Source organism: Magnolia sinica, chromosome 15 (genome assembly GCF_029962835.1).
Source record: "Magnolia sinica isolate HGM2019 chromosome 15, MsV1, whole genome shotgun sequence".
Classification (NCBI taxonomy): domain Eukaryota; kingdom Viridiplantae; phylum Streptophyta; class Magnoliopsida; order Magnoliales; family Magnoliaceae; genus Magnolia; species Magnolia sinica.
This window is the reverse complement of record NC_080587.1, coordinates 75,675,161-75,819,339: the sequence shown is the minus strand read 5'-3', so window position 1 is coordinate 75,819,339 and position 144,179 is coordinate 75,675,161. Positions and strand designations below refer to the sequence as shown.

The following is a 144,179-nucleotide window of genomic DNA, read 5'->3' as shown; positions in this document are numbered from 1 at the left end:
ATTGATAGGTTGCATGGATGAAGCCACTCCAATAGATCGATGTAGAGACGATGACATGGCAGAGCCCAAACAATCGAACCACCTAGAGTCTTGATACATTTGTCAATCGTGATGCTTCGATCTGATGCTAGAGAAGCAATTGCTGGAAAATGAATTGAAGGAGGCAGATCACCCCTCCAAACATCTTCCCAAAATCTAATTATCTCTCCATAACCAAGAGAGAATGCTACACCTCTAAAAAAGATGGGTTTCATTCTAAGAATGCCTTTCCAAACCGAAGAGGCTCTATAGAGAGAAGATTCCTTTGCCCACCATCCTCTTATTGGGCTACCATATTTACTAGCAATAACGTCTCTCCAAAGTGCGTTCGTCTCTGTGCTGAACTGCCACCACCATTTGCCTAACGGAGCGCCATTCGTTAGCTCCAGGGATTGGATATTAGCACCACCCTTGTCATAGGGTTTGCAAACTTCACCCCATTCTAAGTGGTGGAATTTTTTCTTTTTGGCCATATCCCTCCAAAGGAAATCCCTTCGAAGCTTGTTGATGTGATTAAGAACCATCTTTGGACATTTAAAAAGCAACCCACTAAGAGATAGATACTTCCCTCTCCAAACTGTCAATTTCTACTTGAATCTCTCCACCACTCTGTCCCAAAGATGCTTGGCTGGCTTTCCGATACAAATGGGAAGACCCAAATAGGAGGAAGGGAAAGTTCATGCCTTACAACTGAAAAGGCCTTCAAGGTGACCAATTTCAACACTATCCAAATGAATACCAATCGTTTCACATTTTGCTAGATCAACCTTTTGCCCTGAGACCGCCTCAAAACAACAGAGGATCATGCTTAAATTATGAACCTTTTCATCGATGTTAGTCATCTCAAGACTATCATGTGCTTCCCTTGATGTTCTCCTATTTACAAGTATTATAACTATTGTGATATTGAACTTATGAATCATACTATGAGACTCTGGGGGAGTGATTGAATGGAGATCAAGGCATGTGATGAATGAAAACAGTGAAGCCAAAAGGTTTTTGGTATTTGAGACAACCCAATGGGGTTGAATATATAGAGATTACAACCATCTATACAAGGAAAGCAATAAACTCAGAATCCTCTACCTATGGAAACAAATTATACAAGGTATACTAGTTATACAAGGTATGTGAGCTGTCTAACAATAAATGTATTGGAAAGTTAGTTTCAATTTATGTTAGGAAGGTCAACTCTTGATGCCATTTTCCTACTTAGCTAATGGAGAGATATAGGGAGAGGATGAAGGGTCTACACATGGTCTCTATCGACTCAGAAAAAAGCATATGGTAGCGTTCTTTCTTAGAGAGATTATCTGGTGGATGTTGGGCAAGAAATGAGTCTCAAGAAGATATATTGACATGATTAAGGACATGTAAGAGGGAACGGTAATAAGGGACTGAGGACAGGGGTGGCATTGATTATTGCATTCATTGAGAAGTTGCATGAGGGAGTGATAACTAAGTTAACTCCAAGTGGAGAGGCCAATGAGTTTCCAATTACTCTAGGCTTAGACCAAGGGTCGGCATTGAGCTTGTATCTTTTTATATTTGTTAGGGATGAGTTCACAAGGCAATTACTTGAAGAGGTCTTGTGGTGCATGTTGTTTGTAGATGACATAGTTTTTATAGAAGGGGAATTATGTAGGGATGCTTTAGAATCTAAAGGTTTTAAAATTACTCAAATTAAGACAAAATATATGGAATGCAATTTTAGTAATAACAAGAATCGACATGAGGAATTAGTTAAGATTGTTGACTAAGAAGCACAAAAAAATGACCGTTTTAGATTCGTTGGATCAACAATTCATGAAGCAGGGAGATTGAGAAGGATGTTACTCATAGAATTAGCTAGGTTAATGAAGTGGAGATGTGCTTCCGGAGTTTATATGATTGCCACATATCAATCAAACTAAAAGGGAGATTTTATAAGATAGTTATAAAACAAGCCATACTTTACAAGACAAAATGTCGAGCGGTTAAGGAAGATCATATTCACGGGATGAACGTAGTTGAAGTAAGCATGTTGAGATGTATGCGTGGAAATATGAGGAAGGATCAAAGTAGAAATGAATGCATTCATGGGAACTTCGGAGAAGCCAAAAAGCAATAAGAGGGAAAGTAGATTGTCCATGTGAGTTAGTTCAAGTTGAAGGCACTAAAAGGATAGGGGGAAGGCCCAAAAGGACATGTATGTAAACCGAGACGAGCTGAAAGCTTTTGTGTATTTGTGACAACCCAAAGGGGTTGAATATATAGAGATTACAGCATCTATATAAGGAAAGAAATAAAATCAGAATCAACTATATACGGTATGCTAGCTATACAAGGTCTATACAAGGTATGTTTCAGCCTGTCTAACATCCCCCCCTCAAACTAATGCTGGTCATCGACAAGTAATAGTTTGCCAACGAGAAATGAGTGACGTGCAGAAGTTAGGGACTCGGTGAAAATGTCTGTAATCTGATCATGGGATGCAACATGTGGTAGAGAAATGAGCCCAGACTGAAATTTCTCACGGATGAAGTGACAGTCAACTTCAATATGCTTCGTCCGTTCATGAAAAATCGGGTTAGAGACAATCTGAATGGCACTGAGATTATCAACATGGAGTGGAATAGGATTCTGCACAGGAATGCCCAAGTCGGAAAGAAGTCCACGTAACCAAACAAGCTCATTACAAGCCGCAGACATCGCTCGATACTCGGCTTCTGTGCTTGATTTGGAAACAGTGGCCTGCTTCTTACACTTCCAAGAGATGAGAGAAGTGCCAAGAAAAACACAGTAGCCAGTGGTAGATTTTCATGTGAGAGCGCAACTAGCCCAATCAGCATCCGAATAAGCACGAAGGTCCAGAGTCGCCGTGGAGGAGAAGAACAGTGATCGATCTACAGTTCCACATAGGTACCGTATGATGCGTAACACCGCAGTCATATGAAGAGTCCGAGGAGCAGAAACAAACTGACTGACGACTTGGACAGCATAGGCAATATCAGGGCAAGTCATAGTTAAGTAAACCAGACTTCCAACCAAACGACGGTATAAGTCGGGCTGTGCAAGTAGATCACCATCGTCGCGGCCATAATGAATGTTAAGTTCTAAGGGAGTGAACTGTTTTCTGATCTGTCAATGATGCCAAAGCGAGAAGATCCTTGGCATATTTACGCTGGCTGACCAGGATCCCACGTTTAGAACGTGAGATTTCAAGCCCAAGAAAGTATGTGAGATGGCCGAGGTCTTTCATCTTGAAGGAGGATTGCAGAACTTCCTTTAAAGCAGAGATGCCAGCAGTATCGCTACCAGTCAGTAGGAGGTCGTCAACATAGACCAGAACAATGACAATTCCGTGAGCAGTGATGCGCAAAAATAAGGATGGGTCATGACCACTTTGAGTAAAGCCAGCACCCGTAACAACATCGTGAAAGCGTTGGAACCATGCCCGAGGTGCCTGTTTGAGGCCGTACAGGGCTTTCTTTAGACGACATACCTTATTGTCAGGGATTAAGGAGCCAGGAGGAGGTTTCAAATACACGGTTTCTTGAAGATCTCCATGAAGAAAGGCATTTTTCACATCCGAGCGAGTGGCCATGAGCGAACAGAAGATATAACCAGAAGAGTACGAACAGTTTTCATCTTGGCCACGGGAGCGAAAGTCTCATCATAATCAATTCCGTATTCTTGTTTGTATCCCTGAGCGACAAGTCGAGCCTTGTATCGATCCAATGATCCATCAGACTTGAGTTTGACCGAATAAATCCATTTGCTACCAATTAGCTGTTGGTCAGCAGGTCGAGTGACAATGTCCCACGTATGATTATCTGCCAATGCTGCAAGTTCTTCTGTCATAGCCTTCTTCCAACAATCATGAGTGGCTGCCTGAGAGTATGAAGTAGGAATAGAAACGGTATCCAAAGTAGCATTCATGGCAGACATAGAGCATATCAACCGATCAGGCGCTCGATGTTCACGAGCGGAACGACGGATCGAGGTAAGTTCGGGATCAGCAACGGGTACAGTAGGTTCGGGTTGAGTAATAGGTGGTGGATCTGTACGTGGTCTACGTGAGTAAACCTACAACGGACGAGGGAGAGTACTTGAGGCAAACGGTATTTCTGGAAAGGCAGTTAGACCAGGAGAGTTAGGAGTGTGCGGAGGAGGAAGAGATGAATGAAAAGCAATGTGCTCAAGAAAAACAACATGTCGTGAAACCCGAACACGACGAGAAACCGGATCATAATATCAAAAACCCTTTTGAGTTTTCCCAAATCCTAAGTACATACATTTGACTGATTTTGGAGATAGTTTATTACGTTCACGTGAAGCCAGGTGAACATAACAGATACAACCAAAAACACGAAATGTGGAATATGCAGGAGGTAAGCCAGTGAGAACAGAGTAAGGAGATTTACTGTTCAGAACTTTGGTTGACATCCGGTGAAGGAGATTTACTGTTCAGAACTTTGGTTGACATCCGGTTAATCAAGTAGACAGAATGTAACATTGCTTCAGCCCAGAAAGAACGAGGAACACTCATAGCTGTCATCAGGGTGTTGGCAGTTTCAACAATATGACGATTTTTTCTTTCAGCCACCCCGTTCTGTTGTGGAGTATAAGAACAGGTGGTTTGATGAATAATTTCATGCCCTTGAAGAAATGTACGAAAATTAGTTGAGAGATATTCCCCCCTTGAGTCAGAGCGGAGAGTTTGAACTGAAACCCGAAATTGAGTCTCCACCATAGAGTGAAATAACTTGAATTTTTCAAAAACCTGTGACTTCGATTGTAGAAAGTAAATCCAAGTGTAACGTGTGAAATCATCAATGAATATTACATAGTATCGTAACCCAGAGAGACATAATTGGTAAAGGACCCCAAACATCCGTATGCACAAGTTCAAACATGGAAGATGATTTTGTAGTACTTAGGGAAAATGGAACACACTTACTTTTTGAAAGACAACAGGAAGAACAAGAATAATCCAAATCATTTTTATTAAGAGAAATATTCCCTAATATGCCAGACGAAATTAACTGAAGTAACCGATCGGAATGTGGATGACCCAGGCGAAAGTGCCATAGTTTTCACAATTTATTTGTTGAAGAAATATCTGATGAAGAAGGAGAAAAGAAACAACAGGCCGGAGTGACAGATGGATCAAAATCCAGCACGTACAGACGACCATGCCGCCTACCCCTCCCAAGTACCTTCCCTGTCGCCAGATCCTGCACAAAACAACAGTTGGGAAGAAATATGACTAAGCAGTTATTTGATGTGAGTTGACCAACTGAAATTAAATTTGAGGAGAGGTTAGGGACATGAAACACGTCACGAAGGGTGAATTGGCGATAAGCAGAAGGAGAGAAAGTCAATGATCCAACAGACTGAATAGGTAGTCTAGTGCCATCTGCAGTAGAAATAGCTTGATTGCCGGTGTAGGGACGAATGTCACGAAGATGGGATACAACACCGGTCATATGATTGGAAGCACCCGAATCGAAAAACCATGTAGAAGATGGGGATATACCCGACATACCGGCCGCAGAAAGGGCCTAAACGATTTGCTGGAGCATCGCAGGAGTCAACGGAGATGAAAGGCCTTCAGCAGAACCAGTAGATGTAGAACCAGAAAGAGCACGGCCACGACCACGACCACCACGTCCACGGACGGAAGAAGATGCATATGCACGTGTACGGCAGTCTTGAATGCCATGACCAGTTCGTTGACAATAAGCGCACCATTCTTTGCATTGAGCAACAACATGACCCACCTTGTTGCAGCCGCGACATGTTAAAAGAGAGGAGCCACGCGTTGATGTAGTGGTGGACACAGCAAGCACCATATCAGAGGATCCCAGAGTCGAGGAAGGAAGTGATAGAACTTTCTTAATAACCGAATTCAATGAAAGAGTAGGGCTACGGTTCAAGAGAGCAGCTCGACAATGCTCGAATTCCGGACGCAGTTTCATAAGAAATTGGCGAACTTGCGCACTCTCGCGCATAGTTTGGAAAATCCTAAAGTCGTTAGGAAATATTGGAGCTATCAAGGCCATCTCAGTCCAAATTGTGACAATTTTAGAATAAAAGGATTGAATACTGTCGTCACCCTGAGTAAGGTTAACGAGATCCTGTTCTAGACGATATGACCGGGCCGCATTACTTTGTTGATAAATTGTCTGAAGATGCTCCCACATTGCCTTAGCCGTGCGATGAGGTGTGAGGCCAACAGCAATGGACCGATCGACTGAATCGAGAATCCAGGTAATAATCCGTCCATTGTTCATTTCCCAATCAGCCAATTTATCGGCATCCGTAGAAGTAGGAATAGTAACAGATCCATCAATTAGTCCCCACAAACCACGACCCTTTAGGAAGTTCTGAAAATGGATGGCCCATAGTGAATAGTTGGTACCATCAAAACTACACCTTGGAGCCTCTGTACGTGAGGAGTTCTTGTCCATTGATCGGAGTTAATATAAAGCACGCAAAGAGTTGCAGCAGAAGAAGAATAGGAACAGCAACAGAACAACAACAGTTGCAGCAGAAGAAGAAAAGGAACAGCAACAGTTGCAGTAGAAGAAGAATAGGAACAACAACAAGACCTGTGGATCTGGAAAATGTAGATCCGGCGACGCAGCAGCAACAGCAACAGATCAGGCGACGCTGGGGGTGGTCGGACGCTCAACAGGGGGTGGTCGGACGCTCAGCAGGGGGCGGTCGGACGCGCAGGGGGTGGTCGGACGAACGGTCGGACGCGCAGGAGGTGGCCGGATCTGCAACAGGGGACGTTCGGAAGAGCAGGGGATAGTCAGATGGTGCTTGGACGAGCAGAGGGATGATCGGACGGCGCAACAGGGGTGGCCGGACGACGCAGGGGTGGTCAGATCTGACAGGTGGTGCCGGATTTGGATCAGAGATGTTCTGATACCATGTAAACCGAGACGAGCTGAAAGCTTTTGTGTATTTGAGACAACCCAAAGGGGTTGAATATATAGAGATTACAGCATCTATACAGGGAAAGAAATAAAATCAGAATCAACTATATAAGGTATGCTAGCTATACAAGGTCTATACAAGGTATGTTTCAGCCTGTCTAACAATGTAGAGATATTAAGAAAAGATTTTTGATGACTTATGGTTTATCCGAGGATACGGTCCTTGATAGGGTGGAATGGTGTAACAAGATTTATGTAGTTGATGGCAGTTAGTTGGGATATTGGATGATGATGATGGTGTACTCACATATACATATAGATGTAAGTATGTAAGTAAACGCAAGGCTAGAGCTAGGTAGGGATGCTTTAGAATCTGAAGGTTTTAAAATTACTCAAATTAAGACAAAATATATGGAATGCAATTTTAGTAATAACAAGAATCGACATGAGGAATTAGTTAAGATTGTTGACCAAGAAGCACAAAAAAAAAAAAGACGACCCTTTTAGATACCTTGGATCAACAATTCATGAAGCAAGGAGATTTAGAAGGATGTTGCTCATAGAATTAGCGAGGTCAATGAAGTGGAGATGTGCTTCTGGAGTTTATATGATAGCCACATATCAATCAAATTGAAAGGGAGATTTATAATTTAGTTATAAGACAAGCCATACTTTACAAGACAAAATGTTGAGCAGTTAAGGAAGATCATGTTCATGGGATGAACATAGTTGAAATAAGGATGTTGAGATGTATGAGTGGCAATATGAGGAAGGATCAAATTAGAAATGAATGCATTCAAGGGAACTAAGGAGAAGCCAAAAAGTAGATTGTCCATGTGAGTTAGTTCAAGTTGAAGGCACTAAAAGGACAAGGGGAAGGCCCAAAAGGACATATGTAGAGATATTAGGCCCTTCTTGCCAAGTGGATATGGAGGCTAGGGTCTGAAAAAGGTTCCCTTTGGAACATCTTCATCAAAAGCAAATATGGTTCCTCTGCTGGTGGGTGGTGGACAAGAGACTCCTTCTATTATAGAGCTTCTTATGTTTGGAAAGGCATCCTTCGTATGAAAAATAAAGTCCTTGCAAGTATTGGTTTCGAGTTAGGAAAGAGCAACGATATCAGATTTTGGGAAGATCTATAGGTGGGCGACGATCTTTTAAAAAATCGCTTTCGTGATATCTTTCGTATGGTTCCAAACAAGGCTTCTTCAATCGCTAAATGCTTCTTTGTGTCATCTGGTAAGGTGGAATGGTCTGTTAATTGCAGAAGAAATCTTCAGGACTGGGAAATTGACGAGTATGTGGACCTTATTCTCTGCATCTATCAGGCAATGCCTAATCAGCAAGTCGAAGACAAACTCATCTAGGGACTAGATAAATCCAGCAGATTTTCAGTAAGATCATTCTATTTTCATCTTCACAGTAAAACAGCAGTTTCAAACATTACCCTGACCCCCTACATCTGGAAATATTCGGCCCCCCCCAAAAGATGGTTTGCTTCTGCTGGTTGGTAACAAAGAAAAAGATTCTTATGGTGGACAATATGAAAAAAAGAGGAATGCAAATAGTCAATATCTTCTTATGTTGCATGAAGAATGAAGAATCGGTTGATCATTTACTAATCTACCGCCCCTTCATTGTTAAAATCTGGTCAGCCTTTTGCTCTCGATTCAACATTAGTTGGTGTTTTCGAGGTTATGTAGATTCTCTTCTTCCTGCTTGGCACGAGGTTAGTCTTGGAAAGAAAAGAAAGCGTTTCTAGAGAATGGCGATTCTTCCAATCTGGTGGTCTGTTTGGGAAGAAAGAAACAGTAAATGTTTTAGGAACATCTCAAATGCAGCGAATTCAGTTTCCTCCAAGGCTAAGGGTCTTATTATCAAATGGGCTGTTGATGTATCTTTTTTGAATGACTTTGACCTTCGTTTTTTTGGAGCGTAGTTGTGTCTGCTTTCTCAGCAGACTCTCTCCTCTTTTGTTCTTGTTTTCCTTTTATATATCAATCGTTACGTTTATAAAATAAAATAAAAAAAATTGTTGACTTTTGGTTTATCCAAGGATATGGTCCTTGATAGGGTGGAATGGTGTAACAAGATTTATGTAGTTGATGGCAGTTAGTTGGGATATTGGATGATGATGATGGTGTACTCACATATACATATAGATACTTATACAACTTTATAGCTTCCACTGGGATTGAAGTATATTAGATGTGCATGCATGCAATGGCTATATGTGAAGTGTCAACTCCTTTAGTCTCGTTCTGTCTCCGAACTACTTCATGGGTGTGAAGTGCCGAGAATGCTTCAATATTACGACTCGAAAAAAAGAATTATCTAACAACCCCAATAATGTGGGGGCATTTTCACACCAGGCTTGAGTGGGGTGGCCTGTGAGATGTAGGGGCACACTCGGGGTGGGCGGCCCGCAGAACCCATGGATTTGTGGCCTATGTGAGGCGGAACCCATGGATTTGTGGCCCATGTGAGGCGGAACCCATGGATTTGGGGCCTACGGGGAGGGTTTGGTTGTATTACTTATGTTTCCACAAGTCTTTTTGCATTTATAAATTATAGGAATGGACTTTTAATATACTTGCATCAATTCAGTTAAACAACGCATAGTTTTGGACCCCATACAAAGAAGACCTATTATGTGCACTTGTTTTTTTGTAATGTTTGGATTTATAAGTGTGTTCATTGAAAAATTTGACCAATTTCCCAATATTTCCCCATGTTTCCAACAACCACAATACATTACATGATACAACCGATATATCCCTTCCCATGCGATAACTGATATGTATCAGTATCCCAAGGGTGCGATACGGCACGCGATACCGATATTTCAAACACTGGTTCTGACTAGTCTTTAGTGTTTTGGTTCCTTGGAGAGTCTTACTCTGAGACTGAGATTAAAATGTTCAATTAGTATGTTCCTTTATGCAGCTTGTTTATAACATAAAATGGTAGGCATTTGACAAAAGTTATCGAGTTACATCAATTTATTCTCATATTATATTCTTGTGTTATCCTTTTTTATATTCATCCACGCTTTTCTGATGCCCTTTTACGGAGCTGTCCTATGTTCAGAGGAGATACTATGAAGACACCCGATGTTATGTCGAAATGGGCCCAACAACTTAGACTCTACTCCAGTCGAAGTCGAGATGCCAAGGTTAGAGTTCTAAATGTTTTATTTTTCACGGAGCTGTCCTATGTTCAGAGGAGATACTATGAAGATACTCTATGTTATGTCGAAATGGGCCCAACAACTTAGACTTTACTCCAATCGAAGTCGAGATGCCAAGGTTAGAGTTCTAAATGTTTTATTTTTCTCCTAAGTAAACCACATTAAGTAGTTTTTTGCTTTCAGTTTCGGCTTAAAGCTGAAGAACTGGGTTGGCCAGTCTACCTTCCGGCCATAGCATCCACCTGGGCCTGATTCCCATTTTATTGATAATTGTTTGGGCGCGTTTAATGGAAAGAACAAATAGGCTTGTTTTGAGTTATGGTTTAAAAATCTGTTTGTGCGTCTCACGTTGTTCACCAGGAAATATGGGGTCAGATCGTCCTGTATCCTTCGGTGAAACTGATATCTTTTATAAATGATACGGGTGATGTGTACGGGTTTCAGATGATAATTTTTAACTTTGGATCCAGTCTAGTTAATGGCTGACATGGACCTTATGTGGCTTGTAATTAGGTCCCAAAAGTAAATGGGCTGGGCTGATGATTGAATTTTAGGCCAGATGAATGAATCGGCTAAGCTCAATCTTGGGCATACCCTGGCAAGGACCCAAACAATAGGCACTCTCCGATCTTGGGCATGGCTCCTATTGCATAAAAGGCGATTCTTTCAGCACCGTAGGGGATAGTGATGGACACGGTTTGCGATTCTGTTAAAAAAAAGTGATGGTTTTTGCTGTATTGACAGCGAGAAAACTAGAGTGGGTGAGAAATGAGTGGATGGGAGATTGGAAGAAACACCATACACCCAAAACTAGAGTGGGTGAGAAATGAGTGGATGGGAGATTGGAAGAAACACCATAAACCCAAAAGTCAAGATGAATGTTTCCTTTGAATTATTCAGAGACCCATCTATGATTATGGTTACAAACCGACTCAAATAAAAGGCATTTAGATGAAATCGGCTTATGTGGCTTATACGAGTTTGGCAGAATTACCATCTTCATGCTGTGTTCAGGCATTATCTTCTCAATGATGGATGGTCCACTCTCCGTAAATTGCGCAGATATGCGATCTTACCTGACAATGTTGCTTCCTTACTGGACCTACGTTCAATGCTTACCACTGCAAATATTCTTCCCATCTGTCCGTTGATAGGTTTTTAATTGTACGATTCAAGTGTGGTGGGCCCGAAGTGGTTATTCAATTTGGGCCTACTAAGTTGGTGGGTCTTGTCTTAAGAGAGATGATTAGATACATTCCATCAATTTTTCATGCGTACATGTGGCATGAATAGAACATCCATTCGGTTGAAAAGGTGGGCCACGCTACTATCATCGCCTGATGTGAAAATCAGGTCAATCAATGCATCAGAGTAATCAATGGACTGCTAGTGGTATGACTCAGTGCACTGGAGTGGCACCCAATTGAGTGAATCTGCCTGGTTTTCACATCAGGCGATTCCCATTGTACAGCCCTTGCACGGACTGGATGTTAACATGTTGGCGGGAAAAAAATGGCTTCTTCAGAACTTGTAATACAACCAGCTGTATCGATATCTGATCATTTGAAGGTGACTGCGTCTTTTACGATACTTGTTTTGCATAGCTCTCGAAATCAAGCAACAGCTGGTGGTCTTACTCAACACAATGGTATAGCCCACTAAATGAGCTGATCATATATCCCAAAAAGCTAATCTTCATGGTGGGGCCCATCTCTTGGACGGTTCACTTGTCTCACACGCATGGGTCGTGGTGGGAAAGAGGGGGCTGTGAGTGAAAGTTCGTATAGAGTGCAAAGTATGTGATGATTTCTCAGGTATGCATGTTATGAAGTATGAACACTCGGTTCTATCTTTTAAAAACTGAGTGGAACTCAAAGAAGAGAAGGATTGAAATCAAAGTCACTCCAATCCCTATAAAAAAAAAAAGGTAGGATCACCGTTTCCTTTTAGAGCGAATCCACGAAGAAACAACTTTCGATGATGCTTTGATCATGGGCCTCCTCATTGTAGGGGCTGGTTCATCTACGGCCTTTATAGAATGAGCGTCTCCTACAACTCGGTTTGTGCAGCCCGCCGTGATATTTTCACTAAATCCAATCCCGTCAATCGTGCGAGCCCTCTCGTTTTCTCATCGAAGAACGAAATTCTGGCCGATCTAAAACTCAGATGGACCACACTATATAAAATCATGCTGAAAACCTCTCAAGTCGCATAGGGAGGCCCACATAGATTATTTAATGGCCTGATTTTTAGGCCGTCCATTCATCTTGGTTGGTGTAATCTTATGAATGAATTGGATAGCATGAAAAAACAATTTGGGCCCCACACACGATATTGAATATTTTAATGGTGGTTGACCCTATCCCAACTGTTCCCTGGAGTGTGACCCACATGATCGATCTGATTTTCGGTAAAAGTGTTGAACTTGAAAGGGCCCACCTTATTGACGGATTGGATTTGTCCTGTACATCATGGCGGGGCCCATAGATCGCGTTGTAGATTAAGCTCAATCTACAAACGGCTCATTTTATGGTCATACGGCCTATGATATCTCTAGGGTACTCATGAAGGTCGGTGAAGTCACTATGGTAATTACGAAAAAGAAATTTCACATGCTCTCTTAAGCTACGCTCAATCGTGCTTCCGCACGTATGCAGCATACACATCGTGGATTTCCAAATCGATCGAAACCGTCCGAATCACGGATGACGATGTTGGCATGGAATATAACTCAAGAAACTCGCATCATGGGATACGCTCCTAACTTCTTACACATGGAATTCAGACGTTGATTTTTTTATTTTCGATTTCTATTTCCCTTTCAACAATCAATGTGACTTTTGGGCCCTAATCCATCCATAGTAGGGACTCAAAATCTTGCAATGTGGTTTCGGGCCACCTGTGGGGTTTGGGTAGGCATAATAGCACATGGTGATGACTAAAACTGAAAGCAATTGTAGGTAAAGATGAAGCCATCAAAGGCCCACCTCTCTCTCTCTCGTATTTCAAGAAACCTCCCTTTTGAAGAAAGGAAATTTTGAAAAAAAAGCCTAAATAATTAATATATAATTTGCATTCTTATACCTTTTTAAAAAATGTATTAAAAAATTCAGCTCATTAACTATTATTACAATACATTAATACGTTACATTTCTTTTAGGTTAACTGGGTGGGCATCCAAGCGAATGGATAGGCTGCTTAGGTGAGCCTTAGAACCTGAATTTTGACTGGTGGAGTGGATTTCATATGATCATCATGGTGGGCCTATAAAAATAAAGAGTGGACGTCTCTCTCATAATTCTTCTCTTTGGTGTGGCCCACTTGAATCACAGGGTTACCTAATTTTTTAATCGTGGGCCTAAACTGACTGTACAAAGAGATTATTAAAAGAAAGGAAATTGCATGGGACACCTCTCTTAACTTTAAGGGGGGCTGCCATGATATTTATATAAGGTCCAATCCTACCATTAGATACTTAGCCTCATATGAGGCTTGATATATGAAATCACTCTAACTATTAGATTTGAAATGAAAAGTTGGACTGGTGGCCCAAAAATTATACCCATCTATAATTAACTTATGCCTATAATGAAAATTGTTTAGAGGATGAGTATTCTACACAGACCCGCTACTTCCCGTTTGATTTCTTCACTAAGACCACATTGGCGATCCAGTTTAAATAACATACTTCCTCGATGAAACCGGCGCTGAGGAGCTTGGAGACTTCATTGGCTAAGCTGCGTACCTCTCGGTGTTGAACGCTCTTCTTTTCTGTTTCACTGGTTTATGATTTGGATCCGCATTCAGCTTGTGGACCATGACATCGGGAGAGATACCTGGCATATCCTCATATAACCATGCGAATGTATCCTTGTGCTGTTGTAGGAAAGTCAGTATCTGAGACTTCTGCTCAGAATTCAGCGAAAATCCTAGCTGAACAGTTTTGCTCGAATCAGCTTCCTCAAGCGGGACGATCTCCAGGTCTTCCATTGGGGGATCTTCCGTGGGAGTTCTGGGGTCGAGGATGTTGAGGGTGAGGGCCTGCTTCACCAACCCTTTTCTCACCACTATTTAATAGCATCTCCGAGCTTCACGCTGGTCCCCTCGGAGGTATCTGACCCCACCTTCGACGGGGAACTTTATCATCAGATGGTATGTGGACACGACCGCCCTTATTGCATTAAGGGAAGGTCGGCCCAGAATGACGTTGTGCGCCAATGTCACATTGACAACAAAGAAGTCTATAAGAAGTGTGACTTGATGCTGTCCTTCTCCTACTGTCACGGGTGAGTGATGGCTCCCTCAGAGATCGCCCTTTCTCTGCCAAAGCCGTGCAGAGGGGTTTTCACGGGTTAGAGGCGTGACCTTTCGACCCTCACTTTCTCGAATGCTTCGGAATAGATGACGTCAGTTGAGCTCCCTGTGTCGACCAGAATGCAGTAAACCTTGTGGTTGGCTATGGTCATAGTCATCACGAGGGCATCGTCATGCGGGTGCTAGATTCCACGTGTGTCATCCTCTGTGAAAGTCTGGCTACAGGGGCTGACTCGGAGTTCTTTCCTTCAGCTCTCATCCAGGTGGATGTAGTGCTCGGGTTCTAAACTCCGAGAGCAGGCTTTACGAGCCCTATTCGAGTCGCCTCCATCGGACAAGCCGCGTAGATAACACAGATCTCGGCCGGTTCTTCTGATGGCTTGTTCGGTTGTTCTTCTCTCTGAGCCGATCTCTCCTCTTTTCCTTTCTTTCTTCTTCTCCTTCTCTTTCTTTCTCTTTTCATTTCCTTTCTTTCTTCCTTTCATCCTTCTCTCTTTCTTTTGTTCTTCTCTTTTCCTTTCTTTCTCCTTCCTTCCCTGGCAGCAATGGACGGCTGTTGCTCTCTTGCTGGACGGTCAGTAATTTCGACTAGCAACCTATCTCTCTCTCTCTCTCTCTCTCTCTCACTCCCATTTTCTTCTTCCTCTTTCCTCTTCCACAGTCGGACAGGTGATGGTTTTATAGGGAGGAGAGTTTTCCAGGCTCTTCTTACGTATCTGCTCGCATAGCAGGGGGATCGGAACTCCTTGCGCAACAAGGAAGCGGAAGTTTCCCTTTCACAGCATGCCTTATGCAGTTCTTTGCCTGCATATCACTAGGGAGATCAGTGACCCACCTTCCAAATTCTCCCTTCGGTCGACGTGGAGAGGTTCGGAGGCCCATCTCATTTGTTTTGAACAGTTATGATTATACTTGCTTGGGTTTCTTATGCAACCGAAAGCGGAAGATTTTTGGGCGGAAACCATGTTCTTGATCGAGCTGGAGTCGACGGGGTCCACTTATGACAATCTTCCAGAAGATCCACTCCATTCACCATCTTCAGCACCCCATGCTAACCCATGGTTATGATTGTACTTGCTTGGGTTTCTTACGCAACCGAAAGCGGAAGATTTTTGGGTGGAAACCACGTTGTTGATCGAGCTGGAGTCGATGGGGTCCACTTATGACGATCTTCCAGAAGATCCACTCCATTCACCGTCTTCAGCACCCCATGCTAACCCATGGTCCCAAATTTGAAGCAGATCCGATCTTCAGGTGGGCCACACGATCCGCCAATGCATGACCTGTAATGTTAAAACTTCTTTACATAACGAATATAGTGTGGTATGATTGTCACAGGGAAGTAACGTGAACTTAAATATTTTTGGGGAAATTGACCGTACTCGCCTCGAAGTTTAGGCAAATTACCTAGAAAGCTACGTCATTCCATATATCCTTAGAAGGGCCTTTGACATCTTTTAGAGATTGTTTCGGACAAAAATGCCCTGAAACTCGGTTCAGGAGACGTATGGACCTAGAGTGAAGCATAACTCACCTACTGCTCCAACCCCTTGAGAAAGCGACAGATTGACTACTCCCCCAGGCACCAGCCAATCGCTGGTGCTTGACGGTCGCAAGGACCCACCGCCATGTATGTGTTTCATCCATGCCGTCCATATATTTTTTCAGATCATTTTATGGTATGAGACCAAAAATGAGCTATATCTCAATAGAAAGTGGACCACAACACAGAAAACAGTGATGAATGAGCGAGATAGACCATGAAAATGATGTTTGTTAGAAGTGAACACTGCCCAAGTCAGGACTTTTTGGGGCCACGGCGAGTAGGCCGACAAGGTGGATAGAACAGATCACTCCATTGTAGGCCTTTATTGAGGGTCAAATATTGCATATCAGACCCAGTTATTACCTAGATTTATAAGCATGATACTATTTAATGCCCTGAAATTATCGTGTTTGTGATGCAAGGTGTGTTTAGGAGCTTGGACCGAAACAGGGTGTTAAAAGCATGGAATTAACGCTCTGATGACACCAAGGCAAGGGACGGACTCCAGGGGACCAAGATCGACGCCAGAAATTCAAGAAAATCGAGAAATTGAATCTTAAGTGGCTGGAAAGACATCCAGAATGTAAGATCACAGGGTTCCCACTATCCGTTTGGCTCGAAACTTCATACGTGGCTTGAGGACCATAAATTAACCATACAAATCGAACTTCAGCCCTTGGATCTCTGTGGAAGTGGCCCAATGGACAAATCTGCCCACAAATCGTCCATTTAGGGCCCACATGATATCTGAATGTGCTTCAATTTTGGTCAAAACTTAAATAAGGTGGTGAAACCAACAGACGGATCAGATTTTTCACACACATCAAAGTGAGACCCACTTTACATGAGTGGAGTGCACAGGAAGCTGTGCACTCACAGTGCACTGAGCCGCATACAATAGTCAAATTGCGTTTGACTGCGCAATTCCAAACAGAGCAGGAGACTCTATTTTTCTCTAGCGCCTGACCATCCACGCGATGTAGCAGTGGGCCACCATCATCATGTATTTAGATGATCCACACCGTTCATTCACTCCAGAATGTAGGCGTGACCATTGCCTTGGTGACGGACTTCCGGAAGACAGCGGTGACTAGTTTTTAACTGTCCAAATGGTAGACAGACAATGTCAAGATAAATCTTGTAGGCCACACCGAAATCAATCCAATCTTGTCACTCCCGAATGATTTCTCATTGTGCATCTAATGAACGGCGTGGATTTATCAAACATCAAAGAAATCTGGGCCCCACAGTATTCACCGCAACCTGCTTTACGCAGGGATTGTGCGTCCGCGAGTTTCGAACGTTTCGGAACGTTGTGGCCCCTCACCATTGATTTGTCTATCCATCTAAATGGTCCAAATTGTTCCCACGGTGGGACCGGCCAAAGCGAAGACGACTGAATGACTCAGATCTTGTATGAGGAACGTCCATGGGCTGAACAAGCGTCAAAACGCAACTCCTCTTGCATTTCTGTATTTCCTGTGCACGTGGCTACGAAAGATCAACCGACTCCAGCAAATTCTGCACGTTCACACTCCACCTACCGACCTGGTGCTCTTATAAAAGAGCAAGGAGAAGAAAGAGAAAGGGAATCATCCAGGAGTGCTTGAAGTCAGAGAATGTCAACGACAAAGAGTTTGTTCTTTAGAGTTTTTTTTTTTGTTCTTAATTTATTATTATTTGAGAGATCTAGCTCCATCATGTTGAGTTAAACCTCTTAGCTGAGGCTAAGAGGTGAAGCTTGTAGCATGATGGGGGGACTTTTTGCTTGTGCTTTTTATTTACACTGAATTGAACTTGATATTAGTTTGATTTTAAGGGAATGTTTTTAGTTTTAATGGTCTGTTGTAACTGCAGTTACAATGGGTCTGCGATAGCTTGGAGCATATTCCTTTCCTTTTTATGTTTATGACGTTAGGAAGCCCTGTTGTTCACCATTGTCTCCTGGGCATGGTCGGATGACGGTACCCTTCCTAACCTTCATACATTGTGATTGGTTGGTAATTAGTTTAATTCTGTTGTTTACTTTGTCTCCTGGGCATGGTTTGGTGATGGAATCCATTCTAATTCATATATCTTTTATCTCTTGAAAACTATATCGAAGGAAGTTCAGTTTAATTTTCATGGTTACACCCTTCAACCGGATGAAGACGGGACTTTAAGTCCAGTTGAGTTCTTGAAGTAGGCATAAGATGTCCCTAATCTCTACAAGTGGATCCTTGGCACCCTAGCTCCCACCTTTATTTTTATTAGTTTTTAATTAAGCTATTCACAATTATTTCCTCAATTTCATTCAGTTGAGATTTCATCTTAATCTAGTTCTAGTTCTACTTAATTTTAGATTACGTACAGGTTTCAGTCCCTGTGGATTCGATCTCGGTCTCACCGAGTTTATTACGACATCACAACCCTGCACTTGGGGAGTGAATAAGTTTTTGGCGCTGTTGCCGGGGACTGACGGCTACGATTCTCTGAAATTAATTGGTTTTAGAATTATATTAAGATTAGGCTTATACTAACTTTAGTTTTAGATTTTTCTTTCTGATTTCCTGCTTTGTAGGGTCGTTGATAGATCGTTTAAATTGGTAACTTCGTCCTAATTTCTTTATCTATTTTTTAGATTAGGTCTTATCTCCTAGATACTAATTTGGGTTGTTTTGTTTTGCAGGTTTTAACTTAGGAATCTCTAACCTGGTAACTTCTTTCTAACTTCTCTCCCTCTTACTTTACATACTGTTGTAGGATCCTTTCTTTTATTTTTCTTAAGATTAGATTCAGAGTTAGGGTCTCACCATGTATATGCATGAGTGTAAACGTCAGTATGCTGAGAAGAATAATCTATATTGAGATGATGACTGTGATAGAAATCAACCTATGTCTTAAAACTTTTCTAAAACTATCATCATGAACCAACCAAAATATAATGATCCATCGATTAAAAAGTCCTTACGCGATCATATGCGGGAGAATAATTACACCCCACAGATTAACAAAACAGTACGTGAGTGTTGGGGTTATCATAATTATGGGCGTTATGACTATTATCACCCATCAGATAAGACGAAAACAATACGATATTATATTATGAGTGATAATATATATTACCAACCATTAGATTCTCCCACCTATGATCCGTATGACTATAATCGGTGGAAACATCAAAATTGAGAAAATGAACCAACAACATGTCATAGTGCTTATTCTCTTGCATCCCCTACCTTTGAGATCTGACTAGAAACGATCCAAGAGGATTCAATTCAGCGTAGCCTGGCCTGTCTTGCGAAAATGAGAAAAATCATTGAAAGCGCTTAATTCGCGCATAGAGGAGGCTCGGTCATCTTAGCCACAATTCAATCGAGAGAAACAAAGCGAGGAAAGTGACCCTAACTTGCTTTTGGAGAAGTTTGGAATTTGGAATGAGGAGTTGGATTCCATTAATGAGCATACAGTTCAATTTCTCGATGAGTCGATCTCGATGACAGTCCAAAGGAATGGTCAAGAGACGTGGGTATCTTTCAAATACAGTGATGATGACACACCTCCCTCACATGACACGTAGGATTTCAATGATAAGGTAGAGGTTAGTTTATTCAAACCTCAACCGAATTTTGGAATAGAATGTGAGGAAAGCAATCTCATCCCAGGTGTGTACTGCACTGAATTGGAAGCTGATAAGTATTGGAATGAGATTCATGAATGTTCAGCCCAAATTCCCCTGGAATCAATCTCAAGTATGGTCCAGGTCAGTGATCAAGAAGTACATGAAGTGATCGGTCAAAAGGCTCTACTCCACTCATTTGACATGCCTGATTTAAATGTGGAGGACGAACCCCTTACAACTGACTCTTCTAACTCTTGTGAGACATGTTTAGACCATTCCCCTAAATTGAATGATGATATGATTCGGGAGAAGGACGAGTTGCTCAATACAACTCTGGAATTTGAAACCACCTAGTTGAGGTTATCATTTGAGTTGTACACGTTTGACAATTCAACGCCTCAATTGAGTATTTTTAATGAACAGAGTGATCACATCAATACTTCGTCTCCTGACCCTCAATTTGTTTGCACAGGGTTGGAGCAAGAGAGCATACCTCCATCTACTTTTAAAGACGATGAAATCCTTGAACAGATCATCACACACTTCAATGTGGAAAATGAGTCACTCTCAGCTGAATGTCCCAACTCTTTAGACGATTGCTTGGCCCACTTTGTAGATTCAATAGAACCCATGATGGTGGATGCCTCACAAGGCAACACCGCGGTAGATGTCATGGACCAAGAGAACCCTTACTCTTAAGCCCCTCCTTCCCCAGACTCTGAATGTTTATCATTAAAGGAAGAGGAGCTGAAAATTAAACTGAAGAGTGAAACTTCGAAATATGTTGAGACTATATCACTTTTTAAGAAGTTTTCTAAACTTTATTTACGTGTAGTCTCTGATTCACTATGGAATACTAACATTAAAACTTCTTCTGTCACAGGTGAATCGTATATACTCTGGATACCTCAAGCAATTCAACGAAAAAATTCTTATGAGGAACATATGTTTCTCTGGAAAGTGATGCTCTAGGGCATCCAAGCCTATTGCAAAAAGGGCTTTTGAATGATCCTGTTGAGGAACTTATCAAGATATTGGCCGGAAGAGGAACCTTGCGGCATGATCGAGTAGTTTTTCCCTGCTTTCATAGGACTAGGGTAGTTTGCTTTATGCTGTTCTAGGATAGACAGTTTTATGCTGTTAGGTTAGTTTGCTTAATACTTTGTTTTAGGATAGTTGCTTTTGTGTCTTCACTCTCGTACTGACCTGCTCTCTCCCAGCGATCTCTTAAAAAATCTCTCTTGATCCCTTCATTCAAGTACTATCTTCACATCACTTCTCATTTACTTTCGTTGTCACATGTGCATTGCATGCTCATATCTTTTACATTGAGGACAATGTAGATTTTACGTTGGGGGTGGGAGATTAGGTTACCTAATCAGTGTTTTCTTGGTCTTGAACAAAAATTATGAAAATTTTTAAAATTTTATGGGATTTCTTGTGAATTCGAAGTGATTTTGACGGATATCCTTGATTTAGAATTTTAAGATACGTGATGTTGGTAATTTATAACTCTTAGATTCAGTATCTGTTAGATTTCACAGTTAAGTTTGAATTGTTAATCCATGATTAGAAGTTTTAAATATTGATTGAGTCATGATTTCACACACCACATCTTGCTTACATATGAAGGTTTTAGTTCGATATTAAAGGGTTAACTTGGTAATCACTAAGCACAAAAGGAACCAACCTGCGAAGTTCTACCATCATGTTTATAAAGAAGAATTGAAAGAGTTGGGCGAATGGTCTTCACCATAGGTTTGCTCCCTATAGGTGAAGGTTGATTCCCTAGAATGATAGTCGAAAAGGGCTAGGTGAATGGTCTTTACCATAGGTTTGCTCCCTATAGGTGAGGATTTAATTCCCCTACTTGGCATTACTTTTAATAATAAAAGAAAAGTGAGAATTTATGAGGCAGGTTTTGGTTGTCATGAATCCTCTTATTGGTTACCAATGATATCAAGAAATGGAGAAGTAAATCTTAAAGTTGCTAAGCTGAGATTACATTATACACTCATGGATCTTAACGTTTAGAATTTTTCTAATTGGTGGATTAATACTTTGATCTTGACTATGAAGTCTACCGTGCACTTGAGTATAAGAGAATGCAATGCCTAACATTCATGCATCTTAGACTTCTAATATTTGGATTGTTTTTTTTTTTTTAAGTAAAATCAGTCGAGTTTATAAAAATTGTCCTGTAATTCTCAACTTACTTTTCGCATACTTTGCTGAAGACTTGCAAGATGCTGGTTGGGGGTTGTGTTGAGGGTCAAATATTGCATATCAGACCCAGTTATTACCTGGATTTACGAGCATGATACTATTTAACGCCCTGAAATAATCGTGTTTGTGATGCAAGGTGTGTTTAGGAGCTTGGACCGAAACAGGGTGCTAAAAGCATGGAATTAACGCTCTGATGACACCAAGGTAAGGGACGGACTCTAGGGGACCAAGATCGACGCCAGAAATCCGAGAAAATCGAGAAATTGAAGCTCAAGTAGCCGGAAAGATATCCAGAATGCAAGATCACAGGGTTCCCACCATTCGTTCAGCTCGAAACTTCATACGTGGCCTGAGGACCATAAATTAACCGTAAACATCGAGCTTCAGCCCCTGGATCTCTGTGGAAGTGGCCCAATGGACAAATCAGCCCACAAATCATCCATTTGGGGCCCACTTGATATCTGAATGTGCTTCAATTTTGGTCGAAACCCCTTAAATAAGGGGGTGAAACCAAAAGACGGATCAGATTTTTCACACACATCAAAGTGAGACCCACTTTACGTGAGTAGAGTGCACAAGAAGCTGTGCACTCACAGTGCACTGAGCTGTGTATAGCAGTCAAACTATGTTTGACCGTGCAATTCCAAATACTTCCAGAAGACAGCGGTGAATAGTTTTTAACTGTCGAAACGGCAGACAAACGGTGTCAAGATAAATCTTGTGGGCCACACCGAAATCAATCCAATATTGTCACTCCCGAATGGTTTCTCATTGTGCATCTAATGAACGGCGTGGATTTCTCAAACATAAAAGAAATTTGGGCCCCACAGCATTCACTGCAACCTGCTTTATGCAGGGATTGCGCGTCCACCAGTTCCGGACGTTCTAGAACGTTGTGGACCCTCACCATTGATCGGTTCGTCCATCTGAACGGTCCAAATTGTTCCCACGGTGGGACCGGCCAAAGCCAAGACCACTGAATGTCTCAGATCTTGTATGAGGAACGTCCATGGGCAGAACAAGCGTCAAAACACAACTCCTCTTGCGTTTCTTCGTTTCCTGCGCACGTGGTTACAAAAGATCCACCGACTCCAGCAAATTCAGCACGTCCACACTCCACCGACCGACCTGGTGCTCTTATAAACGAACAAGGAGAAGAAAGAGAAAGGGAATCATCCAAGAGTGCTTGAAGTCAGAGAACGTCAGCGACAGAGAGTTTGTTCTTTAGAGTTTTTTTGTTATTAATTTATTATTATTTGAGAGATCTAGCTCTATCATGTTGAGCTAAACTTCTTAGCTAGGGCTAAGAGGTGAAGCTTGTAGCATGATGGGGGGACTTTTTGCTTGTGCTTTTTATTTACACTGAATTGAACTTGATATTAGTTTGATTTTAAGGGAATGTTTTTAGTTTTAATGGTCTGTTGTGACTGAAATTACAATGGGTCTGCAATAGCTTGGAGCATGTTACTGGTTGTCATCCGGGTCGTGGTTGTTACAGGTTGTAGTTATCATGTTATATGGGTCGTGGTTGTCATGTTCTATAGGTCGTGATTATCATGTTATATGGGGTCGTAGTTGTCATATTATAGGGGTCTTGATTGATATGGGTCATGGTTATGATATTATATGGATCGTAGTTATTATGTTATATACGTTACGGTTTTTATGTGACGTGTATAATTCGTTGTTGTAATGTAATAAGGGTCGATGTTGTGATGTTATAAGAATTGTGGGTCCTGTTGTAGTTTGTAGGGCCCACCATAACATTTATTTTCCATCCAATCTGTTTATAAGGTCACAAATACCTGTATGAAGAGGAAAAACAAATTTCATGTTGATCCAAAACTTCTGTGACCCCCAAAAGGGTTTCAATGGTAGATGTTAGATCCCCGCTGCTTTATGCAGTGTGGTCCACTTTATCTTTAGATCTGTCTTATTTTTAGTCTCAAGCCTTAGGACGAGCTCGCCAAATGGATGGACGGTTTGGATGTAACACATCCCTCATGATGGGATCCACAAAACTTGCAGACATCAGTACATCAGCTATATAGCTTCCCAGTCTTGGATGGATGGGGAAGCGGATTGGCTAGTGTCCCACGGATGTGGATGCATGTGTTGTATCCATGATGCGTGTGTTGTATCCATACCATCCAACCATTTGTAGAGATGGTTTTATGGCATGAGAAAAGAATGAGATAGATCTAAAGTTCAACTGGACGCACCACAGAAAACCGTGGGAGCAATCACACCCACCGTTGAAACATTTATATAGCACACCATGATGTATTTTTGAGATACAACCTATTCAATAGTTAACATAGAGATAGTTGAAGTGAAAATAAAAATATCAGCTTGATCGGATGGATGTCACTGTCCCCACTGTTTTCTATGGTGGGTCCGCTTGAACTTTAGATATTCTATCTCATTTTTTTTCTACTGCCATAAAACTCTCTCTCGAAATGGATGGATGGTATGGATACAACACGTGGACCATGGTGGGGTCCATATAACTTGGTGACGTCACTTCAATAGCCAAATGGCTACTCACGTTGTCAGTATCTAATCCACATTCGTCGTGAAACCAGATTGGCTGGCGTACACACACAGCTATATAGTTGCTGAAATCGGATTCCGTACTGAGTTACTTAGTACGCTTTTATCGTACTGAGTAAATTCAGTTGGGCCTACTATGAATGCATGTGGGATATCCACGTCGTCCATCCATTTTTTTAGATCATTTTAGTGGTCGATTCCAAATATAAGTATTCCCAAAGCTTAAGTGTACCACGCCAAAGGAAACTGTGGGAATAATGACTTCCACCATTGAAACCTTGCTAGGATCTACTGTGATGTTTATTTGTCATCCCACATGTTCACAAGATCACAAAGACATGGATGAAGGGAAACATAAATATCAACTTGATCCAAAACTTCTGTTAGCCTCAAGGTAGAATTTCAATTCACACTATTTCCAGTGGTGAGGTCCACTTGAGATTTAGATATATTTCATTTTTGAAATTAAGCACTCAAATTATCTATTAATATGAATGGTCGGAGTAGATAAAATATTTAAATCATGGTGGACCCACAGAGTTTACTAAGTACGCGTAGCGTAATGAGTTACTTAGTATGCAATCCCGTTCCATTGCTGCTATAGGTACGTGTCGTGCGAGGACGAGCACTGACGCTCGAGCTCCGAGTTGTACGATGGTTCAAAGTATATCAAAGTTACATGGCCCCAGAGTGATGTATTTATTATATCTATAGCGTTCATCTATTTTTATAGATCATTTTAGACTATTATCCAAAAAATGAATAATATCCAAAGATCATCTGCACCACACCACAAATAGAAGCAAAGATAATTATTTTCAATGTTAAACAATTCGTAGGGCCCACCATAACGTTTATTTTCCTTCCAATCTGTTCATAAGGTCACAAAGACCTGAATGAAGAGGAAAAACAAATTTCATATTCATCCACAACTTTTGTGACCCCAAAAAGGATTTCAATGGTAGACGTTCAATCTCCCACAGCTTTTTGCAGTGTGGTCCACTTGATAGTTAGATTTGTCTAATGTTTCGTATCAAGGCTTAAGACGAGCTCGCCAAATGAATGGACGGTTTAGTTATAACATATACATTATGATCAGACCCATAGAACTTGCTGACGTCAATAAACCACTATATAGCTGTGAGGTACACCACCTAATCCGCTTCTCCATATCCGGACGGAAACAGATTGGCTACTCCCCCCGCTATGAGCCCGTGGCTGGTAGTCAGTGCTCCGTGGGCCCCACTATGATGTATGTGTTTAATCCCTTCCGTTCATTCATGTTTCTAGATTATTTTAGAGTTTTATACCAAAAATGAGAGGGATATAAATCCCAACTGGACCACATCATAGGAAAACAATGGTGATTGAATATCCAACGTTAAAATCCTCCTAAGGCCCGCTGTACTGTTTATTTGACATCCAATCTGTTGATTAGGTCATAAAGGACCAGATGAAGGGAAAAACCAAAGATCAGCTTGATCCAAAACTTTTATGGCCCCAAAAGGTTTTTAATGATCCACGCTTATTCAACATTATTTCCTGTAATGTGGTCCAATTGAGATTGAGATATACCTCATTTTTGGTCTTATACCATAAAATTATCTGGAAAAATAAATGGACGGCATGGATGAAACACTTACATGATGGGGGAGCCCACAGAGCACCAACCACCAGCCATTGGCCGATGGCGGGGGAGTAGCTAATCCGTTTCCATTGGGACATGGAAGTCGATTGGGTGGTGTACCTCGGGAAGTCAAGTTAGCTGGAGGAGTCCAAACTCCCGAGACCTTGGGAATGTTATTTAGTAAGTTAGGTTAATTTTAATAACTTACGAGGCCCTATATATGTAGAGATGAATGGTCTTATTAGGCCCACTATGATATGTATATATTTTATCAATGCGGTCCATTCATTTTGAAATATCATTTTAAGGGATGAACCCAAAAATGAGGCATATCAAAGGCTCATGTGGACCACACCATAGAAAGCAGTGAAATTGAAAGCCTACGAGCATGACCCATATAACTCACAACTACGACCCATGACAACCACGACCCATATAACATGACAACCACGACCCATATAACTTCACAACCACGACCCATGACAACCACAACCCATATAACATGACAACCACGATCCATATAACTTGAAAACTTCGACCCATAACAACCACGACTCATATAACATGACAACTACGACCCATGACAACCACGACCCTTACTACATGACAACCATGATCCATTTGAAGGGTCGTGGTTCATATGCACAATGGATCGTGGATTTTATCCACAAAGGGTCATGGTTGATATTTGACTCTACCACTAAAATAACATAACAAAAAGGATGGGCGGCATGGATTATTCACATACATCAATGTGGGCCCATTTGGGTCATGGTTTGCATGTGTCCTAGTTGCCTTGTTATATGGGTCGTGGTTATCATGTTGTATGGTTCGTGGTTTGCAACGTGTTCACTTCCTTTTCTATCAAACCATTGGTGTCATAGCTTAAGGCCCACAATGGGGTGATCCGATCCATCCACCTTATCGGCTACCCATATAACATGATAACCACGACCAATATAACATAATAACCGCGACCCATGACAACCACGACCCATATAAAAGGATAACTGCAACCCATATAACAGGATAACCATGACCCATGTTATATTAGAACCACGAACCATATAACATGAGAATCACGGCCCATATAACATGAGAACCACAACCCATGGCAACTATGACCCTTACTAGATTACAACCATGACTCTTACTAGTCGTGGTTTTCATGAGGAAAGGGTCGTGGTTTTCATAAGGTAAGGGTCGTGGTTGTCATGCTATACGGGTCAAAGTCTTCATTTTGATAGGCCTTGGCAAGAACCATCTAGTGGGGCCTACATTGATGTATGTGAATAATCCATGCCGCCCATCCTTTTTGTCATGTTATTTTAGGGCTAGTACCCAACTATTAGCCTGATTCAGAGCTTGGAGGGCTTAAATATCAATAGTGGGTGTCATTGTCACCATTATTTTCTATTAATGTGGCCCACACGAGCTCCGGATCAAGCTAATATTTGGAACCTAGCCCTGAAATGACACGACAAAAATGATGGGCGGCATAAATTATTCACATACATCAATGTAGGCCCCACTAGTTGGTCCTTGCGAAGGCTTATAAAATGAAGACTACAACCTGTATAGCATGACAATAACAACCCTTACCTTATGACAATCATGACCCTTTCCTCATGAAAACAATGACCCATATAACATGGCAACCACGACCCATACCTGGGTCATGGTTGTAATGCGGTAAGGGTTGTGGTTGTAATGTGGTAGGGGTCGTAGTTGTCATGGGTCGTGGTTGTCATGTTATATGGGTCGTGGTTGTCATGGGTTGTGGTTGTCGTGGGTCGTAATTATCATGTTATATGGGTCGTGGTTCTTATGTGATATGGGTCATGGTTGTTACATGTTCGCTTCCTTTACTACTAAATGAAAGGATAGCCATTGGTATAATAGCCTAAGCCCCACAATGGGGTGATCTGTTTCGTCCACCTTGTCGGCTTGCTCACCGTGGGCCCAAAAAGTCTTGGCTTGGGCAGTGTCCACTTCTAACAAACATCACAGTGAGCTTGAAAAGTTTCAACAGTAGGTTCCATTGTCACCATTATTTTTTATTATGTGGCCCACACGAGCACTGGATCAGGCTGATATTTGGGCGCTAGCCCTAAAATGACACATCAAAAAGGATGGGCGGCATGGATTATACACATACATCAATGTGGGCCTCAATGTATGGTCAAATTCTCAGGTCGTGATTGTAATGCAGTACGGCTCGTGGTTGTAATGTGGTAAGGGTCGTAGTTTTTATAAGTCATGGTTGTTATGTTATATGGGTCGTCGTTGTCATGTTATATGGGTCGTGGTTGTTACGGGTTGTAGTTGTCATGAATCGTAGTTGTCATGGGTCGTAGTGGTCATTGATCGTAGTTATCATGTTATATGGGTCGTGGTTCTCATGTTATATGCGTTGTGATTGTCATAGTGGTTGTCATGTTATATGGGTCGTGATTGTAATGTGATAAGGGTTGTAGTTGTCATGGGTCGTGGTTGTCATGTTATATGGATCGTGGTTGTCGTGGTCGTAGTTATCATGTTATATGGGTCGTGGTTCTCATGGGTCACGGTTGTTACATGTTCATTTCCTTTACTACCAAATGAAAGGATAGCCATTGGTACAATAGCCTAAGGCTCACAATGGGGAGATCCGTTTTGTCCACCTTGTCGGCCAGCTCGCCATGGGCCCTAAAAGTCCTGACGTGGACAGTGTCCACTTCTAGCAAACATCACGGTGAGCCTGGAAAGTTTCAACAATGGGTTACATTGTCACCATTATTTTCTATTCTATGACCCACGCGAGCTCTGCATCAGGGTGATATTTGGGCCCTTGCCCTAAAATGACATGGAAAAAAGGATGAGCAACATGGATTATACACATACATTAATATACATTAATGTGGGCCCCACGAGTTTGGTCCAAGCCCCCGCATAAAAAAGGGTTCCATACACATCACTTTCTTGGTATTAAATACGACATAACTTCTTATTCCCTAGAAAATCGTACAACTACTGAAACAAGGAAAGGGCATTTGGTCCAAGTAATTTTCGGAAGCTTGTCAGAAGGCCACTCTTAGGATATATGGAATGGCGTAGCTTTCTAGGTTATTTGCCCAAACTTCGAGGTGAGTATGGTCAATTTCCTATATTTTTGTGGAGTTCACTATATTGTTTGAAGTGGTATAATCCACTCTGTTCATTGAGATTGGCACAACATGTTAGGACATAGGTCCAAAAATGGAGCAGGCCTATTGATCGGGTGGGCCACGAAGTTCAATAGAGTGTCAACGGTGGCATGTAATAGTAATGGGCATTTACAGCTTTGCCATCCACTTCTCAAGCAGCTTCCAATGTTTGTTATGTTGAAGTGCGCCTTCCGAATGTCTTGAAATTTGTTAGACATTCCTCATTTTTCGTTACTCTTTCCATCGGTCCATTTTGGGCCTTGATCGACTATAGATGACCCACGTGACTTTTTAAATGGACTAGCTCACTCGGTAATTCAAAATAATGTTTATGCATATCTAATTGACAAATTACCAAGTAGTTTGGGCCTATACCCTAAGCTCTTAATGATGATCGATTTATCATGATATTCACGTGGCCCGTTTGGCAGATCTAAACATAATGGACGGTCATATGACATGCTAAAACTAGAAAGACTTGATTGCTGGTATTCTAGTCATGTATCTAGGTAATTATACTGTCAGTTTTGTAAATGGATGGATATAAAACAAGTTTCCGAAGTGATTAGGGGTAGGACATGTTTATTGTTAGATTCGAGTGACTTTTTCACATGTAAAAGTTTCTCAGATTGTAATTCTAACGGTGGGTTAAGCATATTCATATGATGTGAACAAGATGGACAGGTCATAGTCTTGATCTGATAAGTGTACGAACGAATGTAGAGGTCAAGTAGCTAATTTACTACGATCTAAGGGCTGAAATTCGACGTGTATGATTAGTTTATGATCATTAGGCCTGTTATAAAATCTCACATGAGATAAATTGTGGAAACCATGTGATCTACAATTCAAGGGTTTAGGTCAATGGCGTTTTCATAATTATTGTTGATCTGTGAGTTTTGAAAAATCCAATGGCTTGACCTGGTTCTAGGCACGTTTCTAAGAAATTCTTATAAAAGAATGTATATCTAAATCATTACGAATAACTGGTTATTCACTAATCTCCTTAAGGAAAGGTGCATACGTTGAATCACTCGATGGAGGGTCTTGTCTTGAAATCAACAATCAGATTACTTGATCTCTGAACGGAGGTCATTCCCAATAGTTATGTTTGTGTCAGGGCAAGGATGCAAGGCTAGGATTATTGGATTGGTATTGTACACATGTACGTATTACGTTAAATCTTAAGGCAACGCTTGAGAACTTTTAATACTCGGTATTGAAAAGTTCGGGGCATTACACTATACACTTGTGAGACTGAACGTTGAACATCTATGTCTTCATTAAGTTAGTTCTACCAGGCTGCTTCAGAATCGTCATACAGATAAATATTTTCTTTTCTGTAATTCATTTCTGGTTTGTGAGATTGTTCCAGAAAATCTCCATTTTTTGTTTTGTTTAAGGTGATCCAAAAAATCTCAAAGCGAGGGGTTTTTCGAATTGTGTAAGACCATCTAAAGACACAATTGTGAAGGTTTTAGGCGAACCTTGAAAAACCTATTTTGGATTAGTGAACATTAATATCCTGAGGGAGTGGATATTAAGAGTGGAGTAGTTGTGTGGCTGCTGTTTAACAGTTGGTGTACACACAAGGGAACCACTATAATTCTCTGCGTTTGGTGGATGTGTGATTTATTTCTTTATCTTTTATGGTTTATGATTGTGGGATGTATTTGTGGATGTGAATGTTGTAATCTTTATATTTTATCATTATGTTGTGAATGTTGTAATAGATTAGTTTATATTTCTTTTATATCCTCTTGAGTTTGAGTTTTTGATACTCGCCTACGTTCTAATAAGGTTGTCCTGCTATAAACCATTGGTTTTTGGTGTTAGGTTGTCCTTAGAACCAAGTTTGTATCAACCTCTCAATACTTGTTTTTTGAGATTGTCATTTCTTTTTGTTATTTGCAATTTATTTGGCTATCTGTTGTCTATATTCCGCTCGTTAATTTTTTATTTGGCATAGTCCTATTCCCCCCCAACATATTGCTCGACCTTTTCACCCCGGTCTCACACTTATCTTGGTTCTCACCTTCATGTATTATATCATATCCACATCGTACATCTGTTTTTTCATATCATTTCTGGTCATGGACTAAAAAATTAAGTAGATCCAATTCTCAGGTGGACCATACAATAGGAAACAGTGGTAACTGTACATTGATGGGCCACAAAAGTTTTAGATCAAGTTGAGATTTGTTTTTTTCTTTCATCCATATTTATGTGACCTTACTAATGGGTTGAATGGAAAATAAACATTACAGAGGCATTATTGTGGGCCATATGAAGTTTTTAATAGCAAGTCCTTCAATCAACACTGTTTCCTATAGTATGGTCTACCTGAGATTTGGATCTTCTTAGATTTTTGTCTCATGCCATAAAATGATATGGAAAAAATTGAACACTGTTTCCTATAGTATGGTCTACCTGAGATTTGGATCTTCTTAGATTTTTGTCTCATGCCATAAAATGATATGGAAAAAAGGATGGATTGAGTGGATGTATCATAAATACATCAAGGTGGGACTCAAGATGAGGGCAGCACCGTCGTCGATGAATTCGGGGTCACAAACGGTTCACTCGCGTGCCAAATAGAGGTGGGCATGTTGGACCCGATCCGATGGATCCGACCCGACTCGGTGCCATTCTGATCAAGTATATCCACCTAGATCCAATCGTCTTTGGGGTCGGGTCCAGATAGACGTCTATCCGGACCGATCCGACCCGGATACCCGAACCGAAAGGATTCGGCCCGAACCGACTAGACCCGACCCAGAGCGGGTAGTATAAATATTGTTTTTAATTTTTTACCCTAGCTCGTTTACACCCCTCCCCTCTTTTCTTACCCTGTTAAACGAACAAGCCTCTTCTTCTTCTTCTTCCTCTCCACTCTCCAGTCTCCAGCCTCCCCTTCCCGATCTTCTTCCTCTCCAGTCTCCTCTTCTTCTTTAGCGCCCAACACCCGTACTGTCCAACAACCGCCTGTCTCACTCGCTCTGTGGCATTTGTTGGTTATTAAAAGTTGAGTGGCGTCCACACGCGCCCTCGTGCAAAAGCGCTCATCTCCTCGCCCTCATGCAAAGGCTTCCAACAACATTTCAAGGTATGCTCAATCTCCTCTCTCTCTCTCTCTCTCTCTCTCTCTCAACCCTAGATTTCTCTCTCTCACAGTTTTCTATAGACGTTTGAATTCTGTTTTCGATGTGTTTGGGCATTCCTGATTCAGAAATGTTAGGGTTTGTGTGTGGATTTTATTCTTGGATCCGGTGTGGCTTTTGATTTCTTTTTTCTTTGGATTTTGAGTTCAATTGTGATTTTTATGCTGCACACGTGTCAAATTGACACCCGTTTGAAATATCGGGGCCATTCATAGGAAGGCTTTCCTGTGTATGTACCCTGGTTCAAATTCAGGTCGGTCTGCTGTGCAATAGACCGTGGGTACTAAAAAAACAAATGGCTAAAAAATACCGACTGATGTTTCAAGTCTAATGTGCGGGTATGGCCCTTATGATGAGCAAAGCGACTTGAATTTTTGACCGGAGAACATACTTGGTGTGGCCCTCCTATAGAATGGTTTTGATCTGGCATGCTTGAGCTTCGTGGTATGCGTGGGGCGAGTCCTGATGTGTGAGCATCATTTGGATGTCCTTTTTTTTTTTTCCTGAAGTATGACAATCTGGTTTGGTTTCTACTTGCATTTGGTGTTCTTGATTTGGGATTATTGCTCTTGAAAGGATTTTTAGGGATCATATTGGCAATGTTAGATTCATGGTTGATGTAAAGGGGGAAAAGGGGGGAATATACTTAGAGGTGGGCATCGGACCGATCAAGTCGGATCAGATTCGATCCAACTCGACCTGGTCCAGATTCCTCATGGGCCAACTTGGACTCGGACCAATCCAGGACCGAGTCCGGGTCATCTGACTCGGACCGACTAGAAACTCTGCCATTCTCAGCCAATCCGAGTTCGACTCGGTCATGAAAACTTAGTCGGATTGGATTGGGCAAAGTTCGGATGAGTTTTTTTTTTTTTTTTTTTAAATTTGAAAAATAATAGAGGCTGGTTTTTAAAGAAATCAAGTTTGATTTACACTCTTTAGTTGGTTTTTACATACTCCTAAGAGTTCTATTTCATAGGCTTTCCTAATAAGAAAACTTGCCCGAGCTTCAATTTTCATCTATTGAGGAAAAAAAATAGAAGAAGAGAAAAGATATATATGGGTTCTGATATATACTTGATCTTGAATGTGGTCAAGGGTGGATCGCCATCATAAAAGACCTGCAAGCAAAGCGACCACTATTACTTGGCCAAACTTGAGGGGGGAGAAGACCTCATGTTTCCTTTCTTTCACGCCCCTCCTCATCAAGACCGTGAACTAGTCCTACCATGATGTTTTCCATCTCCCCATCTTTTTATCATTTACACTCTCTCCCCCTTGAATGGCCGGAACGGGACTGGAGTGCAGCCGTGCGGGTAAGGATGACGGATGAATGAGAGGGTTTTGGTTTTGGGCATTTAGGGTTTGGGGGTGCGGCCGTGCAGGTAAAGACTAGAGAGGGACGGATAGGGTTAAAAAACAAAAGTAAAATGATATATATATATATATATATATATATATATATAGGTGAGGGGTAAATCTGTAATTTACTAGTTACTACTTCCGGGCCGGTCCGATTTTGATCGGATCGGTTTCAAATGGGTCAGATTTCGGTTCGTTACGGTTTGATTTCCCATTGACCCGACCTTGACCAAATTAACGGTCGGATCTGCTCGATCCTACACGAACCTGCCCGATCTAGACCGTCGGTTCGGCTCGAATCGGGTCGGATCTAGTCGGGTTGGGTCGGATCCACCGAATCGGGTCTAAGATGCCCAGCTCTAAATATACTGATTCTGAAAGTATTCGGCCATGATCGGCACAAGTTTATTGAAATTATCAGTTGCTATTGATAAAGTTCTTGCTTGATTTCAAAGCAGATTTTATTGAAATTATCAGTTGCTATTGATAAAGTTCTTGCTTGATTTCAAAGCAGATTTTATTTATTTATTTATTATTAATTTGTCAAGTGGTGTCTACTAGTGGGGGATCAAATGGGGTTTGCATCTAACTGCATGGACGACATGAAAATGAGTTTGACTCCATCCAAGGCACGAAACGCCCTTTGGAAAGTGCATCAAAACAGACTACTGTTTTGATAGTTGACAGAAAATGGGTTTGTCTCAAAACAGCATTTAGGCATGGAATGCCCTTACGACGGTGCATCCAAACAGACCACTATTCTGATTGTGGACACGAGATGCTACACCATTCACATGTTTCACAAGTTCTTGTGCCACATGAGAAGGTGACTGTGCACTGGTAATTTCACAAGCTAATGGCCACTTGTTATAGCTTCTTAATCTTACTGCAGCTCATATATGATAAGGCCCACCTTATGGATGGCATGGATCTCGAACAACGAGATGGCATCTTCCATCCCTGGAAAAAGAAACAAACTTTCTTGTTTTCTTACTCGTTGAAAATGACTTCTCTTATTCTTTACTGTTCCCTGTCTGATTGGTTTAGCAATCCTAAATTCTGATTTTTAGAAGTTTCAATGATGGCTATTTCAACCCATCATTGTCATATCCTTGTCCAAGCTCTCCTTAAATCATTCCAAAGAGAAATTCTACTTCATGACTTAGGATAACCATCTGAACTGCATTCTTGGTGTTGATTTACTATACTGAGATTTTGTAAGTGGTGGCTCCCCAAATTCAACTTGCCATTGATGGGTATTGGATTTGTAATTTTTAGTTTCTCACTATCCATGTTCGAGTACCTGCGTTGGTTGCATTTATCAATCTCTTCAACTGCAAAACCCACTCCATTCATACCAAGTGACTAGCTCCCAAATTACAAATCAGATCATTTTAGTTTCAACTTGAAAAACATGGAATTGGAACTGAGATTTTGTTTGTTGTTATGAATTAAAGTGAAGCCCTTCCCATGTTGGTCATTTCTTCTATATTGAATTCGTTAAGCAGTTCGATGGAATACATCCCAATGTATTGGAATGAGATGTGTTGGGACTCGAACCACTGCAATTGGTTTTTTTTTTCAATGAAAGGGTCCTTAGCCTTTCAATCTGTATCATCTTCAAATGATCTCAACTGTTTATATGATGCTTCTCACTTTTGTATGGTGGATAAACCCTCAATGGGATATTTCAACCCTTTGAGAATTTGGCTATTTAACGCTGAATGTAGGCACCCACCACAGCCTCTATTATTTTTGAAAAAATGAAATAAAAAAAAGAATCGATTCAAACTTTGCCCAATCTGATTCGACTCGATTTTCATGATTAAGTCAGACTCAGATCGGCTTAGGACTGCAGGCGTTCGGGTCAGTCCAAATCAGATGACCCGGACTCATTCTCCTAAATTAGTTCGAGTTCAAGTTGGCATGTAAAATCTGAAAGTCAAGTTGGACCCAATCCAATCTGACTCGGTCCCATGCCCGGCTCTGGACTGCCAAACAAGACGATGATTCTTCCTCTTTGCTCTAGAGGGACGTGGAAGTTACTGTTGTCGGAGGCTACGTGGGGCCCACATATATGAAAAGACGTCCGTACGTCCGGGGTACTCTTGGAAGCTAAAAAGATGTGGGCTTAAACAGGTAAATGGGCCATAAATGGGTTGTACGGTAGGAAATTTCTGCGGCCGCGGATTGCGTACTACCCCCGCCCGTCTCTAGACCCGAACCGGCAGTTCTGTGGGCGGGCCCACCGTGATGTATCTATTTATCCAAGCTGTCCATCCTTTTTATTAGATCATTTTAAGCCATTATAAGAAAAACGAGGTATATCCAACGATCAGGTGGACCACACCAAATGATAAGCTTGGTTGCATTAAATGCACAAAATGTTGCATTAAATGCAGTTTTGTGGGCGGGCCCACCGTGATGTATCTGTTTATCCAAGCCGTCCATCTTTTTTATTAGATTATTTTAAGCCATTATATAAAAAATCCCGCGGTAGATCCAACGATCAAGTGGACCACACCAAATAATAAGCTTGGTTGCATTAAATGCACAACGCTGGAAATGCATGTTGCATTAAATGCAAGAATCATCTTTGGTGTGGTTCATTCGAGCGTTGGATCATCCTCATTTTTTTCATTTTTGCCTTAAAATAATATGATAAAAGGGATGGACGGCTTAGATAAGCAGATACATCACGGTGGGCCCACCCACAGAACTACCCGTTCGGGGCTAGATACGGGCGTGGGTGGTACACAACCCGCGTCCTCTCCCAACGACTGGAAACGGATTGGCTACTACCCCTACACAAGCGGGGTTAGTGGTCGGTGCTCCATGGGCCCCACCTTGATGTATGTGTTTCATCCATTCCGTTCATCCATTTTTAAAGATCATTTTATTCTTCATCCCAAAAGTGAGAGGTATCTAAATCTCAGGTGGACCACACCACATGAAAATAATAGTGATTGGATATCCACCATTAAAATATTCCTAAGGCCCACTGTACTGTTTATTGGACATCCAATCTGTTAATTAGGTCATACAGGCCCGGATGAAGGGACAAAATAAAAATCAGCTTGATCCGAAACTTTTACGGCCTCCAAAATGTTTTTAATGGTCGAGGCTCATTCAACACTGCTTCCTATAATGTGGTCTAATTGAGATCGTGATATAATTAATTTGTGGTCTCATCCCGTAAAATGATCTGTAAAAACATATGGACGGCATGGATGAAATACATACATCATGGTGGGCCCCACGGAGCACCGACCATCAGCCCTGGGGCTGGTGTCAGGGGGAGTAGCCAATCCGTTACCCCAACGCCTCCGCTCGGAGCTCCAACCCTATAAATTGGGGTCAGGGTTCAATTCTCAGATTGTGGTAAGAAAAAAAAAAAGAAAGAATAAGCGATTCTCGTCCTCAAAAAACAGAAAGAAAGAAAAAGAAAAAAAAACCCTAGAAAAAGATGGGATCTCCTTCAGGAGCGTTCAGCATATCTGCATTTGTGCAGAAGGACGATGTCGACAATCGGATTGCTCTCAGAATCTACTATATGATTGCTGATTGTTTTCTCAGACAGGTATTTTGTTTTTAAATTTCAGAAAAAATCTATCTGTTCGTGCTTTTCTTTGGCGATTCTGTTTGATATTGGCAATTCACTCTGTTTTCATTTTCTAGGAATTCTGATGCTTTACTGAATCGAAATGGGAAATTTGAATATTCAATTGTTATGGAATGTAAATTGCAGTGAAATTTGTGTTATTGCTATGTGTTACATTGTCCCTACCTTTGGTTTGGATTGATCAAGGACCTTTCGGCAATTCTGTAAAAAATTTTGAGTTGATTATACATAATATATTTGAAAACATTGTGTGTGCATCAAGTGCAGGTGTGCACGGCATCTCATACTATCCAATAATGTTGGGAAGAATCTTAATGCGCATTTCAAACTGGGCATTTGAAAGTGTGCATTTTGAAATGCTTGTTGTATTCTTGTCGTCCATCTTTTAATGATGGGAGATAATCTGCACACTGACTCTCGGTGTGATATTGTGTGCACAAGCCTGCTTGCAGTCTCTATTTGCACACCCTACTTTTGATTTGCCTGTATTATTATTATTTTTTTAAATACATTTGGCAATCAAAATAATACTCTGTACTATTTTTAATAGTGTACTATTTCAATTCCCAAATGGAAAGCGGGTGCATGGAAATAAATCGAGGTGGGTGAAGATCTCGATTCCATTTTTAGAAGGGAAAGTGGATGCTTGATTGTCCATTTCTCTTGCTGTACGATTAAATGCTATGTGATGCACTTCATCGAACTTAATGAAGTGTGTTCCCCCTTCATAAACGGGACACATTTAAAGTGGTTGAGACCAATGGTTTTTTTTTGTCATCACAGATATGTGCCATGGCCCAAAAACTGCAGTTATTGGATGAGCTGAACAATTCGGTCTTTGTGATTTCTGTCTGCCAAACTGTTTACTCACTTTTTGCTGTATATTTTCTTTTTCTTTTTCTTTTTTGATATTCATTTTGATTTTTGCGAACAGTGGGGGGAGATTATGGGTGGTTCTTAATGAAAAAGTTCAATGATCATCATGGTGTTCCTCTTAATTAATGATATAGATTCAGATTGCTTAAATTGTTAAAAGAAACCCACCCAAGCAATTCCCCAAGTGAAAGAGGAAGGTAGGGGGAAAGGGAAAAAGGGAATTCAAGGAGATGGGTTGTCCAAGCACTCCCAAAAGCTATATAAGAAGGCAAGGCAAGAGCTTAGACAACTTCTTCTCAAATTCTCTCAATTCTCAAAATCCAATTCCAAAGCTATTAAAATTACAAAAAACAGGATATTTATACTACTTTGCGACTAATCTTGGTGACTATGTGCTAACCACAACTAACCCTTAGCTAATCATAACCGACCTAAGCATCCAATCCGTAACTAACTATACAATGGAAAAGATTAAACTATCCCTAACTTCAATCCTTCCAAACAGGGTGCCCAAACAGGCCCAAAAAACAAAGTTTCATACGGCAACATGGTGGGGATATGAATTGGGCCAGCAGACGATAACCAAACATCTTACTGTCTGGCAGAAAAAAATATTATTGCCACCTAATCAAGGTTGTTCTGTATCAGTCGAGGTGATTTCAAGAAAATTAGGTTCCATTTGTATGCGTTCTTGTGCTTGTTAAATTATTGGTAAGTTTTGAAATGAAGGAAATGGGTTTTGGGTGATCTTATACTTTGTTATTATTGGCTAGAATTCACTACTACCTGTGTCAGATTTGCATGGCATCAATGAATAGAACTTCGATGGTAGTAAGAGAAATGATGCTGCCGCATGAGGTGGACAGCGGAGGACCCGATGGATATATGCGATGGATAATCTCAGAAACTTCCTGGAGTACGGCCACATCCTTAAATTCAAGAGAGATATACTCACTCTTAACAAACCTTTTCTGTAATATCAAGAAAAGAAAGAGAAAACTCTAGGTTTTCTAGACAATACAAAAAACTACTTAAAAACTCTCTACAATCGCTCCTTGTATAGAAAGAGTGTTCCAAAATAACCAAAGCTACTAACTAGACCAAGTAACCATGGTAAATTTACTTACCAAGTGACCTTGCAAACCTAAGAATTAAAAGACCAAAATAAATTGTATAATAACCATGCGTGTGGCCATGGAGCCAAGTTGTATGTGGATTGGACCGTTCAACTTGATTTAGTGGACCATACGGCCCACGCAAGCTGGACCGCAGGATCAGCCTGTGTGATCTGGTCTATATGATCGTCCCTCATGATATGGACTGTATGATGAATAGACATTGTTTTGTGCTCCATTATTCTTGTTGGGCTTCTTGTATGCTTGGACTGAATGGTCACTTGCATCAACTGGCCTGTGTTTTCAGTGTGTAAATTTCAAAAAAGTCTGCAAACTATTGTTCTGATTTGCCTAGCTCGGTAGTCCTAAACCTATCAGTAGTTGTTTACATGTCTTCCTGTGCTTGTCTTCCTGTGCTTTTGTTTTGTTTTGCTTTGTTTTTTTCCCATTGTGTGCTGATGTTCATGATTGTCTTTTGTTTATTGTAGCCTTTCATACCTTAGTTTTGAAAGGTTTTAATGAGTTTGTGGAAGCTCTGGTTTTCCATAGGCTTCTAATTTCTTGTTGGCTGAAATTTTGACTGTGCAGGCGGACAGCTACAGAGAGGAGAAGAACATAATTCTTCTGTTTATTATGCTTATGAAGTTTTCAAGGTCGGAAAAGAACATGGCTGGCTGAAATTGTCTTTTGTTCTGTTTTCTTGTCATTCCTTTTCCTTTCGATAAGTAACAATTTGTTAGAAAAGCTCGAAAGGAGAAATGTACAATCCAAATACTCCATTTCTAGCAAGCAAGTTTGTTGCTTTATTTGCAACCCTTAGTAAATGATGAAATACAGCTATATAGGGGTGCGTTTAGTGGAAGGTGATACCACGAGGTATCTTCCTTCCACAAAAAAATAATAAAATGTTAAGATGTTTATCCTTGAGCTAAGGACTAATATACCACATTATCTCGTTGTTCCAGTGCTAAATCCCGCACAATTACCACTTCTTGTTTCATCATCACATCATCATCAAAGTCTTATCCCAACCATTGTTTCGAGTATCCTCAATATTATTGAAATACCCCTGACATTATCTGTATCTCCAACTCGGCGATACCAATAACACTAGTAGTCTTAGAAATTCCGCGTACTGGCGATGTATAGCTAAGCATTGCCAATGTTTCGCCAATATTTTTGACTATGTAAATTTCAAGTGTCGCTTGTATTGCCAATATTTTCGACTGTGTAAATTCCAGGTGTCGCCTGTATTGCCAATGTACTGGTGATATTTTGATAATATGGCCAATGTATCGATATCGCCAAACATCTGTTTATTAAAAAAAAAAAAAAATTCATTTCAAAATTTTCTTCATGGGTGCATGATTTATGCAGTGTTCAAATTGTCAAAAATAATATCGATCGTAATGCGATATTATCGTTATCGCAACATGGGCGATATGGAGACCACAATCTTTTGTTTCCTTTTCAGTTGTTGACGATTTCTCTACGAAATATCGTGTGTTGTTGATATCCTGAAATATCGATGGATGTTTGTATGGATAGATGGCATGGTTGGAATGGTTGGATTGCTTTTTTACGACAACACATGCTTTTAGGCTCCCATTTAATGGAAACTTATTATGTATGCATTTTTTGATTCATAAATATGCAAATATGTGTTTTAGCATCTCCTGAAGTTTGCCATCATTTCCCCAATGTTTCCCTCCATTTTCGGTTATCGGCAATATTGATAATGTTTTCATATCCTGGCCAATGAAACTTGTAGCGATACTGATATTTCGAAAACTGATCCCAACTAATTAAGGGTTCATATTATTACCACTTCTTGTTTCATCTTTCTTAATTAAGATGTTGTTTTCAAATGTTGTGAGGAATGCATGTCTAAGAATTGTAGTATTTTGGATGATCAAATGCATGTAACTTCAAATCATGGATCTCTCGTAGACGATTGGTAAACTTTTAGAGCAAATGGGATTCACATAAAGTGAGTTGCCTTCAAAAAAGGAAAAAAGAAAAAGTAAAAAGTAAAAAGAAAAGAAAAAGAAAAGGGATTGACAAAATATCCATAATACATAAATGCAAAGAGCAAACATTGGTTGCATAGGAATCATCAAAAAATGAAGGTCCTACAAACCCCTACGAAAGTAGACCTCTATTTCTTAGTCCTCTAATTACCTCGACCTCTAGATTGCAAAGTAGCTCCCATTGAAGTTGAGCTTTTTTCTAAAGGATGCAAATTTTGATTAAAGGTCCGAAAGGCCAAAGGGAACAAAAAGCAAAAAGAAAGCAAGAAAACAACAAAAGCAAGGCAAACGGAAACAAAACACAAACAGAAAAGGCCCGGAACTATACAACTCAACTGGGCTAGAAGCCCAAACCAAAGCAAAACAATCCCACAGATCAAGCAGGCCCAAGGCCAAACAATCACCAATAGGGAGGAACCTAGCCACCACCTAAGGAGCCAAAGATTAGTTTGCAACGTTAGCGAAGATCAAGGCAACGCACCGAGCCACAGACACCCAATGGTTCTAGAAGTAGCAATGATTCCTCTCACGCCAAATGACCCAGAAAGTGACCAAAATGGAAAGCCTCCATCTAACTTTGCAATTGGACTTCTGAAGTACTACTCCATGCCAGGTGAACAGAAGGTCGTGGATCGAGCTAGGAGACACTCAGGAAGTGTTGAAGCTGCTAAGGATGGCAGACCAAACTTCAATCGCAAATGAGCAAAGCACCCATCCCACGACGATGGAGGTCGTTGACAGTGAGGATCCTTCCTCTAACCAAGAGCCATGCAAACAAAAACACCTTAGGAAAAGCCCCATAACGTTAAAGAAATGAGGGGAAGGCCTCACGAGGCACAGGGGACCTACAACTAAGGGCCTTGAACAAAGATCGAACAAAGAAGGAACCAGAGCTTTCCCAAGACAAGACGGGAGAGTCAACATCATCATGGATGGGCCACATGCCAGACACAAGCTCCAGTAGCAAGCTTGCCTAGCTCGACATCAGAGAGGGCTCTCCCGGAGGAGGGGTACCATACCCTAGACCCAACATTAGAAAAACTGGAAGCTACAGAGGCATTAATGTTAGAAGCAGTAGAAGTCAGGGCAGGAAAAAGAGATGCAAGATGCCTATTCGAGGCATAATGATCAAACCAAAATTTGATGTGGAGGCCATTTCTGAGGCTAAAAGAGAGCCCTTCCAGGAGGTTGGGTCTTGGGGACGAAATGACCTTCCACATGGTTGATGCCCCATATAAGGAGGATTTCTAAGAGAACCACCCTTGTTCCTCCAGGCCATACTTGCTGGCTAAAAGCTGCCTTTACCAACGGTCCTAGTTAGAGCTTTCTACTACCTAATGATTCTTTTGTAAAGAAAGCTTTTAGGATGTAGAACTTGGCCCAACTTTCCATAGGTTCTTTCAACACGCTTATTGAAAGAGAAGCAATGTTCTTTATAATGAATACCAGCCTATATTTTCATCTTCCCTTTAAGGAACTCACTTACCCATTCCTCCCTATTGATTACTACTTAACATACCATACTAAATTTTCATCTACCCTTCTAAGAGTTCATTTACCCTTTCCTCATTGATTGCTACCCAAAAGATGATGTTAAAAGCCCGTGAGGTTGCCCTCATCTCAGGTTTTAGTGTGGATAAGGACACTCTCCAAGTCTCCCACCTCCAATTTGTAGATGACAATTTATTATTTTGCAATGCTAATCAACATCAGGTAGACAATTTGTCGATTATTGTTTAGTACTTTAAAGCTCTCTTAAAGTTGAGGATTAATTTGATCAAAAGCGAGATGATGGGCAGAACTAGCTAGCCAATTTGGTTGCAAGGCCCAGTTCCCTCCTAGTGACCTATCTTGGCCTATACCTTTGTGTGGATAAACCCGTTGTTTGTTTGTGTGGATAAACCTATTGTTCATTTGTGGAATTCAATAGCAAAAAGAACAAAAAATGAAGCTATTGGGTTGGAAGTGTAGATATTCGATGTTTGGAGGGTGTACCTCTCATGCCAATTCCACTTATCAAACTTGTCAGTTTACTATGTCCCTCTTCAAATGCTCGGTGAATGTGATTAAAAGATTGGAGAAGCTCTAGCGAAAAAAAGAACAGCCAACAAAAGGTGCGCAGCAGTTCTACAAGAAGAAAACAATCCTGCCCCTACCTAGAATAAAAGAGGGGCTAACCACTAGAATCATTCAGAGGATGATGCATATGGCTCCTTCGCCTCTGCCCCTGCTTAAGAGTTGGCAGATTGCAGAACCTGGGAATACTGGACATATAGCGAATCAGCGATGTCAATGGCTACCTCTAATTCATTGGTGAGCCTCTACGGGTAGGGCCATTCCTGATCCAGTTTATAACAAGAATCAAGTGCCCTTCTATGATTATGGAGACATTCGATGCGCTGCTGCGATCCTTACCTGCTGCAATAGAGCAGTCACTTGAGCAACTGTGGAGTTGCAATACCCAGCCAGTCCTGAAACTTCAGGATGATGCAACGTGAGCTACCTGTAAATACTCCAATACCTAGCAACTGTTTCTGTTGGAGACAGACTTCCAACCCTAGAGTCTAAACCTATTTCTTGCTTTGGAGAACGAACCTTTTCCCACCTAACCAAATGAACTTGTGCATGTTCTAAAATCAATGTATTGGTGCATGCATCAAATGACTCCTTGAATGATATGCATGTGAACTTTCCTCAATTTAATGCCATATTGGCAAAACATATTTGTTGTATCTTCTCGTTAGTCTAAAAAATCTTTTATGGGAGAGTATCAATCCAGAAATGATTTTGAACTATGATAGCCTGCGCCCTTCCTTCACATTTTCTCTGTCACATCCCTCGTTGGCCCTGGAATTTGCAGATGGGAATTCCAGGAGGAGCACCACCCCAAACTTGATTTCTTTATTAACTCGGTTTTGGTTTTTCATCAATGTTTTGTGATTTTGGAAGCCCAAACTGCTGAATTTCATCTGAGAGCTAGTAACTTATTAACTGTCAATTAATTGGCCTCCATTTGAAAGGTTTGGAATCTTCTGTTCTAGGAGATTTTTAGGCATCACAGATCTTTCATGCATCTGTTAGATCACTGGCCGTGATCCATGAGCTGTAGCCTGTACATGCATGAACTGGTGCATCATGAAACTATTCACTTTCTAATGCATCAGGACCTTATCATACACTTCTGGTATTAGATCTGGAAATTGGACTCATGACTACTATTATTTAATCATAGATGTTGTATTTTCTTTCTTTCTGATGGTATCTAGGTACTGTTAGAGTAATGGAGTTATTATCTGCTTGCTACAGTTTAATGTCTGAAACTATACCATGCCATCGAGACTACCTGGTGTCTTTAAAAAGAGAGAGGCTTTCTTTTGAGAAGGTATTTTTTTACTCTGCCTTTCCCATACCTCTATCTGAAAATCTTAATCGTGAGTAGCATCCATTCATTTGATTTCGAAATACTTTCATGCAGAAATTATTGAATGCGCTGACTGAACTAGAGACACTGAAACCTACTGTTGAAAGTCTGATTGAGGAACAAAACAGAAAACACATGAAAAAAGTAGCCGAGGCAGATCAGGTTCACCAAATTTTTTCTAATGGGTCTTCCTTGGAGTGGCCCGCTGTCAAAAAGCAGATTCAGACGAATTATGAGATCAGGCAGGTAAACTGTCTTGACTTCTCTCTTGTGGATGCAGGTCCAATATCCAAGCAACTTAGACTTAACTGCAGTCGACGAGATGCCAACTCCAGCCGAGATGCCAAGGTTAGAGTTCTAAATGTTTTATTTTTCTCCTAAGTATGTCACATTCTGTAGTTTTTCGCTTTCAGTTTGGGCTTAAAGCTGAAGAAGGGAACGTAACACTAAAGATATCCCTTACAACTGTCATGTTTCTATTAAATTGAACTTTTGTTGATGTCACTTAAAAGGTGGCCAAGAGTGATTGAGATCACCTAAGGAACAAAATTCCAACAACCCTCCTCCCTAAATGGAGATTTTTGGGTTTTTGGAAAAAAAAAAAAAAAATCATTTTTCATCAAAATTTTGCCTATTTGTTGATGCTTCCTTGGTATCAAGGATATTATTGCTGGTATCAGGGATATTATCAATGGTATCGCCAATACCAGGGAACTTTTATATGTGATTCTTCCCAAAATATCACTGATATCAATTATATCGTCAGTATTATTGAAAATATTAATGATATTTGGAAAATTTTAAGCTGCCAGCAGTTTCGGTATCGCTGACCTAGTGATACTAATAATATCTCCCATATTTGGATCAATGGTTTTGACCAGTGTTTAAAGTATTGACGATATCAACTGATATATCCCACAATATGTCTTGTATGTAACCTGTGCGATACGAAACGCACATGTTCGATCTAGTGAGCATTTTTGACCTTTGATCTTCTTTTTTCTTTTTTCTTTTTTTTCTTTTCCTTCTATAAAATTATAAATAATGTTAAATCAGTGTCAAATTGTTACAAATCCATAATTTTTTTATGTTTTGCATGAAAAATTATGGATTGGGATTTGGGAGATTCAATTTCGAGATTTGGAGGAGTTGGGCTGAGTTGCAGAAAATTGAAAAAAAAAAATAAAAAAAATCTCAATTTCTCGCAAATTGTTGCAATCTTTTTATCCAAACATAAAATCAAACATGCATGTAACCTGATCTAGTGATTCTTCTTTTGCTTTTGAACGTATTGCTTGTGTTTCCACAAGTCTTTTTGCATTTATAAATTATATGAATGGACTTTAAATATACTTGCATCAATTCAGTTAAACAACGCATAGTTTAGGACCCCATACAAAGAAAACTTATTATCTGCACTTGTTTTTTATAATGTTTTGATTTATAAGTGTGTTGATGACTTTTTTAACAATCATTGAAGTTTCATTGAAAAATTGGACCAATTTCCCAATGTTTCCACATGTTTCCAACAACCGCAATACATTACAGGATACAACCGATATATCCCTTCCCATGCGATAACCGATACGGATCAGTATCCCAAGGGTGCCATACGTCACGCGATACCGATATTTCAAACACTAGTTCTGACAAGTCTTTAGTGTTTTGGTTCCATGGAGAGTCATACTCCGAGACTGAGTTTAAAATGTTTAATTAATATGTTCCTTTATGCAGTTTGTTTATAACATAAAATGGTAGGCATTTGACAAAAGTTATCGAGTTACATCAATTGATTCTCATGCTATATTCTTGTGTTATCCTTTTTTATATCCATCCAAGCTTTTCTGACGCTCTTTTACAGATTTTTGCCTGTCCCAAGACACTGTTTCTTAGATCCAACAATTGGGCTTCGTGATCAATGGCAGCCACCTTCCACTGATAGTGGGGTATAGTCTAATCTGTCTAATACATTTATTTCATATGTGTTGTAAACTATCTTGACTTCTCTCTTGTGGATGCAGGTCCAATATCCAAGCAACTTAGACTTAACTTTAGTCGATGAGATGCCAACTCCAGCCGAGATGCCAAGGTTAGAGTTCTAAATGTTTTATTTTTCTCCTAAGTACACCACATTCAGTAGTTTTTCGCTTTTAGTTTGGGCTTAAAGCTGAAGAAGGGAACGTAACACTAAAGATATCCCTTACAACTGCCATGTTTCTATTAAATTGAACTTTTGTTGATGTCACTTAAAAGGGGGCCAAGAGTGATTGAGATCACCTAAGGAACAAAATTCCAACAACCCTCCTCCCTAAATGGAGATTTTTGGGTTTTTGGAAAAAAAAAAAAAATTCAATTTTCATCAAATTTTTGCCTATTTGTTGATGCTTCCTTGGTATCAAGGATATTATTGCTGGTATCGGGGATATTATCAATGGTATCGCCAATACCAGGGAACTTTTATATGCGATTCTTCCCAAAATATCACTGATATCAATTATATCGTCAGTATTATTGAAAATATTAATGATATTTGGAAAAATTTAAGCTGCCTGCAGTTTTGGTATCGCTGACCTAGTGATACTGATAATATCGCCCATATTTGGATCAATGGTTTTGACCAGTATTTAAAGTATTGATGATATCAGCTGATATATCCCACGATATATCTTGTATGTAACTTGTGCGATACGAAACGCACACGTTCGATCTAGTGAGCATTTTTGACCTTTGATCCTCTTTTCTTTCTTTTCCTTCTATAAATAATGTTAAATCAGTGTCAAATTGTTACAAATCCATAATTTTTTTATGTTCTCCATGAAAAATTATGGATCGGGATTTGGGAGATTCGATTTCGAGATTTGGAGTTGGGCCGAGTTGCAGAAAATTGAAAAAAATAATAATAATAAATCTCAATTTCTCGCAAATTGTTACAATCTTTGTATCCAAACATAAAATCAAACATGCATGTAACCTGATCTAGTGATTCTTCTTTTGCTTTTGAACATTTTGCTTGTGTTTCCATAAGTCTTTTTGCATTTATAAATTATATGAATGGACTTTAAATATACTTGCATCAATTCAGTTAAAACAATGCATAGTTTAGGACCCCATACAAAGAAAACCTATTATGTGCACTTGTTTTTTATAATGTTTTGATTTATAAGTGTGTTGATGACTTTTTTAACAATCACTGAAGTTTCATTGAAAAATTGGACTAATTTCCCAATGTTTCCACATGTTTCCAACAACCGCAATACATTACACAATAAAACCGATATATCCCTTCCCATGCGATAACCGATACGGATCAGTATCCCAAGGGTGCCATACGTCACGCGATACCGATATTTCAAACACTAGTTCTGACAAGTCTTTAGTGTTTTGGTTCCTTGGAGACTCATACTCCGAGACTGAGTTTAAAATGTTTAATTAATATGTTCCTTTATGCAGTTTGTTTATAACATAAAATGGTAGGCATTTGACAAAAGTTATCGAGTTACATCAATTGATTCTCATACTATATTCTTGTGTTATCCTTTTTTATATCCATCCAAGCTTTTCTGACGCTCTTTTACAGATTTTTGCCTGTCCCAAGACACTGTTTCTTAGATCCAACAATTGGGCTTCGTGATCAATGGCAGCCACCTTCCACTGATAGTGGGGTATAGTCTAATCTGTCTAATACATTTATTTCATATGTGTTGTAAACTGTCTTGACTTCTCTCTTGTGGATGCAGGTCCAATATCCAAGCAACTTAGACTTAACTTTAGTCGACGAGATGCCAACTCCAGCCGAGATGCCAAGGTTAGAGTTCTAAATGTTTTATTTTTCTCCTAAGTACGCCACATTCAGTAGTTTTTCGCTTTTAGTTTGGGCTTAAAGCTGAAGAAGGGAACGTAACACTAAAGATATCCCTTACAACTGCCATGTTTCTATTAAATTGAACTTTTGTTGATGTCACTTAAAAGGGGGCCAAGAGTGATTGAGATCACCTAAGGAACAAAATTCCAACAACCCTCCTCCCTAAATGGAGATTTTTGGGTTTTTGGAAAAAAAAATAAAATCAATTTTCATCAAATTTTTGCCTATTTGTTGATGCTTCCTTGGTATCAAGGATATTATTGCTGGTATCGGGGATATTATCAATGGTATCGCCAATACCAGGGAACTTTTATATGCGATTCTTCCCAAAATATCACTGATATCAATTATATCGTCAGTATTATTGAAAATATTAATGATATTTAGAAAATTTTAAGCTGCCAGCAGTTTCGGTATCGTTGACCTTGTGATAACGATAATATCGCCCATATTTGGATCAATGGTTTTGACCAGTGTTTAAAGTATTGACGATATCAGCTGATATATCCCACGATATATCTTGTATGTAACCTGTGCGATACGAAACGCACATGTTCAATCTAGTAAGCATTTTTTACCTTTGATCCTCTTTTTTTTCTTTTCCTTGTATAAATAATGTTAAATCAGTGTCAAATTGTTACAAATCCATAATTTTTTTATGTTTTGCATGAAAAATTATGGATTGGGATTTGGGAGATTCGATTTTGAGATTTGGAGGAGTTGGGCCGAGTTGCGGAAAATTGAAAAAAAAAATAAAAATTCTCAATTTCTCGCAAATTGTTGCAATCTTTGTATCTAAACATAAAATCAAACATGCATGTAACCTGATCCAGTGATTCTTCTTTTGCTTTTGAATGTATTAGTTGTGTTTCGACAAGTCTTTTTGCATTTATAAATTATATGAATGGGACTTCAAATATACTTGCATCAATTCAGTTAAACAACGCATAGTTTAGGACCCCATACAAAGAAAACCTATTATGTGCACTTGTTTTTTGTAATGTTATGATTTATGAGTGTGTTGATGACTTTTTTAACAATCACTGAAGTTTCATTGAAAAATTTGACCAATTTCCCAATGTTTCCCCATGTTTCCAACAACCGCAATACATTACACGATACAACCGATATATCCCTTCCCATGCGATAACCGATACGTATCAGTATCCCAAGGGTGCCATACGTTACGCGATACCGATATTTCAAACACTGGTTCTGACTAGTCTTTAGTGTTTTGGTTCCTTGGAGAGTCGTACTCGGAGATGAGTTTAAAATGTTCAATTAATATGTTCCTTTATGCAGTTTGTTTATAACATAAAATGGTAGGCATTTGACAAAAGTTATCGAGTTACATCAATTGATTCTCATGCTATATTCTTGTGTTATCCTTTTTTATATCCATCCAAGCTTTTCTGATGCTCTTTTACAGATTTTTGCCTGTCCCAAGACACTGTTTCTTAGATCCAACAATTGGGCTTTGTGATCAATGGCAGCCACCTTCCACTGATAGTGGGGTATAGTCTAATCTGTCTAATACATTTATTTCATATATGCTGTAAACTGTCTTGACTTCTCTCTTGTGGATGCAGGTCCACTATCCAAGCAACCTAGACTAACTCCAGTTGAAGCCGAGATGCCAAGGTTAGAGTTCTAAATGTTTTATTTTTCTCTAAGTACACCACATTCAGTAGTTTTTCGCTTTCAGTTTGGGATTAAAGCTGAAGAAGGGAACGTAACACTAAAGATATCCCTTACAACTGTCATGTTTCTATTACATTGAACCTTTGTTGATGTCACTTCAAAAGGGCCCATCTTTGCAGCTAATCCTTCTGTTGCTATGCTTATTATCTTTGAAGTCATGGTGAGATATCCACTTTATCCTGTGTTTTCATTGCAAACAGCTTGATTCAGCCTGCTGAAGATGGGGTCATGGCTGTAAAAGATAGTGGTGATTCAGAATCTGAAAGATCTACCCTTGAATCAGTCCTTTCACTGAATGACGGTAGATGGCCTCTTCCTGCTGAGGAACCTTGTACATCTTCCACGGGCTAATCAGACCTCTGTCCGCATGAAGCTTGAGAAATTTCCAAGTTGGAAATTAGTAAAAGGATATCAATTTGACTTCAGTTTCTCCATTTCAGTTACCCTGTTTACAGTGCTGGTTAGTTACTCCAATGAACTGGTTTGGCCGGTCTAGCTTCCAGCCATAGCGTCCGCCTGAGCCTGGTTCCCATTTTATCGATGATTGTTTGGGCCCGTTTAATTGAAACAACAAATGGGCTTTTTTTGAGTTATGGTTTAAAAATCTGTTTGTGCGTGTCACACTGTTCACCAGGCAATATGGGGTCGGATCGTCCTGTATCCTGCAGTGAAACCGATATCTTTAATGAATGATATGGGTGATGTGTATGGGTTTTAGATGATACTTTTTTACTTTGGATCCAGTCTAGTTGATGGCTGACATGGACCTTATGTGGCTTTGTAATTAGGTCCCAAAAGTAAATGGGCTGGGCTGATGATTGAATTTAGGCCAGATGAATGAATGGGCTAAAGCTCAATCTTGGGCATACCCTGGCAAGGACCCAAACAATAGGCACTCCCCGTTCTTGGGCATGGCTCCTATTGCATAAAAGGAGATTCTTTCAGCACCGTAGGGGATAGTGATGGACACGGTTCGCGATTCTGTTAAAAAACAGTGATGGTTTTTGCTGTATTCATCGAGAAAACTAGAGTGGGTGAGAAACGAGTGGATGGGAGATTGGAAAGAAACACCATAAACCCAAAAGACAGAGGAATGTTTCCTTTGAATTATTCAGAGACCCGTCTATGATTGTGGAAACAAACCGACTCAAATGGAGGCATTTAGATGAAATCGGCTTATGTGGCTTAGACGAGTTTGGCAGAATGACCATCTTCATGCTGTGTTTAGGCATTATCTTCTCAATGATGGATGGCCCACTCTCTGTAAATTGCGCAGATAGGTGATCTTACCTGACAATGTTGCTTATTTACTGGACCTACGTTCAATGCTTACCACTGCAAATGTTCTTCCCATCTGTCCGTTGATAGGTTTCTAATTGTACGATTCAAGTGTGATGGGCCCGAAGTGGTTATTCATTTTGGGCCTACTAAGTTGGTGGGTCTTGTCTTAAGAGAGATGATTGGATACATTCCATCAATTTTTCATGGGTACATGTGGCATGAATAGAACATCCATTCGGTTGATAAGGTGGGCCACGCTACGATCATCGCCTGATGTGAAAATCAGGTCAATCAATGCATCAGAGTAATCAATGGACTGCTAGTGGTATGACTCAGTGCACTGGAGTGGCACCCAATTGAGTGAATCTGCTTGGTTTTCACATCAGGCGATTCCCATTGTACAGCCCTTGCACGGACTGGATGTTAACATGTTGGCGGGAAAAAAATGGCTTCTTCAGAACTTGTAATACAACCAGCTGTATCTGATCATTTGAAGGTGACTGCGTCTTTTACCATACTTGTTTTGCATAGCTCTCGAAATCAAGCAACAGCTGGTGGTCTTACTCAACACAATGGTATGGCCCACTAAATGAGCTGATCATTTGATATCCCAAAAAGCTAATGTTCATGGTGGGGCCCATCTCTTGGACGGTTCACTTGTCTGTGAGTGAAAAGTTCGTATACAGTGCAAAGTACGTGATGATTTCTCTGGTATGCATGTTATGAAGTATGAACACTCGGTTCCATCTTTTAAAAACTGAGTGGAACTCAAAGAAAAGAAAGAGTGAAATCAAAGTCACTCCAATCCCTAGAAATAAAGGCAGGATCACCGTTCCTTCTGGAGCGAATCCACGAAGATGACAACTTTCGATGATGCTTTGAACATAGGCCTCCTACTGGGTCCTTACTCTTGCCCAGGTGGTAGACTCTCAGGAGTTTCAACTCCCGGTCAAGGGTTCGAGTACCCATAGGTGGTGAAATTCCACCAGCGTGAGTGTGTGGGGTGTGTGTGCGTGCGTAAAAAATAAAATAAAATAAAATTTTTTTTTAAAAAAAAAACAAAACATGGGCCTCCTACATGTTGGGGCTGGTTCATCTACATCGTTTGTAGAATAAGCCTCTCCTACCACTCGGTCTGTGCAGCCCGCCGTGATTTTTTCACTACATCCAATCCGTCAATCGTGTGAGCCTCTCCTACTACGCTCAATCATGCTTACGCACGTATGCACCGTACCCATCGTGCATTTCCAAATTGATCGAGACCGTCCGAATCACGGATGACGATGTTGGCATGTAATATAACACAAGAAACTCGCATCATGGGGTACGATCATGACTTCTTACACATGGAATTCAGACCGTTGATTTTTTATTTTTTTTTCAATTTCTATTTCACTGCCAACAATCAATGTGACTTTTTGGCCGTAATTCAAATCCATCCACAGTAGGGACTCAAAATCTTGCAATGTCGATTCAGGCCACGTGTAGGGTCTGGGTAGGCATAATAGCAAATGGTGATGAGTAAACTAGAAAGCAACGGTAGGTAAAGATGAAGCCATCAAAGGGCCCACCTCTCTCTCTATCTCTAGTATTTCAAGAAACCTCCCTTTTTGAAAAAAAGCCTAAATAATTAATATATAATTTACATTCTTATACCTTTTTTAAAAATGTATTAAAAAATCCAACTCATTAACTATTATTATAATACATTAATACATTACATTTCTTTAATGTTAACTGGGTGGGCATCCAAGCAAATGGATAGGCTACTTCGGTGAGCCTTACAACCCAAACTTTGACGTGACATCTACTGGTGGAGTGGATTTCATATGATCATCACGGTGGGCCTATGAAAATAAAGAGTGGACGTCTCTTTCAATTCTTCTATCTGGTGTGGCCCGCTTGAATCATAGGGTTTCCTAATTTTTTAATCGTGGGCCTAAACTAACTGTACAAAGAGATTATTAAAAGAAAGGAAATTGTTTGGGACACCTCTCTTAATTTTAAGGGGGACCATCATGATATTTATATAAGGTCCAATCCTACCATTAGATACTTAGTCTCATATTAGGCCTAATATATGAAATCACTCTAACTATTAGATTTGAAATGAAAAATTAGACCGGTGGCCTAAAAATCATACCCATTTATAATTAACTTATGAACATAATGAAAATTTTTTAGAGGATGAGCATTGATCCGTATACTCTTCCCAATCATGTGATTACACACATATATTTCTGAATGTTCAACTGCCCACCAGCTCGGACAGAACTCGTGGGAACTTTTTTGAGAACTCATCATTTATGATAACTCCAAAATCTGAACGGTTCATGTGAAGCAACACCTCATGAAACCTCCCTGGCCAAATTTTAACTTTGATCCAAAACTTTGGTGGGCCATGAAAAATGAAAATGGTTTCCTCCTTTGATTTGCATTTCTCTTTGCTATGGCCCACCATGATTCTAGATTAGGGTGAAAATTAGTCCCTTGAGGTTTCATGGGATTCCACATCACATAGACCATTCGGATTAGATGTCCATGACATGTGTGCAAAGGTGCGCACCTTCGTAGGTGAGCATGACTCTCTCTCTCTCTCTCTCTCTCTCTCTCTCTCTCTCTCTCTCTCTCTATATATATATATATATATATATATATATATATATATATATATATATTAATTACAAGCCCACTATAATAATTATATGAAATCACCCCAACTATTAGATTTGAAATAAAAAATTGGACATTTGGCCCAAAAATCATACCCATATATGACTAACTTAGGCACATAATGGAAGTAGTTTAGAGGATGAACATTGATATGTACTCTTTCCAATCATGTGATCCGCCTAAATAATGGGTGGAGCTTATTTTTGGGCCCTTGGCTTCATATGATGTGAAGCGCCGGGTGGTTAGGATGGATTTTACGTAAGCATCACAATGTGGCCCACCCAAACCCCCGACTCATTTGAACTCATAGTGTCCTCAATTGATAGTAGTGTAATGATAATTATATCAATTAATGAGATAGTTTTTAAAAGCATTATTGAAAATATATCAAAATGTAAATTTCATATTTATTAAGTTGTTTCTTTTTATAAAATTTCCAAAAAAGAAGAAGAAATGTTAGGATATCTTCGGACCAAAATGATTCAAGCCCAACCTGGTCCGACTAAAAAATTGAGTAGGCTTCACATGCAGGGCCTGAGTCCGAACCGATGGGCTTAGCTAATGAGTACAAACACAGCCCAAGGCCTAGCACCCGGTCAACTACCACCTTAGTTGTAGAGAAACTTCTCATGTGTTGACTGGGAATTGTAGACTAACTTTTGGTGTGCTGAACTGGGAAAATAAAGAACTACAAAACAGAAAATCGGAATACGGTCTAGCCATCTCTTGATGGTCCAATTGGACGGTGATGCGTCAATCAGGACCACATCCCACGGGCGTTAAGATGGATGGTTTATGTTTCAAAATTCCAACATATTAGATAAGCCAAGCAGTTAGTATGATCCGTGGAGACTATCTATATGACTATATGAAACAGATCATTGCAGCGCAACCAGACTATCTATATGGATCCTTACTCTTGCTCCCCTAGTAGACTCTCAGGAGTTTCAACACCCGGTCAAGGGTTCGAGTGTCCATAGGTGGTGAAATCCCACTACAGTGTGAGCGTGTGAAAAAATAAAATAAAATAAAATAAAATCAAACGACCCCAGGATGGATGGCGCAAGATGCAGAAATCAAAGCTATTAGGCGATTAATTAAACCCATCATCCTCTTCTTCTTCTTCTTCTTCTTTTTTTCAATTTAACCAGATAAATATTTGAAAGTTAATTATCTTTAGTTTCCACCATCGATTTGATGGTCACCGATCAAATGGATAAGATTGTCTAATGGGTGCCATTATTTACAAATAATCTATCTGTATATGGTTCCAGTAGATGAACGGATCTGATTTATAGATCACTCAGCCACATGTACTTTGAAGAGATATAAATGGGCCGGGCTCGGGCCTAAAGATAAGATATTTGAATAGGCCTGACTCCTCGACCGGCCCAAAACTTCAAATCCGGGCCAGACCTACCTCAAATCAGGCCCGTTGAACGTGAGCAGATACACCCAGATCCATAGCGCAACTGACTGACTGAGTGGAGATCCCTCGTTTTGAACACTTGAGGTCTTGGTATCGATCCCTAGCGGGGTGGCTAACATGGAGTGTGTGTACTGACATGGGTGTGTACAGACAAGCTAACCCAAAATAAAAAAAAGCGTGAGCAGATTAGGTGCGGCCCCGGTCTCACCCAGTACGGTGCGGTTCCCACCTTCATGTATTATATTATATTCACGCCGTACATCTGTTTTTTCATATCATATATCATTTCTGGTCATGGACTAAAACATTAAGTACATCCAATTATCAGGTCGACCATACAATAGGAAACAGTGGTAACTGTCCATTGATGGGCCACAAAAGTTTTGGATCAAGTTGAGGTTTGTTTTCTTCTTTCATTCATATTTATGGGACCTTACTAATGGGTTGAATGGAAAATAAACATTACAGAGGCATTATTGTGGGCCATTTAACAGTAAGTCGTTCAATCAACACTGTTTCCTATAGTATGGTCTACCTGAGATTTGGATCTTCTTAGATTTTTGTCTCATGCTATAAAGTGATATGGAAAAAAGGATGGACGGAGTGGATGTATCATAAATACATCAAGGTGGGACTCAAGATGAGGGCCGCACCGTCGTCGGTGAGTCCGGGGCCGCAAACGGTCGGCTCGCGTGCCAAACAAGACCGTGATTCTTCCTCTTTTCTCTGGAGGGACGCGGAAGTTACTGTTGTCGGAGGTTACGTGGGGCCACATATATGAAATTAAAAAAATCCACTCCGTCCATCAGTCTTTCAAGATCACAAAAGGACAGGATTCGAAAAATTAGTAATAGCCAAAACTTATGTGGGCCACACCACACCAAACAGCCGGATCCAAAACTCCAGTCTCCAAGAGAGAGGCTCGTATAGGATTGGAAGCGGTACTCGCGCGGGTAAGATAGAGAAGTAGCCTCGCTGCATATGTAGCAAAGATATACAAGCGCATGATCTAAACTGTTCGGATAATGGGAAAAATCGTTTGAATATTCTCAAGTGAACAGAATACTGGTCCTCTCATCAGTTCAGCTATTAAAATATGTTTAATATGGACCGTTTGTCCTTTTTAGAAAATTTTCATTTTATCATGTCTCCTAACTTTCATTAGACTGGCCTGGCCATTTCTTCATGCATCTTTATGGTGGGCCCCACCTTATGGATGATCTGATCTTGCAAGCACTTCAAGAAAACCGCTTTCTCCATCTCACTCGCGCACGTCTCCTCATAACTTATCGAGTCTCTCCCTCTCCCGAGAGAGAGAGGGAATGTAAGAGAGAGAGATTAAGATGACTTGGAAGTAGCAAAATACAAGAAGGGAGATTAAGACTATTTGTAATTAAGAACTGCAAGAGAGTTTTGGAGTGAGAATATTACGAATAGAGAAGATTTGGAAGTCTTTTTATAGGCAAAATGTTGTTTTTTTGCAAAATAAAAATAAAAATAAAAAATCAATGTACCATGGCCAATACGTGATCGCATATTTTTGCATATGCAACATATGCGATTGCATATGTGCCAGATCGCATATGGATATGCACATATGCGATCACACATGACAATAATGGCTACACCATGAGATGTATTAAGCGAATGTTTTTTTTTTTTTTTTTTTTGCCTATTTCATGATTTGAGTTGTAATTGTTTATGATTAAGCCAGTTCTTAATAAAATTATCATCTTTCAAAAAATAAAAAATTCCTACTTGCCTAGCCATAAACAACAGAGTAAATCAAAATATTCCTAGTTATAAGCAAATTGAGAGGTGGATATAAAACTATAAATATTCCTACCTGATATGACCAACCATTAAGGAATTGAAATAGCCCAGCTGAAAAAAAAGAAAAAAAAAAGTATACATTAATCTTCTAGTTAGTTTGGTAATTTAGATCAGTAATATATTGCCATATATGGGAAAAGTTAATTTGCACAACAATAAAGCACCAAAATTTACCCAAATATATATTAAAGAAGCATTCTATAAGCAAGAAATAGATCCAATTAATTGATAACAAGACAAAAATCAAACTACAACATATAAACCATAAGAAGCTCATTCCACCAAGGCCCACAAGGATAGCTAGAATGTAGTACATGCAGCTTAGATATTGGTGGCCACCATTGTGAGTTAGATTGTTTCTCAATTATAATTAGATGATAGCCTCTTTTTTTTTTTTTTGTTCTTTTCCTTATTTCAGGGGCTTTATTTCACTTTCTTTATTATTATTATTTTTTTGGTTATTTTCTTGTTTTCAGGGACTTTAATGCACTTTTGCTTTTTTTATAGCTTTATATATACGTTGTGAGAAACCCTATTTTCATTATTATTGAATGAATAGAATTTCATAACTTTTATTCCTCTTTATATAAGAGATTAGGATTTCAGGATTGACCCTTGGGTGTTGAGGATTCCACCTTGATTTCAAGTTTCCTTCTTTCTAAGATCTTCGAGGTGCAGGAAAATGTCAGAATCATCCTCATTTTCTTTTAACGACAAAAAGACCTCTACCTTCTTCATCTCAAACCCCCTCATCCTTCACCCCGTTCCTCTCTCGATATCCTCTTTCTATTTCGAACGGAAAAGATGGATAGTTAGTCAGTAGAATCGGATTCAAGCTTGATTGTGGACTGACTTATGCTAGATCTGGGATACCCTCATATCCCGATGTTCTTTACTGTTTACGTGTTCTTATGCTAAGGGGCATGATCCTGACGAAATAACCTCATCTTTATGTTAAGATTTACTTAATCCCTTTGATTAGAAATGGTTAGTTAATTAGTATATTTATTTGAATATTATTTAACTTGATTATACATGCATCTAGGGTTGGGTCATCACATGTCCCTACATCAAATTTGGTATCAGAGCTCAGTTTTAGCCTGGGTCAGTTTATTGTTAATTCGTCTTTGTAGTATAAAAAAATAATAATTCTACAGAAAGCCTTTGCCTAAATTTTAAAAATCGTTTAGGTTTCGGGCGCTCCGCCCCGAACCCTAGGCAGGGGCACGCCACCCCGTGCACCCCTAACGTATGACCGCTTTGCGTATAGGGCATATTCTGTTGAGTCCCCATATAAATTTAGGTCATATAGGGTAGTTGTATTACATTGGTATCATCGTTTTTACCCATTTCTGGTACATAGATTTGGGACTATTCACTTGTCATTCCTGGTATATGCCTAGGCGCACTGGTCGTGGGTTCGGTCTCCATTACACCATGGATTCCGATCAATTTACCAAGGCTATGGAGGGCCTAAGTATGAGAATGGATCAACAGTTTCGAACTTTGAGGGATAATATCGCGTAGCAGTTTGCGCATCAGGATAGTAAATTCACGCGTCTAGAGGAGAGAGTTGTACGTCTAGAGGCTGGTATTCCAACCGCCAATGTAGGTGGAGCTCAGGCGACCCCCGACACTGGGGATGTCGATCAATCCCAAGTTGTGGGCCTTATTCCGCCTAGGGATGGTTTGGACACAGACCAAGCCCGTGGGTCTGGCAACAAACACGATGAGGTGTATCCATTACCACCCATACACAATCGTGATCCTGTTCTTCCCGCCCAATGGGAAGGCCATGATGGGGTGTGTCGTCAGCACCCCCAGAGATATCATAAGCATAAGGACCTTGTTTTCTAAGGTCATGAAGGGCATCAAGGTTGACGCCCCTAGTTTTGATAGGAGATTATACCTCAAAGTTTTTTCTGACTGGTTAGCAGACATAGACCACTTCTTTGAGTGGCACGGTCTGCCAGACCCACGACAAGTTGGGTTCGTCAAGATGAAATTAATGGGCCAAGCAAAACTATATTGGGGGAATGTGGAGCATCGCCGTGAGCGATCTGGAGAGGGGTCAGTTCTCTTTTGGATTGAGATGAAAGAGTTGTTGCGAGAGAAGTATGTTCTCATTTCTAACAGGCAGAGGTTGTTGAATCAAAGACACATTTTGCGCCAATGATCCATGACGGTGACGGAATACATCGCCAAGTTCGATGAATATATGATGATGTGCGATGTAGATGAGGACCCTGCTGTGGTTCTCTCCCATTTCTGTATGGGCCTCAGGCTTGTGCTTCAGCGTGAGCTCACACTTCACATGGTCACCAGTCTGGAACATGTTTATCAGGTGGTGCAGGAACTGGAGCACTGTGTGCGCTAGTCCAATGTGTGGGGGATTGATTTTCGACTTACTATGCCTAGAGTAGCTCCATAGGGAGTGAGACCCCATGTCAGAATTCAACCCAGAGCTCAACCTTGTACCCAGTCAGTTAACAGAAATCGAAGTAATAATATGGCTGGACCAAGTATTAGGCCCGCGATGCCATGGCGGTACTACCGATGTGGTGGCATGGATTACATCGCTATCGAGTGTTTAAATAAGGGTGTGCACATGCATTGCCTTTATTTCCGAACACCCCACGGAAGAAGTGACAAATAAAGTTGATGGTGACCAGGGTGATAAAGAGATCATTATCCCCTCCCTTGACCCGGCTAGTGATGCCAAGGATGATACTGTGGAGACTATCCCACTTGGAGTGGTGAGGTGCGCCTTGACCTAGATGAGGGAAAGTGAAGATTGGCACAAAACCACCATTTTCCACACTTACGCCAAGTGTAGAGAAAAGAGCTGCAAAGTGATCATAGACAGCGGAAGCTGTGAGACTGTAGTTTACCCAGTTACTTTGAGCCGCCTGGGGTTAAAGCTAGTCCCTCACCCCAACCCATATAGAGTTTCTTGGGTGAATGCGACATCCCTTCCTATGACCCAGCGATGCCTTGTTCCGATTGATTTTGGACCATACAAGAACAAGTTGTGGTGTGATGTGGTCATGATGGATGTTGGCCATATCATCTTGGGAAGGTCATGGCTCTATGACAAAGATGTCATAATATTCGAGCGTACGAATAATTGTGTATTTAAGCATGAAAGAAAGGAGTTTGTCTTGAGCCCGCTCCCTCCCAAATCGTCAACAGGAGTGAAAGATGTTGCGTCCCTAGGCGGTCATAAGAGTCAAAGGGCACCTCAGTTGAAGTCTCTCCACATCATAGATGCTAGGGAGTTTAAGAGAAAGACTACGGCGGAGATTATGGTGTGCGGCCTACTGGCTAGGGAGAGTACACCTGAGGTTGCTGTGGGGATACCCTAGGAGGCTTGTCCAGTCCTAAAGGAGTTTCGGGATGTCTTCCTTGAGGACCTTCTGGACGAGCTTCCACGATTGCGAGACATTCAGCATGCGATAGATCTCGTCCCAGGGGCGACCCTACCAAGTCTCCCTCACTACAGAATGAACCCCACCGAGCATGCCGAGTTGAAGATGCGGGTGGAAGGGATTCATTCGTAAGAGTTTGAGCCCGTGCTTCTTACGCCCAAGAAAGACGGCATGTGGCGCATATGTATTGATGGTAGAGCTATAAACAAGATCACGTTAAGTATTGGTTTTCTATCTCGAGGCTTGATGACATGCTGAACATTGTAGTAGCAGAAAATAGGCAAATGCTACGGCTAAAAGCCGTAGCTAGATTATTGTTACTAGGGTTATTGTATAGCTACGAATTAAATCCGTAGCTATATTATCCATACCTAAAAGCACATGTTGCTACGGATTATATTGTGCCAAAAGTAGAACGGGAGCCATAGAATAGAATGAAGTTAGCACTAGCTACCGGTAATTCGTTTTTGAAAAAAATTTATAGTAATGGTCTCTTACCAGTACATTCCCTGATAAAAATTATAATACTGGTCTCGTATCTGAATTATAAATCTATATAACAAGTAATCACCAATGAACCTTCTCTAGCTTGCTAGATTCAGTTTTCTCTTTTTCTTTTTTCATTGCAGTCTAATCATAAGGAAATGGCAAAAGAATTACTTAGCAGTACACGACATGATAGACACATCAGGGAAACCTGCTGCATCCAAAGCTGTTCGAATTGTTGGAACACATGTCGATGGGATTGACAACATCCGCAGCTGCTCAAGCCTATTTGAAGCCAAGACATAATAACAGATGAGGAGAAAATCAGTGTAAGATCATGCTCAATCTGACCCTTATAGTTTTCATTTAACCTAGTGTTATTTATTGATTTCAATGCGATTAAACAGAATTACCAGCATATCCCAGATTCATATCAACCAGAAAGAAATACCAAAAGGAAATGCATATTTGTAACCTGGCTCAAGATCACGATAGAATTATCCACGCTGGTGTATGTAAGCAAGAGCTTGAAATACTTGGAAGCACCAGTTCCTGACTTCAATCTCTGAAAAAGGTTTTCCCCTATCTTTCATGAGCTGATAAAGGTTGCACTCCTGAAACAAATACAAAGAAAATGCTCAAAATTAAACATCACATAATGAATTAAGGATAACAATATAGTGATCTCTTCAGAAAAACACACCATATACTAAAAAATGAAGTACAAAACATCATTTTCTCTGATAACCTCCTTCAGCTTCACAATGTTGGGATGGTTCATCTTCCGTAAGGACTGCCAAAACAGTGAAGGCCATCGTCACCTGACAAACATGAACAAATAATCTCAACAACTAGGGCAGAAAAGACCATCAATATTTACCTTTACTTCTCTAAGATTCCTACACTCCTCCCAAGAGTAGTACTTTCTCTTTATTCTTTTAATAGCAACCTGCCCGACAAAACCAAAATTACGCAAAATAGATGTACATTCATTTAACTCAAGACAGTCACTTAATGTGCATTTTGAGCTCAATCTCCCTTTACTAATAACTCTTGAATCACATCTCCAAGGCTGTGATCTGATTTAAATGATATCAGCGCTGTCAGAATGCAATGCATCTTGCCTCCAATCCTGGAACCACCAAAACAGAAAGTATTTCCAGCCTGGAAAGATGCCTTCGCTCACTAGTCAATAAAAACCCAATGATCAAGGTCTTGTCACACAAGGTCTTCATGGATCTTATATAACTTCTTTCGAGTTTAGGTTCTCTGACAATTCATCATGCTAACCTCATTTCATCAGGAACAATGAATGGAATCAGACAACTGCTGCTAAGTCTGCATGGCAGAAATGCAAGGGTTACATCTACTACTAAATGAAAAAGGACCCTGCCAACTTGCAGACTTCAACCCTGGAAAATTTTAGAAAGCAAAACAAAGTTGGTATTACACAAGAAGTCAATCACAAATCTCATACTTGGAGAAAATAGAAATTCTAGAAGTTCATGACGTAGAACGTTACCCTCATGTTTCCAGAATGTCAAGCACTCTTGACCTCACTCTTGACCTAATCATTTTTGAGTGTCAGAGCAGATTAACAATAACAACAAATTACTGCATGCTGGAAAAAAAATGTCGATAAAGATCATACTTGGAGTGCTGTAGAGATCCAACACCAGTTTAAGAATAAAGTTGATCATGTAAGAGCAATTGGCAGCTAAGTGCAGTTGACAAAGGAAATCAGAAGGAATTTTCCGAGAATGAGGAACCATCAGTCAAGAGCCTCCTGGAATGAGAAGACTAGGTACTGGTAGCAATTTGACCAAAGGTGCACTTGCTCCATATCTTGACTAACCTTTTTAAGCCCTCGAGAACACAACAGGGCACAATCTGCCAAAAATAACAAAACCTGCTGTCACATGGATGATTCAAGATAAACCAGGTTTACAAAAACATAGATAAGGCCCCAGATCGTCCAGTTAGAAACATGGACAATGAAATTTCAGATCATATAACACAAGTGCATGCACGTACAACAGTTTAAATCGATATGCCATTCAAACATCATTGAGGTTCCTGTGATAAGTTGCATACAATCTGAAAACATGCCCCACATGCATTCCCGTCATTGAAGAGAGCTGAGTTCAACACAGCTTTATTCATCTCATAACCACTGTACAGATTCCCATAGTTACAGGTACCATCTCAAAAATGATTCACATCCAAATCTTAATGAACAACACTAAAATATAGCAGTTGGGAGAATGATTCTCACCACTTTGGTGGTGTGTGGTACACCTGCCAATCCGCTTTTATAGTTGGTGCCAGTGAACAGCCATCCCATAAAACTTCAAATTCATGTGGTGGCTTCCACCAGCCTGATTTACAAATGGGAGACTAGGGTTGGATCAGCAATGCAGCCCACATAGATTGGGTACTACCCCCACCAGGACCTAGCTAAATGGACGGTTCATGTGGTCCATCCATTTTGTCATATCATTTCAAAATATAATATTAAAAAAATGAGGATTGTTTGGACCACCAACAAATTACTCCAAACAAATGGACCACCAACAAGCCACATAGTCATACCTTGTTTGGAGTTGAACAGTAGACTGATGTTCAATCTGTACGTGATCTGAAACTAGGTAGAAATAGAACTAGACTAAGATGAAATCTAAATCCAATATAAAGTGATGAATAATGGTGAGAGATTAATCTAAAACTTAAGAGAAATCGGAGATAAGAAACTAGGGATTCAAAGGATCCACTTGTAAAGATCAGGGAGATCTTATGCCTGCTTCAAAAATCATGAAAATTAAACTGAACTTCCTCTGATATAATTTTAAGGAGATGAAAGGTATATGAATTAGAGTGGATTCCATCACCAAACCATGCCCTAAAGACATTAATCTAATTACCAACCAATCAACATGTTATGCGGGTTAGGAAGGATGAGACAATGGTGAACAACGGGGCTTCCTAACGTCAAAACATAAAAAGGAAAGGAACATGCTTCAAGCTATCGCAGATCTAATATAACAAACCATTAAAACTAAAACATTCCCTTAAAATCAAACTAATATCAAGTTCGCACACGCAAAAAGTCCTCCCATCACGTTCACCTCTTAGCCCTAAAGAGGTTTAGCCTATAATAGACATGATTAGACTAATCCTCAAAAATAAAGAAAAAACAAAATTCAAAGAACTTCACTCCCTGTCTCTTCCTCTCTCTTGGCCTCCACGGCTGCCCACGCCAAGCTTGGATCTTTGGCATGTAAATTTCTCGATCTCGGTCTACTGGAGTCCGTCCCTTACCTTGGTGACTTCAGAGCATCAAATCCATACTTTTAGTACCCGCATAGTGTTGGCCCATGGCCTCTAGTTTAAAGTAGATCTGACTTCAGGGTGGGCCACACGCTTAACCGATGTATGGACAACATGCACCGTTAAAAATACAATTTGCTTCACGTAATGGCACATCTATTTACAGATTTGCCCTTCTCTTTTGTTATATCTTCTGCCGTCAGTATCTCCTGATTGCACCATGCAAATGACACGGAATGTACAAGTAAAATCATAAAACTAAAGATACTCACTGCATTTTCAGGATCTCCTCCATAGTTGACGATTCAGTCTAAAGTCCTTCTCCCTCCTCCTTTACCCGGGCTTAGGACCGGCAATGCAAGGAGTTGCATTGGCGGAGTTAAAAAGGGGCTTAGGCTCCATTTGGCTTGTGACGACCAAATGGCGCCTAATATGTTCAAATTTAGAGTACAAAATTCATTCAAAATTACAAAAATCAAACCAAACAACATATAGAGTAACTATAAAAAACATGCAGACTATCAATATGTTGAACTATAGAGTGCATCTATGACTATCATTGGAGTTTAGTCTTTAAATAGCTTTTACTTTTCATGGGACCCACCATGCGTGGAACAATTGACTTTATCATAACATGCAACCGGTACATCTGATCATTAATAATCAGCATTGATACATGAATCATTACCATAAACAACATATGGTTACGTTGCCATGATGATTAGATTATAACAGAAATGTTAATCCAAACCATGATAACCATGGGTTAGCTAGACTCCTATGCATGTATAGCACCATTTTTAAAATGATGGTGGTGAGTCAGCACCTACATGGCATGCAAGTCAATCATGTTCTCCATGTATGGTCAGACCACCCCATAGTATGGCTATTGTCGACCAGTTATAGATGGAAAATCACACTGATCCATCCTAGTCATCCAATTAGAGACTATTAAGTGGACAGTTAAAAATAAAATTGTTCAAATTTAAGGGCCCTAATTATATGGTTAAGGTTTTTAAATTTACTGAGATGCATGGGCATCACTTAATCCATAAATGCATGTATTACAGGGCTGTTTTCTTAAGAGAGATTATTGTTTTACTCTCACAGAAAGAGATGTTTCACCTAAGGAAAAATACTTGAGTTTCTCATATGAAAATTATGGGCCAATGTGTCTATGTACATGAATTGTTAGGCCTATGTGAAGAGGGTGACATCTCAACATGGAAATGGAAAATCCTTTCTATAGTAAACAATGAAAATGTTGAAAGGTTAACGGTCAATATTCATTTAAATGTTAATAATCAATAATAATATTTGTCTCACATTATCATAGAAATGCTCTTAGATTAGCTTTTAGAGAAGAAATCAAAAGGCTACATTTTCAAAATAAATAAATAATAATAATCATGATTCACAACTATTCTTTTATAAAGCAAATAGTGAAAAACACTATATTCCCAGATAGCCCCTAATACTCGCATACATGTGTAGGACTTGTAGTAACCTATTTAAATTAAGGGGTTGTTTTGATCCTAGGACTTTCTAATCTAGGAGGTTACAAATCACAAAAATAGTCAGTCCTGAATTAGCAGACTTATGGATTGCCTAATTTTTATTTGGTTGACACATTAGAAAAATAAATAAAAAAAAAAAAAATGGGATAAAGGTAGGAGTGTAACATCTGTAACTTTGTTGATAAAAAAATTACAACTTTCTGGCAGGCCCCACAAAAAAATTCGGGCCATACTTGATTGACACATTAAAATAAGGGTAGAAATATTAGAATTTGGAAATAAGTTATTTGGTTGATATATTTATAAGAAAGACGAATAGCCAAGTCCACTCATAATAAAACCAAAACAAACAATAACCCCCACCAAAAAAAAAAAGTATCTATAGTAGGGGATCAGATGGCCACAGAACAACCATTAAAGATAAGGAAGCCTTGGTTAAGAATGCAAGTGGAGCTACCCCTCAGGTGGGTTTGCCCCTCAAGCTTCATATCTAGCCTGGTTTTGGGTGAGGCTTGGGTTGGCGTAACAGACCCAATGGCAGTTATGGAGGACTATTTTTTAGTATATCCTACACATACAATGCAGTTCATATATATATTTCATACCTTTTATAAATATCTAGCTCAACTTATAATTGAATTAGCCTATTTTGAGCCACTGCATATGACCAATCAGGCATATATACGTAATAAATATTCCATATATTGTATAAATGTGAGTGGGTGTTAAGCTCGGGCGTGGGTCTGTTTGTTTTGGCCCATCATCACCCAAACTAGGTTAGGCTTGCTTGCCTTGGACGACCTTCATTATTTGGACTGGGCTCTGGCCTATCTGTTTCAGTCCATCAATGGTTGGACTGGGATCATGCCTATGTTTTACCACGCAGGTATCCAGGCTTGGAGAGACCTCAGCTTGGCCACTTGACTACTATAAATTCATAGACCATCAAGCCAAAGGAAGCATGATGAAATGGTATAGGAGCATTTTGCAGGTCTCAGTGCAGCAGAGCTGATCACAGATGCTCTAGCAGTTTTTATCTTATGATACAATTTCATGCTTGTTCGAAAAGAGAAAAAGAAAAAGGAAGCATGATGAAATGGTAAAGGAGCATGGATTATATGCATTCCCAACCTTAAAAAAAAAAAAAAAAAAGTTCTTCAAACTAAAAAATGATGGTGGCTCTTTAAATGCACAAATGGCATAGTTTTGCAGTCATTCAAACAGACTTTCTATCATGCCATTTAATCAAATAGATAACATGCCATTTCATTAAAAAGTTAACATGCCATTTCATCAAAAAGTTAACATGCCATTTCATCAAACAGATAAAATGCATGAAATCTAGCCATTTCATCAAACAGATAGCATGCCTGAAATCTGAAAGACAGAAAAAGAGACACGAAGAGAGGAAGATATCAAACCTATGGAGAGGAGCCTCAGATTCCTTCGGTTCAGTGGGCAAAGTTATGTCTTCCAACCTTAGAAGGTGGCCTTGGGGTTAGAAGTTTGGTGGAGGTTATGCAGAGCTTTCAAATCAATATGTGCTAGAAGCTTTTGCCGGGCAACTTGCTTTGGGCAAAATTCTTTGGCTCTAAGTACCTTGCTAAATTCTGAGAAGGCAGGGTAGCTCTACTGGGTTAAAACTTTAGAAAGACATGGCTCCGAATCTCCCGGCTACAATACAAAACTCTAGATGGTTGGTGGGAAGAGGAGTGATAAATTTCTGGACTCAGAATTGGATCGGGGCTGGATTGCTAGCTGCGGCTCCTGGGGTTCACATTCCCCGGCACCTCAGAAATGCTTTAGTCTTAGACTTCATGTTATAGGATGGGTTATGGAACTTTGATATAATTAAGGAATCAGTTCCGGCATCTATTCTACATAATATTCGGAGCAAGAATGTTCAGATTTCGGATAGGGAAGATTGCATTATATGGTCGTTGGAACCGTCTTCATGTGGAAAGTTATGAACAGGGCAGTGCCTATCGATGCGGCTGTCCAGCGGCTAGGAATTCAGTTAGCATCTAGATGTTTCTGTTGTGGGAGGGAAGATTCAAGGAATGCAGAACAGATTCCAGTCTCCGAGAGCAACATTGATGGTCTTCAGGTCGGCTCCGGGCTTCAGTAGTCAGCTAGTCACTCTCAGGGGCAGAATTTTGCTCCTAACTCGGTGCCTTTTAATAGCTATCAGCAGGAAAATTTTCCAGTTGTGTCGGGCAGCACCTGGCCTTGTACAGAAACTGCTCTCCCTTCTCAACAGTTGGAGAACTCTTTTACTAATTCTAGTAGAGGGGTGCCTTCTCATCAGGTATCTAGTGAGCAGCAAGGCATTACAAAAAAATGATGCATTTGTTTCTGATGCTAGGGATGGTCATGTAGGGATGGAAGGGCTAAGTTCCTCTCACGATGGGAAGAAATCGCAAGCAGGGGAGGATTCTTCAGTTAGGCAAGGTGTCAGAGCTGGATTTAATCAGATTGAATTGCGGTCCAAAGAACCTATGCGGGGCATTTGGCCCAGGGACATGTATCAGGAGACTTGCAGAAGAAGTTGGTGGTAGGGATGGTGCATTGAAGCAGGGTGTAGGGTTTTAGATGTCCATGGATATGATGCAGGCTGGGTTGGGGAATGTAGAGGAAGACACCACTGTCCTTGCATGTCAGTTGGAGCGAATGCAGCTGAATGTAACATTGAAGTCTTTCCCCATTCCAGTAATGGAAATGTTATTATGGATCACAATTGACGAAAAAAAAAAAGAGGAGAGAAAGCACCAAATCATGGAGAGTAGGGATATAATGCATGAGTGTGGAGAGATTGAAAAAGATGTTGCCTGTTCAAGCTAGGTGGAAGAAATGGATGTTTCTCTGGCGTTTTATGTGATCACCATGTAGCACTTAACTTGAAAGGAAATTTTTATAGGATAGTTATACGACCAGCCATGCTTTATGCGATAGTATGTTAGGCGATTAAAGGACAAGATGTTTTGCGATAAGTGTAACTGAAATTAAGATGTTGAAATAGATGCATGGCGGGACAAGGAATGACAGAATTATAAATGACTGCATTTGAGAAAACTTAGGAGTAGCACTTGTAGGTAATAAGAGGTAGGTAATTAGACTTAGATGATTTAATCATGTGCAATGAAGACTAAGAACCATGCTAGCTAAGATTGACTCGGTGCAGGTTGAAGGCTCTAAAAGGATGAAATGAAGGCCTAGGAGGGTGTGGATTGAGATAGTAAGAAATGACTTGATCACCTATTGTCTAGCTAAGGCCTTGCTCTTGATAGAGTGGCATGCTGGAACAAGATTCATGTAGCCAACCACAATTAATTGGGATGAGGCTTAAACGATGACAATGATGATGATTACAATGACAACAATGATGATGAGAGGCTGAAATCATCTATACAAGTAACATTTTAAAAAAAGAAAAAAAAAAGTGTAAATAGTATAAATCTAGGTTGAACATTCACATCTAGTAGTCCAACCAAATCCTCTCACGGAGGTACAATATTTATGTCTAAAAAATACAAGTAAAAAATCAAAAAGAATATCAAACAATGTAACAACATTATCTCAGAAGGAAAAGAAACTCACAGGATGTCTAATGGTGCATACTTTCTAACCAGCTTTCAGGCCTTCGGAGATATCGAGAGGTATAGGTATCAGTTTATCTTTTAAGTCAACAACTTCTAAAATAGCAACATCTATCTCTTTCTCATATCCAACAATATTTGCCTTATGGCGTTTTATGCTGAAAAAAGATATACTGTACATAACCAAACAGTAAAAATTTAATTGCAAAATCAAAAGTATAGCATTTTGTAAACTCCTCAAGACCATAATAATGTATGGCAGAAAAATATTACATTAACGTAGCCCAATACGAAAATAATAAGACATGTGAAATGAATCAAACTTTAAAAATTAAGCACCAAAGCAATAAAACTTAATGTTCTTAAAAAAAATCATAATTTTTCCTGACAATGTGTCCTTTAAAAAAAAAATTATAACCGATATAATACAATGAAACAATAAATATATATTTTTTTTATAAAATTTATAAAATATTAAATATAAATTTAAAGGAAAAGGAAAAAAACACTAACTCGATATCTAATGCGCCGTCAATGACACGATAATTCGTGATGATATATCCATCTATGCGTAATACGCATCCTGCTACAAACCTTCATCGCCGTGTGTTCTTCAATATCGAAGTATCCTACCTTAGTAAAAAAACAAATAATAAAAAACCCACACAGTTACCAAAGAATCTCATAATGCTTTGGTAACTGTGTAAGTTATTGATTATTTACTTTTTTTACTGATGCAATATACTTCGACATCCAAGAACACACGGCAATCAAGGTTTGGGGCAGGATAAGTATTACTAAAAGATGGACAGATCATCACGAATTATCATGTCATTGACGGTGCATTCGATATCGAGTTAGTGTTTTTTTTCTTTTACTTTAAATTTATATCTCATGTTTTATAAACTTTACAAAAAAAAATTATTATTTCATTGTATTAGACTCTTCATAACCTTTTTTAAAAAAGGACATATCATCAAGAAAAATTATAAATTTTTTTTTCAAGAACACTAAGTTTTATTGCTTCAGTGCTTGATTTTCACAGTTTGATTCATTTCGTATGCTTTATTGTTTTCATATTGGGTTACGTTAATGTAATATTTTGTTGTCATACATCATTATAGTCTTGAGAAGCCCCTAAAATGTTATGCTTTTGATTTTGCAATCAGACTCTTACTGTTTGGTTACATGCAGTATATCTTTTCTCAATATAAAACGCCACAAGGCAGAGGTTGTTGGATATGAGAAAGAGATAGATATTGCTGTTTTACAAGTTGTTGACTTAAAAGATGAACTGATACCCATACCTCTCGGTGTCTCCGAAGGCCTGAAAGCTGGTTAGAAAGTATGCACCATTGGACATCATGTAAGTTTCTTTTCCTTCTGAGATAATGCTGTTACATTGTTGGATATTCTTTTTGCTTTTTTACTTGTATTTTTTGGACATAAATATTACACCTCCATGAGAGGATTTGGTTGGTCTACTAGATGTGAATGTTCAACCTAGTTTTATACTAGGTTACCCTTTAAAAAAAAACAGTATAAATAAATAAATAAATAAAAATACTAAGCATTGTTTCCTGGAAATGAAAGGAGAGGAATAAGGCATGCAAAACCATCAATCTATGTGCATGAGAAAGGTTTCCAAGAGAGTTCCTACCTTTCCCATGTCACGAAAAATTACTACACGGTATAAAGAATCCTGTCCAAGATAAGGAGATGCTTCGAAGTGATATGTCCAACTCCAAATGTACGAACCATTGAATAACCTATGCCCCAACTTGTAAGTGTACCTGCACCAATATCAAGTTATGAAAAAAGATTTTGAGGTAAGGCATAAACAAAGGTTTCCTGACAAGCAACTTCAATTGAACGCCCTATCATTAAAGACTTCCTAAAGCCTAGTGTAATGTTTCTTAATGTTTATTTATCATCCAACCTATGTATAAGATCATATTAATCTGGATGAAGGAAAACAAACAAGTATCATCTTAGCCCATTAAAGTTCAATCACCACTGTTTCCTATTGTATGATACACCTAAGAAATGGATCCTTCATTTTTTTGTATCGACTTGCCTTGAAACCTGGCAAAACGTATGGACGGTGTGGGTATATAATATATGCATCAAGGTGGGTCCCATGGTGAGGGTCACACCTTCTTGGGTAAGGCTGGGGCCACATCTAATCTCCAACTGTGGTGCATGATGTGTTAGGTGCTGTGGAGCCCACCCTAATGCAGACCCACAGTAAGGGCCACACCTTCTTGGGTGAGGTTGGGCCCCACCTAATTCCCAACTGTGGTGCATGATGTGTTGGGTGCTATGGGGCCCACCGTAATGCATGTGTTTTATATCTACATCGTCCATCTATTTTGCTAGCTCATTTTGAGATACTACCTAAAAAAATCGAAGCTCAAATAAACCACACCATAGAAAACAATAGGGACAACATCCCATGTCACTGTGGGTCCTAGGAAGAATTCAATAGTGGAAATCATTATTCTCACTCTTTCCTATGGTATGGTCTAGTAGAGCTTTTGATATGCTTCAAGTTTTGACTCAACACCTCAAATTAGCTGGAAAAAAGAATGGACGGCGGGGATAAGCCGCATACATTCGCTGTGGGTCCCAGTACAAGAAAAAACATCTTAAATCGATAAGCCGCGTACGACTCCATCTAACGTGCCAATCCCTCTTAATATGGCAAGAGACGGACGCCATCTGAACACCACTCCATCTGTCACATCAGGGATTAGAGAATCCCATCCACCATAATACCGATTAAGCCAGCTACCCAAACTGGCCCTTAAGCAAAATGATTTGAATCCCACCTTGAATCCCTTTCTAGATGAATCCTATGATTTAGGATTCAAATCTAGATTAGGATTCAAATCATAATTGTTCTCTTCTATTATTAGCTTTTCTTGACCAAAAGTTTACAAATCCTACGATTCACGATTTATAATATATTTGTAGATTGTGCTAAAGGCTTTACATTGGAAATAAGTAAGAGAACTGTTTGGAAAAAAAAAAGATCATCGGGTTTCAACCACGGCGACATTCATCCACAAGCGCCAAAGTTAGCATCTCTGTGCAAAACTGATCATCGGGTTTCAACCACAAAGCCTGATTGCAAAACCAACAAAGCTTTTAAATACTGCTCAATTGTGAAGTGCAAAACAAAATCGGGCAAAAAAATTCAAAGTTGCATTGACTTAATTAATTTATTTTCTGCCAAATGGAAAAAAAAACTAAATAATAACTTGCAGTTCAAGATGATGATGATGATGATGATAAAAGGAACAAATACTATTAGCTGAAATGATAGAACGCATAAATTGGAGTACCCCTATAACAGAGGAAGGAAATTTGATCATATTCTGTTTGATTCCATGGATTATACAATTTAAACTAACGTGCAAATTTCAAGCAATGCAATAGCAACAAAAATGGCTAGTAGTATCTGACGTTATGGTAATATCTAATTGCAGAATTGAAATTATCCTGAAAAGGGAAACAACAATCATCAAGACATTGGAATTATTGGACTGAAATGGAATTCGTCTACACTTGAGAGATAATTGCTTTCTAGGTACGAAGGCAAGAGTAAGAAGCCCTTCAGAATTTGGATTCATCCAGAGAGAAAAGGGCATAACACATTGCATCCACCACAGAAGGCGTAAATACCCAAATGCACTGAAAAGAATATATAGATTGGCGTTGCTGATATCCGGCACTCAATATTGCAAAACCAGCTTAAGTACCAAAGCAGGGAACAACAAAACTAAAAAGTGAGGCTTGATCAGTTGGATGCCACTCGCATAAGCTCTTATTAGAAAGTTATGAAAGTCTCTTCTGCTAAATACGGTCGGGATTATCAAACCACACACACTCATTGACCTATTTGATGCTTAAACACTAAAGAGATATATGCCAACAATACTATTATAATTTGGAGACTGCAAAAGGTACCAAATGCATACGGACTGCATTAACCCCAAGTGCATTCCTCAGTACCAGTTTTGTAGTTTTTCACCAAGTAAATGCTTCAAATATTGTTTCTACAATGCTATTAAAAGAAGAAAAAAAAAACTTTTGCTTTATACAAAGGAAATAATTGGAAAGACCAAAAAGTTTCCAAGGCTTAAAGAGTATTATTACCTGCAAATGATGAGTGTACGCCAGACCTGCATAGGTGCTCAAACTTCTGGTCGAAAGGGCAAGTGCCTTCTCATAATATGAGATCGCCTCATTGTACATCCTGACAGACAACAGATTTTTTTCCTTTTTAGTTTTTGGCATCAAGGCTAATGAAATATGAACTTCATTCAAATTCCACAATTAGTCATGCTGCGTGGTAACCAATAGTTCCTACAAGGAGCGTCCATTATATGAATAACACCAGAACAAAAATGAAAAAAGCCCCCAGTCAACTTCAACTCATTCTGTAATAATTCAATAGCTTTAACGCAAAGCAGTAGCCACCACTGAAGTTTTTAAGCTGAGAGTCCATAGAATGAAAATGGCAATTAATGCTATTAGCTTACTCATTCTGTAATAATTCAATTGCTTTAACACAAAGCAGTAGCCATGACTGAAGTTTTTAAGCTAAGAGTCCACAGAATGAAAATGGCGATTAACGCTATTAATACAGTTTACAAATCTGCAATTACAACAGTAAGGATATATCATGACATGTTCAGCAAGATGCATGTTTTAAAAAGTGCATGCTTGTATGTATGTATGATGGATGGAGCAGATTCAGCGGGTGAGTTTGGGACTTCCAAAAGGTCAGAATCCTCCTTTCAAGAAGCCCCATGGTTTGATGAAGTTGTGGAAAGTCGGGTTGCTGATTGCCATAAGTAGATTTAAGAAGTAGATTAAAAAAGGAAATGAAAAGCCCATAAATTCAAGAAAGTTTGAAGTTTTTAGACGTAATTTCATAAAGGTCCTTCATCAAAAGGATACTTTGGGCGTTCCAGGGTCTAAGCAAGGGGATCCTTCGTATCCTTTCTTCCTTGTGGTGGTAGTTGAGGCTCCAAGTAAAATGATGGAAATGGTTAGACTGGAAGGTTCTATAAGGGATTTCAAGAAAAGGTTCTGAATATCCCTTTTATGTGTTTTCTATCAAGAATTTAATGGTGCATCAAACAATTCATTGATAAGAATGCTGTTTGTCAGCTTGGCCACATGAACGTCAACGAAATAGACCTTAATCTACTGGTTGGTAGGTTGTGCTGATCAAGAAATCTCTCAAGGTCAATGGATGGTACAGCTTGAAGACCTACAGTACAATTAATTGGTTATGGCCGAAACAATTCTAGCAAGAAAGAATGCAGAAAAGATTCCAAAGATGTTCTACTCAAAAGAAACTCAAATTATGAAATGAGAACGTTTCCCAAACACATACATTTTGTTACTTACCTCACGAATTGTGAGAAAATTCCCTAGTGACATTTTTCCATTGTTGACGGTAACAAAACCATTGTGCATCCAATAGCTCACATTGCTCGCTGAACATGCAGCACAACTCTGGGCAATCTCATTCTCACAAAGAAGACTCACTCATTACCATGAATGCATAGAAGATGGTATTTAAGTATCATTGTTATGCTCTACAGCTATAACCTTTAATAAACCAGACTAGGACAAGTATGCCTCAAAATCAGACACAAGTTTAGACACATCCTTATCACTCTCTCCATCAAAATGAATAAATGAAACAAAAGCTTAAATTACAACTGATACAGAGACACAAATGATCCATGAAGAATCTTACATGGAATAACTTCCATAAGAATGGCATCATCAACTCTTTCTTTTTTTTGAATTACTTGAATGAGTCAGATACCGATTCGTTTACAAGCATAATCGACAAACACATTGTCAAAACTAGAAGATTTGATGTTTAGAAGAACAATGCAGCTTCAGTTCCATAAAAATAAAAACAGACTTTCCACATCAATATGGGTACTAGTATCGTTGATTCCAAGTAAAAGCAACATCTGGTTACCTGGTTTTCAACTGCAAATCTTGTCGGAGACCTTCTATCTTCTCATCTGCGTGAACAGAAGATCCAGATACATATAACTGTTTGCTTTATAAACAAACACAGCACCAAAAAAAAGAACAAAAATCAACGCGCTCTCTCTCTCTCTCTCTCTCTCTCTCTCTCTCTCTCTCTCTCTCTCTCTCTCTCTCTCTCTCTCTCTCTCTCTCTCTCTCTCTCTCTCTCTCTCTCCTGTATCGACCAGCAACGCCTGGACCCAGACGCAGCTCGGTCCGGTTCGCTGGGCAGCAACTCGGCCCGACTCGAACCTCCTCTCACTCTCTCTTTTCTTCTTCCCATCTCTGCTGCAGGTCCAGCCACGCCGTTGGACGACCAGGGACGGATCATTGACTCAGTGGCTAGACTGAGTCGCGCCAGTGGGTCCAAGTTCAGCAGCAACTCAGTTGGGTTGAGTTGCCTGGTGCAGTGCGGCACCAGCTTGAGCTTACTCCCTCCCGTTCTCTCTTCTTTCTTCTTCCATTTGCTTTTCATCTACTTCTCCAACACCAGGGACGTCTCCATATGGTGAGATTCTGAAGACGTGCGCCCGAACCGATTTCGACTCGGTTTTGAGCGGTGGAGAAGATGACACGCCATTAATGGCGTATTTGAAAACACTGCTTCTTCCTTCAATCTGCTTCTTTCAGACAGTCCATATGGGTCCTATAAGGCTTATGGATGGGCTCTTTCTAAGCTCTAAGAGGGTTTGGGTGGTAGGTTCGAAGTGAGGAAGAAACAGATGGTTTCCTTCATGTTGCCGCAAGAAGGTGAGAGAGGTTACTGTTGGTCGGTCCTTCACGTTCCTCTTTATATCAAAACCTAGCTTTTTCGGACCGTTGGATGGAAGTGGATGGTCTGGATATGATTTAGGTGTCCGGTTTCTAAAAACCGCTAAGGGAACACGGTTTTGGCGTCGGTTTTCCACTGGAAAACCGTGAATGGATGGTTTGGGTTCGTCTCACACAGAGAGCCGTGATTGGAGGAGAAATCCTCACACGGATAACAACATCTGGCGGGAGAAGGTGGTGGGGATAGTTTCCATTTTGGGAACGGGTAGTGTGAGGGAGTTTTTGGGCCGGATTTCAGCACACACCCGTATGCATGCATTTATATTGGCTCCACCCTCCCAAATGGATTTGAGAGGCCTGGAATTTTAACGGATTGGATCGTCACAAGGTGGCCCATATAAATCACAATGGTTTGATTTAGAAGTGGCTGGAAACACAACTGTACTTGCACACCAGCCCAGTTCATCCGGAAACTGTGTGCATACTCGTAGGTTTCACGCTGCGAAAGTGTTCTATTTTTGTTGAACGTGGGCTCTCTATCATATGGAAGGTTTGGATCATTTAAGTGGTAGTAGAGGTGGGCCACAACTTGAATAGATGAACGGTTGCTTGGCCGTTCAAAAGCGCCGGGCGCGGGACTGAAAAAGGAAGAAGAAACTTCCTTCTTTTAGAAACTTTGGGTCAAATCCGGTTAGACCGGTTTCTTTAGTCCAGTGCACAGCTGGTGCACCTCCCCTGATGCACACACGCACCAATGTGGGGCACATCATGATGTGTTTAGAAAATCTACTCCGACCGTTCCACTTGGTATGCCCAATCAGAGCCTCTGACCAAAGATGAGGCGAATGTAAATCTCAGGTGGGCCATGTCAATGAACTATTGTCTATAAATGTCAATTTCTATTGCTCTAACGGTCAGATTGCCATACTATAAAAAATCAACGGTCTAAAGGAGTCCTAATTCAATACTAGGAGTCCATTGATGGTCATAGTAATGACTAGGAATGTTCAGGTAGCGTTTTCTATATTTTTCTTAGTAAAATATCAATTAATGTTATTGTTAATATTCTTATTTGTTTATTTATTTATTTTACTTAGCACTGAATGATCAAGTCATTAATTGATTTTACTTGATTGATTTATGGTTAGATCAATCCTAAATTTGAATTATCAAGTATACAAAGGGTCTGGGCAGTTAAGTAAAAGTCCATGATAGTCTAAAGACGCAATAACCTAGTCTAGTTAAATAGCAGGGTGTCCATGACTCTACGGTTGGATCGATCCTGATTTTAATATCGACAAACAAGAGACTCTACGCTCTTTGGTGTGTTCAGGTCCAACTAATTTATTTATTAGACACTCCTAATAATATTATTTGTACTTATACTCTACGTATTGTTACTATATGTATACATGGATGCTTATTCATTTGTCAATTATTTGTATGATCTGCCTTTGATCATGGCCATCAACGTTGAGCCATCTATCCAACCTCAGGCACCTCTATTGCTAGAGCAATTTATGGTCAGATTTTATAATTCAATGGTCGACTTAGGAAGATTGATCGTTAAATTGATTAGTAGAATGTTGTGAGTCTAATGAACGGTGAATTCACTAATTCGGGTCCTGAAACTCAGGATGTATGGTTTAATTGGCCTATTAAGGCGATTGAGATCCCAGGGACAGTGGTTCCTAAAGATCAATGCAAATTTCATGATAAGACGATTTTTGTTCTCGAGACTCAATTGCCAGATGACCTGATAGATGAATCAAGGTTATACTAGACGGTTGAAATGGATAGATTGAGAATCACTGTATGACTACATTACATGTGTTCTCACACACGTGTGAGTTAAATTAGATTTCCATGGTGACACCCGAGTACCGAAAAGTACGGGGCGTTACACCATATATCAATTGACGTAGTATATTCGGCCGCTCCAAATATAAGCTATGGAGCCCGGTAGTAGCGAGAGCAAATGTATGATATGTTTGCTTCTCCCTTGACCTGTTATAATAACTAAAAACACATATTTCAGAGCCAAAATCGAGAAACAAATATGAATGATATGTTCGCTTTCCCCTTGTGATGATATGCAGAACTTGATATATTCCCACTGGTCAGGTATCAAGCATGAAAATACACTGTAAAAAGCACAAAAGTGTGCATGTACCAAAATTTTTGCACTTCCAAAATCACAAAGCTTGACCTGGTGGGTGAGAGGATCCACCTGCACAAAAATTCACCAAGTAAGATACATAGTTGTAGTTCCCAAACAGAACTAATTCAGTAAACATCCATAATAAAGAAAACACATACCAGAAGATTTTGAGGCTTCACATCCCTATGACAAACCCCGGGTACACTGTGAATATAAGCTAGGCCCCTAAAAATATGGAGAACAACACCAAGTCAAAAAAAAAAAAAAAAAAAGAAGAAGAAGAAGAAGAGAAGGAACAGATAATTAAACGGGCGCAGAACCTATTAAATGCAAGAAGGATCTCATACTTGATACGTATAAAGTTGTACCTGATTTAGAATAAAAGAAAAAAAAATCATTCTATATCTGTTGGGTTATTTAGAATTCATAGTGAATCATACAAATTGTAAATCCAACTTGTCATATTGGTACAACTATAAATTGCAAAAAAAAGATTGAGACTCATATGGTTTTGATTCAATCTGAACCTCAAAAAAAAGATAAAAACAAAGTTTAAGTATAGCAAGAAGAGCTTATAAAAGAAACTGAATTCCATGATGGTTTTGATTTTATATGAACTTCTAAAAGGAAAGAGAACTATAATGAAAGAAACAAAAATTAAAATTAAAATAAAAAATAAAAAATCATTCAGCTATGTATTTGTGCAATGGTAAGTTTGTTTTGGCTTCATCCAACTATGTATTTGTCTTTGACATCTTGTTTTTGCTGCTGTTTGGCAAGTCTTCATTTGTCTTAATCCTCTATATGATATTTCCTGGATCTTTGGTTTATCATAATGCCTGTTGTTTGTTGGTACAGGCTGGCAGGTCCACCAACTCAGATGAAGGCTGTTGAAGGTGGCTTTGTTGGAAGGGTATGCAATTTTTTCTTTTTTGGGTGGTGTGGGCTTATTGGAACTCCAGGATCAATGGTAACCCTTGGATTGAAGGTCTTTTAGGGGGGGGGGAAGGACACACAGAGGAACTTTGATGGATCTTATTTAATTCATTTTCCCTTCTATAAGAATCATCCAATAGAATGGTTAGGAGTATTTAATCAGTGTGATTCCAATCATCCAAAGTAGAGTCACATGTTCCCAAATAAATATGCTACTTGTAAATGAAAATCTTCCATGATTTCTAATCAAGAAAAAGCCTACAACAGCATCTCAGCAACGATTAGCGATTACCGATTTTAGTGTAGTGTCTGAACCACAAATATGGCCGTTTCCATTAGCGATTTTGGTGTAGTGTTGCAGAAATTCTTATAGGGAAACCATTGTTCCCTGGAAAGAATGTGGTCCATTAATTGGATCTCATGACTGATTTGCTTAGAACTCCACCGAAATCCATCTCCAGGGTCACTCTTCCCTTTCTTCTGATTCCAAATTGCAGTTGGCAAACATCAACTGCGAAATTTATTGGGAATTTTAGGTAGCAGTTCTAGCAATCCCAGTTAATAACATGTTAGAGAGCTTTGGGCAGTTGGTTGAACCGGATTGCAATGATATATGTAGAAATTTGACCATAATGGAGGTGAGACATTGTAACCCCCCCGGTCTAGTACTTCCACTGTTAAAATCATCTGGTTAGAGAGAATATGGCCCATTCAGGTGGCCCAAATGGAATAGGGCTGGACCAGCAATGCAGTGAGGCTAGCTCACTAGGATTTTAATATTTGGTGCGGCCCATGGAGATGGGGTCCACAGGATTGCATCCCAGGTGCGGCGCACTGCAATACATGGTGAGGACCACGAAGACCTGGACTGGGCGTGACCCCTGTTTGTAGTTGGGCTCGGTCCAGACGACAGCCCAGGTCGTGGGCTTCACTTGGCCCAGGTTCTTGACCCAACCCAAGGTTGCTCTTGGCCCACTCCACGACCCAGAGTCTGGCCCAATCTTGGACGCTGCTTTGAGCCCAGCTCTCTGTCCCCTTTACTGGCCGGTTTTCAACCCAGCATACAGTCCCATAGAAGGACTAGTCTAGCCTACTTTTTGGATGGACTCCAGCCCAAACCGTGGTCTGGTTTCAGCCCACACCTAAGACCGATCTTGGCCCTGATCTTGGTCCACCTTCTAGCTGAAACTAGGCCTGATTTCAGCCCCCTTCTCTGAGGCTGATTTCAACCCAACGTGGGTTAGTTTCAGCCCAGCACACTGATTGGCCACAGCACTTCTTCCGGCCCTTATTTTCAGTCCACCCCACAGGCCAAAATGTGGTCATTGTTTGACCAGCTGAGGGATGATTGAGGTCCAGCTACATGACCCAAAATGTGGTCGTCCCCAGCCTGGTTTCCACCTTCTGACGGGAAGCCGTTTTCGGCCCTGTTGAAGGCTAGTTTTTGTTTCAATTCCAGGCCCAGCTGTAGACCTCATTCAACTTCAAACCACAGCCTTGCTGACTATGTCATTCATCCCAGGTAACAGCCCATATCGCAGCCGTTACCTGGCCTGGTTTTGGCCCAAACTCAGCCCTTACATGGTCTGATTAAGAGTGCCTACGGCCCTGTTGTAACCGGAAATCGAAGTGGATAATGGATGTGGGGTGTTTGATGTTACCTGGCTCCTTCTCACGCTGAGAGATGCTGCTGGACCGCACTGGTTCGACTCAGTTTGGAAGAGCCGGGTCGACACAGTGCAGCACCAAGCTTGCACCTATCCTTCCTCTCTTCTTCCTGGTTTTCTTCTTTCTCACAACCTCACTGCCACTCTCTGTGCTTCTCTCCTTCACTCTTTCTCTCAGTGATGACTACGGGCTGCACTGACCCGATTCGATCCGATTCGAACGGCTCGACTCGGTGCAGTGCGGCACCAGGCTTACACCCACAATTCTCACACTCTCTTTCCCTCTCTCTCTTTCTCTGTTGTTCTCTCTTTGGTACGAAACCCAAGGCACCCCAACGGCTTTTATAGCCGAGAGGGAGAGCCCGCACGAACCTGCCAACGGCTGAGATGAAACGGCCCTTGAAACGACTATCTTTGAAAAGCTGTTGTGCATGGGGTCCATCTGACCCTGGGGGTGGGCTTCTGCTGCCATGGTCCATCAGAAAAGCGGTTTTTTTCATTTTTATTTTCAGTGGGGCCATGCTCTGATGATGGGTCCCACGTGTATACGGGGAAGATGATGAGTGTGGCAATGGTAAGTTTTCGTCTACGGTATATTCCCATGATCTGATCCATTTAAACGGATCAGATGGGACCCTTGATCACTTTAGGGTCCATTTTTGAGGTTTTTCATTGGCGTTCACCACACCGCACGGGATCTTCCGCCTCATGCTGTTATCTGAATAGCTATTCTCGGTTTAAAGACGGGTGCTGCCCTAGAGGGTACGATGGAGATGATCCCACGTGTCCTGGTAGAAGGTCTGGATTAAACCAGCTGGGGTTTCCAAAGAAGGAAAGTTCCCAGCGCCTTTTGCTTCTTCAGGTGGCTGCCTGTTCATTTCCGGTAATGGGTTGGAAGGCCCGGATTTTCACTCCCAGGGATGGCTGGGATTTAGAGAGGATGGTGGATGCAGATCGCTGACGTGGAGAGTCTTGTAATGGCTTTATTTCCGGGAGATGCAGCTGACCGTTTGTGATCGTCTTTGAAGGAGAACATTTACGTGTTCATGGTACCCTTTCTACCATATGAATTTGGTCTTCCGAACCTCCCCTACTTAATGGTCGGTTTGGATTCTTCATATTCTGGTCTATCATGGGACATAACGTGTCCAAATAGAGGGCTCTCGGTCCAGCCCGCCGTTTGGTGGAGACGGAGGAAAACTTCATTGTTTTCATCGGGTCAGCACTTGTTTGACTGACGGATGGTCTGGCGCACGTCGTGCACTTGCACTTATAGTGTACATGCATCTTATGTGGACCCTATTGAGTTGGGATTTTTCGATCCGAGCCGTCCAACCTTCTTGGTGTTCATAAATGAGATGTTTTGCCATAAACTGGATGATCAAATGCCCTGGAAGATCCACGAGTTGTGATTGAAGTGTCATTTGGGTTTTCTTGGAAATTCTGAGGGTCGGATTCCTCTAAGATTTACTTTCAACGGTTGAAAAAGGGATCCATGGTGATAGGTACGTTCAGGATTAATTATTTGGCATAGTTAGTGTGTGTTGTCGTGTGTGAGCATTTGGTTTTCTTTTTATCTTAGCTCAAGTCATGTTTGGTTTAGCATTAGGCTTATGGATATGCTACTGCAGTTTTTAATGGTAACACCTGCATATCAGGGTGTCACAGACAGTGACAACCAAAATCTTTTTGCATTTCCATGTTTCATGTCCAACTTGAAACTATGGGAATTATGTTTGGGTTAACCCCACTCAGGCCATCTCCTCTTTATTGAGTTGTTCAGTTGTTAGCAATTCAATTGAACATCAAACGCAGCCTTGCCATTAAAATTGTTGTACGTCGCTGCCTGAGAGTTCATATACTTAAATATTACTTTATGAACACAGTTGATTTGTACTACACAAAAATAGTCATTTAGGAATGGTTTAAACAGTTGCCAAATGGGGCATCGCAAAAAAATAGGAACGGTTCAAAACCGTTTTAGGTACCATTTCAGAAATTAAAAATGAAATATTAAGAATGGTTTTAAACTATTCCTGTGCCAATGGTCAAATTTTAGGAACGGTAATTTAAGAACTTAATGTTGCCAACGGTCAAATTTTAGAAACAATATTTTTCCTTATTTAGGAATGGCCAATAAAGTTGAACGACTACGGGCTTTTGCTAATAATGTTTTTTTATTTTTCTAATTGAAAGCTATATTTGTTTTTATTTTTAAAATCCAAATAATATTAGATACAATTAAAAATTAATATTAAACAAATATTGAACAACTTTTGTAATAAAAATTATATATATTTACAACAATAAATTTACAATGGTCCAAATACATGAAAAATAAATAATAAAAAATCCTCCATGCTCCACTCCTTGTGAAGCATGCATGATGCATGGCCCAAACCACAGAGCATGGCATCATGCATGAACAAGCAGTAGAGCTGGGATCTCAGGCTTGTTGAGAGAGGCGAGGCGTTTTGCAAGTTCGAAATTTCTTTATTTGAATTACTTTGAGAGAGTCCACTCCTTATATGTTCCAGATAACCTGATGGAAGTGAACAAAATAAAATCTCATTATTTCAGTACCAAATAAACCTAGGCAGCAAACTAAAATGCATAAATCACATTTTGCAGTATGAAATTTTAAATTGCAACAGTCAATTATACCTACAAAATCAAGTTATGAGCAATGTTTGAATTATTGATATCGCTACAAGTTTCGCTGGCCAGAGATACGAAAACAATATCGATATCGTCGATAATATTGCTGATAATCGAAAATGCGGTGAAACATGAGAAAAATAGTGGAATTTTCAGCAAAACTTAAGATGTTAAAATGTACATATTTGCATATTTATAAATTAAAAAAATTGAAAAAAGAATACATACATAACAAGTTTCCATTTGATGGGGCCTTAAAAGCATGTACTATTAAAAGAAAATCAGTCCAACCATCTCATCCAGCCCATTTAACCATCAAACCTTTCATCCAAATATCCATCGATATTACAAAATATCAACAACACATAATATTTCACCAAAAAATCATCAATAATTGGAAAGAAAATGAAAGATTGTGGTCTCAATATCATAGAATTTGCTCTATCAATAATATCCCGATATTATCAATATTATCAATGACAAATTGAACACTACATACAACCATGTGCCAATGGAAAAAATAATAATTTTGAAGTAAATTTTTTATAATAAACAAAAATTTGATAATATCAATACATTGCTGATATTGTTGAAATATCATCAATACACTTATGATACAAGCATTACCTAGAATTACATGGTTGAAAATATTGGCAATACATTGGTGATATTTATGCATTGGCAATACAGCACCTATAATTTACATAGTTAAAAATATTGGCGATTACATTGGTAATATTGATACGTTGGTGATACATTGCTAATACATGGAATTTTCGATACTACCAGCGTTATCGGTATCTCTACCAGTGTTATCGGTATCGCTAAGCCGGAGATAAAGATAATATCGGAGATAATTCGAACACTGGTTATGACTACTCTCCAAAATGTCTGGAAACCCAACAAATATCCAAAAGCCCACAACTTTAAGAAAATAAAAATAAACCAAAACCTGAAACCCTGTACAAAACATGCAAGAACCAAAAGAAAAAGATGGCCATTAGAAGACAAAATGAAAGTAAACACAAAACACAACAAAAATTTTCATAGAAAACCCCAAACTAACAAATTCAAGAATCTTAGAGAAAAATAACTTTTGATATGAAAAACCAATTAAAAAAATCCAAAGGCATAACCTCAACAAAGGTCGTGTGAAATCACCATTCAATGATTTCAATACTGCCCATTTACAAAAAAACAAAAAAAAAAAAAGCAAAATAGTACAACTGATTAAAAGCGGGCCAACAAGAAAGAAAGAAGATGAAAGTGCCTGTAATTGGCAACTTTCAAAGACAAGGCTACAATAATGATGATAAATAATGGATTATCAAATCCATAAACTAACAAAAATAACAACTCATGAAAAAATCAACTCAACTCAGTTAAGTTTTTTACTCGAAAAAAAAAATCAATGGAAATGAGTTTCTCAACATGTTCACTAAAAATCTAATTTAGGCTAATCAACTAGAACAAGCTCTAAATTAATTAGAAATTGAACAACTATGATCAATCGTGCATAATAACTCCAAGCAAAATTTGACGTTGCAGCTAGAAAAACCCCCATCAGCTGATTGAATGGTTTGAATGGAGAACCGAGTTCAAAGCTTATGCTCAACTAATCCAGATCATTGAGATTAGAAGCAAAAGGAGCATAATGACAGGGATAAAACCTGAGAGGGAAAAAATAACAATTAGCACAAAAGAACACTGAAGAGAGATCCATGAATCAGAAAGGCCTAAAATGCATTAAAAAATCATTAGCATATTAGCCTTCTTCCAGCAATTATAGATAGGCATTATGTTTGTAAAATTTTTATTATAGGATATGACATGTGTTGTGTTTTTTAGATAAAAATAAATTTCAAAAATAAAAGTTATTTTTAGAAAGTAAATAAATATATTAATTATTTAAACTTTCCATAAATAGTGCGTATAGCCAGTCTGTAAGAGAAGAGGTTTTTGCTTATGCAACCAGGGTTCAAATCTCCTCAAGGACGCGCGCACGTGGCGTGGGCTGTAGGGCTGCTTGGGCGCTTTATTAGGTGCACTTAGCACTTCGCATCGTCGTAAGGAGCAAAAAGATAGTCTTTTTGGCACATGGTTCAAACTTTTTTGGCCATGGTACAACTGGAATTGAACGAGGGTTTATCCTGATGATTTTATGACCTTTGTTGATTAAGAGTAATTGTGACATGATTGTACATGTGGCACCTATGTCATGTGTCGCTTATGTGGATTCAGTTTTTCCTGTTGGATAACTGCTCCTGTTTGAATGGGTACAGAAATAACTGTCATATGACATAGAGTCATGTCCTTTCATGGAAAGGCAATTGTTTGCTGTGAATGGGTATGAATTTCTTGAAGAGGCTCTTTAGCACCTCTTCAGGAAGAAATCCATAACCTTTCAGTTGATATAAATCCTGGATACTATAATCCAGAAGAATATGTTGGACGTAGGCCAGTGGGGCCCACTGGTGAGCAATCACTAGTGGGTGGGTTCCACATGTTTAGGCATCTTCCGGCCTCTCCTTTTCTGTTATATTTCAAATTCAAAATTGAATTTGATTTATGATAGGAGATAGGGATAAGACCGGATGATATGGTCTCATCCAAACTCCCCTTCTTTCCTATAAAAAGGCATGCGCTCTCTCTCGCATAATGACATATACAAAATACTAAGAGTATACGGAGAGAGAAACATTGTGCACGAGAGTCTGTCCATCTTAGCTTGTCTTTGGGACGATCTGATCCATAGATCGCAATCCGGGACCACTATATACCGTAAGATCAGAGGTGTGAATAGTTCCATCTGCTCCAGTAGTAGATAGGCGGGCCGTTAGAGCACCGTTCTTCTGCTTTGTAAAGGTTCCAAACATCGTGTAGACCGTCAGATCTTGAGGGCTCACCTTCCGCGCTTCCCAACAGTGGTATCAGAGCATATTTAACAGCGGATCTCCGATTAAATTCATCTAAAAAGGTAAGTAACCCTTTTTTTTGGATTGGAATCCATGTGTATGGTGGATTAGATTTGAATTTTGTATACACGTATGCCATGTTCAAGTGAACCCGACAATGATGGACCAAGGTAATCATGTAGACCTTTATGATTCCATACACCTTGTGTACACGTATGGAGTACTACATGTGGACCATTCTATAAACAAATAACATGGTATACATGAATTGCTTGTGACATATCTCCACTTAAATATGTGTAAACATAAGTACTTGAGTGATGTGCACGTGTACACATCAGACCCATGTGTACACGTGTTCACACATCAGTCCCATGATTACACGAATTGGATATTGTTGGATGATGTATACATGTGTTGGTGTTGGCAGCTGTACATGCACACGAATTGTACATGCACACATATATGGCTATACACGTGTTATATATGGCTGATGTACAAGTGGGCCCATGTGTCATATATAACTATCGTATAGGCTGATGTGCTTATCCATGTTGTATTGAACTACACCACTGCTGTTGCATTGAACTACACAACTATTGTTATGCTTATCCATGTTGTATTGAACTACACCACTGCTGTTGTGCTTATCCATTTGTATTGATATACACCACTGCTGTATACATGTGTTGGCAGTATCCATTTGTATTGTAGTGATGTACAATGACATAAGTTGTATCCAAACCGTCTATCATGACCAATGGATAAAATGGTATAAGTTGTATCAAAACGGTCATAAGATACACATGTTATTCTATATACGTGTTGTTTTTGTACAGACGGTACACATGTTGGCTGTACATGCAATAGCTAATCTGTACACACGGTACACATGTTGGCTGTACATGTAATAGTACATGCAATAGCTAATCTGTACACGATTATAAACGTGTTATCCATTGTGTTATACACATGTGTACACGTGTTGACATATGTGTGAAGCAGATTTGCAATAGCTAATCTGCAAGTACGTGTTATACACATGTGTACACGTGTTGGCTTAGCTACTGTACACGTACAACACATGTGTTAGCTAATGTGGGCATACATGTGTTAGCTAATGTGGGCATACGTGCATTAGCTGCTGTACATGTGTACACGTGTTGGCTACCATACATGTGTTAGCTACTGCACATGTGTTAGCTGCTGTACGTGCGTTAGTTGCTGTACGTGCATTAGCTAATGTATACAATATACATGTACAAGTTAACTATACAAGTTGTAATCTGCATTAGCTATTGTATACATGTATACACGTGTTGTAATCTGCATTAGCTGATGTACGTGTTGTACATGAGCACCCTTTGATTGGAAATCGTTAGTTAATTGGTATATTTATTTGAATATTCTTTAACTTGATTTTACATGCATCTAGGGTTGGGTCATCACATATCTTTGCATCAAATTTGGTATCAGAGCTCAGTTTTAGCATGGGTCGATTTATTGTCAATCCGTCTTTGTAGTTTTTTTTTTTTTTTAAAAAAAATCTATAGAAACCCTTTACCCAAAATTTAAAAATCGTTTAGGTTTCGGGCGCTCCGCCCCGAATGCCAGGTAGGGGCACGCTGCCCCTTGCACCCCTGGCGCATGACCGCTTTGCGTATGGGGCATATTTTGTTAAGTTTACTCAACCCTTTTTCCTAGGTTTTGTTGAGTCCCCATATAAATTTAGGTCATATAGGGTAGTTGAATTGCATTGGTATCATCGTTTTTACCCATTTTTGGTACATAGATTTGAGACTATTCACTTGTCATTCCTGGTATATACCCAGGCGCACTGGTCGTGAGTTCGGTCTCCATTACACCATAGATTCCGATCAATTTACCAAGGTTATGGAGGGCCTAAATATGAGAATGGATCAATAATTTTGAACCTTGAGGGATAATATCGCGCAATAGTTTGCGCATCAGGATAGTAAGTTCACGCATCTAGAGGAGAGAGTTGTGCGTCTAGAGGCTGGTATTCCAACCGCCAATGTAGGTGGAGCCCAGGCGACCCCTAACACTGGGGATGTCGATCAATCCCAAGTTGTGGGCCTTATTCCGCCTAGGGATGGTTTGGACACAGACCAGGCCCGCGGGTCTGGCAACAGACACGATGGGGTGTATCCATTACCACTCATATACAATCGTGATCTTGTTCTTCCTGCCCAATGAGAGGGTCATGATGGGGTGCATCATGGGATGCATCGTCAGCACCCCTAGAGATATCATGAGCACAAGGACCCTGTTTCTAAGGTCATGAAGGGCATCAAGGTTGACGCCCCCAGTTTTGATGGGAGATTGGACATCAAAGTTTTTTCTGACTGGTTGACAGACATAGACCACTTCTTTGAGTGGCACGGTCTGTCAGACCCACGACAAGTTGGGTTCGTCGAGATGAAATTGGTGGGCCAAGCAAAACTATATTGGGGGAATGTGGAGCATGAGTTACATCGCTATCGAGTGTTCAAATAAGGGTGGGCACATGCATTGTCTTTGTTTCCGAACACCCTAAGGAAGAAGTGGCAAATAAAGTTGATGGTGACCAGGGTGATAAGGAGATCATTATCCCCTCTCTTGACCCAGCTAGTGATGCTAATGATGATACTGTGGAGACTATCCCACTTGGAGTGGTGAGGTGCGCCTTGACCCAGATGAGGAAAAGTGAAGATTGGCACAGAACCACCATTTTCCACACTTACGCCAAGTGCAGAGAAAAGAGCTGCAAAGTGATCATAGACAGCGGGAGTTGTGAGAATGTAGTTTACCCAATTACTTTGAGCCGCCTGGGGTTAAAGCTAGTCCCTCACCCCAACCCATATAGAGTTTCTTGGGTGGATGCGACATCCCTTCCTATGACCCAGCGATGCCTTGTTCCAATTGATTTTGGACCATACAAGGACAAGTTGTGGTGTGATATGGTCATGATGGACGTTGGCCATATCATCTTGGGAAGGTCATGGCTCTATGACAAAGATGTCACAATATTCGGGCATACGAATAATTGTATATTTAAGCATGAAGGAAGGAAGCTTATCTTGAGCCCGCTCCCTCCCAAATCGTCAACAGGAGCGAAAGATGTTGCGTCCTTAAGCGGTCATAAGAGTCAAAGGGCACCTTAGTCGAAGTCTTTTCACATCATAGATGCTAGGGAGTTTGAGAGAAAGACTAAGGGCAGAGATTATAGTGTGCGGCCTACTGACTAGGGAGAGTACACTTGAGGTTGCTATGGGGATACCCCAGGAGGCTTGTCAAGTCCTAAAGGAGTTTCGGGATGTCTTCCTTGAGGACCTTCCGGACGAGCTTCCACTAATGCAAGGCATTCAACATGCGATAGATCTCGTCCCAGGGGCGACCCTACCAAAGCTCCCTCACTATAGAATGAACCCCATCGAGCATGCCGAGTTGAAGAGGCGGGTGGATGAATTGCTTAAAAAGGGATTCATTTGTAAGAGTCTGAGCCCGTGGTTCTTACGCCTAAGAAAGATGGCACGTAGCACATATGTATTGATGGTAGAGTCATAAACAAGATCACTGTTAAGTATTGGTTTTCTATCTCGAGGCTTTATGACATGCTTAACATTATACTACCAGAAAATGGGCAAATGCTACAGCTAAAAGCCGTATCTAGATATCTATCACTACGGTTATTATCCGTAGCGCGTCCGTAGCAACTTGTTCTATAGTGTGTCTAAGAGATATAGCTGCGGATTTAATTCGTAGCGATAGAGACTTAGCTACGGATTTAATTCGTAGCTATACTATCCGTACCTAAAGGCACATTAGCACGGATTATATTGTGCCAAAAGTAGAACGGGAGCTGTAGCAAAAGTAGAACGGGAACTGGTCTCGTATCTGAATTATATAACAAGCAATCACCAATGAACCTTCTCTAGCTTGCTAGATTCATTTTTCTCTTTCTTTTTTCATTGCTGTCTAATCATAAGGAAATGGCAAAAGAATTACTTAGCAGTACACCACATGATAGACATGACAGGGAAACCTGCTGCATCCAAAGCTGTCCAAATTGTTGGGACGCATGTCGATGGGATTGACAACATCCGCAGCTGCTCAAGCCTATTTGAAGCCAAGACATAATAACAGATGAGGAGAAAATCAGTGTAAGATCATGCTCAATCTGACCCTTATAGTTTTCATTTAACCTAGTGTTATTTATTGATTTCAATGCGATTAAACAGAATTACCAGCATATCCCAGATTCATATCAACCAGAAAGAAATACCAAAAGGAAATGCAAATTTGTAACCTGGCTCAAGATCATGGTAGAATTATCCACGCTGGTGCATAAGCAAGAGCTTGAAAGACTTGGAAGCACCAGTTCCTGACTTCAATCTCTGAAAAAGGTTTTCGCCTATCTTTCATGAGCTGATAAAGGTTGCACTCCTGAAACAAATACAAAGAAAATGCTCAAAATTAAACATCACATAATGAATTAAGGATAACAATATAGTGATCTCTTCAGAAAAACACACCATATACTAAAAAACGAAGTACAAGACATCATTTTCTCTGATAACCTCCTTCAGCTTCACAATGTTGGGATGGTTCATCTTCCGTAAGGACTGCCAAAACAGTGAAGGCCATCATCACCTGACAAACACGAACAAATAATCTCAACAACTAGGGCAGAAAAGACCATCAATATTTACCTTTACTTCTCTAAGATTCCTACACTCCTCCCAAGAGTAGTACTTTCTCTTTATTCTTTTAATAGCAACCTGCCTGACAAAACCAAAATTACGCAAAATAGATGTACATTCATTTAACTCAAGACAGTCGCTTAATGTGCATTTTGAGCTCAATCCCCCTTTACTAATAACTCTTGAATCACATCTCCATGGCTGTGATCTGATTTAAATGATATCAGCGCTGTCAGAATGCAATGCATCTTGCCTCTAATCCTGGAACCACCAAAACAGAAAGTATTTCCAGCCTGGAAAGATGCCTTCGCTCACTAGTCAATAAAACCCAATGATCAAGGTCTTGTCACACAAGGTCTTATATAACTTCTTTCGAGTTTAGGTTCTCTGACAATTCATCATGCTAACCTCGTATCATCAGGAACAATGAATGGAATCAGACAACTGCTAAGTCTGCATGGCAGAAATGCAAGGGTTACATCTACTACTAAATGAAAAAGGACCCTGTCAACTTGCAGACTTCAACCCTGGAAAATTTTAGAAAGCAAAACAAAGTTGGTATTACACAAGAAGTCAATCACAAATCTCATACTTGGAGAAAACAGAAATTCAAGAAGTTCGTGACGTAGAACGTGACCCTAATGTTTCCAGAATGTCAAGCACTCTTGACCTCACTCTTGACCTAATCATTTTTGAGTGTCAGAGCAGATTAACAACAACAACAAATTACTGCGTGCTGGAAAAAAAATGTCGATAAAGATCATACTTGGAGTGCTGTAGAGATCCAACACCAGTTTAAGAATAAAGTTGCATTAGGTCTTGCGTGATGATCATGTAAGAGCAATTGGCAGCTAAGTGCAGTTGACAAAGGAAATCAGAAGGAATTTTCCGAGAATGAGGAACCACCAGTCAAGGGCCTCCTGGAATGACAAGACTAGGTACTGGTAGCAATTTGACCAAATGTGCACTTGCTCCATATCTTGACTAACCTTTTTAAGCCCTCGAGAACACAACAGGGCACAATCTGCCAAAAATAACAAAACATGCTGTCACATGGATGATTCAAGATAAACCAGGTTTACAAAAACATAGATAAGGCCCCAGATCGTCCAGTTAGAAACATGGACAATGAAATTTCAGATCATATAACACAAGTGCATGCACATACAACAGTTTAAATCGATATGCCATTCAAACATCATTGAGGTTCCTGTGATAAGTTACATACAATCTGAAAACATGCCCCACATGCATTCCCGTCATTGAAGAGAGCTGAGTTCAACACAGCTTTATTCATCTCATAACCACTGTACAGATTCCCATAGTTACAAGTACCATCTCAAAAATGATTCACATCCAAATCTTAAAGAACAACACTAAAAATAGCAGTTGGGAGAATGACTCTCACCACTTTGGTGGTGTGTGTTACACCTGCCAATCCGCTTCTATAGTTGGTGCCAGTGAACAGCCATCCCATAAACCTTCAAATTCATGTGGTGGCTTCCATGGTTATTGGACCAGCCTGATTTACAAATGGGAGACTAGGGTTGGATCAGCAATGCAGCCCACATAGATTGGGTACTACCCCCACCAGGACCTAGCTAAATGGACGGTTCATGTGGTCCATCCATTTTGTCATATCATTTCAAAGTATAATATTAAAAAAATGAGGATTTTTTGGACCACCAACAAATTACTCCAAACAAATGAAAGCCACATGGTCATACCTTGTTTGGAGCTGAACAGTAGACTGACCATTGACATCTGATTGTTTGGAGCTCCGCCATTCAATTCACAAATGATCCCGGACCAGCAGTGCCCTTTCGTGCCACAACAACCTCAGCAATTTTGTGCCAGCATCCAAATGTTCCCTCTGTTCAGCAACAACCAACAAACGTGCATTTTTTTAATTGAGCGTTCAAGCATTTTAAAAAAGTTTCTCTCAGAAACTGAAAGAAAAGTACACAATTCACCTTGACGCCCATTCTCCCTCCTCCTTTACCCGGGCTTGGGACCGGCAATGCAAGGAGTTGCATTGGCAGAGTTAAAAAGGGGCTTAGGCTCCATTTGGCTTGTGACGACCAAATGGAGCCTAATATGTTCAAATATAGAGTACAAAATTCATTCAAAATTACAAAAACCAAACCAAACAACATATAGAGTAACTAGAAAAAACATGCAGACTATCAATATGTTGAACTATAGAGTGCATCTATGACTATCATTGGAGTTTGGTCTTCAAATAGCTTTAACTTTTCATGGGGCCCACCATGTGTGGAACAATTGACTTTATCATAACATGCAACCGGTACATCTGATCATTAATAATCAGCATTGATACATGACTCATTACCATAAACAACATATGGTTACGTTGCCATGATGATTAGATTATAACAAAAATGTTAATCCAAACCATGATAACCATGGGTTAGCTAGACTCCTATGCATGTATAGCACCATTTTTAAAGTGATGGTGGTGAGTCAGCTCCTACATGGCATGCAAGTCAATCATGTTCTCCATATATGGTCAGACCACCCCATATTATGGCTATTGTCGACCAGTTATAGATGGAAAATCACACTGATCCATCCTAGTCATCCAATTAGAGACTATTAAGTGGACAGTTAAAAATAAAATTGTTCAAATTTAAGGGCCCTAATTAGATCGTTAAGATTTTTAAATTTACTGAGATGCATGGGCATCACTTAATCCATAAATGCATGTATTACAGGGTTGTTTTCTCAAGAGAGATTATTGTTTTACTCTCACAGAAAGAGATGTTTCACCTAAGGAAAAATACTTGAGTTTCTCATATGAAAATTATGGGCCAATGTGTCTATGTACATGAATTGTTAGGCCTATGTGAAGATGGTGACATCTCAACATGGAAATGGAAAATCCTTTCTATAGTAAAAAATGAAAATGTTGAAAGGTTAACGGTCAATATTCATTTAAATGTTAATAATCAATAATAATATTTGTCTCACATTATCATAGAAATGCTCTTAGATTAGCTTTTAGAGAAGAAATCAAAAGGCTACATTTTCAAAATAAATAAATAATAATAATCATGATTCACAACTATTCTTTTATAAAGCAAATAGTGAAAAACACTATATTCCCAGATAGCCCCTAATACTCGCATATGTGTGTAGGACTTGTAGTAACCTATTTAAATTAAGGGGTTGTTTTGATCCTAGGACTTTCTAATCTAGGAGGTTACAAATCACAAAAATAGTCAGTCCTGAATTAGCAGATTATGGATTGCCTAATTTTTATTTGGTTGACACATTAGAAAAATAAATAAAATGGGATAAAGGTAGGAGTGTAACATCTGTGTAACTTTGTTGATAAAAAAATTACAACTTTCTGGCAGGCCCCACAAAAAAATTTAGGCCATACTTGATTGACACATTAAAATAAGGGTAGAAATATAAGAATTTGGAAATAAGTTATTTGGTTCATAAATTTATAAGAAAGATGAATGGCCAAGTCCAACAATAAGCCAAAAAAAAAAAAGTATCTATAGTAGGGGATCAGATGGCCACAGAACAACCATTAAAGATAAGGAAGCCTTGGTTAGGAATGCAAGTGGAGCTACCCCTCAGGTGGGTTTGCCCCTCAAGCTTCATATCTAGCCTGGTTTTGGGTGAGGCTTGGGTTGGTGTAACAGACCCAATGGTAGTTATGGAGGACTATTTTTTAATATATCCTACACATACAATGCAGTTCATATATATTTCATACCTTTTATAAATATCTAGCTCAACTCATAATTGAATTAGCCTATTTTGAGCCACTGCATATGACCAATCAGGCATATATACGTAATAAATATTCCATATATTGTATAAATGTGAGTGGGTGTTAAGCTCGGGCATGGGTCTGTTTGTTTTGGCCCATCATCGCCCAAACTAGGTTAGGCTTACTTGCCTTGGACAACCTTCATTATTTGGACTGGGCTCTGGCCTATCTGTTTCAGTCCATCAATGGTTGGACTGGGATCATGCCTATGTTTTACCATGCAGGTATCCAGGCTTGGAGAGACCTCAGCTTGGCCACTTGACTACTATAAATTCATAGACCATCAAGCCAAAGGAAGCATGATGAAATGGTATAGGAGCATTTTGCAGGTCTCAGTGCAGCAGAGCTGATCACAGATGCTCAAGCAGATTTTCTCTTATGATACAATTTCATGCTTGTTCAGAAAAAAAAGAAAAGAAAAAAGGAAGCATGGTGAAATGGTACAGGAGCATGGATTATATGCATTCCCAACCTATAAAAAAAAAAAGTTCTTCAAACTAAAAAATGATGGTGGCTCTTTAAATGCACAAATGGCATAGTTTTGTAGCCATTCAAACAGACTTTCTATCATGCCATTTCATCAAACAGATAACATGCCATTTCATCAAACAGATAGAATGCATGAAATCTAGCCATTTCATCAAACAGATAGCATGCCATTTCATCAAACAGTTAGCATGCATGAAATCTGAAAGACAGAAAAAGAGACACGAAGAGAGGAAGATATTAAACCTATGGAGAGGAGCCTCAGATTCCTTCGGTTCAGTGGGCAAAGTTATGTCTTCCAACCTTAGAAGGTGGCCTTGGGGTTAGAAGTTTGGTGGAGGTTATGCAGAGCTTCCAAGTCAATATGTGCTAGAAGCTTTTGCCGGGCAACTTGCTTTAGGCAAAATTCTTTTGCTCTATAAGTACCTTGCTAAATTCTGAGAAGGCAGGGTAGCTCTACTGGGTTAAAACTTTAGAAAGACATGGCTCGGAATCTCCCAGCTACAATAAAAAAACTCTAGATGGTTGGTGGGAAGAGGAGTGATAAATTTCTGGACTCAGAATTGGATCGGGGCTGGATTGCTAGCTGCGGCTCCTGGGGTTCACATTCCCAGGCACCTCAGAAATGCTTTAGTCTTAGACTTCATGTTATAGGATGGGTTATGGAACTTTGATATAATTAAGGAATCAGTTCTGGCATCTATTCATAATATTCGGAGCAAGAATGTTCAGATTTCGGATAGGGAAGATTGCATTATATGGTCATTGGAACCATCTTCATGTGGAAAATTATGAACAGGGCAGTGCCTGTCGATGCAGCTGTCTAGCGGCTAGGAATTCAGTTAGCATCTAGATGTTTCTGTCGTGGGAGGGAAGATTCAAGGAATGCAGAACAGATTCCAGTCTCCGAGAGCAACATTGATGGTCGTCAGGTCGGCTCCGGGCTTCAGGAGTCAGCGAGTCACTCTCAGGGGCAGAATTTTGCTCCTAACTCGGTGCCTTTTAATAGCTATCAGCAGGAAAATTTTCAAGTTGTGTCGGCAGCACCTGGCCTTGTACAGAAACTGCTCTCCCTTCTCAACAGTTGGAGAACTTTTTTACTAATTCTGGTAGAGGGGTGCCTTCTCATCAGGTATCTAGTGAGCAGCAAGGCACTACAAAAAAATGTTGCATTTGTTTCTGATGCTAGGGATGGTCATGTAGGGATGGAAGGGCTGAGTTCCTCTGACGATGGGAAGAAATCGGATGCAGGGGAGGATTCTTCAGTTAGGCAAGGTGTCAGAGCTGGATTTAATCGGATTGAATAGCGGTCCAAAGTACCTATGCAGGGCATTTGGCCCAGGGACATGTATCGGGAGACTCGCAGAAGAAGTTGGTGGTAGGGATGGTGCATGGAAGCAGGGTGTAGGGTTTTAGATGTCCATGGACATGATGCAGGCTGGGTTGGGGAATGTAGAGGAAGACACCACTGTCCTTTCTTGTCAGTTGGAGCGAATGCAGCTGAATGTAACATTGAAGTCTTGCCCCATTCCAGTAATGGAAATGTTATTATGGATCACAATTGACGAAATTTAAAAAAAATAAAAATAAAAAGGAGACAAAGCGCCAAATCATGGACAGTGGGGATATAATGCATGAGTCTAGAGAGATTGAAAAGAATGTTGCCTGTTCAAGCTAGGTGGAAGAAATGGACGTGTCTCTGGAGTTTTACGTGATCACCATGTGGCACTTACCTTGAAAGGAAATTTTTATAGGATAGTTATACGACCAGCCATGCTTTATGCGATTGTATGTTAGGCGATTGAAGAACAACATGTTTTAGGATAAGTGTAACTGAAATTAAGATGTTGAGATGTATGCATGGCGGGACAAGGAATGACAGAATAACAAATGACTGCATTTGAGAAAACTTAGGAGTAGCACTTGTAAGTAATAAGAGGCTGGTAATTAGACTAAGATGATTTAATCACGTGCGATGAAGACTAAGAACCATGCTAGCTAAGAATGACTTGGTGCAGGTTGAAGGCTCTAAAAGGATGAAATGAAGGCCCAGAAGGGTGTGGATTGAAGTAGTAAGAAACGACTTGATCATCTATTGTCTAGCTAAGGCCTTGCTCTTGATAGAGTGGCATGGTAGAACAAGATTCATGTAGCCAGCCACAATTAATTGGGATGAGGCTTAAACGATGACAATGATGATGATTACAATGACAACAATGATGATGAGGGCTGAAATCATCTATATAAGTAAAAAAAAAAAAAAAAAAAAAATTCTTTAAAAAAAAAAAAAGTGTAAACGGTATAAAATTAGGTTGAACATTCACATCTAATGGTCCAACCAAATCATCTCACGAAGGTATAATATTTATGTCCAAAAAATACAAGTTAAAAATTAAAAAGAATATCCAATAATGTAGCAACATTATCTTATAAGGAAAAGAAACTCATAAGATGTCTAATGGTGCATACTTTCTAACTAGCTTTCAGGCCTTCGGAGATACTGAGAGGTATGTGTATCAGTTTATCTTTTAAGTCAACAACTTGTAAAACAGCAACATCTATATCTTTCTCATATCCAACAACATTTGCCTTGTGGTGTTTTATGTGGGGAAAAGATATATTGTATATAACGAAACAGTAAGAGTTTGATTGTAAAATCAAAAGTATAACATTTTATAAACTCCTCAAGACCATAATGATATATGGCAGAAAAATATTACATTAACGTAACATAATATAAATATAATAAGGTATATGAAATGAATCAAACTTTAAAAATTAAGCACCAAAGCAATAAAACTTAATGTTCTTGAAAAAAAAATTATAATTTTTCCTGACAATGTGTCCTTTTTAAAAAAAATTTATAAAGGGTTTAATACAATGAAACAATTTTTTTTTTTTGTAAAGTTTATAAAACATTAGATATAAATTTAAAGGAAAAGAAAAAAAAACACCAACTCGATATCTAATGCGCCGTCAATGACACGATAATTCGTGATGATATGTCCATTTTTGCGTAATACGCATCCTGCCACAAACATTCATCGCCATGTGTTCTTCAATATCAAAGTATCTTGCCTTAGTAAAAAAACAAATAATCAAAAACCCACACAGTTACCAAAGGATCCCATAATGCTTTGGTAACTGTGTAGATTTTTGATTATTTGCTTTTTTTACTAATGCAACATACTTCGACATCAAAGAACACACGACAATCAAGGTTTGGAGTAAGATAGGTATTGCTCAAAGATGGACAGATCATCACGAATTATCATATCATTGACGGTGCATTCGATATCGAGTTAGTGTTTTTTTTCTTTTACTTTAAATTTATATCTAATGTTTTATAAATTTTACAAAAAAAAATTATTATTTCATTGTATTAGACTCTTCATAACATTTTTTTTAAAAAGACACATCGTTAGAAAAAATTATGATTTTTTTTTCAAGAACATCAAGTTCTATTACTTTAGTGCTTGATTTTTACAGTTTAATTCATTTCATATGCCTTATTATTTTCATATTGAGTTACGTTAATGTAATATTTTGTTGTCATACATCATTATAGTCTTGAGAAATCCCTAAAATGCTATGCTTTTGATTTTGCAATCAGACTCTTACTGTTTAGTTACATACAGTATATCTTTTCTTAACATAAAACACCACAAGGCAGAGGTTGTTGGATATGAGAAAAAGATAGATATTGTTGTTTTACAAGTTGTTAATCTAAAAGATGAACCGATACTCATACCTCTCGGTGTCTCCGAAGACCTGAAAGCTGGTCAAAAAGTATGCACCATTGGAAATCATGTGAATTTCTTTTCCTTCTGAGAGAATGTCGTTACATTGTTGGATATTCTTTTTGCTTTTTTACTTGTATTTTTTGGACATAAATATTACACCTCCATGAGAGGATTTGGTTGGTCTACTAGATGTGAATGTTCAACCTAGTTTTATACTGTTTACCCTTTTTTTTTTTAAAAACAATATAAATAAATAAAAATACTAAGCATTGTTTCATGGAAATGAAAGGAGAGGAATAAGGCATACAAAACCATCAATCTATGTGCATGAGAAAGGTTTCCAAGAGAGTTCCTACCTTTCCCATGTCACGAAAAATTACTACACACTGTAAAGAATCTTGTCCAAGATAAGGAGATGCTTCGAAGTGATATGTCTAACTCCAAATGTACGAACCATTGAATAACCTATGCCCCAACTTGTAAGTGTACCTGCACCAATATCAGGTTATGAAAAAAGATTTTGAGGCAAGGCATAAACAAATGTTTCCTGACAAGCAACTTCAATTGAACGCCCTATCATTAAAGACTTCCTAAAGCCTAGTGTAATGTTTCTTAATGTTTATTTATCATCCAACCTATGTATAAGATCATATTAATCTGGATGAAGGAAAACAAACAAGTATCATCTTAGCCCATTAAAGTTCAATCACCACTGTTTCCTATTGTATGATACACCTAAGAAATGGATCCTTCATTTTTTTGTATCGACTTGCCTTGAAACCTGGCAAAACGTATGGACGGTGTGGGTATATAATATATGCATCAAGGTGGGTCCCATGGTGAGGGTCACACCTTCTTGGGTAAGGCCGGGGCCACATCTAATCTCCAACTGTGGTGCATGATGTGTTAGGTGCTGTGGAGCCCACCCTAATGCAGACCCACAGTAAGGGCCACACCTTCTTGGGTGAGGTTGGGCCCCACCTAATTCCCAACTGTGGTGCATGATGTGTTGGGTGCTATGGGGCCCACCGTAATGCATGTGTTTTATATCTACATCGTCCATCTATTTTGCTAGCTCATTTTGAGATACTACCTAAAAAAATCCAAGCTCAAATAAACCACACCATAGAAAACAATAGGGACAACATCCCATGTCACTGTGGGTCCTAGGAAGAATTCAATAGTGGAAATCATTATTCTCACTCTTTCCTATGGTATGGTCTAGTAGAGCTTTTGATATGCTTCAAGTTTTGACTCAACACCTCAAATTAGCTGGAAAAACGAATGGACGGCGGGGATAAGCCGCATACATTCGCTGTGGGTCCCAGTACAAGAAAAAACATCTTAAACCGATAAGCCGCGTACGACTCCATCTAATGTGCCAATCCCTCTTAATATGCCGAGAGACGGACGCCATCTGAACACCACTCCATCTGTCACATCAGGGATTAGAGAATCCCATCCACCATAATACCGATTAAGCCAGCTACCCAAACTGGCCCTTAAGCAAAATGATTTGAATCCCACCTTGAATCCCTTTCTAGATGAATCCTACGATTTACGATTCAAATCTAGATTAGGATTCAAATCATAATTGTTCTCTTCTATTATTAGCTTTGCTTGACCAAAAGTTTACAAATCTTACGATTCACGATTTATAATATATTTGTAGATGGTGCTAGAGGCTTTACATTGGAAATAAGTAAGAGAACTGTTTTAAAAAAAAAGATCATCGGGTTTCAACCACGGCGACATTCATCCACAAGCGCCAAAGTTAGCATCTCTGTGCAAAACTGATCATCGGGTTTCAACCACAAAGCCTGATTGCAAAACCAACAAAGCTTTTAAATACTGCTCAATTGTGAAGTGCAAAACAAAATCGGGCAAAAAAATTCAAAGTTGCATTGACTTAATTAATTTATTTTCTGCCAAATGGAAAAAAAAAAGTAAATAATAACTTGCAGTTCAAGATGATGATGATGATGATGATAAAAGGAACAAATCCTATTAGCTGAAATGATAGAACGCATAAATTGGAGTTCCCCTATAACAGAGGAAGGAAATTTGATCATATTCTGTTTGATTCCATGGAGTATACAATTTAAACTAACGTGCAAATTTCAAGCAATGCAATAGCAACAAAAATGGCTAGTAGTATCTGACGTTATGGTAATATCTAATTGCAGAATTGAAATTATCCTGAAAAGGGAAACAACAATCATCAAGACATTGGAATTATTGGACTGAAATGGAATTCGTCTACACTTGAGAGATAATTGCTTTCTAGGCACGAAGGCAAGAGTAAGAAGCCCTTCAGAATTTGGATTCATCCAGAGAGAAAAGGGCATAACACATTGCATCCACCACAAAAGGCGTAAATACCCAAATGCACTAAAAAGAATATATAGATTGGCGTTGCTGATATCCGGCACTCAATATTGCAAAACCAGCTTAAGTACGAAAGCAGGGAACAACAAAACTAAAAAGTGAGGCTTGATCAGTTGGATGCCACTCGCATAAGCTCTTATTAGAAAGTTATGAAAGTCTCTTCTGCTAAATACGGTCGGGATTATCAAACCACACACACTCATTGACCTATTTGATGCTTAAACACTAAAGAGATATATGCCAACAATACTATTATAATTTGGAGACTGCAAAAGGTACCAAATGCATACGGACTGCATTAACCCAAGTGCATTCCTCAGAACCAGTTTTGTAGTTTTTCACTAAGTAAATGCTTCAAATATTGTTTCTACAATGCTATTAAAAGAAGGAAAAAAAACTTTTGCTTTATACAAAGGAAATAATTGGAAAGACCAAAAAGATTCCAAGGCTTAAAGAGTATTATTACCTGCAAATGATGAGTGTACGCCAGACCTGCATAGGTGCTCAAACTTCTGGTCGAAAGGGCAAGTGCCTTCTCATAATATGAGATCGCCTCATTGTACATCCTGACAGACAACAGATTTTTTTCCTTTTTAGTTTTTGGCATCAAGGCTAATGAAATATGAACTTCATTCAAATTCCACAATTAGTCATGCTGCGTGGTAACCAATAGTTCCTACAAGGAGCGTCCATTATATGAATAACACCAGAACAAAAATGAAAAAAGCCCCCAGTCAACTTCAACTCATTCTGTAATAATTCAATAGCTTTAACGCAAAGCAGTAGCCACCACTGAAGTTTTTAAGCTGAGAGTCCATAGAATGAAAATGGCAATTAATGCTATTAGCTTACTCATTCTGTAATAATTCAATTGCTTTAACACAAAGCAGTAGCCATGACTGAAGTTTTTAAGCTAAGAGTCCACAGAATGAAAATGGCGATTAACGCTATTAATACAGTTTACAAATCTGCAATTACAACAGTAAGGATATATCATGACATGTTCAGCAAGATGCGTGTTTTAAAAAGTGCATGCTTGTATGTATGTATGATGGATGGAGCAGATTCAGCGGGTGAGTTTGGGACTTCCAAAAGGTCAGAATCCTCCTTTCAAGAAGCCCCATGGTTTGATGAAGTTGTGGGAAGTCGGGTTGCTGATTGCCATAAGTAGATTTAAGAAGTAGATTAAAAAGGGAAATGAAAAGCCCATAAATTCAAGAAAGTTTGAAGTTTTTAGACGTAATTTCATAAAGGTCCTTCATCAAAAGGATACTTTGGGCGTTCCAGGGTCTAAGCAAGGGGATCCTTCATATCCTTTCTTCCTTGTGGTGGTAGTTGAGGCTCCAAGTAAAATGATGGAAATGGTTAGACTGGAAGGTTCTATAAGGGATTTCAAGGAAAGGTTCTGAATATCCCTTTTATGTGTTTTCTATCAAGAATTTAATGGTGCATCAAACAATTCATTGATAAGAATGCTGTTTGTCAGCTTAGCCACATGAACATCAACGAAATAGACCTTAATCTACTGGTTGGCAGGTCGTGCTGATCAAGAAATCTCTCAAGGTCAATGGATGGTACAGCTTGAAGACCTACAGCACAATTAATTGGTTATGGCCGAAACAATTCTAGCAAGAAAGAATGCAGAAAAGATTCCAAAAATGTTCTACTCAAAATAAACTCAAATTACGAAATGAGAACGTTTCCCAAACGCATACATTTTGTTACTTACCTCACGAATTGTGAGAAAATTCCCTAGTGACATTTTTCCATTGTTGACGGTAACAAAACCATTGTGCATCCAATAGCTCACATTGCTTGCTGAACATGCAGCACAACTCTGGGCAATCTCATTCTCACAAAGAAGACCCACTCATTACCATGAATGCATAGAAAATGGTATTTAAGTATCATTGTTATGCTCTACAGCTATAACCTTTAATAAACCAGACTAGGACAAGTATGCCTCAAAATCAGACACAAGTTTAGACACATCCTTATCACTCTCTCCATCAAAATGAATAAATGAAACAAAAGCTTAAATTACAACTGATACAGAGACACAAATGATCCATGAAGAATCTTACATGGAATGACTTCCATAAGAATGGCATCATTAACTCTTTCTTTTTTTTGAATTACTTGAATGAGTCAGATACCGATTCGTTTACAAGCATAATCGACAAACACATTGTCAAAACTAGAAGATTTGATGTTTAGAAGAACAATGCAGCTTCAGTTCCATAAAAATAAAAACAGACTTCCCACATCAATATGGTTACTAGTATCGTTGATTCCAAGTAAAAGCAACATCTGGTTACCTGGTTTTCAACTGCAAATCTTGTCGGAGACCTTCTATCTTCTCATCTGCGTGAACAGAAGATCCAGATACATATAACTGTTTGCTTTATAAACAAACACAGCACCAAAAAAAACAAAAGAACAAAAATCAACGCTCTCTCTCTCTCTCTCTCTCTCTCTCTCTCTCTCTCTCTCTCTCTCTCTCTCTCTCTCTCTCGTATCGACCAGCAACACCTGGACCCAGACGCAGCTCGGTCCGGTTCGCTGGGCAGCAACTCGGCCCCACTCGAACCTCCTCTCACTCCGTCTTTTCCTCTTCCCATCTCTGCTGCAGGTCCAGCCACGCCGTTGGACGACCAGGGACGGGTCATTGACTCAGTGGCTAGACTGAGTCGCGCCAGTGGGTCCAAGTTCAGCAGCAACTCAGTCGGGCTGAGTTGCCTGGTGTAGTGCGGCACCAGCTTGAGCTCACTCCCTCCCGTTCTCTCTTCTTTCTTCTTCCATTTGCTTTTCATCTACCTCCTCCAACACCAGGGACGTCTCCATATGGTGAGATTCTGAAGACGTGCGCCCGAACCGATTTCGACTCGGTTTTGAGCGGTGGAGAAGATGACACGCCATTAATGGCGTATTTGAAAACACTGCTTCTTCCTTCAATCTGCTTCTTTCAGACAGTCCATATGGGTCCTATAAGGCTTATGGATGGGCTCTTTCTAAGCTCTAAGAGGGTTTGGGTGGTAGGTTCGAAGGGAGGAAGAAACAGATGGTTTCCTTCATGTTGCCGCAAGAAGGTGAGAGAGGTTACTGTTGCTCGGTCCTTCACGTTCCTCTTTATATCAAAACCTAGCTTTTTCGGACCGTTGGATGGAAGTGGATGGTCTGGATATGATTTAGGTGTCCGGTTTCTAAAAACCGCTAAGGGAACACGGTTTTGGCGTCGATTTTCCACTGGAAAACCGTGAATGGATGGTTTGGGTTCGTCTCACACAGAGAGCTGTGATTGGAGGAGAAATCCTCACACGGATAACAACATCTGGCGGGAGAAGGTGGTGGGGATAGTTTCCATTTTGGGAACGGGTCGTGCGAGGGAGTTTTTGGGCCGGATTTCAGCACACACACGTATGCGTGCATTCATGTTGGGTCCACCATCCTAAATGGATTCGAGAGGCCTGAAATTTGAACGGATTCGATCGTCACAAGGTGGCCCATATAAATCACAATGGTTTGATTTAGAAGTGGCTGGAAACACAACTGTACTTGCACACCAGCCCAGTTCATCCGGAAACTGTGTGCATACTCGTAGGTTTCACGCTGTGAAAGTGTTGTATTTTTTTTGAACGTGGGCTCTCTATCATATGGAAGGTTTGGATCATTTAAGTGGTAGTGGAGGTGGGCCACAACTTGAATAGATGAACGGTTGCTTGGCCGTTCAAAAGCGCTGAGCGCGGGACTGAAAAAGGAAGAAGAAACTTCCTTCTTTTAGAAACTTTCGGTCAAATCCGGTTTGACCGGTTTCTTTAGTCCAGTGCACAGCTGGTGCACCTCCCCTGATGCACATACGCACTAATGTGGGGCCCATAATGATGTTTTTATACAATCTACTCCGACCGTTCACTTGGTGGACCCAATCAGAGCCTCTGACCAAAGATGAGGCGAATTTAAAAGTCAGGTGGGCCATGTCAATGAACTATAGTCTATAAACGTCAATTTCTATTGCTCTAACGGTCTGATTGCCATACTATAAAAAATCAACGGTCTAAAGGAGTCCTACTTCAATACCAGGAGTCCATTGATGGTCATAGTAATGACTAGGAATGTTCAGGTAGCATTTCTATATTTTTCTTAGTAAAATATCAATTATTGTTATTGTTAATATTCCTATTTGTTTATTTATTTATTTTACTTAGCACTGAATGATCAAGTCATTAATTGATTTTACTTGGTTGATTTATGGTTAGATTAATCCTAAATTTGAATTATCAAGTATACAAAGGGTTTGGGCAATTAAGTAAAGGTCCATGACAGTCTAAAGACGCGATAACCTAGTCCGGTTAAATAGTAGGGTGTCCATGACTCTACGGTTGGATCGATCCTGATTTTAATATCGACGAACAAGAGACTCTACGCTCTTTGGTGTGTTCAGGTCCAACTAATTTATTTATTAGACACTCCTAATAATATTATTTGTACTCATACACTGCGTATTGTTACTATATGTACACACGGATGCTTATTCATTTGTCATTTTATTTGTATGATCCGCCTTTGATCATGGCCGTCAACGTTGAGCCATCTATCCAACCTCAGGCATCTCTATTGCTGGAGCAATTTATGGTCAGATTTTATAATTTAATGGTCGACTTAGGAAGACTGATCGTTAAATTGATTAGTAGAATGTTGTGAGTCTAATGAACGGTGAATTCACTAATTCAGGTCCTGAAACTCATGATGTATGGTTTAATTGGCCTATTAAGGCGATTGAGATCCCAGGGACAGTGGGTTCATAAAGATCAATGCAAATTTCATGATGAGATGATTTTTGTCCTCGAGACTCAATTGCTAGATGACTTGATAAATGAATCAAGGTTGCACTAGACGGTCGAGATGGATAGATTGAGAATCACTGTATGACTACGTTACATGTGTTCTCACACACATGTAAGTTAAATTAGATTTTCATGGTGACACCCGAGTACTGAAAAGTACGGGGCATTACACCATATATCAATTGACGTAGTATATTCGGTTGCTCCAAATATAAGCTCTGGAGCCCGGTAGTAGCGAAAGCAATTGTATATTATGTTTGCTTCTCCCTTGACCTGTTATAATAACGAAAAACACATATTTCAGAGCCAAAATCGAGAAACAAATATGCGAGTAAAAGTCTAAAATGATATGTTGGCTTTCCCCTTGTGATGATATGCAGAACTTGATATATTCCCACTGGTCAGGTATCAAGCATGAAAATACACTGTAAAAAGCACAAAAGTGTGCACGTACCAGAATTTTTGCACTTCCAAAATCACAAAGCTTGACCTGGTGGGTGAGAGGATCCACCTGCACAAAAATTCACCAAGTAAGATAAACAGTTGTAGTTCCCAAACAGAACAAATTCAGTAAACATCCATAATAAAGAAAACACATACCAGAAGATTTTGAGGCTTCACATCCCTATGACAAACCCCGGGTACACTGTGAATATAAGCTAGGCCCCTAAAAATATGGAGAACAAACACCAAGTCCAAAAAGAAGAAGAAGAAGAAGAAGAAGAGAAGGAACAGATAATTAAACGGGCGCAGAACCTATAAAATGCAAGAAGGATCTCATACTTGATACGTATAAAGTTGTACCTGATTTAGAATAAAAGGAAAAAAAAAAAAATCAGTCTATATCTGTTGGGTTATTTAGAATTCATAGTGAATCATACAAATTGCAAATCCAACTTGTCATATTGGTACAACTATAAATTGCAAAGAAAAGATTGAGACTCATAGGGTTTTGATTCAATCTGAACCTCCAAAAAAAGATAAAAAGAAAGTTTAAGTATAGCAAGAAGAGCTTATAAAAGAAACTAAATTCCATGATGGTTTTGATTTTATATGAACTTCTAAAAGGAAAGAGAGCTATAATGAAAGAAACAAAAATAAAAAATAAAATAAATCATTCAGCTATGTATTTGTGCAATGGTCAGTTTGTTTTGGCTTCATTCAGCTATGTATTTGTCTTTGACATCTTGTTTTTGCTGATGTTTGGCAAGTCTTCATCTGTCTTAATCCTCTATATGATATTTCCTGGATCTTTGGTTTATCATAATGCCTGTTGTTTGTTGGTACAGGCTGGCAGGTCCACCAACTCAGATGAAGGCTGTCGAAGGTGGCTTTGTTGGAAGGGTATGCAATTTTTTCTTTTTTGGGTGGCGTGGGCTTATTGGAACTCCAGGATCAATGGTAACCCTTGGATTGGAGGTCTTTTAGGGGGTAAAAGGACACACAGAGGAACTTTGATGGATCTTATTTAATTCATTTTCCCTTCCGTAAGAATCATCCAATAGAATGGTTAGGAGTATTTAATCAGTGTGATTCCAATCATCCAAAGTAGAGTCACAAACTGTGGTCTAGTTTCGGCCCACACCTAAGGCCGATCTTGGCCCTGATCTTGGTCCACCTTCTAGCTGAAACTAGGCCTGATTTCAGCCCCCTTTTCTGAGGCTGATTTCAACCCAAACGTGGGTTAGTTTCAGCCCAGCACACTGATTGGCCACAGCACTTCTTCTGGCCCTTATTTTCAGTCCACCCCACAGGCCAAAATGTGGTCATTGTTGGACCAGCTGAGGGATGATTGAGGTCCAGCTACATGACCCAAAATGTGGTCGTCCCCAGCCTGATTTCCACCGTCTGACGGGAAGCCGTTTTCGGCCCTGTTGAAGGCTAGTTTTTGTTTCAATTCGAGGCCCAGCTGTAGACCTCATTCAACTTCAAAACACAGCCTTGCTGACTATCTCATTCAGCCCAGGTAACAGCCCATATCGCAGCCGTTACCTGGCCTGGTTTTGGCCCAAACTCAGCCCTTACATGGTCTGATTAAGAGTGCCTACGGCCCTGTTGTAACCGGAAATCGAAGTGGATAATGGAGGTGGGGTGTTTGATGTTACCTGGCTCCTTCTCACGCTCAGAGATGCTGCTGGACCGCACTGGTTCGACTCAGTTTGAAAGAGCCGGGTCGACACAGTGCAGCACCAAGCTTGCACCAATCCTTCCTCTCTTCTTCCTGGTTTTCTTCTTTCTCACAACCTCACTGCCACTCTCTGTGCTTCTCTGCTTCACTCTCTCTCTCTCTCTCTCAGTGGTGACTACGGGCTGCACTGACCCGATTCGATCCGATTCGAACGGCTCGACTCGGTGCAGTGCGGCACCAGGCTTACACCCACAATTCTCACACACTCTTTCCCTCTCTCTCTCTTTCTCTGTTGTTCTCTCTTTGGTACGAAACCCAAGGCACCCCAACGGCTTTTATAGCCGAGAGGAAGAGCCCGCACGAACCTGCCAACGGCTGAGATGAAACGGCCCTTGAAACGACTATCTTTGAAAAGCTGTTGTGCATGGGGTCCATCTGACCCTGGGGGTGGGCTTCTGCTGCCATGGTCCATCAGAAAAGCAGTTTTTTTTTTTTTTTTTCAGTGGGGCCATGCTCTGATGGTGGGTCCCACGTGTATACGGGGAAGATGATGAGGGTGGCAATGGCAAGTTTTCATCTACGGCATATTCCCATGATCAGATCCATTTAAACGGATCAGATGGGACCCTTGATCACGCTAGGGTCATTTTTGAGGTTTTTCATTGGCGTTTCACCACACCGCACGGGATATTCCGCCTCATGCGGTTATCTCGCGAGAATAGCTATTCTCGGTTTACAGACGGGTGCTGCCCTAGAGGGTACGATGGAGATGATCCCACGTGTCCTGATAAAAGGCCTGGATTAAACCAGCTGGGGTTTCCGAAGAAGGAAAGTTTCCAGCGCCGTTTGCTTCTTCAGGTGGTTGCCTGTTCATTTCCGGTAATGGGTTGGAAGGCCCGGATTTTCACTCCCAGGGATGGCTGGGATTTAGAGAGGATGGTGGATGCGGATCGCTGACGTGGAGAGTCTTGTAATGGCTTTATTTCCGGGAGATGCAGCTGACCGTTTGCGATCAGCTTCGAACGAGCACATGTACGTGTGCATAGTACCCTTCTTACCGTATGAAGTTTTTCTTCAGGACCTCTCTTGATTAATGATCGGTTTGGATTCTTCATATTCTGGTAGATGGTAGACCACACCGTGTCCAAATGGAGGGCTCTCGGTCCAGCCCGCCGTTTGGTGGAGACGGAGGAAAACTTCATTTTTTTCATCGGGTCAGCACTTGTTTGACTGACCGATGGTCTGGCGCACGTCGTGCACTTGCACTTATAGTGTACATGCATCTTATGTGGACCCTATTGCGTTGGTATTTTTCGATCTGAGCCGTAAAAACTTCTTGATGTTCATACATGAGATTTTTTGCCATAAAATGGATGATCAAATGACCTGGAAGATCCACGAGTTGTGATTGAAGCGTCATTTGAGTTTTCTTGGGAATTCTGAGGGTCGGATTCCTCTAAGATTTACTTTCAACGGTTGAAAAAGGGATCCAGGGTGATAGGTACGTTCAGGCTTAGTTATTTGGCCTGATTAGTGTGTGAACATTTAGTTTTCTTTTTATCTTAGTTAAAGTCATGTTTTGTTTAGCATCTGGCTTATGTTCATGCTATCGCAGTTTTTAATGGTAACACCCGCATGTCAGGGTGCGGGGTGTTACAGACATAGTGACAACCAAACTCTTTTTGCATTTCTATGTTTCATGTCCAACTTGAAACTATGGGATTTGATGTGTGGGTTAAACCCCACTTAGGCCATCTCATCTTTATTGAATTGTTCAGTTGTTAGCAATTCAATTGAACATCAAACGCAGCCTTGCCATTAAAATTGTTATACGTCGCTGCCTGAGAGTTCATATATTTAAATATTCTCATGATACTTTATGAACACAGTTGATTTGCACTACACCAAAATAGTCATTTTGGAACGGTTTAAACATTTGCCAAACAGGGCATCGCAACAAAATATGAACAGTTAAAAACCGTTTTAGGTACCATTTCAAAAATTAGAAACAAAATATTAAGAATGGTATTAAACTATTCCGGTGCCAATGGTCAAATTTTAGGAACGGTAATTTAAGAACTTAATGTTGCCGACGGTTAAATTTTAGAAACAGTATTTTTCCTTATTTAGGAATGGCTAATAAAGTTGTACAACCACGGGCTTTTGCTAATAATGTTTTTTTTCTTTTTCCAATTGAAGCTGTATTTGTTTTTATTTTTAAAATCCAAATAATATTAGATACAATTAAAAATTAATATTAAACAAAAATTGAACAACTTTTGTAATAAAAATTATATATATTTACAACAATAAATTTACAATGGTCCAAATACATGAAAAATAAATAATAAAAAATCCTCCATGCTCCACTCCTTGTGAAGCATGCATGATGCATGGCCCAAACCACGGAGCGTGTCATCATGCATGACCAAGCAGTAGAACTGGGATCTCTGGCTTGTTGAGAGAAGCGAGGCGTTTTGCAGGTTTGAAATTTCTTTGTTTGAATTACTTTGAGATAGAGAGTCCACTCCTTATATGTTCCAGATAACCTGATGGAAGTGAACAAAATAAAATCTCATTATTTCAGTACCAAATAAACCTAGGCAGCAAACTAAAATGCACAAATCACATTTTGCAGTATGAAATTTAAAATTGCAACAGTCAAGTATACCAACAAAATCAAGTTATGACCAGTGTTCAAATTATTGATATCGCTACAAGTTTCGCTGGCCAGGGATACAAAAACAATATTGATATCGTCTATAATATTGCTGATAATCGAAAATGCAGTGAAACATGAGAAAAACAGTGGAATTTTCAGCAAAACTTAAGATGTTAAAATGTACATATTTGCATATTTATAAATTAAAAAAATTGAAAAGAGAATACATACATAACAAGTTTCCATTTGATGGGGCCTTAAAAGCATGTACTATTAAAAGAAATCAGTCCAACCATCGCATTCAGCCCATTTAACCATCAAACCTTTCATCCAAATGTCCATCGATATTGCAAAATATCAACAACACATAATATTTCACCAAAAAATCATCAATAATTGGAAAGAAAACGAAAGATTGTGGTCTCAATATCATAGAATTTGCGCTATCGATAATATCCAGTTATTATCAATAATATCAATGATAAAATGAACACTACATACAACCATGTGCCAATGAAAAAAAAAAAAATTTGAAGTAAATTTTTTATAATAAACAAAAATTTGATAATATCAATACGTTGCCGATATTGTTGAAATATCGTCAATACACTTATGATACAAGCATTACCTAGAATTACATGGTCGAAAACATTAGCAATACATTGGCGATATTTATGCATTGGCAATACAGCACCTATAATTTACATAGTTAAAAATATTGGCGATTACATTGGTAATATTGATACGTTGGTGATACATTGTTAATACATGGAATTTTCGATACTACCAGCGTTATCGGTATCGCTACCCGTGTTATCGGTATCGCTGAGCTGGAGATAAAGATAATATCGGAGATAATTCGAACACTGGTTATGACTACTCTCCAAAATGTCTGGAAACCCATCAAATATCCAAAAGCCCACAACTTTAAGAAAATAAAAATAAAAATAAACCAAAACCTGAAACCCCTGTACAAAACATGCAAGAACCAAAAGAGAAAGATGGCCGCTAGAAGACAAAATGAAAGTAAACACAAAACACAACAAAAATTTTCATAGAAAACCCCAAACTAACAAATTCAAGAATACTAGAGAAAAATAACTTTTTATATGAAAAACCAATTAAAAAAATCCAAAGGCATAACCTCAACAAAGGTCGTGTGAAATCACCATTCAACGATTTCAATACTGCCCATTTACAAAAAAAAAAAAAAAAAAACAAAATAATACAACTGATTAAAAGCGGGCCAACAAGAAAGAAAAAGAGATGAAAGTGCCTGTAATTGGCAACTTTCAAAGACAAGGCTATAATAATGATGATAAATAATGGATTATCAAATCCATAAACTAATAAAAATAACAACTCATGAAAAAATCAACTCAACTCCGTTAAGTTTTTTACTCGAAAAAAAAAATCAATGGAAATGAGTTTCTCAGCATGTTCACTAAAAATCTAATTTAGGCTAATCAACTAGAACAAGCTCTAAGTTAATTAGAAATTGAACAACTATGATCAGTCGTGCATAATAACTCCAAGCAAAATTTGACCTTGCAGCTAGAAAAACCCCCATCAGCTGATTGAATGGTTTGAATGGAGAACCGAGTTCAAAGCTTATGCTCAACTGATCCAGATCATTGAGATTAGAAGCAAAAGGAGCATAATGACAGGGATAAAACCTGAGAGGGAAAAAATAACAATTAGCACAAAAGAACACTGAAGAGAGAACCATGAATCAGAAAGGCCTAAAATGCATTAAAAAATCATTAGCATATTAGCCTTCTTCCAACAATTATAGATAGGCATTATGTTTGTAAAATTTTTACCATTGGATATGACATGTGTTGTGTTTTTTAGATAAAAATAAATTTCAAAAATAAAAATTATTTTTAGAAAGTAAATAAATATATTAATTATTTAAACTTTCCATAAATAGTGTGTATAGCCAGTCGGTAAGAGAAGAGGTTTTTGCTTATGCAACCAAAGTTCAAATCTCCTCGAGGACGGTGCGAAGCACCGTCCGCGCACGCGCGCGTGTGGCGTGGGCTGTAAGGTTGCTTGGGCGCTTTATTAGGCGCACTTAGCACTTTCGCATCGTCGCAAGGAGCAAAAAGATAATCTTTTTGGCACATGGTTCAAACTTTTTTTGCCATGGTACAACTGGAATTGAACGAGGGTTTATCCTGATGATTTTATGACCTTTGTTGATTAAGAGTAATTGTGACATGATTGTACATGTGTCACATATGTCATGTGTCGCTTATGTGGATTCAGTTTTTCCTGTTGGATAACTGCTCCTGTCTGAATGGGTACAGAAATAACTGTCATATGACATAGAGTCATGTCCTTTCATGGAAAAGCAATTGTTTGCTGTGAATGGGTATAGATTTCTTGAAGAGGCTCTTTAACACCTCTTCAGGAAGAAATCCATAACCTTTCAGTTGATATAAATCTTGGATGCTATAATCCAGAAGAATAGACTCTTAATTCTTAACATTATATTATCTTTTGTGCAATTACTCTCGATCTAATTTCTTACTAAGTTTTTTCTGAACGTCTTAAGGCATATCGGTGTCAAAATTAAAGATTTGTTCAACACTTAAGTGTGCAAATTTTCGTGTTGAAAATTGGATTGAGAGTTCATTGTATCCTGAAGACAATTCGCGGATTTCCTTCGTTTGCACTTGCTGGAATTTCCAAAAAAAAAGGCAGCAAATCTGCCTTGAGAAATCAACTATTCAAGTCGAGCCTTGAACCCGATAGATCTGATCGTTTTCTTCTATCCTCCGTTGTGTATTGGATTTCTAACAACATGAGAAAGTAATGTATGGCCCCAAAGCACAGGGCATCTCTGTCTTTCAATTGCATATGTGCTCTCTTTTTTTATCTGATGATTGAATCATGTATGCCCCATTGTTCGGCAATGTATCTCCGCTTAGTAAACACCCATTCTCAAAGCAAACAACAATGTCAGGAACCTAGAGAAAGAAGCCCTAGCAGTTACATTATTTAAGGAAAGAGGCCGCTATTTTGACAGATGCATCAAAACATCAATACACAACACTTGTTTAAGCTCACCAGGACAGTTGACTTGATAGGCAATCATGTGGATGGATCATATCTCAAAAAATCATGTCCAGTTTACCCTACACATTTCTACTTTTTTCTTTTTCCTGAAAAATGAGTATTGTTCAGTTTTCACAGGAAATAAAAAACATCTTCTGAAATATATAAACTTTTAAATTTAAAAGCAATTATACGAGTATTTCTCAAAGTTATGTTTAGAAAGGAGTTCTGCTAACTATGATTATAGCAGTAGACTCTAGAACCTTTACAGTGAGTGGATCTGGAAAGGGACACAGCCATCTACCATGTTCTTCTAATAATAAAGATATACTCCAACTCACTCATTGCAGAAAATGCAGATTTCTTAAGGAGCAATATTGAGATTTAAATCTCCATCTTCATCCAAGCCATGAAATTGCTGCTGCAAATTCTGCTCATATTGAAGGGAAGAATGATCCTACCAATTTTCCTTCCAGCATCACTATGGTAGACCGAAGACCCAAGAGACCAAGTCATCAATGATCTCCAAAAACAAGTGGTTGCTCTTATAGCATTGGTTCAATTCACAACTACAAATTAGCAGCCAGGTACATCTACTTCAGAAAATTATTGAAGATTATCAGTTAAAATCATTGGGCAAAATGAGATGTGTGTGTCTGTTTGTGGAATCACACCACATGAAACGGTCAGGATTCTCGCAAAGGGGTTCCTACATGAATCACTTTGATTTGATTTAGAATCCCTTCTCAGGAAACTAAAAGAGAGAGAAATTGCAATCACTTGAATTTGTTTCAATAGCATGCCCTAAAATTTCATACGCATCTCTGTATATAACCATGATGCCAAGGCTTTAAAGCCTATTGACCCATACATACCCCTGAATTGTCTCAAATGTGCTATAAAAGTCTTAAGGAATTAAAGAGGTCAAATAACACTAGGAATTTGTATGTATCAACCATATGAGGTTTTGAATACAGCCATATGGTATGTATGGACCATATGGTTTATAGAAAAGCCCAAAAGACTAATGCTTTATAAATAAAGGCATAAATGGTTTTTGATTGGACTTGTGGGCCCCAGTTGGATGACAGATTTTACCCTGGTTTTCCATCAGCCAGCAATAGATTCCACTGGTGGACCTCAATGGGTGGTCCAACAGTCCCGCATCATGCTAATTATTACACAAAAAAAAAAAAAAAAAAAAAAAAAAAAAAAACTAATAAAGTAGATTATCCATTACCCAGTAGGCAAGTACTGACATGATTCATGATGTCATCTAGCAATCAGCATCTTCATGCAATACAAAATCCACAAATACTACTCGTAGGTTCACAAAATATAATCACTTAACTGCCAAGTAATCCATAGTCATTACCTCGCCAATGCCACATTGTCATTGCTTGAGGGGGCTGACCTATTGAAATATCAAGGGATTTATATATATCTTACTACATATAAATTGTTTCTTTTATTAGCTATGATCAATCATTGAGGGTTAAGGGTAGGACTGAAGAGTGCAAGTGTTGAAATTAACATTTACTAGTAAAAGAGACGGAAAAGAAATCAATGAAGTCATACCAGATCGACTTACACGATTATCAATTAGACTCAAAATCTTTTTTTAATATACGTGTCCTCATGGAGTCCATCTCAAAAACTTGCTTTGCAAGCTGCAAAGAAGAGGTAGAGTAAGCACGCCTAGGTGATACTTGGTGATGCCATTCTTTGCATGGATTTCAAGGTTGAAACAGACTAGTCCTGGGAATACCAGACAAGCATTATTAAAGAACTCCAAGTTGTTCATCAGGTAGGCCCCATTTTTCAGATGCCTTGACAGAAGAATGAATGGATCCATTCATTTGATGGGCCACAATTCATGAAACAAGTTAATAGAAAAGATAAACTAGGCCAAGTCATGTGCAGCTGTGCATATGGGATCTGAGATATTCATGTATGGAAAAGGCCTGAAAATTAATATGCACTTACAAAAGGCACAAAGTGCTTCGAGATCCGATCGGTAAACTTTTGCACAGGAGCTCTGGCCATCTGCAATGATTTAACAAGGCGGACAATTTGAGAAAGAGCACTCTCTGATCCAGCATGTGTGGCCTGAACATGCAACACCCCGTTGAATTACAGGAACAAATGGAAAAGAAAGTTTTAAGAAAGACAAGGTTGAACCCACTCTACAATGAAATTTTTTTTTTTTGTCTCAAGTTGCCAATGAAGCATATTGTATAAAGATGGCAAGTGTTGTTGGGTAAGATATTAGCAAGTGCCTAATTAAAAAAGCAAATTGAATGAAAACAAACAGATGTACCTGTACAGGACATCGAAAATTATGTAGACGCGAGCATGACCTAGACGGCTGAAATTGTAGGGGCTGATGCCACAGACAACATCTTCTCTACACACCATTCATCTCCATGTATTTATTCACTGCCTAATCTATTTAGTCACATGCTCAAAGCCAAGAAGCAAACAGAACAAAATAAAATTTTTTAGGACTACTACAACAGACAGGAGTGGTTTGTGTAAATAGAATCCAAAATCTATTCTATTTAAACGAGTGTCAGAATTCAAACCTGTTATGTCTCTCTCTCCACTTGTTTGAATTTGGTTGTGATTATTAGTAAACATCACCCAAAAAAGAAGATTGAGAGTTTCTTCCGGCTCCCCAAATTCATAGGGGAAGGTATCTACAAAACTGAAAATTAGATGGAAGGTATGCCTAATTGCCATAGAGCAAAATGAAGATAGATTCAAATAATCAAAATAAATTACTTTTTCTTAACTCACTAAATTCAACTCCACTTTTATATAGGGAGTGCAACTGAGTAAAGAAACTATAGTAATTGACAACTAAACCCTAACTTTATAGATTTCTTATTGTAGAGTTACTTGGTGTTACTATAGAGCAGTACATGGTCTGATTGCACAACTGGTACTATGCATCAATAAAGTAATGACAAATCTCGAGAAAAGATTTTGATTAAACCATTTACCTCCATCATGCCTATGTGGACAGCTGAAACCATTAATGGCTGGAAAGGTAGAAGAAAAGCAGATGCTGCCATTAGTAATTTTGGATTCTCATTCCTGAGAGCATTTGAAAGACACTGCAGAAAAATGCCCATTTACGGCTTAGAACTATTGATCTGGTGGACCACTATGCATATGCCCTGCCCTGTAAGCCAATCTGACCACACATTACCACTATGCATTTACGTCCACTATGTATCTAATGCATAATTAGCATTCTCTTCATCTTCTTCTTCTTTTTTCTTCTTTTTTTTTTAAAAAAAAAAAATGTAAATCTGGGTGCTAAGGCCGAGAACTGTCTGTAGAACTGCAAATGCAGCTTCGAAGATGGGCAAGAATCCATCAATTTTCTTTCTTTCATCAACTTGGGGAGAACCCCAACTGACCAAAATCTTTTTCATATGCATGTCTTATGTCCCCATTTTCTACATACTATTGAGGTAGCTTAAAGAAGCTTGGTACTCTCATTTTTTAGTGCTTTCAACATAAATATGTATGGACTCGCTAACAACAAAATGGTGTTAGTGTAAGAGCAATTGGCAGCTAAGAATAAAGTTGCGTTAGGTCTTGCGTGATGATCATGTAAGAGCAATTGGCAGCTAAGTGCAGTTGACAAAGGAAATCAGAAGGAATTTTCCGAGAATGAGGAACCACCAGTCAAGAGCCTCCTGGAATGACAAGACTTGGTACTGGTAGCAATTTGACCAAAGGTGCACTTGCTCCATATCTTGACTAACCTTTTTAAGCCCTCGAGAACACAACAGGGCACAATCTGCCAAAAATAACAAAACATGCTGTCACATGGATGATTCAAGATAAACCAGGTTTACAAAAAATAGATAAGGCCCCAGACCGTCCAGTTAGTAACATGGACAATGAAATTTCAGATCATATAACACAAGTGCATGCACGTACAACAGTTGAAATCGATATGCCATTCAAACATCATTAAGGTTCCTGTGATAAGTTACAAACAATCTGAAAACATGCCCCACATGCATTCCCGTCATTGAAGAGAGCTGAGTTCAACACAGCTTTATTCATCTCATAACCACTGTACAGATTCCCATAGTTACAAGTACCATCTCAAAAATGATTCACATCCAAATCTTAATGAACAACACTAAAAATAGCAGTTGGGAGAATGATTCTCACCACTTTGGTGGTGTGTGGTACACCTGCCAATCCGCTTCTATAGTTGGTGCCAGTAAACAACCAACTGATGGTGTTCATGATCAAAGAATGTCTCATCTTCTCTTTGGGCGAAGTTCATGGTTGACTTCCTGATGGTGTTCGTCTTATGGTATGTAACATCCCAAATTTTCACGGCTAAAGTTTATACCCGTGCCCGAGAAAAATTGAGTGTTAATAATGTATAAATTGGATGCTTTGAGACTCACTCTTTCCTAGAGTGTACCGGATTTCATTGTGAGAGGTTTTAAATCAGGTTTACCTCAAACCTCTATAGCCCTAAACAAGGTATCTACAATTTATGTCCTACACAAGGACAAAGATCCTACACAAGAACCTAAACTTTATGTCCAACACAAGGACAATAGTCCTAATCCTGAACCTAACAATTTTTCCTATGCCATATTGCTCCATTATCAATTAAGCGAACTTTTCTTTTGCCATCAATTTTATAGACTCAATGCCCAAATCAAATAGAATATGTAACAAATACAAAATAATTCAAATATGTGAAGAAATTCTTAAAACAATAGCCAAGCATGGTTCGTTTCTTTTCTTTACACAAGTACACCAAAGTCAACAAATACCCTACCCCTCATGTCACTACACCATCCCTCTCTCCCATCACTTCTCTTACATCTCTCTCATCTCTCTCATTTTCTCCCAAACACCATGAGAGCAACCGTCCAAGCTTCCATGGAGGAGCTAGATGTGGCCCACTTCCTACCTCTCATCCCCACCATCCAAAGATCATCTACACCGTTGAAATCGTTCCCTTGGAGCTCTAAAGGCTATAGGCGAAAGGAGGAAGAGGAGATCAAGGTGGGTGCTTTTCTAAGATTAGATTTGTATCATTTTGCTGGGATTTGATGAATGAGGGTCCACATATGGTGGGACCCATCTTGATGTATGATTTGTATGAGGGGCCCATAGTGGCGGGGCCCCTCCGCTACTCCGATCTCTCTCCCTTTCTCTCTCTTTCTCTCCCTCTCTCTTACTATCTTGTGGACCCCACTATGATGTGTGTATGATGCATCCCCACTGCCCATTTGTGCGGCCCACCTTGCTACTAACCGGTGTGGGCAAAGGGGAAAACACAAATATCAAGTTGATTAAATCAGGTGGGCCACGTCTACATTGGACCCACCGTGACGTGTGTTATCCACACCGTCCAGCGTCCAAGGACGCTGGATGTGGACTAATGGTACGGTGTGAACTGACAGTGGGGTGTAATCACCACCTTCTAAGAAAATATACGTATGTCTGTATATAAAATAAATAATAATGATAATATTAACTATAATATATTATATTATAATATATATATATATATATATAGGTGGCCCTACGTGGACCCACCGTGATGTATTTGCCCCATCCACACCGTCCAGCAGATCTGGACGGTGCTGGAGTGTTTGGGCAGTGCTGTGGGGCCGGCCTTGATGTATTTGTTGCAGGTGTACCGTCCAGGGACGGTGGGCCCTAATGATGAATGTATTTCATCCCACCGTCTGTGTGGGGCCTGCCTTGATGGACCGTCCAGATCATGGACCCCATCATGATGTATGCAATGTAAACTGTCCGTCCACCATCCAGAGAGTGCTGGACGTGGACCCAGCATGATGTGGGTATCATATCCAAGCCGTCCAGACGCTCCAGCATCTGGACGTGGCCCTTGTGACGTAGGTCTGAGGTCCACACGTGCTGCACGCATGGGCTGCACGTATGAGAGCACCATGGTATATGTAATTCATCTAGCCGTCCATCTCCAGCCACTTGGCGCCGCATTGCTGATGTGTGGACCGTCCATCTGTGCATGTGAAGACCCCATATTGACATACCTTTCGCCTCCACGCCGTCCGTCCTCCTATTCTGGACAAGCAGCAATGCTGCTGTGGCGACATCACCAAGCTCTGTGAGGCCTGTCGTGATCTGTGTGTGCATCCTCACCATCCAGACCGTTGGGACGGTGGGGTCACATGATATTTGTGTTATATCGACCGCCAATCCAGCAGCAATACAGCTGCTGGATTGACTGTCTATTGGGTGAACCACACTGCATAAGTTAGTGGGGATTGAAACGTCTACCATTGAAAACGTCTGCAGTCTCTGGATCAAAATGAGAACTGTTCTCATCTTTAATCTAGAGCTTCGTGACCACATGAACACACTAGATGATAAATAAACGTTGTGGTAGGCCATGTGGGTTTTTAACGGTGGAAATCATTATCCCCACTATTATTTGTGGCATGGTCCAGATGATTTTCTGTTATGATTCATTTTTGTGGATAATGCTCTAAACTGATCTCTAAATGTCGATGAATGGTGTAGATGGACCGGCTAGGTTGGTAGGCCCACTGGTGCAGCCCATGCGATCCGGCCCATTTGATGTATTTTGGCCCGCATGAGAAGCCCACTGTGATGTGCCTGTGGCCCATGAGTTGCGGCCCATTATGATGTATTCGTGCCCATGGGATGTGTCCTATTTGATGTATATGAGGCCCATATAGTGGGGCCCATTTGACATATATATATATATATATATATGAGGCCCATGTATTACGGCCCACATTGATGTATTTTTGGCTCATGTGCGGGGCCTACCTGTTTGTATTTTTGGCCCATGTGATAAGGCCCACCTGTGTTGTATTTGAAGCCCATATGATGAGGCCCGCCTTGATGTATTTATGGCCCATCCACCTCGATGGATTGGTAGCCCGTCCATGAGGCCCGACGTATTGTATATGAGGCCCATTGATGCGGCCCACTTGTGATATATGAGGCCCATTAGTGCAACCCATCCATGAGACCCATCATGATGTATCTTTGGCCCATGAGCGGGGCCCACCCGTTGCGTATTTATGGCCAATCATGAGGCCCACTTGATGTATGTTGAGACCCATGGGTCGTGGCCCTTGGTGTTGTATATTAGGCCTGCATATGCAGCCCGCCGTGATATATGTATTGCATATCTATATCGTCCATTCGTGCGACTCGCCTTGTTGTATGCATTGTATTTCTATGTCATCCATTTGTGCGACCCGCAGTGATGTATTTGTGGCCCATATAATGGGGCCCAATGTGGTATATTTGCGACCCATTGAGGAGGCCCATTGTGATATATTTGAGGCCCTTGGGCGTGGCCCATTATGATTCGTTTAAAGCTCTTGTACAACACCCAATGCAATATATGAGAGGCCCGTAAAGGGGCCCAACGTGATGTATTGTGGCCGATACATTGTGTATGAATCCCTTATGTGGGCTTCTCCTTGGGAGCGATGTTGGTTAGATATGCACATTGTTGGGAGATGATGATTGAATGTCCACATTGTGACCCTCCCTTAAGCCTTGATAAGCTCATTCTCTTCATTCTCTTAGTGGGTTAACCCAAATAAGTGAGCCCCATTCACCATAAACGGATGGCTTCGTGCTATCGGATTTGATTTAACCATGGCCGAGGGCTGATATTTATATTCTGGTTGTCGGCTGTTCATCTATAAACTCCGTCTTGTTTATATGTTGATTCCGATTATCGAGGTCGAGGTCGATTTCGATTGCCGATTATCGATTCCGATTATCGATCGAGGCCGATTTTCATGACCGATTGATGATACCGATTGTCGTGGCCAATTGCCGATTCCGATCATCGATGCTGATTATTGATCTCTTCTGATTATTGTGACCGATTGCCGATTCCGATCATCGAGGCTGATTATTGATCGATTCCAATTATTGTTACCGATTGCCAATTTCAATTATCAAGGCCGATTATCGATCAATTCCAATTGTCATGGCCGATTACCGATTCTGATTGTCGTGGTCGATTACCGATTAGCGATCGAGGTCGATTATCGTGACCAATTGCCGATTCTGATTATCGAGGCCGATTATCGATCGAGGCCGATTATCGTGGCCGATTGCCGATTCGAATTGACGTAGCCGATTTGCTGATTCCAATTATCAAGGCCGATTATCGATCAATTTCAATTGTCGTGGCCAGTTGCCGATTAGCGATCGAGGCCGATTATCGTGACCGATTGTCGATTCTGATTATCGAGGCCGATTATCGTGGCCAATTGCCGATTCCGATTTACGTGGTCGATTTACTGATTTTGATTATCAAGGCCGATTATTGATCGATGCCGATTATCGATCAATTTCGATTATCATGGCCGATTGCCGATTAGCGATCGAGGCCGATTATCATGACCGATTGCTAGTTTTGATTATCGTGGCCGATTGCCGATTCTGATTGTCGTGGCCAATTATGAATTTCGATTATCGAGGCCCAATGTGATGTATATGAGGCCTATGTGATGAGACCCATTGTGATGCATTTGAGGGCCAGGCGATGGAGCCCATTGTAATGTATGTTAGGCCCATTGTGGTGCATTTGAGGGCCAGGCGATGGATCCCATAGTATTGTATATTAGGCCCATGTGAGAAGCTCATCATGATGTATATCAAGCTTTTGAGTAAGGCCCATGGTGTTGTATATTTGGCCCTTTATAAGGCCATGGGTTCACTGTACGTTAGGCTCTCTGCAAGCCACTCCTTGGGGGTAATGTTGGTTAAATGTCCACATTGTCAAGGCTGATTGTCGATGCCGATTATCGAGCCCAGTTATTGATACCGATTATGAGTATGTGACAGCATAACACCATAATACATGCTCATACGCATCATCTGCATGTTTGTTATGAGATGTAATTGACCATTGCATATGTCATTGGGTAGGTTGATATGAGACTCCCTGATAGGCGAAGGTTATCTCACATGAGCGCACGGCATGCGCATGATTAGTGTATGACTGGATTATATGACTCATGCATCACGCATTTTGTGGTATGACTACTGTACGCCCTAGCGATATCAGGGTCATAGCCTCCACAGGCATATCGTGGATGGTCAGATGGGACACCGAAAATGTTTGGTTCTAGCATACAGGCGGCATAGATATCCCTAGATGAAAATTCTTAAACCTCTGTGGTCAGGAGACGCCCCAACGTCGAGACCTGGTGGATATATGTGAGTGCATGAGGGTCATATACCAGTAGGTCGCGCCTCCCACTATGTCGTGGTCGGTTGGGAGGGGGTGTGACCTTACCTACCTGAGCGAGGGGGCAATATCTAGGTTAAGTCTGACCAGCTTGAAGAATCGGTCCGCTATCGACGAGTCGGGCCCGATATTGGTAGGCGGATAGTGAGGTCTTTTTCACTTACCCAGTTGTGCGCTCGGATAGGGGTGGCAAGCTGTCGTATAGTGTAATAGACTCCGGTGATGATCCCAAAGATGAATTGTACTGATATATGGACTTATTGAGTAGGAGTTGCATACTCATTCATTCATTCATTCATTCACTATCCACTCAGGCTGGTGGTGCGCAACTATTTGATATGTGTACCTTCGCAATGACCAGGATTTCGGTTGGGGCGCGCAACTAACCTAAGATCAGGAGTTTAGCACATAGAGTCTAATTATCCAAATCTAGGTATGGGACTGGTTTAGATAGAAGTCCCTTAGGATGGACCCCATAGCCTGCGATACTACGTGCTATCATCCCAACTTCACACTCCAGCATGGTCATTCCATAAGCACCGCATATTGTATTACATCCACGGCATATGACATTTTGGGTTATTGTGTTTCTGCATCTATATGGTCTAGATACGGCTGACGGTATTCGTGAACTCATCAAGAATTGTATATTACATTGCATCATCGACATCTGATATTTAGCACTTTATGACTCCTCATTTGCATAACTGATCTATATTACGTACTCTGATATTGTTGGACTCATGGACTTATCGGTATTTTCTCTTACTCTGATATCGTATAATTTATGATCTTACCAGTATTTCTTACATTGTATGATTATGACGTTATATTTGTATGCTTGGCACTTATCTTGTGCACACACTTTCACCGCCATCTAAACTTTCTATAAGCTTATGAACGATAGATGCGTGTAGGTGACTTTGGTCGCAGTGCGTTAAGATTGGAGTATGTAGCTAACTTCTGAAGCTTTGATTTTGACATATGTATTTCCTTTTCAGTATTGTACTCAAATGATTATATTAGTGGATATGTGGTAATGATGTTGTTCTTATGATTTGGGTATGCTTGTGGTTATGCTTCTTATGAGACAAATTCATATTGAAAATCCTCCTTGTAGGATCCCAGGATCGGAATCTAGCGTATGAGCACTGTGAGTCGAGAATGGGGTACTACGGAGGTTGTCGGCACCGGATTCGGCGATCGGAATTCTTGTGAATTCGATTTCCGGATTTGAGGCGTGACACGCCAGTCCATGAAAACTTCGCACTTCGTGAATATTTGTGAGAACCAACCATTCTCTGATTGCCTTCACCTTTTCCTCATCCACCCAAATACCCGTGAATGTTACGACAAAACCCAGAAACAATAGCCTATCAATCACGAAGCTGCACTTCTTTAAATTGAGATACAATTTATTTTCAATGAGCACCTGAAGGACCTTCTTGAGGTGTTCCATATGGGTAGTTTCGTCTTAACTGTATATCAAAATGTCATTGAAATAAACCACAACAAAACGCCCAATGAAAGGTTTCAAAACTTGGTTCATCAATCTCACGAATGTGCTAGGCGTATTCAAAAGACTGAAGGGCATGACAATCCAGTCGTACAATCCTTCTTTGGTCTTAAAGGCTGTTTTCCACTCATCACCCGACCGTATTCAAATCTGATGGTAACCGCTCCTTAGGTCCAATTTAGAGAATATTTTTGCACCCTTTCGCATGTCCAGCATATCATCCAACCGTGGTATACGAAACCTGTATTTTATGGTGATTTTGTTGATGGCTCGACTGTCGACACACATGCGCTAACTCTCATCTTTCTTTGGAGTTAATAGAGCTGGTACAACACATGGACTCATGGTTTCTCGAATAAGACCCTTACGGATCACTCCTCCACTTGCCCTTTTAGAATCTCGCACTCACTCGGACTCATTCGATAATGAGGATGATTGGATAAACTGGATTTAGGGATAAAGTCGATATAGTGTTGGATATCCCGCATGGAGGGTAACCCATTGGGAAGGTCATCGGGCCAGATTTCTTTGCATTCATGTAACAAGGGCTTTAGTCTTTCAGGGATGATGGTAGGCTCATGTTTTTTCCCTTTTACATTTAATACATAAGCCTGTCCTGTTTCTTTGGATTCTTCCACAAAGTCCCGTATGGTTAAGACAAAACGACCCTCCACTTTAGAAGTTTCAAGTGGTTCCTCTGGATCCATAGGGGCCAATATAGTCTTCCGGCCATCATTGACAAAGATATATATGTTATCTCGCCCTTTATGAGTAGCGTCACGATCAGATTGTCAGGGTCGACCAAGTAATATGTGACATGCTTCCATGTCAATCACATCACATACTACTTCATCCTTATAATGTTTACCAATTGAAAAGAATATGGTGCACCGTTCAGTTACCTTTGTTTCTCTGACCTTCTTAATCCAGTCGATTATATATGGGGAGGGATGACGCTCCGTTTTCAATTGCAATTTCTCCACCATGATCTTGGAGATGATGTTCTCACTACTGCCACTATTAATAATCACGTCACAAATCTTTCGATTCACCGTACACCTAGTGCGAAAGATGTTATGCCTCTGTGGATGCACTTATTTTCTTGGCGCATATAATAGCCACCTCATAACTAGTGACTCATAGCGAACTTACTGAACCCAACTTGATTCATCTGCCTCGTCCTCAGTGGTATGCTCCTGCTCTTCAACTTCTGAATCTTCATAGCCGTTATCAGCACTACCATCATTGATAACGAGGTTCGCCACTTTTCGATAGGGACAAGTATTTGATAGGTAGCCCGGTTGGCCATAACGATAGCAGTTGTCGAGCCGTGGTTGAGCATAGGGGTTCGGGATTCTACTTGGACCAGGAGCAGTCGATACGCCCCTTTGGGGTCTCGCTTGCCCGCTTCCCTGATCTCGGCTTTCAGACGTAGGAGGTTGAATGCGTGTTCCTACGGACTCCTTTCCTTATTTGAAAGTTAATTATCTTTAGTTTTCACCATCGATTTGATGGTCACCTATCAAATGGATAAGATTGTCTAATGGCTGCCATTATTTCCAAATAAACTATTTGTATATGGTTCCAGTAGATGAACGGATCTGATTTATAGATCACTCAGCCACATGTACTTTGAGGAGATGTAAATGAGCCGGGCTCGGGCTTAAAGATAAGATATTTGAATAGGCCCGACTCATCGACCGGCCAAAAACTTCAAATCCGGGCCAGACCTACCTCAGATCAGGCCCGTTGAACGTGAGCAGATACACCCAGATCCATAGCTCAACTGGCTGCCTGAGTGGAGATACCTCGTTTCCACACTTGAGGTCTTGGTATCGATCCCTAGCGGGGTGGCTAACATGGAGTGTGTCCACTGACATGGGTGTGTACTAGCAAGCTAACCCGAAAAAAAAAAATAACGTGAGCAGATTAGGTGCGGCCCCGGCCTCACCCAGTACGGCGCGGTTCCCACCTTCATGTATTATATTATATTCACGCCCTACATCTGTTTTTTCATATCATATATCATTTCTCGTCATGGACTAAAAAATTAAGTAGATCCGATTCTCAGGTGAACCATACAATAGGAAACAGTGGTAACTGTGCATTGATGGGCCACAAAAGTTTTGGATCAAGTTGAGATTTGTTTTCTTCTTTCATCCATATTTATGTGACCTTACTAAACATTACAGAGGCATTATTGTGGGCCATAGGAAGTTTCTAATAGTAAGTCGTTCAATCAACACTGTTTCCTATAGTATGGTCCACCTGAGATTTGGATCTTCTTAGATTTTTGTCTCATGCTATAAAGTGATATGGAAAAAAGGATGGACGGAGTGGATGTATCATAAATACATCAAGGTGGGACTCAAGATGAGGGCCGCACCGTCGTCGGTGAGTCCGGGGCCGCAAACGGTCGGCTCGCGTGCCAAACAAGACCGTGATTCGTTCTCTTTTCTCGGGAGGGACGCGGAAGTTACTGTTGTCGGAGGTTACGTGGGGCCACATATATGAAATTAAAAAATCCACTCCGTCCATCAGTCTTTCAAGATCACAAAAGGACAGGATTCGAAAAATCAGTTAGAGCCAGAACTTATGTGGGCCACACCACACCAAACAGCCGGATCCAAAACTCCAGTCTCCAAGAGAGAGGCTCGTATAGGATTGGAAACCGTACTCGCGCGGGTAAGATAGAGAAGTAGCCTCGCTGCATATGTAGCAAAGATATACAAGCGCATGATCTAAACCGTTAGATAATGGGAAAAATCGTTTGAATATTCTCAAGTGAACAGAATATTGGTCCTCTCATCAGTTCAGCTATTAAAATTTGTTTAATATGGACCGTTTGTCCTTTTTAGAAAATTTTCATTTTATCATGTCTCCTGACTTTCATTAGACTGGCCTGGCCATTTCTTCATGCATCTTTATGGTGGGCCCCACCTTATGGATGATCTGATCTTGCAAGCACTTCAAGAAAACCCCTTTCTCCATCTCACTCGCGCGCGTCTCCTCATAACTTATCGAGTCTCTCCCTCTCCCGAGAGAGGGAATGTAAGAGAGAGATTAAGATGACTTGGAAGTAGCAAATACAAGAAAGGGAGATTAAGACTACTTGTAATTAAGAACTGCAAGAGAGATTTGGAAAGAAAATATTGCGAATAGAGAAGATTTGGAAGCCTTTTTATAGGCAAAATGTTGTTTTTTTGCAATAAAAAAATTTTAAAAAAAATTCAATGTACTATGGCCAATATGTGATCGCATATTTTCGCATATGCAACATATGCAATTGCATATGTGCCAGATCGCATATGCGATCTGCATATGGATATGCACATATGCGATCGCACATGACAACAATGGCTACACCATGAGATGTATTCAGCGAAGGTTTTTTTTTTTTTTGGCCTATTTCATGATTTGAGTTGTAATTCTTTATGATTAAGCCAGTTCTTAATAAAATTAGCATCTTTCAAAAAATAAAAAATTCCTACTTGCTTAGCCATAAACAACAGAGTAAATCAAAATATTCCTAGTTATGAACAAATTGAGAGGTGGATATAAAACTATAGATATTCCTACCTGATATGACCAACGATTAAGGAATTGAAATAGCCCAGCTTAAAAAAAAGAAAAAAAAAAAAGTATACATTAATATTCTAGTTAGTTTGGTAATTCAGATCAGTAATATATTGCCATATATGGGAAAAGTTAATTTGCACAACAATAGAGCACCAAAATTTACCCAAATATATATTAAAGAAGCATTCTAAAAGCAAGAAATAGATCCAATTAATTGATAACAAGACAAAAATCAAACTACAACATATAAACCATAAGAAGCTCATTCCACCAAGGCCCACAAGGATAGCTAGAATGTAGTACATGCAGCTTAGATATTGGTGGCCACCATTGTGAGTTAGATTGTTTCTCAATTATAATTAGATGATAGCCTTTTTTTTTGTTCTTTTCCTTATTTCAGGGGCTTTATTTCACTTTCTTTATTTTTTATTTTTTTTTTGTTATTTTCTTGTTTTCAGGGGCTTTAATGCACTTTTACTTTTTTTATAACTTATATATATGTTGTGAGAAACCCTATTTTCATTATTATTGAATGAATAGCAATTCGTATCTTTTATTCCTCTTTATATAAGAGATTAGGATTTCAGGATTGGCCGTTGGGTGTTGAGGATTCCACCTTGATTTCAAGTTTCTTTCTTTTTAAGATCTTCGAGGTGCAGGAAAATGTAAGAATCATCCTCCTTTTCTTTTGACGACAAAAAGACCTCTACCTTCTTTATCTCAAACCCCCTCATCCTTCACCCCGTTCCTCTCTCGATATCCTCTTTATATTTCGAATGGAAAAGATGGATGGTTAATCAGTAGAATCGGATTCAAGCTTGATTGTGGACTGACTTATGCTACATCTGGGATACCCTCATATCCCGATGTTCTTTATTTTTACTGTTTACATGATCTTATGCTAAGGGGCATGATCCTGACGGAATAACCTCATCTTTATGTTAAGATTTACTTAATCCCTTTGATTGGAAATGGTTAGTTAATTAGTATATTTATTTAAATATTATTTAACCTGATTATACATGCATCTAGGGTTGGGTCATCACATGTCCCTACATCAAAATTGGTATCAGAGCTCAGTTTTAGCCTGGGTCAGTTTATTGTCAATTCGTCTTTGTAGTAAAAAAAAAAAATTTCTACAGAAAGCCTTTGCCCAAATTTTAAAAATCGTTTAGGTTTCGGGCGCTCCGCCCCGAACCCCAGGCAGGGGCACGCCGCCCCGTGCACCCCTAGCGCATGACCACTTTGCGTATAGGGCATATTCTGTTGAGTTTAGTCAGCCCTTTTTCCTAGGTTTTGTTGAGTCCCCATATAAATTTAGGTCATATAGGGTAGTTGTATTACATTGGTATCATCGTTTTTACCCATTTCTGGTACATAGATTTGGGACTATTCACTTGTCATTCCTGATATATGCCTAGGCGCACTGGTCGTGGGTTCGGTCTCCATTACACCATGGATTCCGATCAATTTACCAAGGCTATGGAGGGCCTAAGTATGAGAATGGATCAACAGTTTCGAACTTTGAGGGATAATATCGCGTAGCAGTTTGCGCATCAGGATAGTAAATTCACGTGTCTAGAGGAGAGTTGTGCATCTAGAGGCTAGTATTCCAACCGCCAATGTAGGTGGAGCTCAGGCGACCCCCGACACTGGGGATGTCGATCAATCCCAAGCTGTGGGCCTTATTCCGCCTAGGGATGGTCTGGACACAGACCAGGCCCGTGGGTCTGGCAACAAACACGATGGGGTGTATCCATTACCACCCATATACAATCGTGATCCTGTTCTTCCCGCCCAATGGGAGGGCCATGATGGGGTGTGTCGTCAGCACCCCCCAGAGATATCATGAGCACAAAGACCTTGTTTCTAAGGTCATGAAGGGCATCAAGGTTGACGCCTCTAGTTTTGATGGGAGATTAGACCTCAAAGTTTTTTCTGACTGGTTAGCAGACAAGGACCACTTCTTTGAGTGGCACGGTCTGCCAGACCCACGGCAAGTTGGGTTTGTCAAGATGAAATTAGTGGGCCAAGCAAAACTATATTGGGGGAATGTGGAGCATCGCCGTGAGAGATCTGGAGAGGGGTCAATTTTCTTTTGGATTGAGATGAAAGAGTTGCTGTGAGAGAAGTATGTTCCCATTTATAACAGGCAGAGGTTGTTGAAACAATGACACATTTTGCGCCAAGGATCCATGACGGTGACGGAATACATCGCCAAGTTCGATGAATATATGATGATGTGCAATGTGGATGAGGACCCTGCTGTGGTTCTCTCTCATTTCTGTATGGGCCTCAAGCTTGTGCTTCAGCGTGAGCTCACACTTCACATGGTCACCAGTCTGGAACATGTTTATCAGGTGGTACAGGAACTGGAGCACTGTGTGCGCTAGTCCAATGTGTGGGGGATTGATTTTCGACTTACTATGCCTAGAGTAGCTCCGTAGGGAGTGAGACCCCAGGTCAGAATTCAACCCAAAGCTCAACCTTGTACCCAGTCAGTCAACAGAAATCGAAGTAATAATATGGTTGGACCAAGTATTAGGCCCGCGATGCCATGCCAGTGCTACCGATGTGGTGGCATGGGTTACATCGCTATCGAGTGTTCAAATAAGGGTGGGCACATGCATTGCCTTTATTTCCGAACACACCACAGAAGAAGTGACAAATAAAGTTGATGGTGACCAAGGTGATAAGGAGATCATTATCCCCTCCCTTGACCCAGCTAGTGATGCCAAGGATGATACTGTGGAGACTATCCCACTTGGAGTGGTGAGGTGCGCCTTGACCTAGATGAGGGAAAGTGAAGATTGGCACAGAATCACCATTTTCCACACTTACGCCAAGTGTAGAGAAAAGAGCTGCAAAGTGATCATAGACAGCGGGAGCTGTGAGAATTTAGTTTACCCAGTTACTTTGAGCCGCCTGGGGTTAAAGCTAATCCCTCACCCCAACTCATATAGAGTTTCTTGGGTGAATGCAGCATCCCTTCCTATGACCCAGCGATGCCTTGTTCCGATTGATTTTGGACCATACAAGAACAAGTTGTGGTGTGAAGTGGTCATGATGGATGTTGGCCATATTATCTTGGGAAGGTCATGGCTCTATGACAAAGATGTCATAATATTCGGGCGTACGAATAATTGTGTATTTAAGCATGAAAGAAAGAAGTTTTTCTTGAGCCCGCTCCCTCCCAAATCGTCAACAGGAGCGAAAGATGTTGTACCCCTAGGCGGTCATAAGAGTCAAAGGGCACCTCAGTCGAAGTCTCTCCACATCATAGATGCTAGGGAGTTTAAGAGAAAGACTAAGGTGGAGATTATGGTGTGCGGCCTACTGGCTAGGGAGAGTACACCTGAGGTTGCTGTGGGGATACCCTAGGAGGCTTGTCCAGTCCTAAAGGAGTTTCGGGATGTCTTCCTTGAGGACCTTCCAGACGAGCTTCCACGATTGCGAGACATTCAGCATGCGATAGATCTCGTCCCAGGGGCGACCCTACCAAATCTCCCTCACTATAGAATGAACCCCACCGAGCATGCCAAGTTGAAGATGCGGGTGGAAGGGATTCATTCGTAAGAGTTTGAGCCCGTGCTTCTTACGGCCAAGAAAGACGGCATGTGGCGCATATGTATTGATGGTAGAGCTATAAACAAGATCAAGTTAAGTATTGGTTTTCTATCTCGAGGCTTGATGACATGCTCAACATTGTAGTAGCAGAAAATGGGCAAAGGCTACGACAAAAAGCCGTAGCTAGATTACTATTACTATGGTTGTTGTATAGCTACGAATTAAATCCGTAGCTATATTATCCGTACCTAAAAAGCACATGCAGCTACGGATTATATTGTGCCAAAAGTAGAACGGGAGCCATAGCAATAGAATGAAGTCAGCACTAGCTACCAGTAATTCGTTTTTGAAAAAAAATTATAATAATGGTCACTTACCAGTACATTCCCTGATAAAAATTATAATACTGGTCTCGTATCTGAATTACAAATCTATATAACAAGTAATCACCAATGAACCTTCTCTAGCTTGCTAGATTCAGTTTTCTCTTTTTCTTTTTTCACTGCAGTCTAATCATAAGGAAATGGCAAAAGAATTACTTAGCAGTACACGACATGATAGACACGTTAGGGAAACCTGCTGCATCCAAAGCTGTTCGAATTGTTGGAACACATGTCGATGGGATTGACAACATCCGCAGCTGCTCAAGCCTATTTGAAGCCAAGACATAATAACAGATGAGGAGAAAATCAGTGTAAGATCATGCTCAATCTGACCCTCATAGTTTTCATTTAACCTAGTGTTATTTATTGATTTCAATGCGATTAAACAGAATTACCAGCACATCCCAGATTCATATCAACCAGAAAGAAATACCAAAAGGAAATGCATATTTGTAACCTGGCTCAAGATCACGGTAGAATTATCCACACTGGTGTATGTAAGCAAGAGCTTGAAATACTTGGAAGCACCAGTTCCTGACTTCAATCTCTGAAAAAGGTTTTCCCCTATCTTTCAGGAGCTGATAAAGGTTGCACTCCTGAAACAAATACAAAGAAAATGCTCAAAATTAAACATCACATAATGAATTAAGGATAACAATATAGTGATCTCTTCAGAAAAACACACCATATACTAAAAAATGAAGTACAAAACATCATTTTCTCTGATAACCTCCTTCAGCTTCACAATGTTGGGATGGTTCATCTTCCGTAAGGACTGCCAAAACAGTGAAGGCCATCGTCACCTGACAAACACGAACAAATAATCTCAACAACTAGGGCAGAAAAGACCATCAATATTTACCTTTACTTCTCTAAGATTCTTACACTCCTCCCAAGAGTAGTACTTTCTCTTTATTCTTTTAATAGCAACCTGCCCGACAAAACCAAAATTACGCAAAATAGATGTACATTCATTTAACTCAAGACAGTCGCTGAATGTGCATTTTGAGCTCAATCTCCCTTTACTAATAACTCTTGAATCACATCTCCAAGGCTGTGATCTGATTTAAATGATATCAGCGCTGTCAGAATGCAATGCATCTTGCCTCCAATCCTGGAACCACCAAAACAGAAAGTATTTCCAGCCTGCAAAGATGCCTTCGCTCACTAGTCAATAAAAACCCAATGATCAAGGTCTTGTCACACAAGGTCTTCATGGATCTTATATAACTTCTTTCGAGTTTAGGTTCTCTGACAATTCATCATGCTAACCTCATTTCATCAGGAACAATGAATGGAATCAGACAACTGCTGCTAAGTCTGCATGGCAGAAATGCAAGGGTTACATCTACTACTAAATGAAAAAGGACCTTGCCAACTTGCAGACTTCAACCCTGGAAAATTTTAGAAAGCAAAACAAAGTTGGTATTACACAAGAAGTCAATCACAAATCTCATACTTGGAGAAAATAGAAATTCAAGAAGTTCGTGACGTAGAACGTTACCCTAATGTTTCCAGAATGTCAAGCACTCTTGACCTCACTCCTGACCTAATCATTTTTGAGTGTCAGAGCAGATTAACAACAACAACAAATTACTGCATGCTGGAAAAAAAATGTCGATAAAGATCATACTTGGAGTGCTGTAGAGATCCAACACCAGTTTAAGAATAAAGTTGCATTAGGTCTTGCGTGATGATCATGTAAGAGCAATTGGCAGCTAAGTGCAGTTGACAAAGGAAATCAGAAGGAATTTTCCGAGAATGAGGAACCACCAGTCAAGAGCCTCCTGGAATGACAAGACTAGGTACTGGTAGCAATTTGACCAAAGGTGCACTTGCTCCATATCTTGACTAACCTTTTTAAGCCCTCGAGAACACAACAGGGCACAATCTGCCAAAAATAACAAAACATGCTGTCACATGGATGATTCAAGATAAACCAGGTTTACAAAAACATAGATAAGGCCCCAGATCCTCCAGTTAGAAACATGGACAATGAAATTTCAGATCATATAACACAAGTGCATGCACGTACAACAGTTTTAATCGATATGCCATTCAAACATCATTGAGGTTCCTGTGATAAGTTACATACAATCTGAAAACATGCCCCACATGCATTCCCGTCATTGAAGAGAGCTGAGTTCAACACAGCTTTATTCATCTCATAACCACTGTACAGATTCCCATAGTTACAGGTACCATCTCAAAAATGATTCACATCCAAATCTTAATGAACAACACTAAAATATAGCAGTTGGGAGAATGATTCTCACCACTTTGGTGGTGTGTGGTACACCTGCCAATCCGCTTCTATAGTTGGTGCCAGTGAACAGCCATCCCATAAACCTTCTAATTCATGTGGTGGCTTCCACCAGCCTGATTTACAAATGGGAGACTAGGGTTGGATCAGCAATGCAGCCCACATAGATTGGGTACTACCCCCACCAGGACCTAGCTAAATGGACAGTTCATGTGGTCCATCCATTTTGTCATATCATTTCAAAGTATAATATGAAAAAAATGAGGATTATTTGGACCACCAACAAATTACTCCAAACAAATGGACCACCAACAAGCCACATAGTCATACCTTGTTTGGAGCTGAACAGTAGACTGACCATTGACATCTGATTGTTTGGAGCTCCGCCATTCAATTCACAAATGATCCCGGACCAGCAGTGCCCTTTCGTGCCACAACAACCTCAGCAATTTTGTGCCAGCATCCAAATGTTCCCTCTGTTCAGCAACAACCAACAAACGTGCATTTTTTTAATTGAGCGTTCAAGCATTTTAAAAAAGTTTCTCTCAGAAAATGAAAGAAAAGTACACAATTCACCTTGACGCCCATTCTCCCTCCTCCTTTACCCGGGCTTGGGACCGGCAATGCAAGGAGTTGCATTGGCGGAGTTAAAAAGGGGCTTAGGCTCCATTTGGCTTGTGACGACCAAATGACGCCTAATATGTTCAAATATAGAGTACAAAATTCATTCAAAATTACAAAAACCAAACCAAACAACATATAGAGTAACTAGAAAAAACATGCAGACTATCAATATGTTGAACTATAGAGTGCATCTATGACTATCATTGGAGTTTAGTCTTTAAATAGCTTTTACTTTTCATGGGGCCCACCATGCGTGGAACAATTGACTTTATCATAACATGCAACCGGTACATCTGATCATTAATAATCAGCATTGATACATGAATCATTACCATAAACAACATATGGTTACGTTGCCATGATGATTAGATTATAACAGAAATGTTAATCCAAACCATGATAACCATGGGTTAGCTAGACTCCTATGCATGTATAGCACCATTTTTAAAATGATGGTGGTGAGTCAGCTCCTACATGGCATGCAAGTCAATCATGTTCTCCATGTATGGTCAGACCACCCCATAGTATGGCTATTGTCGACCAGTTATAGATGGAAAATCACACTGATCCATCCTAGTCATCCAATTAGAGACTAAGTGGACAGTTAAAAATAAAATTGTTCAAATTTAAGGGGCCCTAATTAGATGGTTATGATTTTTAAATTTACTGAGATGCATGGGCAGCACTTAATCCATAAATGCATGTATTACAGGGTTGTTTTCTCAAGAGAGATTATTGTTTTACTCTCACAGAAAGAGATGTTTCACCTAAGGAAAAATACTTGAGTTTCTCATATGAAAATTATGGGCCAATGTGTCTATGTACATGAATTGTTAGGCCTATGTGAAGAGGGTGACATCTCAACATGGAAATGGAAAATCCTTTCTATAGTAAACAATGAAAATGTTGAAAGGTTAACGGTCAATATTCATTTAAATGTTAATAATCAATAATAATATTTGTCTCACATTATCATAGAAATGCTCTTAGATTAGCTTTTAGAGAAGAAATCAAAAGGCTACATTTTCAAAATAAATAAATAATAATATTCATGATTCACATCTATTCTTTTATAAAGCAAATAGTGAAAAACACTATATTCCCAGATAGCCCCTAATACTCACATACGTGTGTAGGACTTGTAGTAACCTATTTAAATTAAGGGGTTGTTTTGATCCTAGGACTTTCTAATCTAGGAGGTTACAAATCACAAAATTAGTCAGTCCTGAATTAGCAGACTTATGGATTGCCTAATTTTTATTTGGTTGACACATTAGAAAAAAAAAATGGGATAAAGGTAGGAGTGTAACATCTGTAACTTTGTTGATAAAAAAATTACAACTTTCTGGCAGGCCCCACAAAAAAATTCGGGTCATACTTGATTGACACATTAAAATAAGGGTAGAAATATTAGAATTTGGAAATAAGTTATTTGGTTGATATATTTATAAGAAAGACGAATAGCCAAGTCCACTCATAATAAAACCAAAACAAACAATAACCCCCACCAAAAAAAAAAAAGTATCCATAGTAGGGGATCAGATGGCCACAGAACAACCATTAAAGATAAGGAAGCCTTGGTTAGGAATGCAAGTGGAGCTACCCCTCAGGTGGGTTTGCCCCTTAAGCTTCATATCTAGCCTGGTTTTGGGTGAGGCTTGGGTTGGCGTAACAGACCCAATGGCAGTTATGGAGGACTATTTTTTAGTATATCCTACACATACAATGCAGTTCATATATATATTTCATACCTTTTATAAATATCTAGCTCAACTTATAATTGAATTAGCCTATTTTGAGCCACTGCATATGACCAATCAGGCATATATACGTAATAAATATTCCATATATTGTATAAATGTGAGTGGGTGTTAAGCTCGGGCGTGGGTCTGTTTGTTTTGGCCCATCATCACCCAAACTAGGTTAGGCTTGCTTGCCTTGGACGACCTTCATTATTTGGACTGGGCTCTGGCCTATCTGTTTCAGTCCATCAATGGTTGGACTGGGATCATGCCTATGTTTTACCACGCAGGTATCCAGGCTTGGAGAGACCTCAGCTTGGCCACTTGACTACTATAAATTCATAGACCATCAAGCCAAAGGAAGCATGATGAAATGGTATAGGAGCATTTTGCAGGTCTCAGTGCAGCAGAGCTGATCACAGATGCTCTAGCAGTTTTTATCTTATGATACAATTTCATGCTTGTTTGAAAAAAAAAAAAAAGAAGGAAGCATGATGAAATGGTACAGGAGCATGGATTATATGCATTCCCAACCTTTAAAAAAAAAGTTCTTCAAACTAAAAAATGATGGTGGCTCTTTAAATGCACAAATGGCATAGTTTTGCAGTCATTCAAACATACTTTCTATCATGCCATTTAATCAAATAGATAACGTGCCATTTCATTAAAAAGTTAACATGCCATTTCATCAAAAAGTTAACATGCCATTTCATCAAACAGATAGAATGCATGAAATCTAGCCATTTCATCAAACAGATAGCATGCCTGAAATCTGAAAGACAGAAAAAGAGACACGAAGAGAGGCAGATCTCAAACCTATGGAGAGGAGCCTCAGATTCCTTCGGTTCAGTGGGCAAAGTTATGTCTTCCAACCTTAGAAGGTGGCCTTGGGGTTAGAAGTTTGGTGGAGGTTATGCAGAGCTTCCAAATCAATATGTGCTAGAAGCTTTTGCCGGGCAACTTGCTTTGGGCAAAATTCTTTGGCTCTAAGTACCTTGCTAAATTCTGAGAAGGCAGGGTAGCTCTACTGGGTTAAAACTTTAGAAAGACATGGCTCGGAATCTCCCGGCTACAATACAAAACTCTAGATGGTTGGTGGGAAGAGGAGTGATAAATTTCTGGACTCAGAATTGGATCGGGGCTGGATTGCTAGCTGCGGCTCCTGGGGTTCACATTCCCCGGCACCTCCGAAATGCTTTAGTCTTAGACTTCATGTTATAGGATGGGTTATGGAACTTTGATATAATTAAGGAATCAGTTCTGGCATCTATTCTACATAATATTCGGAGCAAGAATGTTCAGATTTCGGATAGGGAAGATTGCATTATATGGTCGTTGGAACCATCTTCATGTGGAAAATTATGAACAGGGGCAGTGCCTATCGATGCAGCTGTCCAGCGGCTAGGAATTCAGTAAGCATCTAGATGTTTCTGTTGTGGGAGGGAAGATTCAAGGAATGCAGAACAGATTCCAGTCTCTGAGAGCAACATTGATGGTCTTCAGGTCGGCTCCGGGCTTCAGGAGTCAGCTAGTCACTCTCAGGGGCAGAATTTTGCTCCTAACTCGGTGCCTTTTAATAGCTATCAGCAGGAAAATTTTCCAGTTGTGTTGGGCAGCACCTGGCCTTGTACAGAAACTGCTCTCCCTTCTCAACAGTTGGAGAACTCTTTTACTAATTCTGGTAGAGGGGTGCCTTCTCATCAGGTATCTAGTGAGCAGCAAGGCATTACAAAAAAATGATGCATTTGTTTCTGATGCTAGGGATGGTCATGTAGGGATGGAAGGGTTGAGTTCCTCTCACGATGGGAAGAAATCGGAAGCAGGGGAGGATTCTTCAGTTAGGCAAGGTGTCAGAGCTGGATTTAATCAAATTGAATTGCGGTCCAAAGAACCTATGCAGGGCATTTGGCCCAGGGACATGTATCAGGAGACTTGCAGAAGAAGTTGGTGGTAGGGATGGTGCATTGAAGCAGGGTGTAGGGTTTTAGATGTCCATGGATATGATGCAGGCTGGGTTGGGGAATGTAGAGGAAGACACCACTGTCCTTGCATGTCAGTTGGAGCGAATGCAGCTGAATGTAACATTGAAGTCTTTCCCCATTCCAGTAATGGGAATGTTATTATGGATCACAATTGACGAAAAAAAAAAAATGGAGAGAAAGCACCAAATCATGGAGAGTGGGGATATAATGCATGAGTGTGGAGAGATTGAAAAGGATGTTGCCTGTTCAAGCTAGGTGGAAGAAATGGATGTTTCTCTGGAGTTTTATGTGATCACCATGTAGCACTTAACTTGAAAGGAAATTTTTATAGGATGGTTATACGACCAGCCATGCTTTATGCGATAGTATGTTAGGCGATTAAAGAACAACATGTTTTACGATAAGTGTAACTGAAATTAAGATGTTGAGATGGATGCATGGCGGGACAAGGAATGACAGAATTATAAATGACTGCATTTGAGAAAACTTAGGAGTAGCACTTGTAGGTAATAAGAGACAGGTAATTAGACTTAGATGATTTAATCATGTGCGATGAAGACTAAGAACCATGCTAGCTAAGATTGACTTGGTGCAGGTTGAAGGCTTTAAAAGGATGAAATGAAGGCCTAGGAGGGTGTGGATTGAGGTAGTAAGAAATAACTTGATCACCTATTGTCTAGCTAAGGCCTTGCTCTTGATAGAGTGGCATGGTGGAACAAGATTCATGTAGCCAACCACAATTAATTGGGATGAGGCTTAAACGATGACAATGATGATGATTACAATGACAACAATGATGATGAGAGGCTGAAATCATCTATACAAGTAACATTTTAAAAAAGAAAAAAAAAAGTGTAAATAGTATAAAACTAGGTTGAACATTCACATCTAGTGGTCTAACCAAATCCTCTCACGAAGGTACAATATTTATGTCCTAAAAATACAAGTAAAAAATCAAAAAGAATATCCAACAATGTAACAACATTATCTTAGAAGGAAAAGAAACTCACAGGATGTCTAATGGTGAATATTTTCTAACCAGCTTTCAGGCCTTCGGAGATACCGAGAGGTATAGGTATCAATTTATCTTTTAAGTCAACAACTTGTAAAACAGCAACATCTATCTCTTTCTCATATCCAACAACATTTGTCTTTTGGCGTTTTATGCTGGAAAAAGATATACTGTACATAACCAAACAATAAGAGTTTGATTGCAAAATCAAAAGTATAGCATTTTATAAACTCCTCAAGACCATAATAATGTATGACAGAAAAATATTACATTAAGGTAGCCCAATACGAAAACAATAAGGCATATGAAATGAATCAAACTTTAAAAATTAAGCACCAAAGTAATAAAACTTAATGTTCTTGAAAAAAAATCATAATTTTTCCTAACAATGTGTCCTTTTTAAAAAAAAAATTATAAACGATCTAATACAATGAAACAATAAATATATTTTTTTTTGTAAAATTTTTAAAACATTAGATATAAATTTAAAGTAAAAGAAAAAAAACACCAACTCGATATCTAATGCACCGTCAATGACACGATAATTCGTGACGATATGTCCATCTTTGCGTAATACGCATCTTGGCACGAACCTTCATCGCCATGTGTTCTTCAATATCGAAGTATCTTACCTTAGTAAAAAAAACAAATAATAAAAAACCCACACAGTTAGCAAAGGATCCCATAATGCTTTGGTAACTGTGTAGGTTATTGATTATTTACTTTTTTTACTAATGCAACATACTTCGACATCCAAGAACACACGGCAATCAAGGTTTGGGGCAAGATGGGTATTGCTAAAAGATGGACAAATCATCACGAATTATCATGTCATTGACAGTGCATTCGATATCGAGTTAGTGTTTTTTTTCTTTTACTTTAAATTTATATCTCATGTTTCATAAACTTTACAAAAAAAAATTATTGTTTCATTGTATTAGACTCTTCATAACATTTTTTTAAAAAGGACACATTATCAGGAAAAATTATAAATTTTTTTTTTCAAGAACATTAAGTTCTATTGCTTTAGTGCTTGATTTTTACAGTTTAATTCATTTCGTATGCCTTATTGTTTTCATATTAAGCTACGTTAATGTAATATTTTGTTGTCATACATCATTATGGTCTTGAGAAGTCCCTAAATTGCTATGCTTTTGATTTTGCAATCAGACTCTTACTGTTTGGTTACATGCAGTATATCTTTTCTCACTATAAAACGCCACAAGGTAGAGGTTGTTGGATATGAGAAAGAGATAAATGTTGCTATTTAAAAGTTATTAACCTAAAAGATGAATTGATACCCATACCTCTCGGTGTCTCCAAAGCCCTGAAAGCTAGTCAGAAAGTATGCACCATTAGACATCCTGTGAGATTCTTTTCCTACTGAGATAATGCTGTTACATTGTTGGATATTCTTTTTGCTTTTTTCTTCTATTTTTTGGACATAAATATTGCACCTCTGTGAGAGGATTTGGTTGGTCCACTAGATGTGAATGTTCAACCTAGTTTTATACTATTTACCCTTTTAAAAAAAACAGTATAAATAAATAAATAAATAAAAATAAGGATTGTTTCATGGAAATGAAAGGAGAGGAATAAGGCATGCAAAACCATCAATCTATGTGCATGAGAAAGGTTTCCAAGAGAGTTCCTACCTTTCCCATGTCACGAAAAATTACTACACGCTATAAAGAATCCTGTCCAAGATAAGGAGATGCTTCGAAGTGATATGTCTAACTCCAAATGTACAAACCATTGAATAACCTATGCCCCAACTTGTAAGTGTACCTGCACCAATATCAGGTTATGAAAAAAGATTTTGAGGTAAGGCATAAACAAAGTTTTCCTAACAAGCAACTTCAATTTGAACGCCCTATCATTAAAGACTTCCTAAAGCCTAGTGTAATGTTTCTTAATGTTTATTTATCATCCAACCTATGCATAAGATCATATTAATCTGGATGAAGGAAAACAAACAAGTATCATCTTAGCCCATTAAAGTTCAATCACCACTGTTTCCTATTGTATGATACACCCGAGAAATGGATCTGCTTCATTTTTTGTATCGACTTGCCCCGAAACCTGGCAAAATATATGGACGGTGTGGGTATATAATATATGCATCAAGGTGGGTCCCATGGTGAGGGTCACACCTTCTTGGGTAAGGCTGGGGCCACATCTAATCTCCAACTGTGGTGCATGATGTGTTAGGTGCTGTGGAGCCCACCCTAATGCAGACCCACGATAAGGGCCACACCTTCTTGGGTGAGGTTGGGCCCCACCTAATTCCCAACTGTGGTGCATGATGTGTTGGGTGCTATGGGGCCTACCCTAATGCATGTGTTTTATATCTACATCATCCATCTATTTTGCTAGCTCATTTTGAGATACTACCTAAAAAAATCCAAGCTTAAATAAACCACACCATAGAAAACAATAGGGACAACATCCCATGTCAATGAAGAGTATGGATTTTCATTGTGAAGAGACTAAAAAATACATGATAGAGTCAATAGACCATTTATCATAGTTGTCAAAATCCTACTATTTACAATTTGAGTCAAATCTTAGGGCCTGTTTGGCCACGTGAATTACGGTGGATTACATGGGATGGACAGTAGGAATCAGAAGTATTTTTTAGGGTACAAAAGTTTTTGATCTATCTGATATATATATATATCCTTTCTTTTATGTCTTTGAGATCTTATGAATACTTTGGATGACAAATAAATCTCACTGTGGGTCCTAGGAAGAATTCAACAGTGGGAATCATTATTCTCACTCTTTCCTATGGTATGGTCCAGTAGAGCTTTTGATATGCTTCAAGTTTTGACTCAATGCCTCAAATTAGCTGGAAAAACAGATGGACGGCGTGGATAAGCCGCATACATTCGCTGTGGGCCCCAGTACAGGAAAAAACATCTTAAATCGATAAGCCGCGTATCTCAGTGGGATTTTGATTTCAAAATCCCACCGACTCCATCTAACGTGCCAATCCCTCTTAATATGCCGAGAGACGGAGGCCATCTAAACACCACTCCATCCGTCACATCAGGGATTAGAGAATCCCATCCACCATAATACCAATTAAGCCAGCTACCTAAACTGGCCCTTAAGCAAAATGATTTGAATCCCACCTTGAATCCCTTTCTAGATGAATCCTACAATTTAGGATTCAAATCTAGATTCGGATTCAAATCATAATTGTTCTCTTCTATTTTTAGCTTTGCTTGACCAAAAGTTTACAAATCCTACGATTCACGATTTATAATATAGTTGTAGATTGTGCT

General features: G+C 39.8%; 3 protein-coding genes and 6 long non-coding RNA genes across 18 annotated transcripts in view; 1 reads left to right on the top strand and 8 right to left on the bottom strand.

Moving 5' to 3' along the window:
- The first annotated feature begins 31,997 nt into the window (after nt 1–31,997).
- On the top strand, nt 31,998–51,082 carry LOC131227353 (AMSH-like ubiquitin thioesterase 3). 5 transcript variants are annotated; one of them, XM_058223135.1, is made up of 10 exons: nt 31,998–32,316; nt 39,935–39,999; nt 44,683–44,758; nt 44,852–44,959; nt 45,078–45,145; nt 46,659–46,743; nt 46,819–46,886; nt 48,375–48,459; nt 48,535–48,602; nt 50,561–51,082. In XM_058223135.1, the coding sequence occupies exons 2-10, from the start codon at nt 39,980–39,982 to the stop codon at nt 50,709–50,711; spliced, it is 729 nt and encodes a 242-aa protein (XP_058079118.1). In that variant the 5' UTR covers nt 31,998–32,316; nt 39,935–39,979; the 3' UTR covers nt 50,712–51,082. The 5 variants fall into 5 exon arrangements, with proteins under 5 accessions (XP_058079118.1, XP_058079115.1, XP_058079117.1 ...); XM_058223132.1 differs by lacking the exon at nt 31,998–32,316 and adding an exon at nt 37,106–37,313; XM_058223134.1 differs by lacking the exon at nt 31,998–32,316 and adding an exon at nt 37,106–37,313 and having other exon boundaries at nt 48,535–48,635; nt 50,561–50,679.
- Nucleotides 51,083–61,634: 10,552 nt separating this feature from the next.
- On the bottom strand, nt 61,635–62,928 carry LOC131227203 (uncharacterized). 2 transcript variants are annotated; one of them, XR_009162104.1, is made up of 4 exons: nt 62,371–62,928; nt 62,194–62,283; nt 61,966–62,104; nt 61,635–61,775 (listed from the first exon to the last, which is right to left on the bottom strand). It is a non-coding gene; the product is annotated as an uncharacterized LOC131227203 (long non-coding RNA). The 2 variants fall into 2 exon arrangements; XR_009162103.1 differs by having other exon boundaries at nt 62,194–62,311; nt 62,502–62,928.
- Nucleotides 62,929–71,671: 8,743 nt separating this feature from the next.
- Nucleotides 71,672–75,751, bottom strand: LOC131227206 (uncharacterized). The gene is made up of 3 exons (XR_009162108.1): nt 74,092–75,751; nt 73,399–73,434; nt 71,672–71,723 (listed from the first exon to the last, which is right to left on the bottom strand). It is a non-coding gene; the product is annotated as an uncharacterized LOC131227206 (long non-coding RNA).
- Nucleotides 75,752–78,676: 2,925 nt separating this feature from the next.
- LOC131227202 (uncharacterized) lies at nt 78,677–79,229 on the bottom strand. Its single transcript, XR_009162102.1, has 3 exons — nt 79,087–79,229; nt 78,941–78,997; nt 78,677–78,774 (listed from the first exon to the last, which is right to left on the bottom strand). It is a non-coding gene; the product is annotated as an uncharacterized LOC131227202 (long non-coding RNA).
- A 12,208-nt stretch (nt 79,230–91,437) lies between these two features.
- On the bottom strand, nt 91,438–91,907 carry LOC131227205 (uncharacterized). The gene is made up of 3 exons (XR_009162107.1): nt 91,817–91,907; nt 91,640–91,729; nt 91,438–91,550 (listed from the first exon to the last, which is right to left on the bottom strand). It is a non-coding gene; the product is annotated as an uncharacterized LOC131227205 (long non-coding RNA).
- Nucleotides 91,908–92,513: 606 nt separating this feature from the next.
- On the bottom strand, nt 92,514–94,101 carry LOC131227204 (uncharacterized). Of its 2 annotated transcripts, XR_009162106.1 has the most exons (4): nt 93,781–94,101; nt 93,535–93,680; nt 93,216–93,329; nt 92,514–92,831 (listed from the first exon to the last, which is right to left on the bottom strand). It is a non-coding gene; the product is annotated as an uncharacterized LOC131227204 (long non-coding RNA). The 2 variants fall into 2 exon arrangements; XR_009162105.1 differs by lacking the exon at nt 92,514–92,831 and having other exon boundaries at nt 92,967–93,329.
- Nucleotides 94,102–99,915: 5,814 nt separating this feature from the next.
- LOC131227198 (anaphase-promoting complex subunit 6-like) lies at nt 99,916–104,662 on the bottom strand. Of its 3 annotated transcripts, XR_009162099.1 has the most exons (4): nt 104,551–104,662; nt 102,699–102,798; nt 102,008–102,043; nt 99,916–100,333 (listed from the first exon to the last, which is right to left on the bottom strand). XR_009162099.1 is itself a non-coding variant. In XM_058222952.1 (3 exons), exons 1-3 carry the CDS (start codon nt 102,837–102,839, stop codon nt 101,584–101,586), a joined length of 258 nt encoding a protein of 85 aa, XP_058078935.1. In that variant the 5' UTR covers nt 102,840–103,227; the 3' UTR covers nt 101,570–101,583. The 3 variants fall into 3 exon arrangements, 1 of the variants encoding a protein (XP_058078935.1); XR_009162098.1 differs by lacking the exon at nt 104,551–104,662 and having other exon boundaries at nt 102,699–103,224; XM_058222952.1 differs by lacking the exons at nt 99,916–100,333; nt 104,551–104,662 and adding an exon at nt 101,570–101,664 and having other exon boundaries at nt 102,699–103,227.
- Nucleotides 104,663–107,263: 2,601 nt separating this feature from the next.
- Nucleotides 107,264–107,762, bottom strand: LOC131227201 (uncharacterized). The gene is made up of 3 exons (XR_009162101.1): nt 107,677–107,762; nt 107,531–107,587; nt 107,264–107,349 (listed from the first exon to the last, which is right to left on the bottom strand). It is a non-coding gene; the product is annotated as an uncharacterized LOC131227201 (long non-coding RNA).
- Nucleotides 107,763–134,836: 27,074 nt separating this feature from the next.
- The window catches only part of LOC131227199 (anaphase-promoting complex subunit 6-like), an 11,266-nt gene continuing 1,923 nt past the window's right edge, over nt 134,837–144,179 (bottom strand). The window contains exons 3-5 of one of the 2 annotated variants that reach the window (XR_009162100.1): nt 142,545–142,677; nt 135,860–136,005; nt 134,837–135,157 (exon numbers count right to left, since the gene is read on the bottom strand). The gene's annotated coding sequence lies outside the window, so the exon portion shown is untranslated. Of the gene's footprint in view, nt 135,158–135,859; nt 136,006–142,544; nt 142,678–144,006 lie in introns of those variants that run through there. The other variant, XM_058222953.1, reaches the window with a different exon arrangement.

What these genes read in the sequence shown, in the direction of transcription:
- LOC131227198 (XM_058222952.1), bottom strand. Translation starts at nt 102,839, where the DNA reads ATGCCAAAAACTAAAAAGGAAAAAAATCTGTTGTCTGTCAGGATGTAC. An exon ending in CGTACACTCATCATTTGCAG is followed by an intron (nt 102,044 to 102,698) that starts GTAATAATACTC and finishes TTCCCTTTTCAG; the next exon opens with GATAATTTCAATTCTGCAAT. An exon ending in CAATTAGATATTACCATAAC is followed by an intron (nt 101,665 to 102,007) that starts GTCAGATACTAC and finishes TTTTGCAATCAG; the next exon opens with GCTTTGTGGTTGAAACCCGA.
- LOC131227353 (XM_058223132.1), top strand. Translation starts at nt 37,200, where the DNA reads ATGGGATCTCCTTCAGGAGCGTTCAGCATATCTGCATTTGTGCAGAAG. An exon ending in ATGCTTATGAAGTTTTCAAG is followed by an intron (nt 40,000 to 44,682) that starts GTCGGAAAAGAA and finishes TGCTTGCTACAG; the next exon opens with TTTAATGTCTGAAACTATAC. An exon ending in ACTCCAGCCGAGATGCCAAG is followed by an intron (nt 45,146 to 46,658) that starts GTTAGAGTTCTA and finishes GCTCTTTTACAG; the next exon opens with ATTTTTGCCTGTCCCAAGAC.